The 131,844-nt window shown below is 34.2% G+C and overlaps 4 protein-coding genes and 1 long non-coding RNA gene across 15 annotated transcripts in view; 3 read left to right on the top strand and 2 right to left on the bottom strand.

Moving 5' to 3' along the window:
* Positions 1–6: 6 nt before the first annotated feature.
* On the top strand, positions 7–2,744 carry LOC143247254 (uncharacterized). Its single transcript, XM_076494992.1, has 2 exons — positions 7–638; positions 1,340–2,744. The coding sequence occupies exons 1-2, from the start codon at positions 458–460 to the stop codon at positions 2,629–2,631; spliced, it is 1,473 nt and encodes a 490-aa protein (XP_076351107.1). The 5' UTR covers positions 7–457; the 3' UTR covers positions 2,632–2,744.
* A 7,967-nt stretch (positions 2,745–10,711) lies between these two features.
* Positions 10,712–67,502, bottom strand: LOC143247252 (uncharacterized). Of its 5 annotated transcripts, none has more exons than XM_076494990.1 (15): positions 67,369–67,502; positions 39,291–39,479; positions 38,681–38,710; positions 36,803–37,092; positions 35,658–35,841; positions 34,132–34,323; positions 30,617–30,775; positions 28,796–28,954; positions 28,322–28,430; positions 26,110–26,336; positions 24,360–24,488; positions 22,788–23,550; positions 20,456–20,529; positions 19,399–19,684; positions 10,712–17,073 (listed from the first exon to the last, which is right to left on the bottom strand). In XM_076494990.1, exons 2-15 carry the CDS (start codon positions 39,428–39,430, stop codon positions 16,924–16,926), a joined length of 2,892 nt encoding a protein of 963 aa, XP_076351105.1. In that variant the 5' UTR covers positions 39,431–39,479; positions 67,369–67,502; the 3' UTR covers positions 10,712–16,923. The 5 variants fall into 5 exon arrangements, with proteins under 5 accessions (XP_076351105.1, XP_076351102.1, XP_076351101.1 ...); XM_076494987.1 differs by lacking the exon at positions 67,369–67,502 and adding an exon at positions 62,998–63,328; XM_076494986.1 differs by lacking the exon at positions 67,369–67,502 and adding an exon at positions 53,206–53,398.
* LOC143247253 (uncharacterized) lies at positions 45,624–46,420 on the top strand. Its single transcript, XR_013026450.1, has 2 exons — positions 45,624–46,023; positions 46,337–46,420. It is a non-coding gene; the product is annotated as an uncharacterized LOC143247253 (long non-coding RNA).
* Positions 67,503–72,527: 5,025 nt separating the features above from the next.
* Positions 72,528–101,945, bottom strand: LOC143247251 (carboxy-terminal domain RNA polymerase II polypeptide A small phosphatase 1-like). 5 transcript variants are annotated; one of them, XM_076494981.1, is made up of 8 exons: positions 101,690–101,945; positions 89,310–89,437; positions 86,966–87,073; positions 83,731–83,787; positions 82,881–82,973; positions 81,347–81,445; positions 78,997–79,083; positions 72,528–77,503 (listed from the first exon to the last, which is right to left on the bottom strand). In XM_076494981.1, the coding sequence occupies exons 1-8, from the start codon at positions 101,709–101,711 to the stop codon at positions 77,291–77,293; spliced, it is 807 nt and encodes a 268-aa protein (XP_076351096.1). In that variant the 5' UTR covers positions 101,712–101,945; the 3' UTR covers positions 72,528–77,290. The 5 variants fall into 5 exon arrangements, with proteins under 5 accessions (XP_076351096.1, XP_076351095.1, XP_076351098.1 ...); XM_076494980.1 differs by having other exon boundaries at positions 101,737–101,939; XM_076494983.1 differs by lacking the exon at positions 101,690–101,945 and adding an exon at positions 93,343–94,827.
* A 13,453-nt stretch (positions 101,946–115,398) lies between these two features.
* Positions 115,399–131,844, top strand: part of LOC143247250 (solute carrier family 15 member 1-like) — a 116,079-nt gene continuing 99,633 nt past the window's right edge. For all 3 annotated transcript variants that reach the window (XM_076494978.1, XM_076494979.1, XM_076494977.1), the window contains exons 1-2: positions 115,399–115,549; positions 120,540–120,627. In XM_076494978.1, coding sequence (XP_076351093.1) covers positions 115,538–115,549; positions 120,540–120,627 — 100 coding nt within the window. In that variant the 5' untranslated portion in view covers positions 115,399–115,537. The remainder of the gene's footprint in view (positions 115,550–120,539; positions 120,628–131,844) is intronic.

Raw genomic sequence — 131,844 nt, 5'->3', positions numbered from 1 at the left:
CTAATAAACTGTGAAAGGTAAATGCTGTTGTATAACTTGCTTGTGCCATTGATTAAAACTTGAAAATTAAATTTATTAAAAACCATTTACGATATTTAGTGAAAATTATTTTATTTTTCGTTTCTTTTATCAGAACAGTTCCTATAAATGTTTAGCAGTAAGTTTAAAACAATTATGCTGTTTCAAATTTTACAAAATCGTGGGTGAACCTTGTGGAAGAACTCTGGATTCAAAGCTGGTAACCTGAATTCGAATGAATGCAATGCTATCAAATATTCCTTGCACTTTAAGCTTCGAGTGTGTTATTAAAGTGACAGTTAATTCCTTCGGAATAATGATGAATAGTGGGATGCTACTTGCCGGCTTCCTTCCTTCCGGTCAGAAGTTCAAAATTAAGGACACCAGCAGAAAGTCTTAGTAATTTTGCTTATATACAAATTTAAGTTATATAAACTTTATGGTTTACATTCTACAGGTACTTGACTTGGGTTTCAATAAATTGGTACAAGTTCCTGAGTCTGCTTTAAAGAACACACCTTATCTGACTTTACTCGCATTAGACGGAAATCCCTTGGAGACACTGCCCCTAGCGGCATTTACTCACCTCAATTCTACCCTGAGAGGGTTAAGTATTGGAGGTAAGAACTGGTGGAACATTTGACTAGTTAGTTTTTGAGTTGTTAAAAATGAAATATTTTGATAAAGTATTAAAAAAGAATAAATCTATTTCGCGGTAAGTCGTAGAAAGGTTCTGTTTCTGAAACTGTGGTGATTTAACATACGGACTCTGAATTATTGTTAAACATTCTGTTTATTGTTACATACCGTGTTTGTTGTTACACATTATAATTGTTGTTACACATTCGATTGCGAGAAACACTGATTGAACATGATGGAAGTATTGTTTTTGAAACAGTTTATTAGAATTGAAAAACTAGTCACTGAGAACAATGACCACAACCTTACAAGACAGGGTGACATGGTTGTTACAATAAAAATACATTTAAAACCCTACTAATAGATATGAACAAAGTTGGTTCTTTGAGAAAGATGTTCTTTATGGTAGATCATCTAAAGATATTTCTATTGATCAGTTATAAATGGTTCTCAAGCTGAAAAGTTCTTTAGCACCTAGTCACCATAAATTTATCAAACTGATTCCCACTTTGAAAAAATGGTTTCAAAAGATATCCGTAGAAGGTTAACTAGTCTTTGAATACCACATGTGGGAATAATCTATAAGAAATATTTGTATTTATGTTCATAGTTTTCTCACTTACTCTGCTTAAAGTTGTAATCTTTGATTTACAAATTTACACTAACCTTCTATTTGCTTCAGGATCTCATTTGAAATGTGACTGTCGAATCCGTTGGGTAGCTCAATGGATCCGTAAGTACAATCTTCAAGTGACCAGTCGTGAGCGAAATCCTAAGTTTTGCGGTGATTCAGAACCTCTTAAGGGTAAATTGTTTACACAAATTGCACCATCTGAGCTTATCTGTGATAACGAGACAGTTACAACCACTAACTCAAGGACCGATGCATTTTTATTGGATACCTCGACCTTTCCTTTACCCAAGGATCTTAACAAGTTATCTAGTATTTTTGTGTCCTTCCAAGATGCAGACAATCCTTCTGAAACTGATGGAAACACCATTACTGAAGAGTTTATTTTATCTTCAGGGAAAACACCAACTACTGGCACATTCTCAAACCTTCGTACTCCATCTGGTGTCACAAAGACACTGCCGCCTCCAACTTCAGTCCAAGACAACATAAATATTTCTGATGCTTACAGAAAGGGATCTTCAGTCGTGATAGAATGGGAGCCAAAGTTCGACAACTCGTCTAGGGTTCGTGTTATTTATAGATACTTTGGGGAAACAGTCTTTCATCAGAGTTCTGTGTTAGATCCTAGCCAAAGACAATACATTATTCCAGATCTTCCAGCAAACTCTTGTGTGGTAGTTTGCGTCACAACAATAGAAGACATTTCAAACACCACCAGGGACTTTCTTCATCACAGTCGGTGTCGAGAAATAAAATACGATCGATTTAAAGCTGACTTTTTCTTCAAGGTCGTGACCGCTGCAGCCACTTCCGTTAGTGCCGTGGTCATTGTGGCTCTAATCGTATTTGTTTGTTGTCTCTGTAGAAGAAAGAAGAGTGTTCTACCTCCCCCACCCACCACCAGTTTACCACCTCTTACATTGGACCATGAATGGGAAACAATGTCCATTTATAGTGGCCGCAGTATACCAAGAGTTCGGATATCTTATGTTGACCCTGCTGTTCATGCAGATAAATCATATTATAACCACAGTTTTCTAATGGATGAGTCGAGACTCTATACCTCTCCATTCTCTCACATGTCAAACATTTACACGAGCGTTAGGCCAGCTGTTGATGGTCAATCACAGAATTCCTACTCTCAACTCTCCAACAAGTATGGAAACAATTATTGTTTAGGAAGTCCTGAAATGTACAAGTCTGGACAACATCAGTTTTCTGATCACTTGGTTGGCTCTCCTCCTAGAAAGAAGAAACCCCGGAGGGATTGTCTCACTACAGCGGGCTTTCTACATGAATACGACAATGATGGAAATGTTAAACCTAACGATGTGTCGTAATCATGATGTGGGGATAATTACATTGTTATAAAATTTGAAATCACTAAATTCTTCTTATCATGTATCTTTGTAACAAATATCTAGATACATGTAATAAAATAATTCAAACAATGGTCGTGATATCTATACCTTTATTAAATAGATAGTCGTAATATCGACACCTTTATTAAACAGATGGTCGTGATATCTACAGTCTTGTGAAAAAGTTAGGACACCCTATGAAAGCCTGTGTATTTTTGTAACATTTTTGGATATATAGATATTTAATCTCAATTTCAACAATATTGAGAGATTATAGGAATATAACTAAACAATTAAAACTGAAGAAAATACTTTTCAAGATCTTCTGTAAATGCAATTCTACAAAAATGCATATTCTAACTGAAGAAAAGGTTAGGACGCCCTACCCCCTAATAGCTAGTGTTACCCCCTTTGGCTGAAATAAATGCAGTGAGACGATTCTTGTAGCCATCTACCAGTCTCTGACATAGGTCTGAAAAAAGTTTGCCCCACTCCTTAATGCAAAATTCTTTCAGCTGTGAGAAGTGTGAGGGGTTTCTTGCATGTACAGCCCATTTCAAGTCACCCCACAGCATCTCAATGGGATTAAGATCTGGGCTTTGACTCGGCCAGTTCTTGGTGGACATACTGGTATGTTTTGGGTCATTGTCGTGTTGCAGGGTCCAGTTCCACTTTAGCTTTAATTTTCATACAGATGGTTTCACATGATCCTCAAGCACCTGCTGATACACAGTAGAATTCATGGTGGATTCTATGACTGTGAGCTGTCCAAGTCCTGCTGCAGCAAAGCAGCCCCAAACCATGACACTTCCACCTCCATACTTCACAGTTGGTATGAGGTTCTTTTCCTGAAATGCTGTATTTGGTTTACACCAAACATGTCCTCTGTTCTGATGTCCAAATAATTCAATTTTGGACTCATCTGTTCAAAGAACATTATTCCAGAAGTCCTGGTCTTTATCTACATTCTCTCTGGCAAACTTCAGTCTGGCCTTGATGTTTCTCTTAGAGAGCAAAGGTTTCCTCCTTGCACACCTCCCATGCAAGTTAAACTTGTGCAGTCTCTTTCTGATTGTAGAGGCATGCACTTTCACATCAACAGTTGCCAGGGCCTGCTGTAGGTCCCATGGTGACATGTTAGGGTGTTTGGAGACCTCTTTTAGCATCTTGCTGTCTGCTCTCGGGGTGAACTTGCTTGGACGACCAGACCTGGGCATGTTGGCAGTTGTTTTGAAAGTCCTCCACTTGTTGGCTATTTTCTGGACAGTGGAATGGCTGATTCAAAATCTTTTGGGATCTTTTTAAATCCCTTACCAGACGCATACGCTGCTACAGTTTTCTTTCTGAAGGCCTCAGAAAGGCCTTTGCTCTCACTTCAATAGTCAGGAGCACACTAAACTAAATGTCTGAGGTTTAAATAGGGCAAGTCTCATTCAAAATGCTGAGTAACGATTTTCTAATCATGTGCACCTGGTATAATACACCTGTGTGTGAGCTGAGCCATTTTAAGTGGGAATAAATGTGGGGGTGTCCTAACCTTTTCCTCGTATTTTATCATAAAGAGCTGTGTGACTTATAGGAGACTGAAATTTTATTAAAATGAGCTGCGTTTCTTATAGGAGACTAGAAGTTTATCAAAAAGAGCTGCGTGACTTCTATGACGCTCGGATTTTATCAATGAAGAATGTTTCAATCTAGGTGATATGGATTTCATGAAACATTTTTTTCTACGAGTACAACGGTTTACCCTTTTATATATTCCTATAAAAGAAAGACCTGTAGGCGATTTTTCTGGTATGTGACCTGTTGATTTATCTATTCAAAATCGTTTTGATATAACGCATTCAAAACTGTGTTAGAACATATGCTCATAAATAATAGTCTGAAACTAGTAAAATAGATACCAAAAATAGCTACTGAAAGATAAAAACAGGGTTTTCTCACAATAAATATATGCCGTAATGACCCGATTATAAGGCGATAGAAAAAGGGAAAGAAAAAGCGAGAGTCAAAAACGTCGTTTTTTAGTCCAGAAAATTAATAATATAAATAAACAGCCAACAAGGTGATTAATTATCAGAATTATCGATGACCTTGAGCAAAAATCTGGTGTGCATGCGTAGACGGATGCTATCAGGACATTTAGGAATGCGACAGGCTAAAGTAGGAGCAAGAGGCCTGTACTCTTCCACGATTATAAGACAGACGACTGTGAATTTTACAACTTAATTATTAATCAATAAACGTCGCTTTATAATCGGATCAATACGGTATATAATTTGATATGACAAGCAAGAAATGAATGACATTTAAGTTTGTTCAAGCTCAGTGGAAGCAAATTAGCATAAAGTTATATCTCAAGTTTTGACAAGATAAATGTTTTTTTTTCATTTGAGTGTTCTTAAGACAATATACAATGTACAACATAACGAAACAATCTTTATTTCAAATGAACAAAAACAGTCAAACGCGAAATCATTGTATTTTGTAGTGCTTTTAACAAAGAGATCAGGTAAGAAGTGTTTATAATGTAAATAAAATAATGATATATTCTCTAAAAACTGATAAAACATGCTAATATGTATAATATGCGACAGTGTCATTCTTCTCAAGATGAAGGTAATACACATATGACTGATGGCCACTTTCTCTGCAGTTTTGAGAACTTTTACACAAATGGGAAATTTCATGGAATCCGTCAGGAAAAAGAAAGATCAACGTAAAAGAAAATCACAGCAAACAATTTCTCTCTGAGAACAAAAAATCACGTAGAACATAGATCGCTAGAGACTTTGGTTTCTCTTTTACATAACTGGAGGCACATGGATGTAAACAGCAAACTTATTATATAAACAACTTACAAAAACAATGATAGTTGTTCTAAACGGTATAATCTTGATAACAATTGGAATTTTTGAGTTAAAACATTTTAAACAAGAGATGGCAGCACAAAGCAATCTTCCTCGACACTATTAAATTTATAGATTTCTAAATTTAAAAGTCCAGAGGAATTAACAATTTTAATTAATCTGGGTAAATGATGGTTTTGTTATTTCGAATTCTGACATGGAAAATAATATTATAGTTTTAGATAAACACGAGTATTTAAGAAAAGCCGAAAATATTTTAAATATTTAAACTAACTTTGTGAGGTTACAATTTGAACTTACTAACGTTAGAAAAGCCAAAGTGTAAAGGTATTTATTAAAACTGGAAACAATTAGCATTGTTAACTAAAAAGAGTATTTGGATAATAGACCAGCAGGGATTCATTCACGTATTTTTTGGTCTACCTGAAGTTTCCATCATTGGAACTAAAACCCATACAAACAAGTGTCGAATATACCATAATAAATTGTAGAAATTGTTAAAGCAAATATACATTTTAAAAGTAAACGTTTTATTATGCTCAGTATGCAAATGTTTTGGCACATAAATTTCAAGAAAATGTAAAAACGAAAATATTACAACTGAACTTGTTTTTACAGTACAGTTATCATACATTACATACTTTAAATTTTATGACCAATGAACATAAAGAAAAAATATGCATTTTGCATTGCTAGACTCAACCACTTATTTGAGTAGAGCTTTGAAAGATGAAAATAAGAAAAGGGAAAATAAAAATAATTTTTTTTTAGCATTTAATAGGGAAAATGTGAACACTATGAAATTAGCCAAAATACTAACTGGTCAAAAGTTTAAGACCATACCAAAAAGAAGGCCAAAACAGGGTAGGAAATGCCCAATAAGAGGTCTCAGTAGTGAGTTGCACGGCCGTCATTAAGAATAACTGCAAACATTCGCTTTGGCTTGGTCGATATAAGCGTTTGCAGAAGGCTAGCTGGAATGTTATTCCAAGTAGTGATGATGGATTTACGAAGATCATGCACTGTTTGAAATTGACGTCCATTTCTATAGACAAACCTTTTCAATGGGGTTCAGTTCGGGTTAACACGCTGGATGGTTCAAAGGAATCACGTTATTCGTCATGAAAAAGTCCTTTGTCTTTCGGGCATTGTAGATTGCAGCGTTATCCTGCTGAAAGATCCAGCCATTTCTACACAAGCGAGGGTTTTCAGTCAATAAGGAAGCTCTCTCCAACAAGCCAATGTAGCCAGCTGCTGTTCGACGCCCTTGTATAACCTGAAGCTCCATTGTTCCATGGAAGGAGAAAGCACCCCAGATAATGATGGAACCTCCTCCACTGTGTCGTATATAAAATGTCTCCGATGGGATATTCTTATCGTGCCAATAACGTTGGAAGCCATCTAGACCATCCAAGTTAATTTATTTCTTATCAGAGAACAAAACCTTCTTCCACTTTTCTACGTCCCATGTGCTTCTCAGCAAAGTTTAACTGAACTGTTTCGTGGTGTGGAAGGAGGCGTGGCCTTTGAAGACGTTTACAATTTTTAATGCCTTTCTTCCGTAGATGCCGTCTTATTGTTCTTGAGCTGCATTCTGCGTCCGTAAGGGCCTTTTTTGTTTTGCCGGACAACCCGTCGAATCCTCCTGTTCAACGAAATTTTCTTAGGTCGACTACTTGAAATTCTCGTTCCGTATCCCTCAGTGTCTTTTAAGAAATTTGAAACAGCAGTTTTACCACGCCCAATCTCACCAGCGATGGCACGTTGAGAGAGACCTTGCTTTTGCAGCTCGACAATTCTGCCACGTTCAAACTCTGTCAACATTTTAGCCAATGTAACACAGGAGCTGACAGTGGAAATGTTGACAACGCTAATGCTTGAACACAAATAACTAAATTTCGTTACGTGTTTACCGATTAACACTTCGTTTCAGTACGGTCTTAAACTTTTGACCAGCTAGTATTTAGGCTAATTTCATAGTGTTCACATGTTCACTCTTAAATGCTAAAAGGTTTTTATTTTTATTTTCCCTTTTCTTATTTCCATCTTTCAAAGCTCTACTCAAATAAGTGGTTGAGCCTAACAACGCAAAATGCATATTTCTTCTTTATGTTCATTGGCCTTTAGATTTTGGCCAGCAGTGTATTGCCACACCACGCTTAAACTAGCTGTCGTTTCCTGCTTGGCCTCACACCAGCTACAAGATTACTCTTTCCAGTGAAGATATTTAATGTCCTCGTAAAAATAACAACGTCCGAAGTAATTCACTGAAGTTGCACGGTTTGTAATGTTCGGAATCAATAATATTCCAGGTCAAATTCTGTAGTTTTCCGTATAATATACATTAATAATAATTATAGCTTCCTAGGCCTATAGCACACTGACTGTAGCCGTCCAATACTCTTCTCCTTTTTCCGTCTCTCGGTTATCCGCCTTTTATAGAAATCACACGACTTTGTAGAACTTTCGACAATATTATCGTGCGCTTTCGTCAAACAAGTATTTTAGCTTATCACTTTCAGGAATTCTCTACAAATTTCGAGAACAGGTGGGACTTGAGCAATATACAGTCAAGAATACACATCACATGCAAAAAAAAAGCAAAAGCACTGAAATAAATGTATAACAGTAAATAGTTTACAACGATAAAGACCCCTAGAAGTGGTGGTCAACATATTTATGACTGGTATACCATAGGATATACAAGAAATCCACAGGTACTAGTAATGACACCGACTGTCGATCAAACCACCACAACAATAAAAGCACGATCGTTATAGATTGACTAGATCCAAAAATATATATATATAATATTTCTGACCAACACAAAAAGGTGCTACAATGAATGGTATAAGTTGCATCACTATACGCATAGCTCCCCATAATTTTCTTTACAATAAATACCCTGATAAAGAAGAAAAACACAAAGGGTAAGAAGAAAGAAAATTACACAGCCATATTCTCTTACGTCAAAGGCTTCTTTCTCACTCTCTGTAAACATACACAAGATATAAAACACGAAGATAGAATTCTCCGTTATATTACTTTTTTTTTTTTTTTGTCTTAGCTGTATTTTCTGTGCTAACTATTAAATACAGACAGAAAGGCATGTTTATTTTCTGGGAACAAAATTCAATTTATTCTTTGCTACAATATGAGAAGATCCCTTATTTTTCTATGAACACTTCGTTAAGAAATACTTTAATAAGTAGCGTATAGTCCGTGAAAAATGACGGAAGTACTACTTCATGGTACACCCTAACTTTGCATTTCGTAGCTAACTGAAATAAAAAGATTTTGTGAAATCAATCTTGATGAATAAGGCAGGAAAGTGCTGCCGAAGTAGTCAAACATTGGTAAGTTATTTTGTGAGCCAATCAAACCTAACATCATTCATAGAATAATTATTGGTAAAAATCAGTTAGATTAACAATTTATACAAAAAATCCAGTGTGTTTTGGTGACACTTCGTTCCAACAATAGCTTTTATGTCATGTTTTAAATCGTAAGGTAAGTAACAATAAATCGGATACTCATCCTGTATAAATTATAAAACGTGACAATACCCTTACTTTTCCTTAGTGTCCTGAGTGAGTACCACCGTAAGACACCTGACACTATATTTGACACCTTCAATAACCCTTTTATTGTGAACAAAGGGGTACTTGAACATCCTAGAAAAGAGAAAAGCTGACCAACATCACTAGATGTAGTAATGAAAAGTCCTCGCTTGTAACATTCAATGTTCACAACGTTTCTTCTTAAACTTCTGTTATCATGGTTCTTGGATGAACAGGCCAAGGAAGGAGCTTGTTATAGTGTATCCTGGTTATTGGATACTTCCGCTTTTGTTTACTAGATTATTAAGGTTGTGGTGTCATGGCTCAGGGGTGTAGAGGTTTGGTTTCGAATTTCGCGCAAAGCTACACGAGGGCTATCTGTGCTAGCCGTCTCTAATTTAGCGGTGCAAGCGTAACCAACTCTTGGGCTACTCTTTTACCAACGAATATGGGATTGACGGTCACATTATAATCTCCCACGGCTGAAAGGGCGAGCATGTTTGGTGTGACGAGGATTCGAACCCGAAACATTCGGATTACGAGTTGAGCGCCTTAACCACCTGGCCATGCTAGGCTTAGGTTCATGGATGTAGAGGCCAAGGGGGACAACTGGTTGTTGAATACCCCTTTGTTGTTATGTACACTGTTGCTCAGAGTTGGTTGAGATTTGTCAAAACGAATCTTAGCATTTTCTACACGTATGGAACTTCAGTTGTTAGTAACTCCTAGTAATCCGCAATTGGAAACATTTTGTAATAAAATATTCAAAAGGTCTTTAATCTTTTATCTCTTAACGCGAAATAGTGAATTTAAGTTTCATAATTAAAACAGAATTTAACTTGAAAACTTACGTGTGTGTGAGCTCAAACGTTCTTCATTGAACAATGGGAATTAACTATTTGAACAAATTCTATTTGGACCACAACTGAACTGTTTAGCTTATGACAAGCAAACAATTTTTTTTTTCTTGTTCCAGCCAAGCACCTTTTAACATCATGCCTTTTGTTGTAATGTAACCTTACTGTTCGAAGAAATATAAAAAGTTTGGGAAACAATTGCAGTGAAGGAAAGGATAATAATAATAATTACAATGAAAACAAGTTGTTTTATAGCAAAACCATTTTAAACTACCTGCTGAGTCCACTGTAGAAAATCGAACCCCGGATTTTAGCGTTGCGAGTCCGTAAACCTACCGCCGTCCCAATCACGGGAAGTATCGTATTATTTGAAAATATTTTGGATCTAATTTGAAGGAAAGCTCCCTCCTTCGAACTACAATATAAAGATATAGGAAGAACTTTTAAAATACTACGATTATGTGAATGATGGAAAGTCAGGAAGCAGTTCTATCATTATATAGCAGTTTTTAAAACGTAACAAGTCATCTATTGAATAGGCCTGGTGGTTAGGGCGCGCAACTCAAATCTTCGGATCGCGGGTTCGAATACGTATTACCAAACATGCTTGTCTTTTAGGGGTACCATCGGGGCCAGCTACCCAATCGTAGAGATTCTTGGCTAATACAAGATAATCGAGCGACCAACCACGAAACCAGAGTCTTTATTGAGGTCGAATATAGTTGTTAGTTTGTTGTTTTACGATAACTTTTACAACACAAACATCGCCAAATTCAAATAATTAATTTATTTAACATGAAAGCTATACAAGTTTTAACACTGGAAATGTAAGTCAAAATCACAACGTCAACCACGTACAACTTTACCACAAACACGGAGGTTCTATATAAAAATACAATTATACCATGATCGTATATATATATATAATCTCGCCACAGTAATGTGTCAAAGTTCATCTACAAAGGAACCTCTTACAGTATGAATGGCAAAATATTTACAATTAGAACTAGTGTTAGGTTACAATCTCACAACAAATATAAGCAAGAAAATTGTAAAGTAAAAACCTTAACTTTCAGTAATTCTTCCTTAGAAACACCAATAGAAGTATCAACTAACTAGCCGACGTTACATTTGTTGAAATGTACATCAACTTTGGTTCATAGTTACGCTTCGGTGTAAAAATATTAGAAAAATTTGTACTAATTGATGAAACCTTAAATTTCCACTAGAACGAGTTAATCAAACCTGGCACAGCTTAGAACTCAAATGAGGATATAAGGTTGTCAAAACTCGCAAAAAATTATTAGTAATGTAGGATGTGTTAAACAACTAACTACATCACACCTAACAAATGTTATCTTAAACTTGAAACCGTTCCATCCTTTCTGCAGGCCACCATCACGTTGTGAAGAGTCATGAGAAATTTTTATGATTATGACCGAACACAAACGGTTAGTATAAAATGCCGATGTTAAAACAGTTCCATTTACTGCAACTTCAGAGAATAATCAGTTCAAATTAGTAGAAATTATTTATAGAAAACGGTTTCAACAGATAGGTGGTCAGCATCCGTTATTTTTTTAGGCTGTAAATGGTTTGAATAAAAAAACTATTAAGAAAATTTACAGTGAAATTTCACACACGAAATAACGTTTCCATCACAGTCCAACAGGTGTTGCATATTTTTATTTAACGGTATTCAATTTGAGACAATGAAAACCAACCAATCGGAGTAGCGATTTAAAACACGTACTCAGTATTCTTCGCAGTTCAATGCGTTTTTCAATCCCATTACAACAAAACTTTTCAAATGCATAGATACGGTTCTAATTGAGCAAGTCCATAACGTTTTTGGATTTTTTTGTGTGTTAAAATATACTAATTTATTCAACAAATAAGGATAGCTTGCAGCACAAACGAATAAAACCTAAAGATATTTTGCACTGTTGTTCAGATTTCAGTGCTAACATCAAAGCATTCCTAATAGTTTCACAACTTAGTTTCTATCTGATTTTAACAGTGTTTTCCTGTTTCATCAGGTTACTATTTTATAAAGTTTTAAAATGGAATCAAAGATACAGACTATGAAACCACAGCTGATTAGTTTCCTTTCAGCAAGTTTTCTTTAAAAATGTATACACGTGATTTCTAACCACGACTTATACATTAGGTTGTTAATAAACTGCTAGAATGTTGCACAACGTAACAGATGTTTCCACCATTTTAAGCACCAATATCAACAACTGTTAGCTACAATATCATTAACTCTTACTTTATATTCTTGTACTTGTCTGTAAGAAGAATCTGTTAACAAACTGGTGTGCTCCAAGATTTGTTTGGGAAGCTCTAACTCATTTTCTCTCCACCAGTCTTTTACGGTATCCGTCCGTAGGTGTCTTAGGTTTGTTTTTGAATTTCGCGCAAAGCCTCACGAGTGCTATCTGCGCTAGCCGTCCCTAACTTAGCAGTGTAAGACTAGAAGGAAGGCAGCTAGTTATCACCACCCACCGCCAACTCTTGGACTACTATTTTACCAACGAATAATGGAATTGACAGTAACATTATAATGCCCCCCACGACTGAAAGGGCGAGCAAGTTTGGTGGGATGGGGATTCGAAGCCTCAACCCTCAAGATTACGAGTCAAATGCCTTATCCACGTGACCATGGCAAACCTTACTACCAGGCTATAATCAATACTGTTGGTAATATCTGTTACAGGTACAGCCTGATTTTACATAATATTTGTACATACTTTCGTTTCTCGAAACTGTAAAACAAAAACTATTTAAAGAAATTGTCTTTAGATTAATAGAGGGATATTCAAAGTAAATTCTATTATCTATCTACACAGATACCTGCATTTCTTCAAGTTTCATATAAAATGCTATTAAACATCAAAAATAAATTAATACTTCTTAATCACTAACATATATGACTCTTTACAAAAAATTATCTCGCATCTGGCCAGAAAATGCCATATTTTTTCTATAAAGAATGTCCCACAAGACATAAATGATACATTAAAATTAATACTAGACTAATTTTGAAGCTATTTTTAAAAATGGTTTTATTCATTAATGCAGAACTAGAAAAAAAAGAAGAAGAAAAAACAGGCTGAAATTAATAGAAATAAAAGCATATCATTAAATTCAATGACATAAGAAAATAAGAAAAATACATCATTTCCAAGCAAACACCACTAGGACTAGATATCAAGAACTCAGGAACACTTAAAAAGAAACTAATTATTCTATTACTTCCTTTCCAAGATGTATATTTAACACCTTGATATGCCAATTCAAGCTCACATAAATCACTAGGTTTTTTAAAAGTTGATTTTTTAATGTTTAAAAGCTATTTATGACATAAGCACACACCTCAGCAATTTGGTAAAGTTCTATCATTGAAAAGAATTTTAAAAACATTGAATTGTATAGTTGTATTTATATTTAAGCATAAGGTTTAAGCTCCTTAGCCAGAGATAGGTTGCTAAGCACATCTGTTTTATTTCAATGCTACTCTTTCAGTACTGTTTCCACTTTTAAAAAGCCCAAGCGAAATTTAGGGCTGCTTCACCTGGTGGTTAGTGCTAGCTGAAACACTATGTAACCTTATGAGTATACACCATTTCTCTTACAGTCATTCTACTATACTTTCATTTTAATATGCTATTAAACCATATTTTCTAATTCTTCAGAAAGAAGCCATGTCAGTGATACTGTGCACAAGTAAATAAAGAGATACGTCAAATTAAGCCAATATTGAGAACTACAAGTTCTATAACCACAAGACTTCCAACTGCACATCAAATGAAAATAGAGCTAATTTTAGGGAAAAGTAGGCAATAACAGTGAGTTATCAGGGATGACATGAATATTTAATCAAGAGAATAGTAATATTTACTAATCAACATGTAGAAACACCTTGATGAAATGAGAAACATCTGGATCACATAGAATCTCCCTTACAGGATTTCTGCTGGAAATAACTGGAAAACTTTCCCCAAAAATATGGAAAATTATAAAATAAATATCCTTTCTGAAGAAAAACTTACAAGAGAAGAAAAGTGACATCTTTATATCTTTAAGCCTGTGTTCAGCAACATGCTAAAACCTCTTACTAGCTGCAACAAATAAAGATGTGAAACTTACTGGATTTCATGATGAAGAACCTACAGATGAGCATGATATATTTACATTGTTATATGTCCTTCACCAACAACAGTAAACAATACTTCCATTTCCATACGTGGTAGACAATTAAATACTTACAGTTCAATAAATATTTTAAAAAATCTCAAAAATTATACATCAAATCTGCTTATAGCAAATTATTCACAAAGGATGAACATCTCTCTTCTCTCAGACTCTATCATTATTACATCTTCAAATGTTTCAAGATGTAATACTCAATACTCCCAGATACAATTGACAATACTTGATTTTTTTCAAATTTCTCAAACCTTGTTCATAAGCCTTTTTGTTATCCTTGATTTTGTTAACTATCCTGTCTCATATTTATAACTTACAAAACATACAATTTTTTTACTGTTTTTGTATTGTGTGATTTTTCATGTTCTGGTACTTTAGGTTTTGTATCTTTGTTTAATGAAAAAAGTTTTCATTCATTTCAGTGGTGCAACATATTTGGTCATAGTCTTTACTTGTATGAAGTTTGTTGCTGAAACCTGCTAGGGTAACTGACTCATTGAACAAGACTCAGTGATAAACCACTGCAAATATTTTCCCAAAAATGGAAATTAGGCATTACCATCACAGACTATTGAAGGCTACTGTTCTGTTGGATGCAGCCACACTACAAGAATAAAAACCTGGAATATTTTATACTTTTACCCTCCATAACTGTTTCCTTGTTACTAGTCTGAAAGACACGTTTGCTAGATAATGCTAGATGATAGGCTATCTGCACTATGCCCACCATGTGAATCAATCCCTAAATGTTAGCATTGTAGACAACTAAAGCTACCGAAAGAAAACATGGAAACCATTTGTAGTTTTACCCTACTCATTTTGATTTAGCTACCAACTCAGTTTTGGTATACAGATATTACACTACATGATAACAACACAGAGTTATAACAGGTTTAGTATCATGAAGAGTCAGGTTAGCTGCCAAACCATTCTGCTGTAATGGCAACATGACCTTTGAACCCTCTTGGCCTCCTGATTATACAGAAATTAAACAATAAGCTGGGTTGGTCATATTTTGTAACAGTCAAACATAGAAAGATATTTCAAAATCCATCATCTAAAAAATGTACAACCTTCTTTGGAAGAACGACACTAAATAATACAAGTTATGAAAATAAACAACAAAATGTTTGACATATACTTAAAATATGTTTTGGCAAACATTTTTAAAAAATGTATAAAAAAATATTTTAAAGAAAGACAAAACAAAAAGAACACCACGTCATTACACCATGATACATGACAAAAACAATAAAAACCTCTTTAGAATTGAACATGTGGTAATTATTAATACACCAAAACCTACAAAAACCCTAGAAATACTGCAACTGAGATATACAATGTTTTCACATGAAACCACAGCTTCTTTATAGTTTAATGTACCATTAACCCTTTCTTGAGCCACTGACGACCTTTAACATAGCAAGTACATACCTGCATATTAAATTTAAACATTCAAGTGAAAACAATAATTTTAAGTTTTCAACAACACAATAAGAAATGAAATTTAGTTAACATCAGACAATTTAGAACTGATTCAATAAAATGAAACTTTCTGGTGGCCAACAACAAAAACAATTACAATTCTAAAATGAAATAATATGTACAATGTATTTAAAAACAAAAAACTTTTTCTGAAAATGTTTTGAAACTTTCAGAGGATAAAAGATCAGAGCAAAGCAAATCCACGTTATCAAATCAAACAATTTTTGTTAAATTTAGTTAATTATTTTTTTAACAGAAGCTTAAATAGCTAAAGACGTCAAACACATCCACCCCCAGTCTGATATTCTTATACAAAATACAAATTTACACAGTATATAAATAGAAATGCATTCCAACAAATCTGAAACATTGTCTATTGTCATTAAACTTTTGAAATTTCTAATGTTTTAATGTAAAAATCAAAATTCAGTTATAACTGATAAAAACAAAAATAATTCATCACACCACATGAGACGAGTCTCTGATAAATCAATAATTAGAGATGTTAAAATTGTCTTAGCAACCAGACTGGTATATCCAGAGAAACAAACTTTCCACTGTAACTTAGATGATTATCCTTAAATGAACTAGAACAACCTTATACAACAATTCTATAAATAGTTTAAGAGAATTAAACATTTTTCTTGTAAAGTTTCAAGTTTACCTATCTGTTGTTTTTATCTCATTCACTGGTTTAAAATCTTCTTTAAAATACAATAAACTTTTTTGTGCATTGTAAAAAATGATGACATCTTGTTGCAAAGCTATTACTTGTTTCATACCATCAATTTTAAAACTGCTCAATACGTCAGATAAAAATTTTTCACATAGTGGAGCCTTATGATACAACAGTCATGTATTTATCAAAGGATGCTAGCTAAGAACCAGGAAGTTAAGCAATCAACATAACACCAGACATGGTCATTTCCATTTTGAATATACCCACACACCGAAAACCAAATGAATAAATTAAGATATGTATGAAAGAGCTTACAAGATGATCTATAATACAAACTAAAAGTAACATCTCAACTTCTTAAGCATATGTTTATGTTTTGGGAATGTTTGGAGCTTGTTTCTTTCTTAACAGGATATTTTATAAATGCAGAGAAAACAATTTAACATTCTTGTCCGACAATTAATAATCACGTCAGGCACTACTTAATGTCCATTTACATTATACTGTCTGATAGTTTTAGTTCTCCACTGTACAGTATATTACAAGTTTCAAATAAGAGATAAGAAAGGTGTTTCACCTTTCTGTTTGTTACTATTACTAGAAGATTATCACCAAACTGAAGTCTCTGTGTTTCCTCGAGAGTTTGGATAGGTAGTTGCTACTGTAATGTCAGATACGCTCTCAGTCTCTGATGCGGAAGAGGGACCACGAGACAGGGCTGGGGAGCTGTACACATCTGTGATTGGTGGAAGTGAGCCCTAAAAATACAATTTTTTTTAGATAACCAAACTAAAACAAATACACTCGAGATCACCTTAAAACTGCTAGCTTTTAAAAGGTGGGTACTTTTGTGTAATATAAATTTTACAGCAGTGGTCTATAAAACTGCATGAAAACATTTCTAAGTAATATTACAGAACATGAAAAAAAGATATTAAAAACTTCAATCCAATGAAATAGAAGAATTTTGATGTAATTAGCAATTTGAATTCATGACAACTTGTAACACTCTTAAAATAAAACACCTGCAACAAATCCAATGTCCAATACGAATATTATACCTGCTTTTCAGGTTCAGTATTTGTGACTAGAGACTACACATATAAACTTAAACTGAGATGTGTGTACATACAACATTATTGGGGAGAAATTAATGTTATTAACTTTCACTGTTAAGAAATTTCTGAACTGAATCTAATTTTAATTTCCACTGAATTATTAACACTTTAACCCTTTTAACACTACCATTCATATTAGCAAATATATGAAACACAGCCACTTTAGGACAATAACTACAGATTTTTGAAAATAAATATATCTTTTTTGATAAGTTTACTCTATCTAATAAAACATCATTACATCATATGAATATATATTCAATGTCATTATGCTATGCTGGCCCTACAGCAAAATTTCTCATATCCCTTTTCTACAAACATAAATTCTGTGGTTCAAGTAACTTATCCATTTCACAAATAACTAATTGTTCTGGATAGAGTACTTTACCTGAAACACTTAAGCCAATTTTTATATCTTTACACAGCCAAATTATTGCTTATTTTAATCTATCTGATTTTAATAAATATAAATACTTCATAATAGCAACAATATAATTACAACATTAATAAATGCTACATGCTAGGTTCATATTGTTAAAAAGAAATTTTGAATACAATATAACTAAAACTAATATAATTTATCAAATTTTACTACTGAATTCCTTTAAAATATAACATATAATTCTTTCAGTTTGGACTTTGTCCAACAATGATCTCAGACCATGCTAGGACATTGCACATAAAAAAGCTGCATTATTTTGAAATCACCACTTGGAACTTTTGTAAAGACAAACATAACCTAAGCACAATAAGTAAAACAGTAAAATAGATTTATTTCTTTTTTGTGACATACAACAAACCAAACTTATGGTATAATTAGATTATATGAAAGCATATGACCAAAGAAAGTTTTCTAAATTTACCAACTGAAAGTTAACTAATCCACAAAAGTACCAAAAGGAAACTGAATGGTAAACAAGTTGCAAGGTGAAAGGAAACAATCCCAGCTTTCAAAGAGTATATTGTTAGATTTATAAATTTGAAGATTCTTGATGATGAGAAACCCACCTGAAATAAAAATGTATCTTGGGAAAGCTGGTATGGATATTAACACTTTTATTGATGAGAAGAGAACAACCTTAACCTGATGATAACCTAGGAAGATCAAAACATTGTTCTCTCCTTATCAATAAAAGTGTTAATACCCATACTAGCTGTTCTAAGATACAAATTTGAAAATTAATAGTCTTGGTTTGAGTTTACATACTGATAAAGTATATTTTATTATAATTTAAGGTATGAATAATGTTTAGAACAGGTACAACATTTCTATCACTGGTGCGATCATGATAATGTACACAAGTTTTTATAGTAAAGAACGTTTTACTATTTAAAATCAACTTGTGTATGTGATAATAATTGCATTGAATATCTACTTCCAGAAGTAAAATTACAACTGAAAGGCAAATAATTGACATAAGGGTTAGTAGTTTGTATTTTTGTTTTATTTCTTTACCACAAACAAATGTTACTAAAATTTACATCAAAACAAAATTCTAAATCTCAACATTTTAGCTGTAGTTTATTCTGTAGATGATTTGTAGAAAAATAATTTAAATTTTAAAAATTCTGATACCATGTGCTCTCATAAAACAACACAAGATACTCATTAAGTACTACTAAGCACTATGAAACAACAAACTTAATGGTCATAAAGCCTTTACCTGTATTAGTAAATGAAAACTTGTGATCTTATAGTTGTCTGTATTTATCAGGTAATATTAATTTCTTAGTGACTTCACAGTTCTTCTACTGTTGGTAGTAGAAACTCAATAAGCCATACAAGTATCTCATTATAATAATATGCACACAGTTACTTCAACAAAATGATGATTGGTTAAATATTCCATAAATTCTAAATGACTAAATATAAATTGTTGTACTCTGACCAGAAAGACAACTTCACTGGTTCCAGTATGTTCAAACTCATATGTTTAGTTTCTTTCACAAAAAACATTAACTTACTCGTTGCAGCTTTGGCAGTTGAATTTTCCTTCTAAATGTAATAGAAGGAGAGTTTATTCCACATATACTGTGCCGTTGGCTGATGCCCGAGTTCTCGGAGGGGTGCCCGTCCTTTTCCTCATCCAGATGGTGTGGGATGTCTGGGTTCGAAAGGCTGGACAAAAGGTCATTGGTTGTACAATGGCTACTTGAGTATTCACTGGTGTTTTCCTCTTCGGACAGATTGCCTTCAGAGCTTAGGGTTGATACGGACTGCCTGCTACTTCGTTTATGTATTCTAACAAGGCTGAAAATAGAATCACAATTTGTTTCAAATTTTGAGATAGAAGTAAACACATTCTTCATAACTGCTTAAAGTTAGAAACTTCAAAACGTTTTGACAAATGGGTAATTCAGTTTATAGGATAATTCACAGAAGAGTATAACAAGCGAATAAATGGACAATTTTTGCTGCTTGAGAAAAAACTGCATCAGTGATGACAAATTAGTAATTACATAGAGCTCACTGAACATTCAATGACATGTACATTACCACATAAAGAGTTAAATAATTACTTATAAATAAGCCTTCTTAACCTTGGGAAAAAACACACATATGAAATGTTACACAATAGTTGTTTACTTTTTAAAATAGCATATACCATTTAGTCAATTAATTAAAATTGAAAATATCTTGCTACTAAGTAAATATTTTCAGTGATTCATTAAGATAATTTTTGAAATTGATTTTAGTCACTAAGATCTATATTTTAAATTGGTGACTCTTCTGTAAAGAGAAATACAGTTACATTTAACTACAAGGTAACTATACCAGTATATATATGTTTACCCATGACTTAATACAGTTACATTTAACTACAAGGTAACTATACCAGTATATATATGTTTACCCATGACTTAATACAGTTAAGTTTAACTACAAAAAACTATACCAGTATATATATGTTTACCCATGACTTAATACAGTTAAGTTTAACTACAAAAAAACTATACCAGTATATATTTACCTGACTTAATACAGTTTAATTACAAGATAAGTATACTAGTATATATTTACCCCTGACTTTTTAGCACACAGTCATCACTATCATCAACTTCCCCTTCTTCTTCTGAACTACTTTCATCATGAATCTATAAAAACAAAACAAATGTTTCATATAAATTACTTTATTTAGCTCCATTTAATCTAAACACTTGATATACTAACAGTACTCTGTTACATAGGACAGCGAGTTGACAACACCGACTACCTACAGGAAAGGTAGCTAGTTAACAACACCTAGTACTCACAGGGAGGGATAGTGAGTTGATAACACCTAGCACCCACAGGGAAGGTAGCAGGTTGACATCTCTACTACCTGCAAGGAAGGTAGCTAGTTGACAACACCTAGTACCTACAAACTCTTGAGTTACTCTGATCAAATAATGGAATTTGACAATCACTCTTATAATGCACTCACGGAAACATGATTCTGTTGCAAAAGGAAGTAAACCTTGGATTCTCAGGTTCACATGTTGGCATGCCAATTTCAAAAAGACATATATACTCAAGAAGCAACAATTTAATCAAGTCTACAATTTATCTAACAGTTTGATCAAGTCTACAATTATGCTAATACTTTATCCAACTCTATACATGCACACTAATTAAAATATATTTAAATATTTCATTAGAACCTGATGGAAGAAGTATTACTCTATATGACAGAATTTCTAATTTACACATATGACTTACAATAACTTGTAATAAACTGGATATTAAGAAAGGGAATGGTATTTCAAATTGTACTGTAAGCATTCTTCTGTCTAGTTTCATGAGTTGTGATATACAATACAAGCTGTGTTCTAGTTCAACATGAAATGATAATATAAAGCTAATTAGTTATTCAAGGATCCCACACTTGGTTAAAAATGGTTTTCCAGGACATTTCATGACACTTTATAGCCTCACATCACACCTCGTATCTAATCAGTCCTCACTTTTTTTTTTTTTTATTTAATCAACAATGTTTTAATTAAGTTAGTTCTTGAATGGAATGATTAGCTGTAATCAAATAAAGTCATGTATTTCAGTCACAGCCTTACATAATGTCTTTACAACATTCATGTTTTTCTCCATTTCCCATTACTATTATAGGACTTAATATTAACCCATGTTTTTTAGGTTTTCCAATACACTGTTTGTATGGTTAATTCACTTAACTTACACAAGTTAAAACACTATTGCTCATGTTGTTAATATATATCCAAGTACGGTAAACTTATGATGCACGAATTGCGGACTTACAACACAGTACACTTATTACCAGACATTTTGGTATATACATTCTGTCTACAAGTGTGAAGTTGAGTTCAACAAAGGTTCATTAGATTCAGCTTTTGTGTTTGTTGTGTCTCAGATACAGGTTATACTGATCAACAAAACATATTAAAAACTGAAGATTTTTAAAATTAAACATCTGATGCTACAATTCACATGAAACAACTAATATAATACACTAACGTGATGTACTGAAGAATTGTACTGTATTAACATAATTTAGAACTTGAAACATAAGAATGTATATGGTAAACATTTAAATTGGTAATTATTTAAAATACTTGACATTATTGGTTAAATTAATGGATGTTAAAGTTACTTCTAGCAATTTATATAGTATACTCAGAGATGCAAACTATTTCAAATAACTGAACGAGGCCTCTTTTTTTTTTTACATCTCGTGAACGATCGCATTAGTGTTTCTATGCTGCTTAGAAAACGAGAAATACCCATCTACGCGAGCGCTGATTGGCTGACAAACACTGATGACGTAACTATGGATTCCCCCTCGTACCCAGTATAGAGAAGCACTGCACTCTAACTATTGGTAGACGTCGGAGATACAAATATTTTTTATTATTTCAAGCACAAACATGAAAATCGCAAGTAGCCATTTGGACTATGTCTTTTATTTATTATCAAAATTTATTTGTATCTCACTAGAAATTTTCTTTTCACCCCTTTCAAGCCCTGGGGGAACAATTTATCACTTTATTGTATAGGCCTATAAAATATATAATAATTTGGAAGTTGCAGCAAGTCGTAATATTTGTCTGTATGAGCGTATAATTGTAATGTATACACCAAAATCATAATGATTGGCATCTCTGTATACTTATTTGACTGTAGACTGTTTTGTTATTGTTATAATTTTGTGACTAATTAACATAAATTTACAATACCCTAACAGAATTAAAATTAATCCTTTTCTAGTTAACCATTAAAATACAGATCAACACAATTAAAAGCTTTTCTTTTGCTAAAAAAAAAATTACAACAAGTGGAAATAAACTATAATTTTTTTTGTTTTTACTTGATGCAGTTTTAACAGAACAAATGTGACTCCCACCTGCAGCGTCTTCTGAGGACCAAGAGACCACGTGTGACCACTAGTAGCCAGAACTGGTACTGAAATAGCAGTGGGTGATTCGTCACTGTCACTGATCATTCTTTTGAACCTCCGACTTGTCTTTGGACTAAGACCTTCTTGTACTGAAGGAAACAACTGTAACACACCATTAGCGTTCAACTTGTTATTTGTTCTAGGCTTATTTTCATAATTAATTACTTCTCTTTTGTTCATGTGATCATTATCAGAATTTTCAAGGGACCTTGGACATTTTTCAGGATATTTTTGCAGATCTGAGGTCTCTAATGAGCCTTCTTGCTCCTCACTTGTAATTTTGTTACTTTCTGGAAAACTGTTCTTGCAACTACAACATTTCATATCACTACTTGAACACCTACAAATTTTGCAAATGGAATTACAGTTACTTTCATCGCTGTAAATTTCAGACTCATTAACACCATCGTTTGCTGGTTGAATATCAAATGGTTTAGTTACACTAGGACTAATCAAATCATTCTCATTCAGACAAGCTCTCCAATCTGTTTGAACTTCATTATCTACCATGCCTTCTTGTTCCTTCCTTGGGCTAGTCTTTGGAGAAGAATTATAGCTTCCAGATCCTCCAAAATGGTATGTTCCTGATCCACCGTGACTACCATTTCGCCGATGACGAGCCCGACGGATCCGAGCCTTGACTGAACAATGACCAGACGATGATGCAACATTGGAGGTTACAGCATTAAGCTTCTGGGGGTTCTCAGGGCTATAAACAAATAAAAATTAAAATTTCTTTGTGACAAACACACACAAAAATGTAGAAAAAGGTCCAGTGGCTAAAGATAGGTTATCTAATGGTATTTAAAATTCTCACAAGATCCAACAATTTCTTATATCATAAAATTACAAAATCCCTATTTATATGAATATATATAAAGAAATATAATGGATAGGCCCTCTCTTAAACTTTAGCTTTTCTGCAGATAATAATTTAAAACATTACTTACTCGATTTACCTAATTTTGTTAAACTTTTATATGTAAGCTCTCCTTTTACTACATCAATGTTCTTTCTTTGTGTGACAACAACATTTACGTATCATGCTTTTTGTAATAATAGGAATGATCACATGCAAGTCACAATCTCATAAGTGGATTAACTTTTAGAATACAACAGGCTTAATTTGACTGATCAGATCATCATAAAAACATGTGTATGTTTGGTGAAGGTATAACACCAAACTTCTGAACAAATAAAAACTGTACTTCAAAGATATTAAGTTAATAAACAGCCCAAGACTAAAATACTTTCAGTAAAATAAAGTTATAAAAGTTAAGCACAAATATATTAAAAGAATCAAGTCCCCTAACGTAACAGAATCAGTGAACTATTAACTTTCATAAATATTCTATAAAGTCCAGCTAAATTATTTGATGATAATGCATCATAAGACAAGTTCCAAGCTGGTCATCATGTCATGTTTTTGACATTACAACCCATGTTTCATTAAAATTTCTTGAACAATTACTATGTTCTAGATTATGTTTGTAAAAGCCAGGATCATTAGAAACAAACCTCGTCTGTTCTGACTGCAACTTATAACTTCGTTTTTTGTTGAGCCTTTCATGGGCTTTCAGTAATGGCCTTACAATACGCTTCTTGTGAGGCTTAATTCCAGAACACTGCTGAATTACTTGTTCCTGCCTATTAAGATACATTGTAGGATTCTAATGAGTACAGGTTTCCATAGATAAATATATGAATAACAGTAAAATTGTTTTGTCAGTCATAATAAAAAGAAATGTACTTTAACTCAATTAGATGATGCTCTAGTTTAAACGAATCTAATTATAGAGAAACTTTTCAACCCTTTACTCTCTGAATCAGCATGGCAGATATCCCACAATTTTTTTTGTTCTCACAGTGAAAATACTTAACAAAACTTTATAAAATTTAGTATAAATATTCTAATTAGTTGTTTTAGAACATCATAGAATATTGCCTAGTTTTTATATCATTTTTTTATATTTTAAAATTCCAAAGTTTCGTTTAGAGGGACATAATTTTAAAAAGAAACAAACATGGATTCTTTCAGTTTAATTTTTTTTTGTTTTTTTTAGCATTGATTGGATGTTCCATCTTATACATCCAGGGAGTTTCAACTTCTTTCATACTCTTTAATGTATCTTTTGATAATTTATTTGGCTAGCTGAAGAAGCAGTTCCACTTCTAGCAATAAATAATAAAAAATATTAAAACTGACAATAATGTACTATGGCCCATGACCTTACTTTTCAAATTGTGTTGTGTCACTGTTACCTCTGTCAGGTCAGGTTTGGAAAAAATATGCTGGGTCAAAATGAGCTTAATATGGACTGAATAGAGTTTGTTTTTAATATGTGAGTTATTCTATTTGTATTTAACAATAATATTCAATCAAAAAGAATCCAAGTCATAAGAATAGTTTGCTATCACTTTTTAACTAATTTAACCTGATTCCTGTCATGAAAAGATATTCTGGAGCTTTGAAATAAATTCAATTAAAAACGAAAGCAATTTTAGGGACAAAAATAATATCACAAGTATATAAAAAATTCTTAGATACTAAGTGTTAAAAAGTTCAAGTAAGAACCTTTTGTTCATCACCACAAGAGCTTCAGGCAGTCAATATGTGAACAAAGTTCAAGTTACTGCTAATACCACTTTATCTGTACTACACTGACATTGAAATATTAGTTTTACATATTACATTTCTTTTAACCATTGACTGTCGCCATCTTCCAAGTTGAGCATCATTAGTAATTGTTCAAACCACACTGGGTGGCAAGATACAAGGGTGGTAATGAAGAAACGTACTAGTAAAACCACCGAAAGAAGAGAAAAATCATTGTAAAACAATATAAAAATTTTTTTAAAATCTACAAAGTACTGTTTAAAGGTAAGACTTGTCAGAGGTGTGCAAAAATCAGAGTTTTATCTTATATTTCACTCATGAATTACATTAAATATGTGTTATATAATCATATAATACTAATCATAAAATACTTAGAAGTAAAACAATGCTCAAAAATAAGGAATACCAACATATTTTTCTCTATAAATTTAGAAAGGTTGGCATGCAGATGTGTAGCCAAAAGGTAAAACTTGCACACAGGTCGTAATAAAGTTAAACAGATATGATACCGAATAAATTCAACATGCAAAGGAGTAGACATCTCCAAGGAATCTTTATTATAACATAAATAAATTCATATGTTTTATGTACACATACATACGTGTGTGGGCATGTGTATGATACATGCAGTCATAAGATTTTACCACTTACTTCAACAGTTCCTTCTCTCTTTGCTCTAGTTGCAATAAACAAGCAGCTAGCTCCATATACAGATTATTGGCACGGTCTAATTTACGTTCATAATGCTCACGAATATCTTGGGCATGTCGTAACTCATCTCTTCTCCTTTGCACAAGATCCTTCTCTACATGAGAAATGTGATTTCCATCCTGTTTAATTTCATTCATGTACTGCTTTATTTCCTCTTTCCAAGAAGCCTAATAAAAAAAAAGGTTTGAGGTGACATGGTGAACTATACCAAAACACAGTGTATAAAATACAAGAATTCACAGAAAAACTAATTGAAATATAAAAATCAAATACAAAGACAGAGAACTTTCTGAATATATAGAAATGTAAACATGCTACATTACTTAATAATATTTACACAAGAAATGAAAGAACAGTATAAATCTGATCATTTCCTCAACATCTAGCAACAACATTAAGAAAAACACACTTTCAACTAAAATATAATACTTTCTGCTCAACATCTAGCAGCAACATTAAGAAAAAGACTTTCAGCCAAGATGTAATACTTTCTCCTCAACATCTAACAACATTAAAAAACGCACACTTTCAACCAAGATGTAATACTTTCTGCTCAACATATAGCAACAACATTAAGAAAACAACACTTTAAACTAGGATGTAATACTTTCTGCTCAACATATAGCAACAACATTAAGAAAACAACACTTTCAACCAAGATGTAATACTTTCTGCTCAACATATAGCAACAACATTAAGAAAACAACACTTTAAACTAAGATGTAATACTTTCTGCTCAACATATAACAACAACATTAAGAAAATAACACTTTCAACCAAGATGTAATACTTTCTGCTCAACATATAGCAACAACATTAAGAAAACAACACTTTCAACCAAGATGTAATAGTTTTTGTTCAACATCTAGTAAGAAAAACACACTTTCAACTAAGATATAATCCTTCCTAAGTCAGTTTTACCACTTATATCATATCCGTCTTCTATGACGTAAAGACCAATGACAAGTACTCAAAGTGGATATCGTTTTACAGTTTTTTTTAGCAATTCAAATTTGCACAGAGGATAGATGGAGTGTAGAAGCAATAGTAAGACATGAACCAGTTAAGTGCTCTATCCTGATAAATACACAAGTCAATTAAATGCTCTATCCTGATGAAAGCATATGTTAATTAAATGCTCTATCATGATGTAGACACAAGTAGAAACATTGATAGTTTTTGTAGATATTAGTTTTTACTAGTTACTTATATACTCAAACATTGCTGTAAAACTAAGAAATGATTATTTCAAATTTTGCTACACAGTCAATTATAAATTGACAATTAATGTCTTCATGCATCTTAAAATAAGTGTGGTCTTATTTCTCAGGTGTAACAAACTGAAGTCAGCTTAATAAGTCATTAGTGGTGTTTTTTTTTCTTCTTTTTCACAACAACAAAAAAAATATTGTCTGGTATCACATGACAGTGTTAATTTTAAAATATCCTGCAATAATACAAAGAACCTAACTCAAACAGTTCAGCTTTTCATTAGCCACCATAGTCACTACTCATGCTCAACGCATAAGTTACAAGTTTTTCTATAACAACAATAACAAAATTTTAAATTTTACAAAGAAATTGGATACCTCAACATGAATTATTGAGATTTTGATGTTTTTATACAATAATGAAGAGCTATTACCATATTAAAATTATCATACATGTGTATACACCAAAATATATAAAATTAATTTATCTTTGGTTATATCCTACATAATGGTTTCATTCTGAGAACATAGTGAGTGTATTTCAGGTGAATTCAGTTTTCAAGAGATATTGAGAAAAATGAGCTGAAATAAAATACATTTTACTTCTTAAACAAAGTCATGCATATTTAATGAAATATATCACGAACTGTTGGATAATTGTAGTGAGAGGTGTAGAAACATAACAGTTACTGGCTTTTACTAAAAATGCTGTTAATACTTTATCAATTTTACTTGGAGAAAACTGTGAAAAGCATGCCTCAAACATTTTAGAGATTAGAACAAGTTAATCATGAACTTGGGAGTTAACTTGTCACTAGAAGAAACAACTAAAATAATGTTATTTTTTAATTGGAATATTTAATGTCTGTACAGCCATAGAGTATCTATGACTAAAACTCATCAAAAATTGGTAATGTTAATGTAAACAAAGTTTTCTGGACCTGGGTTTTAAAATATTTTTCTTTTGGTGTGCTCAAAATCTCCACTGCTGCTATATCAAGATGCATCAAGATGTGTCGAAACGAGGGCCGATTCCGAGGCTTGGCACTCCTGGAACACAAAATTGTTCTTTGTCAATACTTCCTCTAAAGTGCTCATATTTGACCTTAGATTCAAAAACATATCAATTAACATAACTGATAATTTCATGCAAGCTTACTTCTTCAAATATTCACAAAGAAGAAAAGTCGTGAATTATGTATAATCTGAGAGAAGCTATAATAAAAAAGAAAATCAATAAATAAACACACAACCAATACAGTACAAAACTGAAAGAGACTTCCAAGAGTTGCAAATTACTTTAAGACAAAAAAAATTAATCTTTACTTAAAAATAAGGCATGATAATGGCTTTTCATGATAAATTCGGTGTATATTAAAAAGTGCCTGATTTTGTGGTCTTAAAGCTTTGCTTACCAGCACTGTTTCATAAGCAGCATGAATCCTTCTGGACAAGTTGTAGGAATAGGAAGACGAAGGCTATTGTTTCCAACACCCCATATGACAGCAGAGGAATCAACGTCTCTGTATGGTGTTTCACAGGTCAGTAACTCCCAGATTACCACTCCAAATGACCTAAAAATCAGTGTGGACAACTAAATGATTTGTAAAACAGAGTATGGTGCTTTTTTCTTTTTTACACATTCAAACAAGTATCTTTCAGGTAGTTCCTAACAGCATCTAAAAGATGGGCCACATCTAGAATGATTTAATATAACATAAAATTTTGAAATAATACAAGACCAACTGGTCCATCTCAGCTGTTCCACCCTCTAAATTAAATTAAAATTATTTTAAAAAAAATCTTAAATCTGGTCCTAATCAATCATGTACTTATCAAATGTTTTCTTAAATGCACTTAAATGTACTGCTTCTACAACATCTAAGGGCAACCTACTCTAAAAGCCAAACACCCAGCTAGAAAAATAAAACTGTTTAGATGAAGATGACTCCTACCCTACCAAAATTTATACTTAGGTCTCCTAGTCCTACCGTTCTCACAATGCAAAAAAAGATGACATATCAACATAATCAATTCTCTTTAGAGTACTAAATGTCTCAATCAGACATCCCTTAACTCTCTTTCCAAGAGAAAATAATTTGAGAGATTTCAGCCTCTCCTTGTATCACAACCCCTTCATCCCAAATGACCCTTCTCTAAACCCTTTCCCATAATTCAATGCCTTTCCTAAGGTAAGGAACCTAGGACTGAACACGATACTTCAAATGTAGCCTAACCAGTGACCTATACAAAAAAATTATAACCTCTTTACTCTTGTATTTAATATTTTTGTAGATACAACTTAAATCCTATTTGTCTTACCACTAGCAACAGCACGCAATCCATGCTTTAGAGATGGAATAGCTAATGCCTGACCATTGTGAGAAATTATAATTCATTATAAATATCACATGCCCACTGAAGTGAAATATCAATAAATCTTTTTTACACTCATATGCTGTTTGTTTAAAATGTTTCAATGATTCTGGTTTTACATATAAAACAAAAACAATACATAGGATGTTGTTTTTGTTTGTTATAAGGCACAAAACTATACAAAGGGCTATCTGTGCTCTGCACACCACGGTATCAAAACCTGATTTTTAGAGGTACAAGTCTGCAGACATACCAAAGTGGGGCTTTATATTTTAGAAACCGTGAAATATATTCATATTACTAGTATTTGGACCAAGTTTATGTTTACACCATTTAAACAAAAACAACATAAAAACTTTTATGACTATTCTTATCCATTTGTTTAAAAATAAATTCTTCAAATGTATATCTGAATGGGTAATAAATACCTAGACAAATGAAAAATGTGACATATTTTATCACAGATGTCAGTGAAGATATTTCTTCACTTGCTTTGTACAAGTGATAAAAACTTTAGTGTTTGTTTACCTTCTAACGCTTTGTTAGTTAAAACAAATTAACAAGTTTTCCACTATAAAATATTGGAAATGTCTTTTAGCTAGCTGATTATACAGCAAATCATATATTTGACATGGAAATATGACAAAATAAACTTAAAAAAACTTTACATTCTAGTGGATGCAGAACCTTTTTGACGATACAAAAATAACAATAAAAATATAATTTCTCAAAAGCATGAAAGTTGTTAAGTTTTTCATTGCATACCTTAAGTAAAAATTAACAAAACTGTATTGTTCATCTCTACTCTAACTGTATCACAATGACATTTTAAAATTTAAAAATGAGGGTAAAATACTAACCATATGTCCACCTTTTCTGAACAAGGTTCATTACGAATAATTTCTGGAGCCATCCAAGCTACAGTACCAGCAAATGACATTCTTGTGCTGATTTCATTCCATTGTCGACATGTTCCAAAATCTGATATCTTCAGGATTCCATTAAGGCTTATAAGAACACTAATGAAGAGAATGATCATTATTATTTTCAAGACAACCTGTAATATATTTTCAGTTTTTATTATACAAGTAAAGATCATTACCAAATTAACAAAGTGTTTTAAAGCAATAAATCACAGATTCACTTATTACTATAGAACAGATCACCTTCTCATGTTTAGATAAACCAGTAAGAGCTTGTGTCTCACTGTTTGTCAAGACAATTACCGAACACAAGAAAGTTCTTTAGATACCATATGAAACTGTGATAGACCCAAAACACTCTTATGTATTCTCTTTATCAAAAATGAGAGATCCTGAATTGATTTCTTTTTTAAAACTCCTGTAATTAATAGAGTAAACAAGAGTCATCGACACAGAAATGAGTTACTTTTATTAGGAACTTACTTTCAAAATTACCTGTGAATTATTTTTTAAAAAATCACAATATGAAAATGGGTAATCCACTGTTCCCTCTTCTTATCTTCACAGGAGACTTTAAAAATAAATTCTTATTATTACTGTTTTTATGAACTTGCAACATCTACTTCTCTTTCTTTAACCATTTTTCAATGGGCTCGGTATAAAATACACAAGTTTGTCTACATATTTGCACTGTAACTTTTGATACAGTTTATGTATCTTTACAAAATCTGATAGACTTTTAGTAAAAATTACAAGTATTGTGTGTAGAAAAAATCAGAGTCTGTATCGTTAATAGTCTGGTGCAAGGTAATTTCATGTTATGATAAACTATTCTTCACTGTCTGCCACTTAACAAATCATTTAACCATCATAAAGAAATAGGAAATAAATATAAATTATGTTTTTCATGCTAAAATGACTGTGAATTATACCATGAAAATACAAGTGTTTAGTCTAAATAGCTTAAGTCTCATAATATATACTTATTTTCTATTAAACTGACCTACCAGTCATGTCTAGCTAACATTGTATTGATGCAATGCACATGCACTCATAATACCGTACCCAGTAATATAAAACTGACCATTAGGTGTTCCTGCCTTGGCTGTGTTTTAGTGGACTAGTATTATGTAATATGCAGTCACATTTCAATTATTATACATTATATATGTATGTAGATAATTATTAAAAAATAAGTTAAACTTATTTTTCTTAAAATACGGAACAATAAATCAAGAAGTAAAGCAAACAATTATTTCTTCTCGTTATGACCTTTGAACTCAGTTGTTGCTGGATGTAGGTTGCTGAGCCTTTTAAAATTTTGCACAGGGAGGATATCAAAGAAAACTTTTTTTAGGTTTTATATACACACTTGAATAACCAAAAAATCATAAATAACTACACTGATACCAAACAAATCCAGTGTAATTTATTAAGCCTAGTAATTAACATTTATTTAGATTTTTTAAAAAAATGTGAAATTTCAAGCAGACTAAAGACATGATACATCTCACTGATATTTTGGATCAAAAGAATGTGGAAGCTTCTCAAAAATTAATATGGCTGAGAAAACCACTCTGAGGACATTCTAAGCTGTTGATTGGTTATTTACATGTCATATACTGTAGTAATAATATACAAAGGATCATTTCCAAAAATAGAAAGAAATGAATAAGGCCACTATATCTAATTTAGTACATAAACCATACCTCTTCAAAATAGAAAAATATGAGATTATTTTATACTCTAGCTTTTTAATATTTGTAATTTGAGTTCCTAATTTGTGGCTTTGGTTTGGTTTGTTCTGAATTTTGCACAAAGCTACACAAGGGCTATCTGCACTAGCTGTCCCTAATTTAGGAGCGTAAGACTAAAGGGAAGGAAGCTAGTCATCACCATCCACTGCCAACTCTTGGGCTACTCTTTTACCAATGAATAGTGGGATTGATTATTATAATGCTCCCATGGCTGAAAGGGCGAGTGTGTTTGGTGCAACGAGGATTCAAACCCACGATCCTCGGATTACAAGTTGAGTTCCTTAACCATCTGGCCATGCCAGGCCTTACTACCAGGTTATAATCAATATTAGGCCACCTAATTTGTATAAAAGTATAGACTTGGTATTTTGACATCACAAACATCCAATTTTAAACAGTGCTGCATTCAACATACCATGTGACTCACTAAAAACCTGTATTCAGGCGTGTTCTTTTAATATTTACTTCTAAATTAAGAAATTAACTGATATATAATATTTAAGTTTGAATTATAATCTACAATTTGATTCAAAACTTAATAACATAAATTCATAAAATAGTAATTCAGTAAACTTTTGAATGCACATCAACAAATGCAATGACATGGCCTTTGATCCTTAACCTGTTGTGAAAGTGTTAAATACAAATTCTCTTTTAAACCATATTCCATCTCAAAGCTGTCTCAGTCACTGTTCCACACCAAAGCCTGGTTGTTGTTCACATTGTAAAGAAACTAGACTGATAACACCTTAAAGTGCAATCTACACTAGTTACTTGTAGAAACAGCAAATACAGATATCTAGAGCATGAAACTAACCTGCTACATAATTGATAAGATTTGATTATCATACTTTGAGTATGTTTCAAAAACACAAACTAGTATTTCATTGAGCCTACATAATATACCTTATGTATTATAAAGTAATGTGTACTTAACAATCTACGTTATTACTCTACATTCCCATGAAATCACATTCTAAGCACATTTTTCAAGAGTTCCAATTTGAGATGATTATTCACTGAACAACACAAACAATCACAGTTTTTAACGTTTCCTTCATTACACAACCTACTCACTTATCATTCCAAACCTCTACATGTGCAAGGCACATACTAATTTAATGTTACGGTTTTGTAGTTTCTTATTATTGGAAACACTGATGAATAAGTTATAGTTAAAAGAGGAAATGCTCAGATCTATAGAGAATAAATGTATTCATAATGGATAAATTATTCATTTCTTACTTCAATGGTTACCATTCTAAAATTTTTTCTCTTGTTGAATAGAGAAACATAAAACTTACAATTTACTATATGTTTTTGCTTTTGTTCAAACAGGTTTTTAAGACACAAGTCCTTATTTAGTTCAAGTCTGATACAGTAATTTTAAAATATTTCTTAAAGTCTTCTTCTATGACTGATTCAGAGTTTCCATGTCTGTATTTACTGGGCAGAGAAGCTTAAAATAGTGATCATTATTGGATACCATGGATGTCAGTGACAAAACCAAGAAATGTTTATTACTCTCCAAACACTAATGACTTGATTGTAAAAACACTTGACTTTCCAGGTTTATAAATGATAGTATAAACCTTTTAATAATTGTTTATTAATTTGGAATACAGTTTCAAAATTCAAATAAAGAAAAATTATACACAGAAGATAAAATATTATAGTTAATGTGTAATCACATACTTTGGAGACTTTAAATCTCGATGAATGATCCTATAAGAATGAAGATAGTTCATTCCAGATGCAATCTGTTTACCCCAATCAACCACAGTGGGTGGTGATATCTCTTGGCCACTTTTCAACATGTCATAAAGTTGCCCATATGGACAGTATTCCATAACAATACAGTAGCACGGAGCTTGTGTGCAAACTCCTCTGTGTAAACAGAAATAAGAACAGTAAAGTTCATGTGTATTACAATATATATCACTAGAAAATTTACAAAACTTTATGTATAATTGTTAGATGTTCTTCAATCACTTATAATAATCAGAGAAGTTTCTCTGTCAACAATGTAAGATACCAGATTGAATTTTAAAGCAGAAGATACTTATTCACAGTAACTTAATAACCTAAATATTAACAGAAGTTTCTCTGTCAACAATGTAAGATACCAGATTGAATTTTAAAGCAGAAGATACTTATTCACAGTAACTTAATAACCTAAACATTTTCCTGCTAAGCAATAAGAAAATAAAGTCCAAGGAAATAAAAAACTGAGATGAAGAAATATCTAAAAATATAACTTTTCTCACAATACTTTAACTACATAATCTACCAAATATTAAATGTTAGCAGTTTAAGTTTTCACCTCTCTGATTACTGAGGAAGGACTTGTGCTATATCAACTTACTGTCCATTATACTAACTTGTTGTAATGTTCTGACTATTCACTGTCATTTTTTTTAAAGTGTTAATCCTCAGGTTGTATTAACAGCATAAATAAGTTTAGGGTGTTGTGCTTCCCTGAGTTGTAGATATTTTTAAAGAATTGAAAACCAAGACCACACAGGCTACAAACTATGAACTTGTTTATTTAGCAGATGTCTTAGTAAAGTTAACAAGTTTTGAATGCTTCAAGTTCCAGTTTTCACAGAAACTGACACCTTTTTATGCTCCACAATAAATGTGTCACTAACTATCTATCTATCTGGTGAAAGAATACTTAAGAGAGTTTCCAGGTGTCTCTAACTAAAGAATGTTCACAATATGTTTAATTAATCAATGCTTTAGTTTTTGTATAAATATTAACTGCATAATGTACACTTCAGGTTACCTTTAAAAAAAAACTAGCTATCTCACCACTTCAAGTTTATTCAACATTAATTTCATTATAACAAGAATATTAATTTAAATGGGTTCATTAATAATTTATCATTTTACTTAATACTTTTGGGTTAGCCTAAACAAATGAAGTGCATTTCTTTTAGGTTATGAACTTTCACAAACATAAGAAAGCAAATTACTTTGAAAAAATTTAATAAGCCTGAAAATATAATCTAAAAAAAACAAAACAGAGGTTGAGAAAACATGAAAAAAATCAAAATACTAATAATTTATTTCTTGAATAATTTTTGTATATACTAAAAACAAAAAATTTCAAAACTCTAATAAGGATCTTTAAAATGAAAATGTATGTACTGAGTCCAGACTAAAAACTAAATGTGTTTAAACTTTGAAAAAGTTTCAATGAAAACTTTATAACTTACTTGATTAATACAACATTGGGATGATTGAGTTTTCGAAGGTGTTTAATATCTGTCTCCGACTTTTCACGTACTTTCTTTACAGCAACCATATCATTATTCAAACGTCCTACAAAAACAGCACCCTGTGCTCCACTACCCAGCCATTGCAAATCCCTTATGTTCTCAAATGGAATTTCCCACTCATCTGTAAGAAAAAAATATGTTAGTGTTATAATTCACTTTTCATGTGATGTTTACATCTTTGTAACTATTTATTAATGTTACAATCAAAAATACTGTTAACAGTCAGGGTAACTAACTGAAAAAACAAAGAAATCTTATATATTTACCATATTTGCCTGGTTTTAAGATTTGTGCTACTGATTTTTTTTATAGTAAGAAGAGTTAATAAATACAACTTGCATCATTTGGCAAACTGTGCTCCAAAACAAGTTGACATGCTCAGTCAAAGCTGACATGTTCAGTCTATGTACCCAGGCACAATTCGTTGGACTGAGCTCATATTTGAGAATTACTATAAGTAAACGTTTTTTTATAGATTATTATATTGCAGCATAAATCTGGAATTCTGGATTACAACAAGTTATCAGTGTTACTGGATCAGAAAATTGTATCATTTAGATGTCCTAATGGTGTGTAAAGAAATGTTTATTTGTTCACACTCTTCTTAAACTTGTCTTATCTGGTTTATAGCACTAATTCATTAATGCTTAGGTGCACTGTACATTTTATTGCATTAAAAGAAAAATTTGTTTGTCATCTTTGAAAAGTAACTACACCTTAAATTTGGGTCAATACAGTAGCTAGTTATGCTATTATCAGATTGATATTTTGTTTTCAATCTAAGTAGATAGCCTGCTCTGACTGGAAGTTAATCTATAATAATAATAAAAAAGGGTGTGTGAGTGTGTGTGTGCGTGCATGAGTGACTTCCATAGCTCCAAGAGTAAAGAATCTAGAAGTCTGAAATTCTGTACACATTCTAAGTGGACCCTGAGGGTGTGCATCTAAGTATTATGACTTATTTCATCCACATTCAGTTGCATCAAAAAGATTCATTAAAGAATAATGAGGCAAGCTAATGAAAAGCACATAGAAAAACCAATCTTTACTAGAAAATACATACAAGTACAATGGATTCTTGCCTTTATTGTCACTGTTACCAGACTTCCCTAAAATGTTCCATACTGGCTTCAAACACCCTAGTAGACCATCAAACCATCCAGCTGATCGACTACTTCTATCACGAAATTCAATACAGCTGTCTTTTCCACTAGACTGTATTTGATCTTTTCCAGAACCTGTTAAGCTATGACAGCTAAGAGACCGAGGGGAACACTTGTTCTCTACACTGGAGCTTAATACTCCTAGAGGTGATTTGGAATGTTGAATTTCCACACTCAGTTGAGTAAGTTCTTCTTGAATACATAGCATACTGTAAACAATATAAAACTTTCACATTTCATATCTCAAGTCAAAATTGTTTGTTTGTTTGTTTTCTAGAAAATTTGGTATTAAAGAGGGTTTATTTAAGCCTATTATATAATGTACTGCTTTAGAGAATTTAATTCCTACAGTAATTTAAAATATTTTAAAACATTTACTTAAACAGTTCCATGTTGTGCATTTAGCTTGGATCATAGAAATTGGCCATTGTGGCTTAAGTGTCTAAAGTATTTTGATTATGGTCACAAAACAAAAGGATAGTGAAGTAAACACAGATTATAACAAATCCAGGTTCTATTTTTGTTTAAACTTCATCATATTTAACCCAGAATTATGAACAGAGATTTCATACATTTTCAAACACTTTTCTAAACTCTTTATTTACCAACTTTCTCGTAGATCCAAGACTGTTGATTAAAGGATCCATAATCATGAGTCATACAAAAACATTTTAAACAGCAGTACCATCAGGATTGAAACTAATCCCATTACATATCACAGGAATCACTCATATATCTCACATAGAAAATGAGAGACTTTACTTAGTTTTAGTCAGGTCTTTACACTGACTATGATTAGCAAATGAAAGAAGAAAGAAAATCTTACCAAAAGTAAATAGTTAGAAGCAAACAATGAACAAGTAAAATGTAGTTTTGTTTAAATTATTAATATTAATTTACTTCTCCTAATTTTACATATTTTAACAAATGCATGCATAAAACTTCACATTTCACTAGCTCACTCACAGTGTCACGTGATATCTTAAAATCTTGGTCATAACTGAACGCTACTAGTAACTATTTACACAGCAGATAATATATTAACAGAACACCCACAAAAGCTCTTATAAATAAACAACAGTAGAACAGATAATTAGTTAATACATTATGGTTCAATCACAAGATTTCTGAAAACATTATAACCTGTATATGCATACAAAACATCCATTACAACTACAATTAACTTGATGTATTATAAATTATGCAAAACTCCTTACTTATCAGTATTACCTGTAGTAATTAATAATGTAGCAACATTCACAAAAATGGATTCAGTTATAACAATTATAACACAAGACAGATTTGGTAATATCCTCATGCTGTGGGTTTCATGATTCCATTAGGCATATACCTAAAAAAGTTACTTCACCAACACATTCAAGGCCAACCACAACTACTGTGGTAAGCTATATTTTTAATGTTGTAATTTGTCAGTTAGCAGACAAAGTATGCTTAGAAAGTTCTCAAGATGTGAGATCATGTTATAATTTGAATGCAGGTTATACATAAGATGGGATCTATGAATTATCATTAGAAAACTAGTTAGACAGTGAGTTGAGAAACAATCAAAAATAGAGTAGATACAGTTACTTCAAGAAGATAAAAAGTCAATTTCAGTTACTTTATAAAAGTAAATTTATTGTTTTATATTACATAAAACATTTGTAATATAGGCCTATAGCAAGTTATGGCAGTGTGCAAGAGTTTAATTTTTATTATCTCATTATTATTTCAATCAAAAACAGATTCCTATAATTATGTAACAAGTAATTAATTTATAAAACTGATATAACATACCCTTTATCAAAGTTATCCTCCTTGTCAGTACTGTCAGCAAGAAAACACATTATTAATATTTTACTTATCAAACATTTTTACATAGGTCACAAATCAGATAAAAAAATTTCAAATTCTGGTTTTTATCTAACCATTATTGAAAATAACCAAAACATGATATTACGTAACAAGGTCACAAAACAAACTCTACACATATAATTTTATAAATCAATTGAGGACCTCCTTGAATCATGGTTTTTATATGACTATCACACTACAGTGTGTTTCATCACTGTTAGAAACTGATATTCTACTATTATTAACTGACATCAAACAACATATATTCAGTATACATTTATTTATAATTTCTTGACAAACATTTTCAACAAGAGCTTTACTTTCTGTAAATAAAAACTGTACACATGAAAAGAAGTTAGTTCTTTTATTACAAATCATGTTTTAAACTTATTAAAGGGCAGCCTTCACCACATCATATACAATCATAAAGTACCTTAATTCCTAGTTAATGCATACACAAGTGTACTGTAAAGGATAAAGAAAAATTTCCAAGTAATGTACATGCTTTAAGTCTTTAAAAACAAAAGAAGGATTTATTAATCAAATTCTTTACCTGGTTCCAAAATCATCTCTGTCCGTACTACTAAACATAATACCGAGTGAAGCGGGCGATGAGCGACTGCCACCAATATCCTCACTAGGCGGACTTTCCACTTTTATTGAACCCACCATGCTAGAAACTGGTGTGTGCATTTTGATGGTTAGTCCCAACAACCCCTTCAGATTTCTCTCAACTACATTTCTAAAGAAGCAAAAAAACAAAACACATAAAACAGTTTTACCACTGCACAGGTTGTCTTTCTGCAGGAGTGAAAGAGATGCCTGCAATAGGTAGTAAAACAATGAAGACATTTACATAATGAGTATTCTCTTACTATATTATTTGTAGTAGGGAGTTAGAACTAGAATCTGTCTACCAGGTACTAACACACAGAACATTATACAGCTTGTAAATAGTTCAGTTGCTTGTATCAAGACATTAGGATAGAAATAGATGTTTTAAGGAGAACTACCAGGACTGGATGCAGGAATATGTTACTTTAGCAGGATCCAAAACTTACATGGATGAATATCTAGGATACACATAAAAACATAAGTTGATTAGACCCATGAAGAATTAAGGGTGAAATATGTACTGGAGGTGGACTACACTTAATGCACATTAGACAGTAAGGTGTCATAGTTAATTAACACTTTAGAACAGAGAAGGTGTAGTAGTTCTATAACTTTATACTGTGTAATGAGATCACAGGTGTTACTAAAATCAATTATGATGAAATAATCAAGCTATACTAACTTTAGAGACAACAACTTATAAGTTCAAGAAGTAAGTTAAGAGGGATTTCTTGAAGTAAACTAATTCTAGCATATGGTCTAAGAGTCAACTCTGGGAGGGAAAATCAAAGATTTATTCTTAACTAGTAATGAGGATATGGTTACAATAGTTTTAGTTCCTTATTTCCACAAAACCAATTTTGAGCCAATGAGACAAGATTTATTGTTAGTAATCAGGAATTAGTTAAAAGGTGAAATAGGGAATGGTATAAACAGAAAAGTTTATACCAAAATAAAGATAAATATATTCCTAAAAAGAAATATCACAAACAAACAAATCTAATTTATTACTAAGGATGAAATCACAAATAATTACTGTAAGAAGTTCATATTTACAGAGTGGTACATTAACCTACATGGGTTTGGTTAAAATAGAAAAGAGGGTTGTGACAAACTACTGGCTTAAGGTTAAAACAGCAAAGATTTCTTGAAACATGTTATAGATAATCAAAATGTTAGATGGGAATTGGGTTCTTAAAAGTGTTGATGGGAAGGTTTTTGTTGGAGATTATAGGATGTTAAGAGTTCAGTTTCAACAAGGGAAGATGTTAGGAGTATTCCTAACCCTGAAGACTCTATTGAAAATACTGGCATTGACCTAAATCATGTAGTTACTGATCCAGCAATAGTAGTTTAAAAAAAATGTTTAGAGATTAAAAACAGATAATAAATAAAAACCAAGCAACTTTTTTTTCCAAGGGATTTATAGATCAAAGGCCAGATATGCAAGACACACACTTTCATTTTTGGTAATACAATAGGACCTTAATGATTGATATTAATACTTATAACAGGTAATATAAGATGCTCTTGAAACCATAAAACAGTTAAGGTTTTACTTCTGAGTGGGAAAAATTATAGTATGATAAAAGATACTTTGTAAAATCACTTGTTGAAATATAACAGGGATAAAATGATTGATTTGTAGGATGGCTGAATAAAATAAAACAAGGTTTTTGTTAACGAAAACCATCAAAATTGGACCTTTGTCACTAGTGATATGCCCCAGAAGTCAGTGCTTGGGCCTTTGCTCTCTCATTTACAATAATATATTGTGTGTACTTAAACACTAACACTAATTTACAGTTTTAATAAAAACTATCAAAAATATTTAGTTTGACTACAATATTAAGATCACATCATAATATTTGAAATGCAGGCACCCATGGGTACAATTTTCTACTGTTGATTTAAAATCAAGTGCTTTTTACCTTTTAAAAGCCCCCCCATTAGTACAGCGGTAAGTCCACTGATTTACAACACTAAAATCGGAAGTTCGATTCCCCTCAGTGGGCTCAGCAGCTAGCTAGATGTGGCTTTGGTATAAGAAAACACACATACACCTTTAAAAGTTAACTGCCACTATGACTTGAAGTACTGAATAGAAAGAATGAAATTTCAAACACAGGCCACAGTTACAAAAAACAACAACAACAAACAGTGAATACACATAATTTCCTATGTATATTCTTGAGTATTCAAGTCAAACACATTAACGTTACAATTAAGACACTCTCCCACCGTCCTTAACGTTAGGTCGTTCCGTATGTTAATTTTTATTGTTAGCTTTCTATCAATTCATTGTACCATTAAAACCTGTTTAACTTTAGCTTACCATTTGAACTTCTGTGTACAGAATGTAATGAAGGATAGTTAAATTACACAGGAACGAGAGGTTTAGGATTTACTGTCTTGAAGAGAGTAGGTATTTCTATAATGCGAGTTCTTTAATACTTTCAATTTCAAATAGTCCTTATCGAGTTTCTTCACGCTCTTAGAACTCTGACACAGAGCACTGTTGACATAAACTGTTTAATTTTTTTATTCTATGATCTAACAGTAACAAAGAGAAACTTTAACATACAATCAGTCAAATACATATGAAACAAACAGCACTGTACAGTAATTCCAAATATTCGCCTTATCCTTAAAGGTTTAAAGCACTAACAAACTTAGTTCCTTACTATTTTATGGTAAGTATTTATGAAAGGCAAAGCACACTACTAAACCACTATACAGACAAGCGGCTTCTCTCTGCAAAGAAGGTGGCGTAGTCCTATATTTCTAAGAAAAATCGATAACTCTGCCATGTTCTAGCACGAGCTATTAGTTACATCCGCAATACTCTTAAATGCATATACAAACGCGCGCTCATTTCATTGTCCTTCTGCACGATCCCTTACGCATAAGTAATTATCCACGTGATTGCACACTTGAGTCCTTTTATTCTCTGACGTCAAATGTATGTGATCAAACATATTAACAGCCCCAAAAAGCTAAAGAAACATCTGGATAAAATCAACAAATTTTATCACTGACACGACCATCTCCATATAAACAATATCTACATACAAATATAACGTATACATCTGAAATACTTAAGTAGTATGGTGCAGGTTTCTGGGATGATAGATGTGGGATAATTTTAAAGTTTCAATAACGTGTAATAGTATAATAAAACATTACAAATCTCGTATTTACGTTACTTTTATGTATAAATTGACGATGGTAGCGATATCCGAACAAAACAATCTTCAACTGATCCGAATTCCTAAAACTTAAGTGTGTCATTTTTCTATAGTTCCTCATGTAAGGGCATCAACACTATTCCGAAGAAATGTTCCATTACTGGTCATGTGCCTTGCTCTTCTGTCAGAATAGAACACTAACTGCTCTCAATTCTATGTCATCTAAACATTATCTTAGGTTTGGCCTATACGATTGTGGGTCTGCTGCACGAGCCCTCTGCTTCCGATCCATAGAAATGTTCTCTTCAGCACGTTCCTACGTCCACAAAACTTTTGTTTTTGTTTGCCCTCGAGTTTTCTATCTGTTACTGAAATATAAACACAAATTTGATAACCAATCAGTGCAATCGCTAATTTGAAAATATAAAACAGCTGTGATCATCCCCTGTAGAAACAAGCGCAGGTGTCTTCACAACGATTAACTTACCCTAGAATCATTAATAGGTTGATAAACACGTGGCATTTACAGTCACGAAAAAATATTTGACGTAAAACAGTTTGCGTTGAGTTTTAAAAGCAGCATATAGTTAAACAAGACAATAAACACGTTTCCAGAAGTTAGCTCTGACCCTCTTACACTAATCCAATTTTCTACATGTTGCGGGAAAGCTAAGGAGCTGACGTTGATTTTGTATCAAGCTAATTTGTCTTCTTTTCAAATGTACACCAGTAACATATAGCTGTACTTTTTTATAAACCGAAAACTAGAGCAATGTGTTTTAATATTTTAACGTAACTATTTAGATAGTTATTCAAATAAAAACTGCACAATTTGTGAAATATAATAAAGAGAGAGAAAGGAAAATGCTAGTTATATTTTCATTTTTGAAATAATCTAACACAAAAATATACTAACTGACGTGTCTGAGAAGTATAGCGGTTAGGAAAAATTCACCTAGTAACGTTGTGCATTTCGTTCCGCCCATTTATTTCTAGTGCCACTCAGTCTGACAAGAAGCACTAAAGGGTTTGAAGTCCAAAAAGATTAACTTCACAGCATGGAAAATATTTATAACTGAAAACGTTCTTAATAACGAAAACTGTTTATTGGTTATTTAATAAAAATTCCACTACAATAAGTGTATGTGGAATATTTTATTTTCATACATACATGCATACTTTATATTCAGATGTCTCTGTCCACACAATCTCTTGTTTTTTGTTTGTTTGTTTGCTTTTTGAATTTCGCGCAAAGCAACTTGAGGGCTATCTTTGCTAGTCGTCTCTAATGTAGCAGTGTAAGACTAGAGGGAAGGCAGCTAGTCATCACCACCCACCACCAACTCTTGGGCTACTCTTTTACCAACGAATAGTGGGATTGACCGTCACACTATAAGGCCCCCATGGCTGGGAGGGCGAGCATGTGTGGTGCAACCGGGATTCAAACCCGCGACACACACAATCTCTACATTTCTTAATTGAACGAAAACACATCTATATACCAGACACAGCATTAACATTTAGACCTGTAGATAAAGACATGTTTCATAAATCTAACAGCCTGATTCTTTCAAAGCATCTACATAATTTCAAAATTTACGTGTTTTTAAAAAACGTCCGATTATTTATTTCCAAATTTGTACACGTAGTAACAGTTTTATTTCAAACTTTATCTATCAGCTAGCAACTACAATTCTCAAGACTTGTGAAAAAAACACTTTTGTTACCATGAACCTAACTATCTCCTCTGGTAATAAACGCGAAATAACTTCATAAATTCTCACCAAACATGACGCTTTTATTGCTATGTATTTAAACCTGACACGCTTCAGACATTTCCAGCTCATACATTTACTTGTCTCTCAAAGTATGCATGTACAGACGACGTACCTTGGCGGCTATACAGGAGCCCACACCCCCAAAGAGACCTTTCAAGACACAATTTATAAAAATGTTAGATCGTACTAACATTCAAATACGCATCATAAATAAAAATAAACAATATAAGTTTATTTATTTTATTGTGTTCGATCATTCAGACAAGCGACACGAGCACGTGATCCGTGATTCCACACATAAAACCACACTAGACAACTGCACAAATTACTAGAGGGACCTCTAAGCAAGGGAAACTTATTAGAATCACTTAAAGTGGTTAATATATATAAATGAACACTAAATGAATACTTGCATTCACACATGATTAATACGTCACATATACTTTTAGTCGACCGACCCAAGTAAGACAGGCATAGGACTACATATCGTCTGTAACCTGTAAGTCTGGTAGTTGTTTTGGTATAAGATGATTTTTTAGAAAACAATTAAACCCCCGAGTGAGCTCAACGATTAAATAATCCTCTTCACCCTAACATATCACCCCTTGTAACTAACTATATTTAAGTAAAGACATGGTATCTTATGTAATACGTTAATAAAACCAGTCCGACCAATGTTAAAGTGTTAAAAATACTTGATCGCACACAGCTGAAAGTTGAAGTTTTAACGTGTTATAATTATTATTTATAGACACTTGTGTACTTATTGTAAAGTTATGTTATTTATTATTCACGTATACGTGAATTTTTTGTATTCTAGAACAGTGTTGAATGATTAACACCTTCATCTCTAAGAATATAACACGTAATAGTTGAATAATTAATTATGAGGTGTACAATAAATACGGAGTACCAAAGAATTTGTACCTATTTTGTCTCGATCCCGTAAAGATCAAAAGAATGACATTACCTCGTGAGCGAAACTACAAACCATACATAAACATTACAGTTCCTGCAGCTATTCTAGTTCGGGAAAACCCAGCTAGGTCATATGACTGGTGACGTATCGAATGACGTGCACTAAAAAGATAGTAACTTATTTAAATATCTATAGTTCGGCCCCTCACGGTTAACCAATCAGAAAAGCTGGTCAAGAACACACACACAAACACCACGTACACAGAGGTTTAATACACTATCACAAGATTTAGTTTTCATAAAGTTCACGAAGCAAAAATTTTATCAAATGTAAAGTACAAACACGAAGAAGCATTTATTTCAGAACTTAGATAACTGAAGGTTGGTAACACGTGGAAGACACGATCCACGACTAATTACATACATTAACAAGCTATATTTTCGCTCAGTTATGATCTTGATTTTTAAGAATGACTACAGTTGACGAAAACCTCAAAAGTTTTGTGAAAAATGTAAAAGGGCAGTGTTTTAACCTCATCCCACTCTTTCCCTAATGGGTTACTAATTGATAACCTTCGACGACTGGATAAACAGGATTCCATCGTAAGAGTGTAGTAATTAAATAAACTGTAATAATTTTCTAAACAACAATTCAGTGTGGGTGTTTTGTTATAACAAAGCCACATCGGGCTATCTGCTGACCCCACCGAGGGGAATCGAACCGCTGATTTTAGCGTTGTAAATCCGGAGACATACCGCTGTACTAGCGGGGGACAACAATTCACAAGTAATGGAAGCTTTTCTTATTCATTTACTCTTTGGTATAATTCTATGATCGTTCAGTTGGTTCTTGTGAATTACTCGACGTAAAGAATAATAGAAAGTCTAGTCTCGGTGAAACCAAGTTCACCAAGACCTAAATTCACAAATAAACTACATCAGAAATGACACTTACTTCCTAATTATATATTTATTTTAGTTGGTTTTTTTTTGTTGTTTTTTTTTTGTAAGCGAAGGCTTAATATTTACAGTAATTAACTGACTGGTTGACAGCAACAGACAAGTTAAATAATTTATCATAACTCGCTTTTTATTTGCAGCTTAAACTGTTTCCTGGACTTTGGACCCGAGAAAGAACACAACAGAGAGTCCGAAACATTAACTACAAAATAACAGGCAGAAGGTAGGAACAGTCCGTATGAAACTATTCAACTCTGGAAAGTAAACCACACATTAAGACCACACTCACTTAAATTAACTTCCGGTTAAACAACAACAGAACTTAGAAACGTTTGGATTATAGATCAGGGATCACTGATGGTTCTCTCTCTTTTGTGGCTTACTGTGCAAAGACGGGATGACATATTTTCACTTGTTACTAGGAGCATACAAGTAGATCGTCATTGGAACCTGTTTGTGGTTTCACCACTGGTGATATTTGAGGGTGACCTTTTCGACAGGTTAATTTACCTCTGGTAAAATCTTATTTAAAGATGACCAAAAGACAGTTTTCTCACCAACAAAATGATCATGATGAATAACCTTTTGGCCCACCTGCTCCCTCCCCCTTCAATTCTAACAATGTTTAATTGAAACCATTTATAAAGGGCTTCGAACATAATTCAAGCTAACAAAAATTACTTCCTATACTTTGATGAAAGTTTCAGACATTAAATCTCTCTACCATATTGCACAACAGTAAATCACTTTATGCTAGTAGTTAAATGGCCAGTTAAAGGTAATCATACCTTTTTTATCTGATATTATTAATTTTTTTCTTTTTGTCTATTCATGTACAAAGAACTCAGTATAAAAAATGTGTACCTTATGAGATGTTGCTAGAGTGCACAATGGTCCAAAACTTAGTTGCCCGACGTTTAACTTTTTTTTTTTTTTTTAAGTACATTTAATATTTGATTTGCAGCACTAACACCCGTCGGTCCGTGAACCAGCATTATGATCACACATGTTCGTAGAAATAATATGAAACGAGTAAAATTCCAAAATCAAAGTCCGCCATTACTAAGCCTATTTTAACAGCCTTCATATAATTAATACATTTTATAACGACACGTATAAAATCAAGGTATCACAAGGAGAATATACAGTCGTACAATAAGCACTATCTTAGCACATTGTTCATCACAATTTATATTGCATTCCTTTAAAAGGTCGTATCCAGTAAATAACAAAAGTAGTGGTTTTCTTTACGGGCTTGTTACTTAATTAACTCAGCAGTGGCAACAAAGTAAACCCTGCTACTGTTGGAATGCTCGCCTCATATAGAAAACATTACACCGAAGCTATTAATTAAATAGAGTGGAAACACGAGGCGTGAACTTATATCTTTTACCTCACATTCTGGTATCATACAACAGTATTAACGCAAGCCAATCAGTTCAGGCACAAATCTGGTTGTTCGTGTAGATTTTTATGTCACTGTTATTGCGTAAAGTTATTTAACACAGAAAGTTATGTATGCACTATATCACAAGGCATAACCCTCGTGGTTCAGCGGTATGTCTGAAGCTTATAACGTTAAAAACCGGGTTTCGATACCCGTGGTGAGCACAATACAGATAGACCAGCTGTGCATCTTAACAACAAAGAAAAAGGGTATTAACAAAAATATCTCCGTAATCCGCAACATAATGTGTTTATTGTTAAACACAAAAATATACAAGGGTCATGTACGCCGTGCCCACCACGGGTATCGAAACCCTGATTTTAGGCTTCAAGTTTGACCGCTGAGATTCTGGTGGGCATACAAAGTAATTCATCAACAAATTATATACAAGAACAAACAAAGAGCACCAGAAACAAGTATTTCTTTTAGTAAAAACCAGGCGACACTAGCAACAACAGATGAAATTTTAACAAAGGTTTTGAAGTATAACGAATATGTAATTTCGAACAAAAAATCCGAAGAAATCTGTACTAGAAACCGAGTTGTCAAACCAACATGTGTTGGTTTAACCCGTAAGTTGGAATTGCTTTTCCAATAGCCCATTGAGTAGTTTTGCACTTAACAACAAACAAAAACTTTTAGTACAAACGTAACAAAACTTTGGTACAAACAGTTTAAACAAACAAAACCTGTTATCAAACTTATCCTGTCATCTTAATTTCGTAAAATTTTGTAACCATTCCGTTTAACTATTTATCTGAGGGTAAAACTAAAATAATAAAAACTTTATTTGGTGTTGAATTAGTTACACCCAGATCCACTTTTATTAAAAACAGAAACATATTTTAGGTTCTTCACTTCCTTATAAATTGATAAGCCGTTGAAATTACATCAAGGAAAAACAATTCACTTTGTTACAATCCTCTAACCTAATTTCAGGATCGTACAATAACTTATTCAACAAAGGTCATACCATCTAATTATAGGATAACATTTTAAAATAGTCGACTACGTTTAAAATAAACATTGGTTGTATACTAAGGCTCATTGTCCTTAAAATTACTAATATTCTGTTTCGACATATTTCGTATTTAATTGTATTTGCTATAAGTTATGCTAAGTTACAGAAATACCAAATGATTTGTGGTTATATCATTAATAAGTAAAAGTTTGATTAATCTGTACTAAACTTCAGCTCTTACGAAGTTCCTTCTCTCCCCTATAATGTTAAAATATTATCTTCCAAAATGTTGCTTAGCAAATTATGTCTTCCTACTTGCTCAAATATTTATATCCTTTATAGTTGTTTTTATCACTTTTTCAAATATGTTTAATGTTTGCCTTAAAAAGTAAAACATGTTTACAAAGTTAATAGGTATTAAACAGCTATGTCACTTCAGAAAATGCTTAAAACGGGAGAAGAAGCAAAGAAGACTGAGCTCCCATTCAACTGAGGGTTCTAAGCATATACGAGCTAATCCGACCTGAAACTGTCATTTCCACCCCCACATATTGAGTTTGTAAAGATGTAAAGATATGACAGATCTAGTGATGTTCACTAGTGGTGACTGTTATTCGACCACATATAAAGATATGACAGATCTAGTAGGGTTCACTAGTGGTGACTGTTATTCGACCACATATAAAGATATGACAGAGCTAATGTGGTTCACTAGTGGTGACTGTTATTCGACTACATATAAAAATATCACAGATCTAGTGTGGTTCACTAGTGGTGACTGTTATTCGACCAGATGTAAAGATATGACAGATCTAATGTAGTTCACTAGTGGTGACTGTTATTCGACCATATATAAAGATATGACAGATCTAGTGTGGTTCACTAGTGGTGACTGTTATTCGACTACATATAAAGATATGACAGATTTCGTGTGGTTCACTAGTGGTAACTGTTATTCGACCACATATAAAGATATCACAGATCTAGTGTGGTTTACTAGTGGTGACTGTTATTCGACCACATGTAAAGATATGGCAGATATAATGTGGTTCACTAGTGGTGACTGTCATTCGACCTCATATAAAGATATCACAGATCTAGTGTGGTTCACTAGTGGTGACTGTCATTCGACCACATATAAAGATATCACAGATCTAGTGTGGTTTACTAGTGGTGACTGTCATTCGACCACATATAAAGATATCACAGATCTAGTGTGGTTCACTAGTGGTGACTGTTATTCGACCAGATGTAAAGATATGACAGAGCTAATGTGGTTCACTAGTAGTGACTGTTATTCGACCACATATAAAGATATGACAGATCTAGTAGGGTTCACTAGTGGTGACTGTTATTCGTCCAGATGTAAAGATATGACAGAGCTAATGTAGTTCACTAGTGGTGACTGTTATTCGACCACATATAAAAATATCACAGATCTAGTGTGGTTCACTAGTGGTGACTGTTATTCGACTACATATAAAGATATGACAGATTTCGTGTGGTTCACTAGTGGTAACTGTTATTCGACCACATATAAAGATATCACAGATCTAGTGTGGTTTACTAGTGGTGACTGTTATTCGACCACATGTAAAGATATGGCAGATATAATGTGGTTCACTAGTGGTGACTGTCATTCGACCTCATATAAAGATATCACAGATCTAGTGTGGTTCACTAGTGGTGACTGTCATTCGACCACATATAAAGATATCACAGATCTAGTGTGGTTTACTAGTGGTGACTGTTATTCGACCACATATAAAGATATGGCAGATCTAATGCGGTTCACTAGTGGTGACTGTCATTCGACCACATATAAAGATATCACAGATCTAGTGTGGTTCACTAGTGGTGACTGTTATTCGACCAGATGTAAAGATATGACAGAGCTAATGTGGTTCACTAGTGGTGACTGTTATTCGACCACATATAAAGATATGACAGATCTAGTAGGGTTCACTAGTGGTGACTGTTATTCGTCCAGATGTAAAGATATGACAGAGCTAATGTGGTTCACTAGTGGTGACTGTTATTCGACCACATATAAAAATATCACAGATCTAGTGTGGTTCACTAGTGGTGACTGTTATTCGACCAGATGTAAAGATATGACAGATCTATTGTGGTTCACTAGTGGTGACTGTTATTCGACCATATATAAAGATATGACAGATTTCGTGTGGTTCACTAGTGGTGGATGTTATTCGACCACATATAAAGATATCACAGATCTAGTGTGGTTTACTAGTGGTGACTGTTATTCGACCACATGTAAAGATATGGCAGATCTAATGAGGTTCACTAGGGGTGACTGTCATTCGACCACATATAAAGATATCACAGATCTAGTGTGGTTCACTAGTGGTGACCGTTATTCGACCAGATGTAAAGATATCACAGATCTAGTGTGGTTCACTAGTGGTGACTGTTATTCGACCATATATAAAGATATGACAGATCTAGTGTGGTTTACTAGTGGTGACTGTTATTCGACTACATATAAAGATATCACAGATCTAGTGTGGTTCACTAGTGGTGACTGTTATTCGACCACATATAAAGATATGACAGATCTCGTGTGGTTCACCAGTTGTGATTGTTATTCGACCACATAAAAAGGTATGACAGATCTAGTGTGGTTCACTCTTGGTGACTGGTATTCGACCAGATGTAAAGATATGACAGATTTCGTGTGGTTCACTAGTGGTAACTGTTATTCGACCACATATAAAGATATCACAGATCTAGTGTGGTTCACTAGTGGTGACTGTTATTCGACCAGATGTAAAGATATGACAGATCTAGTGTGGTTCACTAGTGGTGACTGTTATTCGACCAGATGTAAAGATATGACAGATCTAATGTGGTTCACTAGTGGTGACTGTTATTCGACCACGTAAAGATATGACAGATCTAATGTGGTTAACTAGTGGTGACTGTTATTCGACCAGATGTAAAGATATGACAGATCTAGTGTGGTTCACTAGCGGTAACTGTTATTCGACCACATATAAAGATATGACAGATCTAGTGTGGTTCACATATTGCTCCTTTCATTTATAATTTTTTCTCAAATAATTTAAGCGCTTTAAGCCTACTAAACTCGTACAATGCACAATGTCGACGTAACTGACACTCTGATAGCTCTAGAAATAACTTGGTAAATACAACGAAATAATTTATATTATTCAGTTTTGTTGTCTACTCTACATAGTGAAAAAAAAATGCTAACTCAAAACAAACCCTAACCCTAAAATATCACTTGGGCTCTGTATGATACAGTTTGGCTTGTACAGACTTATTATTATTTAATAACAAATAATTTAATAATTATTTATCAATTATTCATTATTTAATAATAATTAATAATAAATTAACTAAAACAACAACAAATTACTCGGTTATTTACCGTCTGCATGAACCAAATCCAGAGACTCCACAGTCGTTTTGTTTTGTCAAACTTACTACACAACTTATCATTAGCAAGGCTAGCTCCAAGGTGAATTAATATAGGACAGTTCAATAATGTCACGCAATTTCTATATTACTTTTGATAATGGGATTGGCTTCATTGGAGATAAAGTAGACTTAAAAGGTTTATCGATGTATACATACTTCAACTGAACAAAATAAAGAAATCTGTCATAAATTTCTTTTCCATGCACAATAAATTTAAACAATTAATGCTTTAAATGCCGAGCCAAAATAAATGTTCACCCTCGGCATGGGTTAGTAATCTAATTTATTTTAGACACACAATATTATCTAACTTCTATTCACGTAGGTTAAGTTTGGTATCAAGGTTACCAACATAAATTGGTTCACGCAGCAAGTCCAAACATGACAACCGATGTTCTGTATCAGAAATACAGCTGCACATTGTGGTCGTGAGCGAAAGTCAAAAATCCATAAAAATATTTTTAAACAATAAATATCAATTTACGATCAAAACAAAAACATATATTAATCTGTTTTTTGTAAACACGAATACTTCTTAAAGAAATAGCTATTTGAATATATCTTTCTGTTTGTTTGTTGAGATACTTATTACCAACAAAATGTGGGATTGATTGTTACTTTACAACGTTCAATGGCTGACAGGACCAGCATTTCCTGCACCAAGTTTTGATTCCACGACACACTTGGTGCGCCCTAACCACCAGACCCTCGTTCTTATTGAATTTCATAAAACAAAAACTTATTGGCATTTTCGGCTGTAATTCCAACAATTCATCGCATAAGTTGGTCGGGTTAGTTAAGAGATTTAGAATAGTACGGTATATTAAGTTAATAATATAAAACAAGGATCATAATAAAAATGTATAAATATATATATTTTTTAATTAAACATTGTATTCAATATTGTTAATGAAAAACAAGGAAGTATTAAAAGATAACTTACAGAAAACATAAGAATTGATTTATAAAAACGTTTTGTAAACAATTATACGTGTTACCTCACAATTTTTTTTCGGATCGGAGCTATGAAGTTATATGTTAGTTCTTAATATAATACTAGTTAATTTTGTAATGAATGTGTGGGTGGGAAAGGGGCAAATATAAACGATTTACACAATGATATACAATTTACTCACCTACAGAGTTGTATAAATGAACTTAGATGTTTTTCTTTGACCCGTTTATTACAACAGCTACAGATAATTACACAGTCAATTGAAATAAATCTGTGATTTTACTTCATACATGAAATAACAAAATGCGGCTAGTAAGTGATAACTTGCACGCTGCACGACTTTCCTTCTCGCCGACGTGCAATCCACTACGTCAAAACCTGAAGTTCGTGCTGTTACAATACTTACGGAATGCGAGATTCACGTACGAAACAATCCAATCAACGTTGAGCACAGGTTGAAACGCGTTCTGAGTCACCACGGTCCAGGAATGCCCCCTTCCCAGCTACGCGGGAAGCCACAAGTTGTGTGTCAAATATCGGCCTCTTATTAATATCACTATTTGTTAGTATTAAAAATTGGAGATGTTTGGAAGGAGTAAAAAAACTGAATAAATAAGTAACTGACTTAAAAACGTTTTGGCCCGGCATGGTCAGGTGACTAAGGTGCTAGACTCGTAATCCGACGGTCGCGGGTTCGAATCCCCGCCACACCAAACATGCTCGCCTTTTCAGCCGTAAGGGCGTTATACTGTTTCAGCCAATCCCACTATTCTTTGGTAAAAGAGTTGGCGGTGGGTGGTGATGAGTAGCTGCCTTCCCTCTAGTCTTACACTGCTAAATTAGAGACGGCTAGAGCAGATAGCCCTCGTGTAGCTTTGCACGAAATCCGAAAACAAACAACAAAAACGTTTTAACTGTAACAATAGTGGAACTACGCGTATCAACAAGGAAAGATCATTGGATTATACACTTAATTGTACAGCACAACTAACAGTAAAGAAATACACAACCACTCACAGTTTACTAACATTTAACTTTACTACCAGTAAATACGTATCCCACCATTAATATTTGATCATGTGGATATTTGAAGCAGCCAGTTGTGTTCCAGAATTAACCAAAGTTGCTTTAGGAGTTGTCCGAGAGAGAGGACAGATATGGCAACTAAAATTTCTATATAAAAGAATCTTTCTGTTGACCACCTCTCCACTAAACAACAACAACAGACCATCACAGAATGTATGTACACTTAGCTAGGGGAAAGAAGGGGGGGGTCGGAAATGTGACTGAACAAGTGTAACATTGTTAGTGGTTCTAAAAACTGGTTTGGTTTGAAACTACCTGTGTGGGACGACTACCGGAATGGGACGCTGAGTCATCTAGTCCTCCCCTATTCCTTCCCCTCGGGTAGAAACTAGTTTCCACTGTTAGGGGCCGTTTTAAACAGCAGGTGGTGGTTTCTTCTAGCAGGTTACAATACCTGGTTTCTCAGAATTTTGTTAAACACCTACTTTAGTTATCAACAAGGAGTACTCAATATGGAAACAAAAGTAACGTTCATCATGCTATGCCTGACTGACATACCGTGACGGAAAATGGTCAGGCATGATACATGCAAAATGCATAAAATATACGGATTAACTAGTATTCTATTCTATGTTACTTACAACTTTCAGTTCTAAAAAAAACTTACATACGAAAATGGTGTCGACGGCTCTTTTATTTTGAAGTTTCAAAATGTCTTGGTTCAGTAAGTTAAACAATATTTTTAATAATGTTTCTCTCTCGTTGATTGTATCGATCTCTGCGACTTTCAGTTTGTTTTTGCTAGATTTCTAAATCTCTCTCTTATTCACTGTGTCTCCCTTTGTGTGGGTTTTCATTTTTAGATTTTTTTTCAGGTTTCAAATATTTTTTTTCACACTAATTGTGGCGCCCTCTGTACAACTTTCCATTTTGTTTTGGTTTTTTCCTAGTATTCTAATTTTTTTTCTTATTGATTTTGACGCCCTCTATGTGGTTTTCCATTTTTTGTTTTTCTAGTTTACTATTTGTATATAATGGTCACTGTTCAGTTTCTAATTTTTCCTAATTTCTTATGATTTAACAGCTTTTACACGTACATTTTGTTCTGAACAGTTAAGTTGAAAATGTATGTAGTTTTATCCAAGTTCAAAAACGTTTTGTTCAGCGGAATACATACGAGTGATAGACAACGTTGAGTTGTTATTTGTTTTGTTGTAAGGTTACATCTCAGGTTCTTCTCACAATATCAACCGCAATGCATCTAACTTCTTATAAAGACCGTAAACTTATCACTAAACAAGTATGACAACGAGCGAAGTGATTGGCAGGTAAAAATACAGAACCCAAACCAGGAAACACAAATAAAGTTTATAAACAATACGCAAGGCCAGTAATAGAATATGCCTGTCAACCTGTAGTAGTATAACACTACCAAACGTCAAGAGACTATACAATGTGCAGTGCTCACGAAAACTTACAAAGTACTGAGATCTATCAACACAAAACATGTTAACATTAAATTAATTCGATAACTCATAGATTGTTCGTACCGATATTTTGGTTAAAAATCTTTATAAAAATGATCCAGCAACAGAAATATATCGCTATATGATATACGGTCATGATAGTTTTATGTATCTCTTTCCACTCAATATGTATTATAAGAAAAAATTCCATCTGTATTAGGCCTTAAAATATCACTTAGAACTAGGTATCATGTGTATTTTAAAGAACATTACACGTGAAATAACGTGACTGATATCTGTTTCAAGTAAACAAGAGAAACAACTTTTTACTACACAAATATTTGCGAGTGTAAACAACGAAATGAAAAGAAAGAGTGAAATTACACTAAGTGCTACAACTGTTCTATTCGTGGGCATGGACCTGAAGAAGGGAGTAGTGTTTCAAGTCAGAGTATGGCCATTACTGTTAAAGCCCTGATTTCATGAATAATTAGATAGCATTTGACACTTTACTATAAACAGTAGAGAAGAGCGGAAGAGGGTCCGATTGAAGTTGACCCTCCTATATTAGTCACAACAACCAAAAGACACAGATTTCATCAAAACATGTTTGGCTTTATCCTTCTCATCACGCAAAAGTTTCATGACCTGCCATTCATGCCCCTGATGTTAAACCTAACTTCCAACCACGAATTCTGAATAGTTTCAAGTTTTCAGCATATAGCTTTGTGGTTAGCCATTTTTTCAGAATAATAAGCAGGGTAATTTAACTAAATAACAAAGATAAACGATGAACCATGTCACAGTAATATAACGTTAACACACCCTTCCCATAATTCTGATGTGACAGAAATGAAAAATCACATTTCACCAACTTATCTACTTCACACAGTAGCGCCTCAGCCATTTGGTATTAGAAGAAAGGTCTCGTCAGCACCGGCTATAGCAGATGTAGTTTACTGTAGGCATCATTATTCTTTACGCACACAGGTGTTATTAATGATGTATACTCTATAGCACGCATGTGTCGCTTCACTTTTTACATCATTACAAAACAACATCCTTATAAAAGATTATGTCAAATGTATTAATCAACAATAGCTTCGTAAATTCTTTTTAACCAAAAGCATTTTTTTTTTAAAATATTTACCTCAAAACTGTGTCAATCATGGTAGTCTGAAACACACTCAGTTTGAAGGAAACATCACATTCACCAGTTCTTAGCTACTTGTAACTGTCTTGTTACCACAGTTTAGAACAAGGAATCACTTACAAAATATCATACACGAATGTACATCTCAAATTCACCAGTTCTTAGCGACATATTGTTCGAATCTTTGAATAGAGAGAATTGAAGAGTCGTGAGACCTGGAATGGTCAGGTGCACACTGGCCATTGATTTAACCTTATCTCTGTCCTGTGTATCACAGGTGATTCTCAAGATATAATGTAAAACATCCCAATATCAAATGTGAAACACAGCTGTGTTAACTTGAAGTACGGTTAACGCTTGTGAACGTGACAGTAGTAATTGGTTGTTTTGGTTCAACGTAACCGGTTAGAAGAAAGCTTCATATAAGCACCACGTGTGACGTTTAAAACTTAAACACAAGAAAAGGGTTAAACGGTTGCTTTTGATTAGCCGAACATTTAACTTTTCTCCATAGCTGAAGGCGCCAATATTTCCAGAAAAACTGATATGCAAAGATGCAGGCGAGCCACGAGTTGCCTTTTTGTGTCCTTGTCCATGAACAAAAGCCGAGCGTTTTCCAATTTATGTCACAATATCACTTACTAGGTCTGTTCTTACAAAGAATCTTGCTCTAGAAACAGTTCTACATAAAACATACCATTAATTTTATTTTCACATAATACTAACATCATAGTTAAACAGCGGTTTGACTAGTTATACTGGGATTGGCTGTCACATTTCTAACGCACTCATATCAGAAAATGTGACATTACGGTTTGACCACTACGCCATGTATAGCAGATGTCTTAAAGAAAAACCTCGACTGGTAACGACTCATGAACTAAGTAAACATTTACAATTCATCAACTTATGGAATTTGATAATTCCAGTGTCGTCTCCACCACTACTAATAATCGCTGGCGGGCCGGCATAGCCAGGTGGTTAAGGCACTCGACTCGTTATCCGAAGGTCACAGATTCGAATCCCCGTCACACCACACATGCTCGCCCTTTCAGCCGCGGGGCGTCATAATGTTACGGTCAATCCCACTGTTCGTTGGTAAAAGAGTAGCCCAAGGGTTGGCGGTGGGTGGTGATGACTAGCTGCCTTCCCTCTAGTCTTACACTGCTAAATTAGGGATGACTAGCCCAGATAGCTCTCGAGTAGCTTTGCGTGAAGTTCAAGAAACAACAATAATTACTGGTGTGAGGCGAAGTCAGGTATGGTGTTATTAACGCATGTTTAAATATTATCTCTACCTTTACTCTAAAGTTCATGGAATTCCCCTCCATAATGATAATAATGTTCATAATTACGAGTAAAAAGGGGAAGTTATTAACTTAGTAATCCCATCGAATTCTTCCCTTATAAAATGTTATCAAATGAAAGTAAATGTTGAAGTAAAACCGACATTTTCTAGAGGAAAACAAACAAACAACAAATTAACGAAACAGAAACCATTTTCTATCTTAAAATAAGGGCAAATATTCACAGCAGTAAATCAAACAGGCCATGCAGCTAGGCCTGTCAGAAACCGGGTAACGACACACAGCCTAATCGCCTAAGTTGCGTGATGCTTTGTCTCAACCCGAGAGCGACGCTGTTCCTGTGATAAAAAGGCGCGAAACTGTACTCTTCAGTAAAACGCCATCACACAAGAAAAAATGTAAATAAAACCAAAAACAAAACGTTTATTACCAATTGTTTCAAGTCACACAACGATAAAAAGGCTTGTATTGAAGCGTTTAAAATGTGTATCAATGTTTCTCCATTATTACATTCATAAAAAAAAAAAAACACTAAAGGTTTCACCAAATATTTGAGCTGTTTTCTATAACGTCATGTCCTTGTGGAAAACAATTGGCTTACTACCTGTATACGTCATACACAGTCAACTTTTGAAGTCGCGATGATTTGTTAGACAAAGTATTTATCTTCTGGCTCATACAATTGCGCGTTTTCTTGCCTGTACATAAGACAACTGTTGATATTATATCTCTAAATAGCTCTTGTATACGTCACAATTACAAAGCGATCTTGACTAACAGATGGCGTTGATTTTTAAAAAAATATTTCTATTCGGTGTCAATTGTACGAACGTTTAATGGCATCGTTTCGCTTAAAAAAAAACTGTATATGAAAAGCTAGAAAAAGTAAATACAAGTTAGAGGAAACATTAGGGCTTCATTGATACGTGAAAGATAAGGGAAGAAAAGATAAAAATATGCTTGTGATACTTAAATGTCAGGACTTAATTAAAATAAGGAAAACAAGCTTATATATATAGTAAAATCAAGCATTCGTCGATGTATGGAAAATAACGAAAACATTAAAAACGTACTTATAAACGAAGTCCTGGTGTTTACATTATGTGAAACGTTAGAAAAAAGAAAATAAATAAGTTTAAAGTAGTTATATAACATAATCAGATCGATGTCGCCCACCATTAATTTTTAGCCGCGGCATAACGGCTCATAGAATGGATCTGAGTGATTTTTTTTTTCAAGTACAAACTGTTACCTCGCAGCTCTATAATTTCTTGATCGATTTGAAATCTAATTACAGTTTTGGACTCAGGAGGTCAAACACTCTCAATTGATGTATTTAACCACGCCCAAGGTCTCATAGATTAAGTTAATATAATACTGCCTAAAAGAATTCTAATTTGAGTCCAGGCTAGTAGAGATGCTGATGAGTAATCAAATCGAATCGAGTATACATGTATCCCTCACTTTGTACTGCTGGTGCACAAAAATATGGCTAATAAAAAGTGGAGAAACAATGGTATCGTAGATTAATTTACTCTTATCCTGCCTAAAAGAAATTCAAGTGACGCGGCTATTGAGGATTCCCTGTTGTTTTTAATCGAATTACTGCAAAACAAAAGTAATTTTCTCTGTACTAGTTCAATGTGGCCATTAAAAACATACTTAGGATCATTAATTTTCCGCCGGATCCAACAGTGCTAAGTTTCGTGACGAAATCCCACTTATCAACGCGTAGCATGTTTATGATATAAGAAAATAAAATTACATTTTATTATACGCATGACTGAGTTTATACAACACATCTTATAACTTTTCTCTATCGATACGTATCTGTGTAATATCGTGGATTATTTTCTTTGGATATTTATACTATTTTCTGGTATATGTTTCGTTTGCACTCTTGTAACAAACGGGGGGTCTGTGGACCGATTGTAAATTGTTGAAGGCAGAATTAAAAGATATTTTCTTACAAAATATTAAAACTCCACCACAAATCTTTAAATACTTCTTTTCCTTAACGATATTACTATTAAACATTCCAGTCCTTTTTTTTCAGTCTACCAAAACATGATGTAGGATTTTATTAATATAATATAATATAAATATAATATATTTACTAAGCCAGTAAAACAAAAGTAATTATATTTATTTTCCTTCAAAGGAAAACAGCGCTTGATCCAAGTGGATCTACATCGATGATCCTGATTCTAAAAGTGAAAAAACTGCGTTCTTGGTGGTAGCAGAGATATTGGTTAATTGGATCTCTTTCTGTTACGTGACCAGCAAGAAATAAACGTCAGGAAATGGACTAAGAAAATACTTCAACTTCTCAGACGAGAGCAGGCCCCCTCATATTATCCGATATTCATTTGTTTATTTGAATCCCCCTTGAAAAAAAAAAAATCGGTTCTGATCCTGAAATACTATTGTTAATGCAAGTAAATGTTCCGAGTTGCAATTATGACCAAGAATATGAAGAATATGAAAGGTAAAACGTGAACTAAAATAGCATTGAAGTTCACTAGTGGTATTTCACATACAGAACTATTAAGATCTATGTTATGTATTGGTAAAAACACTGTCCAATATATTTGTAAGCCAAAGCTGTCGTAATTAGCCATCATCACGTTTTCCTGTTAGTACTTCGTACAAGAACAAAGATAACAAAACTTACCTTTTTGTATCTTTAAGAACTAAAGATTACAATATTGTGGAAAATTGGTTCATTCCAGGACAGTAACATTATCAATACATATGTGTGGAAACTATTCAAACAAAACTCGAAAGAAAACCGCAACAAATAAATACCGTAGCGATTGTTTACAGATGTGTATTTAGGGCTAAGTACAAAAGCGGTTCGATAACTTTTAACAATAGGAAAACACAAGCTATGTTTTTGTTTCTATTTGTTGATAATAATTCGATAGCGAGAAGTAACAATTCATGGGTTGATACTGTTTAATTTGAAGTGTTTGTTGTTAATTCGACATCCATCACGCCGAATGGGGCCGACATGGCCAGGTGGGTTAAGGCGTTCGACTCGTAATCTGAGGGTCACGGGTTCGAATCCCCGCCACACCACACATGCTCGCTCTTTCAGCCATGGGGAAGTTATAATGTTACGGTCAATCCCACTATTCGTTGGTAAAAGAGTAGTCCAAAAGTTGACGGTAGGTGGTGATGACTAGCTGCCTTCCCTCTAGTCTTACACTGCTAAATTAGAGATGGCTAGCGCAGATAGCCTTCGTGTAGCTTTGCGCAAAATTTAAAAACAAACAAACAATTACGCGGAATGTGAAGTTATATAAGACGACATGGGAAGAAGGGCGGCTATCAAGTTAATTCTTTCTCGCCTATAAAACAAAATTTAAAATCACACTGAAATAAGTTCCATTCTGAACAGCATTTAAATGTTACAGTTTACGGATCAAAACAGTATTTAACTACCAATCAGTGATGTACCATGTAACTATTAAAAAAGCTCTCAGAAAATCCAAGAATTATATTATCTTTGACATCAAGTGCTTTGTGTTGTTAATTTGAACTTGTCAAAAACCTTGTGATGTCATGAAAGATATTTCTTCTGACCATAATGTTAGAACATAATGTTACTTTGGTTCCTTTTTTTACTACTGCAGAACCGACAGATAAATGGTTGACTGTTTTCAATATCAAAGGAAAAATAAACCACTTTATGCAACTTGTCTCTTTACCACTTTCCATTATTTGGTTATTAACCTTTCTGAACTACTTGACTACTAATCACCTTTTGTAATTGGCTATTAACCACTTTTTGCTCCTCTATAATTAACCACTTTGTGAGGCTACTCCAGTGAAGAAGTGTCAATCAGGTGGTTGATTAACTTAATGAGGCTGGTGTATCTGTCTTCTACATTATTACTATTTACACGTTTGCGTGTGTAGAAAACGTTTTCCATATTAAAAACCCAGCTCACATTCAAAGGTGGGTGTGTGAAAGGCTACCTTTTTACAGAGCAGAAACAAGTTAATTAGACTTAATTTAAGAAATTCTAAAATAAGCAAATGTTTCAATATATATATATCAATAACTTTAGATTACGTCGCTTTCTGGTCCAAGAGTTGGTCACCACCTTTTCCAAAATTCAAATAACTTTAAAGACATTTATATCGACAAACTATAACACTTCCGGCGTGTTTTAGTAAGTCGTTGCTGTAATCGCTATTTCAACACAACTTCAAACATTTTTATCAGCCATGAGATAAGCCTAACATCGAGTTAATTAAAAACTTTCACACGATTAAAAAAACCCAAAAACTTAATTGTTTAAAATCGAACATAATACAAGTTTCACAAACAGGTTTGCATATTAATTGTTCAATAAAGCATTAACAACAAACGAAGTTTATGTTCAAGGTTGATTTCGATCATTCCACCTATAACATTTTTCAGTATCGAATGACCTTTGTACTTAATATCACCAAGAAAGTACGCGGCGCTAACGTCGCATTTTTGTTTGTTTTATGTTGTTGTTCCTATGGGGGTATATTTTTATATTGTATCAAAAACACTACCATCCATGGTTTGGTTATTTTTAGCACCAAGTTAGTTTTCTTTCGTTTTTAAGTATTTTATAAAATACATTGTTTAAGCTCTACAGTAATGTCAGTATTACGTTAGCAACTAAGTGGCCATTATCAGTAAACATGGCCATTATAAATGAGGGTTGAATTGTGTGTTTTGGTTTCTGATTCCACCTTAACCTGAGTGATTGGCCCAACTGGGTGACCTTTTTGACCCCTCATACCTTCCTTGCTACAGGCCTGTATCAACTATTACGACCATATCATAGAAATTGTATCCGTGACCAAGGCCAACAAAAAAAAAAAAAATAATACCTTTAGTTAATTATACCACTAAAGCACTTTATCTTGATAAATTGCTCCAAATATAATTACGACAAATAAACCTTCTACATTATGATAGGACAATACAAACTGCTAAAAATATAGTTTTCTAATAGAAAGTATACGGTACTCACTTTAATTTTACAGGAATGACCTTCGCACTCCTGTACCTTCTAGTTCGTAAACCTAGCTGAAGGTGGAGAAAAGCTATCGCAGCCGTAGAAACCCAACCAAGCTCGTGGCGCGAGGCGTTCGATGACAGACTTCTTTCCACGTAAGATGTTTGGCGTATTCGTGATTCGCAAACGTGAAAGCTCTTTCCTTTTTTATTAACTTAGATACACATAAAGTAGAAACACCACATATTACAGAAGTGTCAACGTAAAATGCATGACACATTCAGTGTTTTGAAATGTATCAACCTCCATTGCAGCAACATCGAGAGATGTCGTTCAATTATGAGGAAAATTACGTCAATCTCCGCAACATATTAAACAATCACAGCACTAGATGACAGCACAAGCTATTATAGTATTTTGATATTATGTGAATCAAATATAAAATTATATAAAAGTTAAAAAGCATAAAATATACATATTACCGGCCAAAATCTTAAGGCTAATGAACATAAAGAAAAATATGTATTTTGCATTGTTAGACTCAACCACTTAATTGAGTGGAGCTTCGAAAGATGAAAATAAGAAAAGGGAAAATAAAAATAAAAAACTTTTTTAGAATTGGGAAAATGTGAACACTGTGAAATTAGCCCAAATAATAACTGGTCAAAAGTTTAAGACTATACTGAAACGAAGTGTTAATCGGTAAACACGTAACGAAATTTAGTAATTTGTGTTCAAGCAATGGCAAAAGCTTAAAAGTTGATAGAGTTTGAAGGTGGCAGAATTGTCGAGCTGCAAAAGCAAGGTCTCTCTCAACGTGCCATCGCTGATAAGATTGGGCGTGGTAAAACTGCTGTTGCAAATTTCTTAAAAGAGGGATACGGAACGAGAATTTCAAGTGGTAGCCCAAAAAGATTTCGTTGAACAGGAGGATTCGACGGGTTGTCAGGCAAGACACCAGCCGATCGTCGAGCTAGATTAAGGCCCTCTTGCTGGGCATTTCCTACTCTGTTTAGGACTTCTTTTTGGTATGGTCTTAAACTTTTGACCAGTTAGTATTTAGGCTAATTTCATAGTGTTCACATTTTCCCTATTAAATGCTAAAAGGTTTTTTATTTTTATTTTCCCTTTTCTTATTTTCATCTTTCGAAGCTTTACTCAAATATTTTTTCTTTATGTTCATTGGCCTTAAAATTTTGGCTAGCAGTGTATATATATATTACCTTCAATCTGCGTCCGACGATTAAAATGAATAATTATGCTGGCAGGTCCACCTTTTCCTTTATGCATAAAAATGTCAGTATTTGTTTGTTTTGAATTTCGTGCAAAGCTACTGGAGGGCTATGTACACTAGTCGTCCCTAATTTAGCAGTGTAAGACGAGAGGGAAGGCAGCTAGTCATCACTACCCACCGCCAACTCTTAGGCTACTCTTTTATCAACGAATAGTGGGATTGAGTGCCACATTATAACGCACCCATGGTTGAAAGGGCGAGCATGTTTGGTGCGACCAGAATTCGAACCCACGACCCTCGGATTACGAGTCGAACGCCTTAACACGCTTGACCATGCTGGGCCCAGTATTCAGTTAGTTGTAATAATTACTAGTAACCAGAACAATTATAAATCACAATTAAATTGTGTGGTTTGTTCGTACTCCACACCAATCTGGGTTTGGCCCGGCATGGCCAGGTGGTTAAAGCACTCGACTCGTAATCCAAGGGTGACGGGTTCGGATCCCCGTCACACCAAACATTCTCGCCCTTTCAGCTGTGGGGGGGGGGTTATAATGTTACGGTCAATCCCACTATTCGTTGGCAAAAGAGTAGCTCAAGAGTTGGCGGTGGGTGGTGATGACTAGGTGCCTTCCATCTAGTCTTACACTGCTAAATTAGGGATGGCTAGCGTGTTTTCTTTGCTCTCATTGTCTGCTGGGTCACGTCCCACTGCAAAGAAGTGGAATTACGTAAACGTTTTTGTTTCTGCTTCTCATGTTTTACTGAAGTTTACTACTAAATTACTTGTTTTTTACAGCGTGAAAGTTACTACAGTCTATTTATTCAACCAGTTCTATACCAGCTTTCCCTCATAACTTATACTGTTCACAACCAGCTGATGGAACATGGCTATGATAATTTAAAATTAGAACGAGTATTTTAAAACAACACTGAACTACAAAAGTCCGAAGTTTTTGGTGTATTCTTTCTATCACTAATAGTGAACTACAAAAGTCCGAAGTTTTCGGTGTGTTTTCTCTGTCAACAATAATGAGCTACAAAAGTCCGAACTGCAGATTCCCATTAATTCCATGTTAAAGAATATACAATAATGAGCGACTGCTATTCACTCAAATATCTTCAAATTCAAACAGGTATGATTTAATTATGTTTGTGGATATCTGATGTAACGAAGGGCTATCTGTGCTCTTCCTACCATGGATATAGAAACCGGTTTCTAGCAGTATAAATCCACACACATTACACTGTGTCATTGGAGACTCCTCCCCCCATAAATAAAAGAAGCTCAGTTTGACACTTTGAACCGAAAGTGACTGTCGCTTTTATGTAGCGCCCACAGCTGAAAATGTGAAGCATGTTTAGTAGTACCACGTCTCGAACGCCGGACTCTAGGATCCACAGTTTGGCACGTTAAGTTCATTACAGATGTCACGTGAAGACAACTGCAGTCTTACACACAAACAAGCTGCATTTTTTTTTAAATACTCTCCCACTGATGAAATCTTTCAAGAACGTTACAAACCTTAAACTTTTAGAGAAAAACCTGACGTATTGTGGATACGATCATTTGAACGGTAGAGTTTGACCCATGTCTAATTCCTTCTTCTTTTCACATTCCGATTGTCCAACTATAGCGTTTTGCTTTTTTTTTTTTTTTTACGGAAATTGAATCAATTCGGCACTTTGGAACAGTAGTAAGTTTACGGAAATAAAAGGCTTAAAACTTGGGTTCGGTTGTCCGCAGCGGACAGGCAGGTATGACTTTCTTCTGAAACAAATAGTTCTTTTCTACCTCAATGAGTTTTCGTTATAGAGTTCTTTCAATGGTAATTTGTGTTTAGAATATTATAAGATTTAATGTGTGAATTGTGAGTGTGTTTTCTTATGGCAAAGCCACACCGAGCTTTCTGCTGTGTCCACCGCTGTACCAGCGAAGAACTATGGATTTATTGTCAGGTTATGAAAAATCTCACATAGACACTTTGTATCATCATAGGCCATTAACAAATGTGCATTATTTATAGTTTGTTTTAGCATAATGCCACTTCAGGCTACTTCGTGTGTCCATCACAGGGAATCGAATCCTGGATTTTACCGTTATTACTGACTCATACGTTATTTATATAAGTATGCTGTTGTTTGTTTGCTATTAAACACAAAGCTACACAAAGGGCTATCTATGATCTGCCCACCATGGGTATCGAAACCTGGTTTATAGCGGTATTATAAGTCCGCTGTGCTACTGGTAGGCATAAGTCTGCTTTTGTTAAACAAATATACGTTATTTATTATGAGTCGGATAATATTACAAAATACACATTTCTGTAATAAGTCCACTAGGGTTATAAAAGGTTATTAACTGTAATTGATCCGCCAGGGTTACATAATTGTGCTTTATAAATTCTGAATCGGTTTAAAATGTTTACGTTATTTATCATAAGACTGCTAGGTTAAATTATATGCAAACGATTACTTTTTGTTTTGTAATATGTTTCACCTAAGACTTCAAAACGTCACTGGAGTTATTAGATATCGTAAATCAACGCTCTCTGTACTTAAAAATGATTTCACACACAATTCTCAAGACTGGAATCGATAACCACCAGAAGAGATGGAGGAACTAAAGTAAGAATTAAAATTTTCATCTTTATAACGCATGCGTAAAACTTATGTAATGATGGTACAAAACCCCAGATGGAAAAGTCTCAAGTTTGCTTCAACCCCTTCTCCAGAAAAATGTGCAATTTCTCTACGATACAATATTCTAAAAATTAATAAAAATAATCTCTGTCAAAGAACGTTGAAACACAATCTTTCCATACAAACGATTGTTGGCTTGTCCTTCCATTATTCTACATACAGAGCAAGTTATAACATGTGCGATCTTTCCTCTTTAGGGTTAGCTGTATGGCAGTGTAAAAGTCGTCTGCAGAAAGTGGAAATATTTATATCACAAAAACAGCTTATAGAATTTCACTTTGTGGACACCAGACATAGGCTCAGTTCCAACTTTACTTATTTATCTCTAGTTTCTGAAACCTAACTATTATGCTTGCATTTCGTCACAAAGATTAAATCTCTAGGAGTTAAAAAAAATTATACATGTAAATTGTAAGTCGTTTGAATAGAAAACGTTTTGTCGTACTTACAGAACTGGTTCGAAGGAAATGCTGTCTAGACGTTCAATGCTTGATAGAAGTAACGTTAGGCCTGAAAAGTTACGTTTGTTTTTGTTTCCCTTATGTCACCGTAAACCAGAGAAATAAGTAGTTCTCTAGAAGAGGTGAGGTGTGATATGGCACGAATTCCATTCAAATACAGACTGTTGCTTTATGACGAACACATGTTGTGCATTCCACAAATTCCATTAACCAGGTGCACTTCGCTTTTTATTATCTAAACATTGTAGCTGTTGCTATGGTTTCTTACATTCATTGCAAGATAGGTAGACAAAACGCGTGAAGAAAAAAAATACTTGTATTTTTAATTGATTCAATATTACATATTATAGGCGAAAAACCCTTATTAGAGTTTTCCTGTTTCTCTTGATATTAAATAATATAAGAAATATATTTTTTAAACTTAAATACAATTGGAAAGTAAGAGGAGTTTGTTTCTTTGTTTTTGAATTTCGCTCAAAGCTACAAGAGGGCTATGTGCACTAGCCGTCCCTAATTTAGCAGTGTAAGACTAGAGGGAAGGCAGCTAGTCATCACCACCAACCGCCAACTCTTGGGCTACTCTTTTACCAACAAATAGTGGAATTGACCTTACTTTTATAACGTCCTCACGGCTGAAAGGGCGAGCATGTTTGGTGTGACAGCCGAATTAAAATAATTGATTGTAAATATTTTAATAAAAAGATCCAAACACACTATCGAGAGGATTGGAATGACTTTGTAGTAGAGTTGACAAGCCAGGTTCAAACCCGTTCAACATCACACAATGTTCTATGAGTGCATTATAAGATTACGAGTCAGTTCCTTGTCATGTATAGTGGGTAACAGGGTGCTGTTGACTTCAACGTGGGAAATAGCCTGCTCATATCCAAACTACAAACATTTTAGGCTTAACCTACAACACAAAATTCACGTGGATGGAACATATAAACGATATTAGAATGAAAGTCTGGCGACGTATGAATAATACTAGTAGTCAGACAGATGAAAACAGGGGCTTAAAACATTTATTAAAATCTTCATTATTAACATGTGCCCTTTAATAGAATACGCATGTCCTGAATGAATTAATATAGCATAATCTCATATCAAAAGTAAATTACAACAACAAATAATTTCTTATCCACAACAACTTTAAAAGAACCAAAATCTGTGTCGTAAACCTTCCCACGTACCTTAATGGGCAAGTTTACAGCCTTTATTAATACACTCCTACAAAGTTCGCTAAATAACTTCAACAAAACCAGGTCAAAACGAGCTATTGCGAGAATTAGGCCGCTACGGCATAGACGAAGAAAGTAGACAGAAACATAACCTAAGACACTTACAACTAGAAGACCTTGGTCATGTCACTAGTTTGCTACTCACGTAGTTCTGTGTAACGCCCTCACAATGATTTAGTCTAAAAAAACCGTGTTTTTTTTTTTTAAGAGAGGTAGAAACCACATTGGCCTAGTTACTGTGTCAACTACTGGGAATCAAACTCCAGATTCTAGCGTTGTAGGTCCATAAACTTACTGCTGCCTGAACCGGAAATTGTGTCGGTATCACCGGAAGTATTTGCAGTCTGCAGAAATAATATCAACACATTAAGTACCTTTATAATTACACACATGGCCTTGATATGGATCAGAGTATGTGAGGGGTACAGTCATTGATTCCCATGTTGTAATAACACTGTTGTGTTCCCGTCGAAATAAAATACACTCACTACCGATGGAGGATGTGTGCAACATTGTACCTGACCCGACAAGGCCTGACAGACATAAATCCAGGCGAAGAGGAGGAAAATCCATTTGCAGGGGGAGCCATAAATACAGGGTGGCCCGTAAGTCCCTACTCATCCAAATGTTATTATGTTATATTCAGACATAAATCCAGGCGAAGAGGAGGAAAATCCATTTGCAGGGGGAGCCATAAATACAGGGTGGCCCGTAAGTCCCTACTCATCCAAATGTTATTATGTTATATTAAATTACGCATGTATTACAATTTTTTTTTTCAGAGAAACATGGCCGATGTTGAGGAAAATGTCTCACAGAACATGGCGTCGCATAATATTATGCAGCGAGAATGAGGGACAGCACACAGATACACTGGATGGGTAAGGACTTACGGGCCACCCTGTACAATAACGATTTGTTGTTTGTATTTTGAATTTCACGCATATTATTCAAGGGCTATTTGTGCTAACTAGCAGTAGGAAATTAGACGGAAGATAGCCAGTCATCACCACCCACCGCCAACTCCTTTATCAGTGTATAGTGGGACTGATCGTACCATAATAACGCTCCCACGGATGAAAGGGCGAGCATGTTGGGTGTGAGGGGGATTCGAACCCGCGATACTAAGAACACGAATCAAACGCCTTAACCATCTGGTGGCCATACAGTAGCGAGATGAATCGTTATTAAACCGAAATAAATGCATTTAGTTTTTCATGAGAATGCTCAGTTAGCCAAATTTTCAAAATATGTGTTTAAAGCGTTCAACTCATCCAGGTTGTATGGTACAATAGTTTTGAATCGTGAGGATAAACTGTACGTCAATAGAAACGAGGCAGTCCAGGTATGACAGCCCTCATATATCGCTATGACTATTTTCTAGGGATCTTCCAAAGGTTAATAAGGGTATTATCAATTTCATAATCAACAGTCTCTACTGCCAAGCACTCGGGCTGTTCAGCAGTAACTTTACGGACTTACAACGCTAAAACCTGGAGTTCGATTCTATGCGGTTAACAGAGTGCAGGTGACAAAGTGAAAGCTTTGTTTTAAAACAACAAAAAGACATTAATTGTATAATTTAAGTTTCGCGCAAAGCTAAACGAGTGCTATCTGCGCTAGCAGTCCCTAATTTTGCAGTGTAAGACCAGAGGGAAAGCAGCTAGCCATCACCACTCTCCGCCAACTCTTGTGCTGCTCTTTTACCAACAAATAGTGGAATTGATCGTAACATTATAACGTCTCCACAGTTGAAAGGGCGAGCATGTTTGGTGTGACGGGGATCCGAACCCGAGACTGTTAGATTCCGATTCGAGTGCCCTAACCTCCTGGCCAGAACAATTAGGACTTTCGCTCCAAATTGTGAATTGTTCACTAAACGTTTCATACAAGCAAAATGACTTCATCGTACCAAAAAGTTAATTTGATCAAGTTACTGTATACTAAATTAATACAGTTCTAGGATTACAAATCAAATTAAATGGTGAACTGTTTTAAATTGAAGTGTGAAAGTTTGATCGTTCATCCTTTAAAAGTAAGAAGATCGAGAAATATATAGCTGAATATTCTGTTGTTGTTTTTTATTGTAAAGCACAAAGCTAGACATGTTTTGACTGCTGACCGTGCGGCTTCCCAAAATTAGACATAAGAAAAACTGATAAAGTCCAAGTCTAAATTTCTACAATCTAGAAAATTAAATTATGATAATTAAAATTTTTAGACACGGTTCTAGAATATTTTGAACGTCTATGAAATACCACAACAATAAACTGTTTACAAATAAAAAAACAAAAAACGTTCGGTAAATTTCACTAATAAGATATCTCATTTGTATTTCAAAATTTACTTTTTCCTTCTGATGCTCTCCTGGTGACTCGGCAATAACTCACACAGGTTACAATACTAAAATTCGGATTTCGACATCCATGGTAGGCAGAGCATAGATAGCCCACTGTGTAGTTTTTTTTTTTGTTTAATGAGAAACAACCAAATATATCAGGTGCTTTCCAATCAATAATACCTCAAATTAAAGTTTTGGATACTTTATACGTCAATAAATGAGATTTCGTACTCATGTTTCCTGTCAAAGTAACTTTAGATTCAAGAGTTCGACTTGCGGATGGTGTTTTATGTGCTTTTCTTGTGGTGCAACGTTTCAGGTTCTGTATTAAGGGAAGACTCAGCATTGACGGAGCTCACACATTTATCTCAACATGAACTTAATCCAGCTGCCCAAACACATTAATCATAGTTTAATGTTTAGAAGTTTGTACCTTCGAAGAGTTTTTCTGAAACTTATTGACGGTCTCTCACTAGAAGCATAAATTATCTCAGGTTTTATTTCTAATTTCAATTTGATGAAATATTCTAGCAAGACCTCCTTGAAATATTTTATTAGTTGCACTCTATTTCCGTGAGAACATTTCTTATATGAGCTTAAACAATAAAGTTCACTGTTTTCACCAATAGAGAACCGAAGTGAAGAGGGCGGAGCTAAGACCTGTTGATGGAAAAGATACTTTTATACTAAAGTTTTTGTGAATACACTTTCTGTGTATAAACTAATACATATATGAGCCGGATAACCTCAGATGTAGTGCATAATGCGGACCGCGCCAGTGTAAAACAATTTACAGTCACAAGTACCACAGAGACATTTATTTTACATTACAACAGTTGCGATATTTCATGATTTCTGAGAACATACGAGTGAAAGTACAGAAGGTTAAACATAATGCATTTATTGGGTTGAGGAATAATTGATTATTTTGTTGAGTTAAAAAAATATATTCATAAATGAAACGCTTTCGCAAAATATTTCATGTCATTTGGTAGATAATTTTTTGCTCTAATAGATGGTGTGTTTGATTTTCATATGTCTTTAATTTTTGCTTTCATTTTCAGCTCATTAAATGGAATGTCAAGTGGACAAAATCGAGCATTTTCGACACCATCTGCTTTTCGCATTTAATTTCTTGCAATTTCGTTTAAAACAATGGATACTATATACCTAGGTATTACATGAAATAAAGTATCAAAATAAATGTTTTGGGTGTAATGTGTTCATGCATTGAAGTATTGAATAGTCTTGCATGTAATGCTTGAATGAAATTATTTCAAAACGCTCACGAATTATTCCTCAACCTAATATTATATCCAGTCCCGACGAGGGCTGTCGTTCAATACCAGAGCTATACAGACAGCTACAACATTCTGACTTAACCCTTTCTCCAACGTTCTAAGAATTTTAGATGCAATTCTTTTTATTGGGACACTCAGGAAGAGATACTGGCAAAGTGACATTACATTCTATAAATTTTTTAACTTACTGACTTGTAGAATTATCAAATGATATAACAGACTTTAATTATCATATATATGAAAACATAATACATCATTCTGCAGTTTTCTCTTTTAAACAGTTTACTGTATGAACAATTGTAGAAATACTATTGTACAGTATGTGATTAGAAGTTTTGTCGTTTCAGTTTTATACATCATTTTCACGTATTATTATGAACAAAAGTAGACAAATCACCAAAAATACATCACAGTGATATAAAGTTACACAATATTCATGTGTTGGCTTAATTAGTGAAATGTATTAAAATGTATACCTCTCATAATTAATGCTTTACAAGTCATTAAACAATTCTTAATTATCTGATAAAAATACCTTGATTTACTAGAACAATTACTTAAACCTTCAACAATTTATACATAACAATATTATCTGGGTCAACAATGACATAAGATTCAAGTATTGTAAAAGTAACAATAAAGCAAGGTTAACAATGAACAGTTTAAGGCCATAAAGCAATCCAAACATTACACACTAACAACTCTTCAAAATGGTTTCCACACGTTAAAAGCCATTTCAAATTGAACTTCACCGATTGAATGGGTTCTACTTATATGACCATAATTGGTATTGTATCTTAAAACGTTTATTAGTAAGTATTTATTACATTATTACATTTCTTTTTATGTAATAAAGATTACAGTGTACCAAACCTGAAATAATGTACCTTAAATACTGTTTCATAACCATTTAAAAACAGTCTAAATCTAGCAAGAGGAAACATCTTTAAATAAATTTCAAAATATCATTTTATAAATGTTTACAAAACAAAGAACAACATTTACAATCCATAAAATCTTTACTACTTTGTATGGAAGTTATGTATCTCTTGATGCATTTAAAACAATTCAATCACCAGAGAACTTAATACGATAACTGTCTAAACATTTCTTTCCCTACAAAACTAACATAGTTAGTAACGAGCTGTATCAACAAAACAAATCTGAAGCATCTTGAAATACAAAGAGGTATAGATTCTCAGGGGTACAGAGAATGTTTCTTTGTTATTATTCACAAAGCTAGCTAATGGGCTATCTCCATTATGAATATCAAACCCTGATTTTTAACAATACAAGCCTTGAGACTTATTGCTGAGCTACTGGAAGACAACAGATAATGTAACTAGTTAAGTCTTATAAATGTTTTTTTTTTTGAAGGCACAGAATATTTTTTAAACAGATAAAATGTAAAAACTTACACAGAACAATATTAGCTATTATTAGTTTATAATAACACGACTTCCAGAACCCAATAGAAACAAGACAAAATCAGGTATGGATATTCAATTGCAAAAAATGAAAATTATACTAATGTAACACTACTAGAGTCGATATTGTATAGACATAGTATAGCATCAACATGAAACACAAATAAAGATTTAAATATTTGCATCAGTGTAAAAACTTTGAAATCTACAATTTCACAACAGTAATACATATTTTTAAAGTTATGAAAGGTAGGGTATGAAAACTGTAACTAAAACATTCTGGAAATTTTCACAGTACAAAAAGTATTAAAAACCTATAAAAAAGTTATACATTAAAAACACAATCCTAGTTAGTCCCCAGTACTTATTAGTTGGCCAAACTGCCTTTTCTTTCATGGAGTGCACACGTAATACTGAGAGAAAATGTGTATTGTTATACTGTGCTGAGACTTAACAGTGTACGTAGTAAAAAACAACCAAACGTGTTACACAGATAATTATGCACCTTGAAAAGTAACACAGTTACTGACAGAGTTTTATATCTTAACAAGACATGGTAGAGAGAGAGGGAGAGCTGTATATGTCATGTACAGAATAAGCCAGACACACGAATATGGTGCATGTACATTTCAGACCTAGCTATGATACACATTTCATAGAACCTGAATACGTTATATACACGAGACTTCAATCCAGACCGTGAAGGTTACAGAATCTTAATATTTTTCATGCATAATTTGGACCTGAGCAAAATGTGCCAGGTAGCTTGTTCACCCATGCACTTTTGGACCTGAAGATTTTCATGTACCTGGCTTATGGAACTTGAATATGCTAGATGTGCACCTTTGGACCTGATATGTTATATACATGGCTTACAGAACCTGAATATCCTATATGTGCACAGTTAGATCTCAATAAACCTTAGAATTAAATTATAAAATCTGAACATGTTAAGTATCAGGTTTAAGCTTAAATGTGCCATATACATTGCTTTCTACAGTTTGGACCTAAATACACCATACACTTAGCTTATAAAAATCAAAATGAGCTACACATGCAGTTATGACCTAAATATGTCATGTGTCTGGCTTTCAAAATATGGATGTGTTGATTACACATTTAGGGAATAAATGAGCCATGTAGCTGACTTAAGATTTACTACACCTATCATTAAGGCCTAAATAACCCATATGCCTGGCTTAAAATTTACTATACATACTATTAAAACCTGAATACCCCATGTGCCTGGCTTACAAAACTTTATTGAACCTACAACACACCATGAAATAAACTAAAAGTCAAAGGAAACTGGTAACTTTATATTAACTGTTACAAAGACAGAAAATTCATGTTTTTAAAAAATACTTAGAAATCACTTCAACATAAAGCTGCACTAAGATGAGATAAAAGTGTTTGCAACGTTTGCACCTCACCAAGATGGAGTGTCAGTGCTTGAAACATTTACATCCTATTTTTCACTCAGCTAACCTCAGTAACCAAAATCTTAAGCTACCTGAAAAATTATGTATTGGAAATTCCATAAAAAATTATAGTTGTTAGGACAGTGTGTTTTCTTATAGCAAAGCCACATCTGGCTATCTGCTGAGCCCACTGAGGGGAGTTGAACCCCTGATTTTAGCGTTGTAAATCCAGAGACATACTGCTGTACTAGCAGGGGGCTTGTCAGGACAGACCAGTTTAATTTGTCTCACCTCTAGTCTCTAGCTTTATCTTAAGATAGCTATATTCCATTCAACAGGCTTGTATATGCCTACATTATCTCTTGTTATCGAACTTTAACATAGACAAACCAATGATAATTTACACAATTTTCTTACATACAGATATATATATATATATATTTATACCTGTTACACATAATCAACCAAAGTGTATAAAGATATTTAGAAATCTTACTTTCCATAACAATCTTATTGGAGATTCTCCTTTCTGGCAGCACACAGTCAACATTCAAACTTGTTAGATTGATCTAACATACATAGAACATATTTTAACCTATGTAACATTTCATACATAGCAGTTCCATTGTAACAATACTAATTTTGCTTGTGCTGGAAACTTTTTTCAGCATCCTTCTTGACCACTTGAGACAATACCTTGGACACTTGTCTTCAATTTATCGACCAAAGATTTCTTCAATTTGTATGGCATATTATGCTTTACTATTAAGACTTGAGTTGGATAAGATTACAAATTTATGTTAACAATTAAACCAAACAAAGGAATGATGAATATGGATGCAAGTTTCCTCTAATAAAAGCTAGTTAAACACCACACAAACATTTAACTAAGCTTCACAATTTCAGTAAAAATATTTGTTAAAAATTTATGCTGCTCATCAATTATTAAAAAAATAATAATTTATTGATAGATAACCTATTTTATGATAAACTTCAGAATAGCTAACAATGTTTACAGCTTATTTTATATTTGACTCAAACTGTTTCAATAACATCTAAATCTCTATCTACATATATGTCATCACATATACATAACAAAACAAATATACAATCAAATCAGATAAGCTGGATGATTTTGATATATTATATTACAATTTCTAGTCAGGGGTTTAAGAATTCCAGACATTACACAAAATCTGTTATTTACCTTGCTTATAAACGCCATTTCTAACCTCTTGCTCTTTACACTCAGAATAGACAACAAAATGCCAGCCATTGTCAAACACTGCACAAAAAAGATATTCTAACACATGACTTGTTATGTAAACATAAGTAAGAGACTTCTATAAACCCCAAGATAAAACTTTTATAACCAAACTCTGAAAATAAAAACAAATCAATACACTAATAAACAGATATTCCATACTGAGGACATGTCATAATACTGTATATAATAGTTAAAATCAATCCATATCATTTGAACTTTGGCAGGAAGACTTTGAAACTAAAGTCTTCATTTTCAGCTATCTTTTTCAGTTGGATGTTTCACAGAGAAAGAAAACTTCAGACCACCAAACAGCTTACATTGAGAAACTTCATCCCATATTTATGTATTTTTGAACACATGTGATCCTGCATATATTGTACTTCTCAACATGTACATTCTACACAAAAACATAGGTTCAAACTTCACCACACAAACTGCATGCTGGAACAAATTTCTTTCTCTGCAAGACATCAAGACATCATCTGACCATAGAAAACACGTAAAAGTGCAGAAATTAGTACTGAACTCTTTGGATCAAAGTTCAAACAAAGTATGCACGTTTTCTCAATTCTACATACATATATGATGGTGTAAACCAGAACATTTGATAAAATTTCCAATACAATTAACATGAAACAAGTCAATTCAGTCAGGAAGATGAGTACAACAACATAATGCCTGACATACAAAATAAACAACATGAACCCAAAACGTTTGTTAGCATTACCTTATAAAATTGGCACATTTTCAGAACCAAGATGACAGGGTACATTTCTCTACAAAATAAATGTTGTGTTTGTGCTATCATGCCAAAATGTTTTCATTCTGCCCACAATTTATCAGTCACACTGCTAAATGACACTAGCAGCTACATGGTATTAAAGAACCCATTACACTGTCTCAATAATTATGCTAAGAGGCCAACTGGCTTGTATTCTTTGATAGTGATGGAGAAGGCACATTTGGAGACATTATATGTTGACAGTTTGAAAACTGGGAAGGCACAGGGTGGACAGCTGACAACAGTGAATAAACACTATCTTTTTTGCTGAGATTTTTAAGAAATGGAATAAGATCACGTAACTCTGTATCCGAAAAGTCATCAAACCACGATGCTACTGCCACCTAGTGGTAAAGAAAACACTTTATTAAACCTGGGCACACGAACAAAAATATATTAACAGTCAGCAAAGGAACACAATTAACGACCTACTAAAACTTCAGGAAAAAGCCTTAGGTACATCAGAAAACTTGAGAGGTGACATCTAATTAGCAAGCACAATAAACCCAATTGTCATAAATTAGGCTACACACAAACTAGGCTTTCTATGCTTATTACAAATCTTCTGATTGTCAAAATAACTACTTGATGAAACTGTTAGGTATCCATCAATGCTTCTTAAGTCTAGCATACATACTATGACAGGTGTCTCCACCTACATTTCTTAATGGAATGAATAATTCTTTAAATTCTAAACAGGTGTATTAATTGTTATTTATACCGATATTTAATATGACTTCTTACCGGGTGTTTAAAATTGTGAACATTTCTTTCAGTGGAAAATTAAAAAAAATTCAAAATTAGTAACGAAGCAGGCTGCATGAATTTAACACCTTCCACAGTTTGCCCCAAATAACCGAGATCAAGTTAAGTCAGGCAAACCGTTTCTTGTCATATCTTTAAGTACTTCCTCAAATGTATTTGCATATTGTGTACTACAATAAGTGCTCACTAAACGGCATCGTTTTCGTTCACTTCTACGAGACTTATTCTGAATTATTTGTCACAAATCCTTTTCTATACAACAGTTTTACTGAAATAACATGTTTGATATGTGAATCCAGATCTATAATATTTATTGAGCATATTTTGTACAGAAATACAGCAACAAATGATAAGAGAAATTTTGTGTCATAAATATGTAAGTATAGGCCATCTATCAAAAACAGAAAAAAAGAAAAGTTTGACACCAAAGGGGTTCAACATGCTAACAACTTTAAACTATACACAATCAACCATATCTGTAAAAACATTGTTAATAAACGTCAAAACATAACATTAACTGAACCCCATCTGTTTTTCGTTTCAGATATACTTAGCCTGAGATATTATCAACTTTTCAAACTTGTGTCTCTCATATTACTTTCTGTTTATTGTAACTTTTTAGTACATAATTCAATTCAGTTTCACAAGGTTATGACCCTTCCAGTAGTAGTAGTAGTTTACACTAATATTATTAGAATAATTAGCTCTTAGCCTCTGAAAATTGATTTCAGTTTTTACCATCCTTTCATATTTTATATCAAATAAAGTTTCAGCTCATGCAAAGATTAACAAACAATTAATTGAAAAATTCAATTTAATAAGATAAAAAACAGAGAATAAAGCCATAAAAAATCCTTGAATATGTGCTTTTGTACACTGGAACACAGTATCCAAAACAATAAATTATGTTTAGTATATGTAGGTTTTACTTTTCATTATTATGCATGGAATACTAAAACAATGGAGAACAACCACCACTTCAACTGTGATTGTCTAACATTTAGTCATCAGGACCAACAGTTACACCTTACACAATAAAATCCAGCAGTAACAACTATATTTACACACTTACAGCATTGTCAGGATGGAAGGAGTAAGATGATGGAGAATTATCAACTATGACAACTCTCTGAAGGTCTCGGCCTAATCTCCCAAGGTCCTGAAGTATAGAAAAACAGCCTTAAATTGTACCACATTGCAAACAATCAGATTGGAAGGAAAGTAAGTCTTAAAAATAATTCTACTATGCTACAAACAATCAGTTCTATGTTAAAGAGAAATTGTCAGTGAGGACTTTAACAAAACACTTGTATATGAGTGCTTTCAAATAGTTGACTGTACTTCTTCAAGAAAATAAAGGGTTATATTTAATGAGTGTAAGGAATTTATAGTATTTCTTACTGAAAAGAACTTGGCATTGTTGTCAAGCTGTGTTTTGTATTGAAATCACTGATCAAGAAAAGGTTTTAAGACATTTAAAAAAAATTACTGATGGAGGCTATTATTTGATTAATAAATATATAACAAAAAGAACAAAAATATTTCATTTTGTATTCTTTATAAATGTGGTTATTCTGAATATACAGTCATGTGAAAAAGTTAGGACACCCTATGAAAGCCTGTGTATTTTTGTAACATTTTTGGATATATAGATATTTAATCTCAATTTTAACAATACCAAGAGATTATAGGAATATAACTAAACAATTAAAACTGAAGAAAAGACTTTAAGATCTTCTGTAAATGTAATTCTACAAATATGCATATTCTAACTGAGGAAAAGTTAGGACACCCCACATTTATTCCCACTTAAAATGGCTCAACTCACACACAGGTGTACATGATTAGAAGATCGTTACTCAGCATTTTGAATGAAACTTGCCCTATTTAAACCTCAGACATTTAGTTTCGTGTGCTCCTAACGGTTGAAGTGAGAGTGAGTACCATGGTGATAGCAAAATAGCTGTCTGAGGCCTTCAGAAAGGCAATTGTAGCAGCTTATGAGTCTGGTAAGGGATTTAAAAAGATCCCAAAGGATTTTGAAATCAGCCATTCCACTGTCTGGAAAATAATCAACAAGTGATGGGCTTTCAAAACAACTGCCAACATGCCCAGGTCTGGTCGTCCAAGCAAGTTCACCCCAAGAGCAGAGCGCAAGATGCTAAAAGAGGTCTCCAAACACCCTAACATGTCATCACGGGACCTACAGCAGGCTCTGGCTACTGTTGATGTGAAAGTGCATGCCTCTACAATCAGAAAGAGACTGCACAAGTTTAACTTGCATGGGAGGTGTGCAAGGAGGAAACCTTTGCTCTCTTAGAGAAACATCAAGACCAGACTGAAGTTTGCCAGAGAGAATGTAGACAAAGACCAGGACTTCTGGAATAATGTTCTTTGGACAGATGAGTCCAAAATTGAATTATTTGGACAGCAGAACAGAGGACATGTTTGACGTAAACCAAATACAGCATTCCAGGAAAAGAACCTCATACCAACTGTGAAGCATGGAGGTGGAAGTGTCATGGTTTGGGACTGCTTTGCTGCAGCAGGATCTGGACAGCTCACTATCATAGAATCCACCATGATTTCTACTGTGTATCAGAGGGTGCTTGAGGAACATGTGAGTCTATCTGTAAGAAAATTAAAGCTGAAGCAGAACTGGACCTTGCAACACGACAATGACCCAAAACATACCAGTAAATCCACCAAGGACTGGCTGAAAACTAAAAAATGGAGAGTCCTGAAATGGCCAAGTCAAAGCACAGATCTTAATCTCACTGAGATGCTGTGGGGTGACTTGAAACGGGCTGTACATGCAAGAAACCCCTCAAACATCTCACAGCTGAAAGAATTCTGCATTGAGGAGTTGGACAAACTTTCTTCAGACTGATGTCAGAGACTGGAAGATGGCTACAAGAAGTGTCTCACTGTAGTTATTTCAGACAAAGGGGGTAATACTAGCTATTAGGGGGTAGGGTGTCCTAACTTTTTCCTCAGTTAGAATATGCATTTTTGTAGAATTGCATTTACAGAAGATCTTGAAAAGTCTTTTCTTCAGTTTTAATGTTTCAGTTATATTCCTAGAATCTCTCAGTATTGTTGAAATTGAGATTAAATATCTATATATCCAAAAATGTTACAAAAACACACAGGCTTTCATTGGGTGTCCTAACTTTTTCACATGACTGTAAGCTTGTTTGTTATCAAAGTTTGAATATGTTACTCACCAGTTTGATCTTTTGTGATTGTTATCCTTTTTTAGATCTATGATCAAACATACTAACAACAACACTACTTTCTTTATAATTTTCTGTGTAATTAAAAGTACCAATTCGTTTTTTATTATTCTATGTAAACATGAAGATTTACAAGAATACAGACTACAGCTTGTATGTTATTCCAGTTTTAAAAAAATATGTTACCTTTACATAGTTATTTCTGTGGAAGACACAAGATTCTCGGAACAATCTTGCTTGGAAAACTCCCCACCTGTCTAGCAAATCGGCTACGGGGTCGGCATACTACGACAAAATAGGTTTTCTACTCAAAATTTGTTGTACAAAAAAAGACAGTAATATTCTAACAGTGAATAGTTTATTAACAAATCATGTGTGAAAGTAGCTACCAATTTAATTATCTGATATTAAACAGATCCTCCTATTCTCTTACACTAAGTATTTTTAACAAAAGTTTTGTGCACTTAGAAATATCCTTTTACTTATTAAATTACTCCTATTGCAATGTGATGGGAAAAATCTCCAGTTAATGAAAGCTGACCTGTTCCTTATCATATTTTCCTGTAAAATTATACCTATGTATTAAAGATTTCCTGATGAGTTTTACAATAATAGTGTCAAAATGTGTTAAACTTAATGGATGTGAAATAAAACAGATTCACTAGCAAATATCTTACTCTGCCATCTTGAAAAATTGCTTCAATACCTTTAAACCTATGATCCCACCACAGGTTCACAGACATGTTTAGACATGTCAGTGAGATTGAAGGTTTTTCTTATTCACAGAATTATGGTTACTTATATCATAGAGTTTCTTATGTGAAATGCTTTTCAATTTTGACCATTTTATGTCAATAATTTTTAAGAATCTATTTTAGACATTCATTAATCATCCTTTTTCTTGCAAATATTAATACATAATACTGTCTTTAAAAAGCTATACTATACTAATCTATGTTAACCATGTTTCTCTCATACATAGCACAAAGGCAGTCAATCTACTTGCATCAACAGAATGTAGTGTCATGTTCATTCAAACACGTTAAGTTTAAGACCTTAGAAACAAGAAAAGATCTTGTACGAAAGAAAGTTCACAGCCATTTAGAATATTAAGAATGTTATATTATGACTGTATGTTTAATAACCACAAAATGTTTGTTAGTTTAAACATGAAACTTAACTGTGTTATGTTCATACTTTCTTTAAGAAACAATGAGACTATTTTATTGTCAAGTAGCCTTGCAAATTGAAATATCAATTTTGAATGTAAACTTGTAGAATGGGAGTTATATAATCACATTTATGCTGAAACGTTTGATGAATTTACTGTTAAGCTATCTGCACTCTGCCCATCACAGGTGTTGAAAGCCAAATTTTATCATTGTAAACCTACAGACCACTGAGACACTAGAGCACAAAGTAGAAAATATCAAGAGTGCTATAATAAAACAAAGTCTTTAATTAGCTGATAAAATATAAGTATTGGTCAAAGTAAGTTACATTAAAACTATAACAACTGGTAGAAGACACATTTAGAATTAATTTAATTATAATTTCATCTAATGGAACTCAAAGTCTTTCCCTTAATTTTAAGAGATCAGTGCTAACAAAATGAAAATTTGTTAGAGAAGAGCACTAGTAAACACTTAGCCTAATTTATATCATCTTGATAAAGAAATCACATCAGAAATAACTGAAAGTTACAACTTTTGGAACTTACTTTGGCTAAACTGGCAGTGAATAAAACACATTCATAAAGCTCTCCCATTGTTCTTAAGAACTCATCTACATAAGGCCTTTTCAGTACATAAACCTGTTAAGAAAATGTTCTGTTATATCATGTACTTAACACTTTTATAGGCACACAAATATTTTCTTCCACTTTCGATTTGAAGAGAAATTTATCCTCAAACATATCAGCTGAGCTACTATTTCACATATTATTAATGCTCGAAAAACACAATGTAGTTAAAATACCACTTTTGGAACATTCCACATTTCTTTTAGTACAAGATGGATTTAACTATACATTTTTATTACTTTAGTCAATTATTGTAAAAAGGAATCAATAATATCTGGATTTTGTAGAAACTAAATACATTTTATTCATTACATAAATATATGTACATCATCAAGTTGTCAATTTCTTCAAAAATATTCCATGGAAGCCACAAAATCTATAAATAACACAAGTTGGTGTCTACATACCCACCCCAAAACTCAGATGGGGGGGGGATTCATTTAACAAATTCCATACAGATTTTTAACTTAATTATAACCTCAGGATAAAACACAGTCTAAGATATAATGCCTATAATATTTATGTCAAAACATCTTCTGGGGTTTAATATTAAATCCCATGACTTTCCAAAGATTTGCTGAACTGATTTTACTACCAATTTTATGTTTCTCAGACAAATGAGGGCTGTCTTACAACTTTTTTAATCTCTGTACCTTTCATTTTACATGCTAGAGGAGTTTCTAACACAATATAAAGTACAATATAATTATGGAGTCCTGTCATATCATACAAGTATACTTTCCACAGGTGAATATTATGATGTACTTACTTGATGAGCAGTTCCATCAATTTCAACAGGAACTATGAAGTCAGCATTATTAATGGGCTATAAAAATAAAGTTAGTATATAATGACTCACACCATCATTGTATTCAATATAAGAACTAAAATATAAACAGTATGAATAAAATATGGTGGAAATTTATGAAAGGGTAAATTTTTTTTACACTGACAGCTATTCATAACAAAGTCTTACATTAGTTATTTGGATTTGAACATTTTGAGATGTTGCAAAGATTCTGAAAATTAAGATAGATGACATAAGAATACATTGGTTAAGTATGTTATATTGAAACTATCTGGAGTCTTACTATTTCATTTTAGTCCATGTTGTCATGTCTAGTCATGCTCTGTATGATGACCATGAATCTTGACATTAGCCATTCAGGAGCTATTCCATTACAAAAGACTGTTGTAAGACTGTCAAGTTCAAAGCCCACCACTCATGCATAGAGCTTTCCACAAACTATATAGTGTGCAAAGTAATAGTTTTCTAATACCTATTTCACTGTTGACTGTATAGAAATCTACAGATGTTGCAATGGCAAGTTGACTGGTATGCATGCATACATAATAGTATGAACACTAGCTTCATCTTTCAGCTGCTTGAAGCATATAACAATTCAACAAATGTGTCATGGAAGGTGGCATTCTTTTCCAGATGGAGATCTTTTTTGATTATGTTGCATGATGTTGCCTAAAACAAGTGGCAGGCTTTGCCATAAATCTTTATTTTTGAGGACTCTCTCCTGTTTCAAGATACTGCTTTTACTCACCATGGCTGGGGTTATGACTTGTCAGGTCTCTTTTAGATGGTCCTGGCTCCTAAACTGATCCATATTCCTTTGTTTTCTAATGCTATTAAGTGCAAGGGATATCCTTATATTGGAATTCTAAATCCCCAGTATGAATACAAAAGTATGGTCTGAGGATATGAATATTATTACATATCTTTCCCAAAAGCAATCAATTTATATTGGTATCACACTGTCTATGAAATACCAAACAATGTCAAAATGTAGTTTTTATATATTATATTACACTACAACTTTATATCAACCATGACTGTTATGTGACTTGTTGATTTTCACATTCAAAATTGTTATAATATAATGTGCTCAGCCCCCTGTAAGTTTATTAAAATAATTTTGAATTCTATCTTATCATTTTATTTTAACCCATTTTGCAAATGATAAAAAACAATTTCCTAACAATGTAAACATTTATTCTAGTGATGACAATCTGGTTGCAACAATGTAGACACACATATACCTGCTTATTAAAAATGAAATTTAATAATACCTAAAAATGAACAAAGCTTGGCTTTGCTGAATGAATCTTTAATAGACCAATATTGTTGATGCACACACAGCTTTGTTAATTAAAACAATAAAAAAATCTAAGGTTGGCAACAATTCTTGTGTCTGTTGGATTTTGTACAAAGCTATTCAAGGTGTATCTATACTAGTTATTCCTAGTTTAGAAGTTACAGGCCAGAAGAAAGACAGCTAGTCATACTGCCCACCACCAAGCTTGGACTACTCTCAGACTAAATAAAGTAGTCATGGCCCCAAAGGTCATCCATTCATTTTGTGGATGATAAACAAGCTTGACCAAGATATCCGTTGTTTGCTTGGAAGAGGTCTGACGTTATATTAATTATACTTGTATCTATACCTCAACAGTTCTGGCCAGTTTCACTCCTTCAAAGCCTCCTGGCATAAGTGGAATATAGAAATAGTTTTGAGATGTAGCCATAGTTCAGAATTAAATTAACACATGTGCAGCTTTGTGACTCTCTTCAAACTGATAGCTTCCAAAAGATCATGTGAATCTATTATATCTAATACACACTAAACAATTTATTACTTCAGATAATGAAACTGATCACTGACTGTTTGAGGGAGATGACTGACATTTGACTGTGACTTTGTTTTGTCATAGCTATAATATTGCACTACCTTTTCTGTTGTTTGAAATCAACACAACTTTTTCCATATCTATAGTCTGTAACAACATTACATCAACATAACTTGTGAAGTCATGATGATAGGCTTGTGACTAAGGCTAGTTCTGATTAAAAATAAAACTTAGAAAAGAAATAATTATAGAGTAATAGGTTAATTAACTTCAGAAAAGCTGTGTTAAAGTATTTAAGTAACCTTAGAAGGTCACTAATTTGTTTGAGTTATGATGAAAGAAGTCACTAGTATGAAACAAGGCTCAACACTCGAGTAAAAATAAATGTCAGTTACTATACAATGAAATAGATATGATAGTTCAATGTCTTGAACGTTTTAGGCTAATCTTACAGTATCTTAAAAAGTTTTAAATATCTGGTTTTAACTTTTAGAGAATCACAAGAACCTAGCCATTCCATGGAAGGTTTATAGAATAAAAAGCAGTGTACTACGCATAAAATGTTAGTGGATTAGTCATATAAAAAACTCACACTTTGCTGATAATCATCTTAAAGTTTATTTTCTTAAAGGAGAAACAGGCTTTACTTCAAATGTAGCAAACAGACTAGTCTAGTCAGACTGGTAATACTGTGTGTCAGTAAAAAACATGTTGTACGACAAGTTGCATTTGTGTGTCCGAGTTCGTACAGTGAAATGGAAGCAACATCCTGATAACAAACTACCATTTGAAGGTCTGTTGCCAACTGCAAGCATTTTAGTTACGTTACACCCGCTTAACTTGTATCATTTGACGACAAAAAGAAATAATACTAATACTGGTTTATTATTAGGAAATAGAGAAACAAATTTAAATAATGGTGCCATTAAGCAAACAACACTAGAAACATGTACACCAAGTTTCTATAACAATCGTAATTATTTATGTATCCTAACCCTAATTCCCCAAAGAATTATTTAAGGCAAACTTTGTACTTCTATAATTTTTCACAACTACTGTGTTTTCTTGTTAAGTCTGTAAAATAATGCTCCAATAGGGCATTCACTGCATAAAACATTAACCAAGTTTTACTTGGAGGGTATTTCCACTAGATAATCCGTTATCTTGAACAGTAACTATAAAAACATATTTTATTAATCTAATCAGGGTACTTCAGATTCAAATTCTTTTCTACATACAAGTGAACATCACTTAAGACTCTTTAAACAGTACTTGGAAATTTAAAAAGAACTCATTCATAGTCACTTACTTGCTGTTCAATACATTTTTACGCACACATGGTTTGGCAGTAAAATCCAACTTACCTTGAAAGAGCTATGAACCAGAGTTTCATCCAGGTCAATAACCATACATATTTTACGAGCGTCCTGCGGTTTTACAGGAGGTAGCAAGTACTTGCTCTCAACCGGTAACTAGATATATATATATATAATGTATCACAACCGGTAACTAGATATATATATATATAATGTATCACAACCAGTAACTAGATATATATATATATAATGTATCACAACCAGTAACTAGATATATATATATATAATGTATCACAACCGGTAACTAGATATATATATATATAATGTATCACAACCGGTAACTAGATATATATATATATAATGTATCACAACCGGTAACTAGATATATATATATATAATGTATCACAACCGGTAACTAGATATATATATATATATATATAATGTATCACAACCGGTAACTAGATATATATAATGTATCATAATATTAGTGCTTGTACGTGGCAAACTAGATGCCAGAAACACTCACTCCTACCAGAAATAATACAGAAACAGTTATTGGAATACAGTTTTTCCCTAACAAATAAATATTCAAAGTACACATTTGTTTTCTTACTTTCAAATGTGAGTATCTGTAGATATTAATCTAAAAAGCCCTGATCTTCCCTATCTCCTTTCCAGATATCAAAACTTCTTGCAGTATTCCTTGGAAAGTGTTCTTTTTATCACAAAGGTTCATTGCAATACTTTTGTTTATTTTTACATACACTGATATCAAACACAGTCAAAACTTTTCACAAAATTACGAGGTTCAGGATAGGTAAAACAAAGACATTAAAAAACAAACCAAAACATAAACGAACAGTAAAAAATTAAGAGTCCTATATTTACTAAACACACCAATTTGCACTTTTTATTGCAGCTTGTTCTGACTGATATGGTAAGCACAAGACAACAGTTATATTACACTCTCAAAACAGACAACACATGCAATTGCAGTATTCCACAACCAAAAGTTACGTACCTGTTTGTACAACTATTTGTTCCATCCCCTGGAGCTGAAAGTTATATATTTCTAGCCATTGGTGTGTAAAATATTTTTTTGATTTATTTTAATATTTAAAACAAGTTGAAGAGCAAGGTGATGTTCAGTGAAGAATAAAAATTACTTTTTTCCACTGTAAGTATGCACATCCTCATATCTACAATTTTTTCAGTATTCCTGAACATTGTATCTGTTGCTAAATTAGCTTTGTTTGATAAATCTGACATTGAATACATAATAACATGCTGAATGGAATACATGCACACTTTAACACCCAGTCACGTACCAAGACTTATGGGAAAATCAATCGTGTGCACATACAGTTAATGAAAATGTTACAACTATGTGAAAAATATCCTCACAAAAATTTATATAAGGATGAAACTAGTAGTAACTTTGCTTTGATACTTCCACTGCACACAAATGTTGTTGATTATTTAACATTTACGTCTAATGCCTGTAGTAAAATTTATTCATTTCAGTGGAAAAACTACTCAAAATATTAATAGATAACACAATGGTGTTATAGGCACATCTTTCACTACAAGTTTACAAAATTATGGCTTGAATAATAAGATTTAATGGTGAAGATTTTGTGATAAACTGTAGTTAATTATCCTATGTTAAGTATCTAGAAAATCAAAAAATTTATAAAGAGATTCAAGTTGGGCTTTACAAATGATTAGTGTGGAACTAACTGCTACATGCTTTGAAAAAACAAACCATGGGGCTTTATCGTTGCTACTGAAGAAACACAAAAAGGAAGATATTCTGCTGATGATAAACAAGAGGAAACATGTTCCCAGTTAAATTATGCTAACAGACTTGGATAAAATTTAAGGTCCTGAAATAATCTGTTTTATTCGACCCTCAGCTAAACTAGTATTTCAATACTGTTGTGGTTTATACCTATAATATCAACCAATATTTAAAAACTGTTATATTTTTATTTAACATGAAAAACAAAACAACTCATTTTAAGGTTTCAATCCTACCTTTAAAAGTAAACAAAATGTATTTCAAAAACAGAATCTTGTGCATTTGTTTTTCCAGTTTAAAACATACATCACAAAAGATTGATAAAACTGAAATAATAGAAGTCACATACACTCTACCAAATAACAAATATTAACATAAAAACATGCCAAATGCCTCAGTAAGTATATGCCATTATTATGATACAAAAACTTGTGAATACAATGAAAAACAGAACTAAGTAATCCCTCCAAAAAATAATTAATTTGGAAACTAAAATTAAATAATTCATTAACTGGCATTACATATTACACTTTTAAAACATTTTTATGACAATTTATTCCATCATGCCAGTTGATAAACGTTCATGCTTACCTTGGTTTCGCACTGGCCATTTTCCTCAGTATGTACGGGGGAATTCGTTTGGCTCAGATAAGGATTAAAACAACACAATAAAGTGTTAAGAAAGCCTTTCTGCTGTGGCTTTTTAATCAGAGGAAAGACTGAAAAAAAAACAACCAAAACCTAACTAAAGTTAACTGTGTATGTTTCAGAGGTATTAAAAGTGTTCCCAGTAATACAACCTTACTCTAAAAATTTTTCAAAAAAAGAAAAACAAACCAACATAACAAATCTTCAGCTTACACGCAACATTCTATTCAACCATAGACCTACACTTTCCGGTTTATGTTTAATGTAGTAAAAACTAAGTCATAATATCAGCTACTTTAACCACAAACAAAACAGAAAAAAAATACTTAACAACAACTAAAGAGTTACTTCTATTGTTTTCCAATTTTAAAAAATACTACAAAAACGAATATAATTAATACCATTAGTACCTTCATCAGTTCATGATATGTAGCCTTACTGCCAGTATTACTATGAACAAAACTGAATATTTGTACTCTTATGTAAAACAAAAATTAGTGCAAACATGAGGTAACACTTAAGAAGTTAGATAAACATCTAATATAAGAAATGCCACACCCTGAATCTATCCAGTTAAAGTCCACTGGTTCTAGATAGCTGGCACAGTGAACATTATGTGAGGAAACAACATGGTGAAGCATTTTAAAGTCAACTAGTCATAGCCAGCAGGACATAAGAACAAAGTATCTATATATTCTATATATTAATATGAATTTCACTTTTATTACCACACTGTTTTAATTTTTGAACAACATTGTGAGTAACAAACATCACCCCTTGCTATGCACTAACTGACTTGCATATGAAAGAGCATAAGACATTAATTTCATTTATTTATATGCAATGAAGAACCTGAAATCTTTGCTTTTACCTCTGAAGACACAAAACTCTACCTTATAAATGAAATCAAGAAACATCAAGTTTCTTTAAGTAAACATTCTTTCTTAACAACACTACTGTTACATACTTTACTACCCAAAACTTTGGGATCACAATTTTATGGTTGGGGGGGGGCCTACTGGTACTATATTTCAATAGGGAGTGAGTCTACAAGGATTCTACTTGGGAAGTTTCTGGTCATCTGCTATTACACATATGGAGAATTAGACCAGGCAGGGCAGTTTAAATACACCATAACTGCAGTCTGTCCCTCAAACAAAAAATTCCCAGTAAATTCAGGATGGCACTCTTGACTGGTCACAGCAGATTATGAACATTTTCTCAAGCCACTGCTGGACATACATCAGGGTCTGGCAAAGCTCATCATTGTGCAGAAAGATATGTAGCCCTTCTCCACAGAATCCCACTTTTTTAACATGGATTAGTCTGTTTACTGTTAAGCACAAAGCTACACAATAGGTCAACTATTATGCTACAGGTTTCAATACCTGGTTTTATTAGCTTTATAAGCATTTGAACTTACTGCTGAGCCACTGTGTATGTGTGTGTGGGGGACAACACTGGTCAGAATGTCACAATACCACAAGATATAATTTAATTTATCAAGATAGTGTAACACTGGTCAGAATCTCAACATAACCATGACTCCATACATTATCATCAAACAAGATTCAAACCTGATAAGAACCTTAGAACAACTCACACCAGTCTTCATAACATCATCATGAACAAGATGTTTTTCAAAAGCATTAAAAATAAACAAACAAGAAGTATAGTCCACCACTAGAAATGATTATTTGTCCATGAGTTATCAGCTTACTTCTAAAGTTTAAAGCACCAAGAGTAACAATGCCCTCTATTCACAGCCATAACGAGCTGTTGATGAGCCATAGACTGTTCATACAGTCTCCCAGTCTGAAGATCTTTATATACAATGAATGTTCTAGCTTCCAAAATAATGTAGTCAATCCCACATGTGGTCCACCAGATGTATGCCAGTTTGTAAAATGTTCAGTATTAATATATACAGTAGTTTCACATTTTTAATCATATCAACAACAACACATGTGAGCAGATAGGGGCTGAAATATCTTAAAGTACACATTACCAACTGCAAACTACATCCTATAATCATGGCACGAAGACTACAACTTGCTGTCTGTGGTCATAATAAGTTAATTATTGGTAATACAAATTACAAATGCTTTGGCACCCATCTGACTAAATACCAGGTCAAATGGGTGTGTTACACAGTAGAATTCAGCTCAAAAACAAAATTAATATGAAAAACTTAGCTACTTCCCAGTACCTTTCCATTTAATACATACTGTGAAATATAGGTTAAAAAAAACAACAACAAAACTATTAAAACATTTATAAAAAACTCGAATTAATAACTCGGTAAGTTTGAAGTTTGTTAAAGCAGACAATGAAAAAAGAAAAACATAACTAAGTAAAAACTTACCGAATACCAATATGTTCACTTTTTAAAACTTAGCACAAACCTCCATAAAAGCCCAGCATGGTCAGGTAGTTAAAGACTGAAAGGGCAAGCATGTTTGTTGCAACGTTATTTAGCTATAACCAATCTCACTATTCCTTGGTAAAAGAGTAATGCAAAAGTTGACTGTGGGTGGTGATGATTAGCTGCCTTCCCTCTAGTCTTACACTGCTAAATTAGGGGCAGATAGTGCAGATAGCCCGATTGTAACTTTGCACAAAATTAAAAACAAACTGAACCTCCACTAAACCCTATCTGCGTGTCACTGTTAGCCATCAACACTCACCACCAACTCTTTGGCTACTGTGATAAAACTGAGCAGTGGGCTTTGGCTATTTCTCTTACAAAAGCTCCCACAGTCCCAAATAACAATCTTTGCAACAACAAATCACTTTTTGTATATCATCCACACATCATTAATGCAAAATTAAGTGGGTTAATTCATTTCATTTTTTATTAATTAAAATAACAAGTAATTAATACAACACACTATTTTAATGCATTTCTGATACCAAGTAACAAAAACAAAGAAGGAACCACTTTATTAAAGATAAATATAGTATAAACTTTTAGGGTCAGAGTTAAAAAAAAACAAATCACAAAAGATTAGATTTATCAATGAATGGGATTATATCAAATCTGTTTTAACCTAACATTTCAAAGTGGTAAAAGTTCAAATATACTCAATGGAAAACAAGCAGTATGTGAGCTACTGTTACTTGTCCTTGGTGTTTTATAACAGTAACTATGTTACTTAAGATATATATTATCTTCTATATGTTTAATACATGTTACTGCCAATAATAAACCTGTTATCTGAAACACCAAGGCCAAGTTATCTTAATAGCATTAAAACTAAGAACATTTTCACATGTGATACAGCATGTACACACAAAGATAATGTGTCAACCCAATTTTATCCTGTAGAGGTTTTATACTACCAACATAAACTAAACTTGTATATTGAAATATTAAAGACACATTACACCTTACACTTTTGATGTACAACAGCTGATTGATAAATAATTTTATAATATAGGTGGATTTAAATGAACAGACTTTAAAAGACTAACTGCAGATGTTTTAAATTAGTTCTTTAAACAAAACTGCAAACAATAACTTTGGGCATCAATTCTAGTAGTTCTATACAAAATTTTGGAGGGCAAATGTTTCTTTTTTTAGCATCATGCAATTTTAGAAATATTCTGTGAAGAGCCACAAACAGGTAATTGATTTATTTTTTGTATATCTTATTTATTAGAAGGAACTTTATAAAACTGTACTGTTAGAAGTTAAGAGATCTGTAAATAAAGACAAATATGCCAGACACAATGCTAAACATCTATCATGTTAACTGACTTGAGACGTTCTACAACAAAATTTTAAAGTTTGTTTATTGAATTTTGTCCAAATCTTACTTAAAAGCTATATGTGTTAGTCATCCTTAATACCCCCCGCTGATACAGTGGCAAGTCTTAGGATTTACAACATTAAAATCAAGGGTTCGATTACCCTTGGTGGACTCAGCAGATAACACATTGTGGCTATGCTATAAGAAAAGATTCACAAACATACTCATTCTTAATTATGAAATGATAGACTGGCTGAAATTAAGCTGGTCACCACCACCGCTCCTGTCTGAAAGAGGAAGCGTATTTGGGATTGGAATTAAAACCCATGACCCGAAAATTAAGAGCAAAATTAACTATCCACCAGGTCATGGAAAACAGCACAGAGACTGTGAACCACAAAGCTGCGTTGAATTTGAAGTAGTGCACTGAACTGCTAATAAACCTTATTTATAAACTAAACATGTTTATTCAAATTATGCATCGTTCGTTTTGGTTTTTATCACATACATCCAAGGGCACATTATTCTGGCACAAGGGAAAAAAAATCCCTCTTAAGATTTAAGGTTCTAGGCCTATATTTACATATGGATTGCGTTTATACGTTTAAACACGATCCATCGTCTACGGGAAATACGGTTCTGACGTTGTTAAGCCTTAATTTACCACAACTTCTATAAACAGACCTGGCATAATGCCAATTTCGAAGAATATCGTATTGAAGGTCGTTATTTGTACACGGGGTGATTTTAAAAGTTACACCAGTTACTTGCTGGAAGGACATCATGAAAAAAAAACGTACGTGGTAAACGTTTCCTTTTTACAATATTCGTTACATTTAAATCTAAGTGCTGGATGCGATTTGAAAACCAAAAACGTTGCAAGAAACATACACAAGGAAAGACTCCACCTGGTCAACCTAACATTTATATTGCCATTCCAAACACGCGCGTTATTTTAGAACTAATTAGAACATACAAGTTTCTAATTGTAAAAATGCTAACGCTAAATAGATTTAATGAAACACAAACTATTTTCTTCACTTAACCCTGGATTTTGTCCACTGACCAATGCGTTCCAGATGTAGGTTATTTAAAAGAACTTCAAATGTTCAACCTGAAAAGCACTACATGCTAGTGGTTATCAAAACTGTCTCGACAAATATAGTAACATTCTTAAGCCTCCTCTGACACCAGACAAAGGAGAATATTATTTATTACAAGTTGTAATGAAAGTCAGGTACGTCAGAATGGCTATTAATTTAAGTTTGTACTAAATAATTACTATTAACCAGGATATCCTAAAAGTATTCAGGTCTCAAACTTTTGACACCAATATTTTATACAACACAGGGGGTTAGTGACTTTTAGAGTCAGATACTTATCAATAATGTCCAATTCCCTTAGGATTTTGCCCATCCCTTAGAACAGAATAGCCGGACTGACTATCATATTTATAACTCGCCCACAATTGGGAACATGAAGAGTCTTCAACAGTACCACGATTCGAACTTTGGGCCTCTCAAAGCCGCAGGTCATTACGCTAACAACCAATTGTTTTGATACAGTTAATGTACCAAAAATAACGGAACTTTCAAGTGAGAACTGATAAATAGAGTAAGTGTATTGTTTGTGCACATAACTATAACTATTCAAAAAGTTAGTGAACAAACGGATCGCAAACAGGATGAAAAATGAACTCCCAGACAACCACCACTTGAGCAGAAAATTCTAAGAATATCAAATAATCTTAAGCATTCGATCTCGCTAAACCGTCATGAATATTAACTTTCGTCACAAACAACTATTCCAGTTTCTTTAAATGTGCGTAGGTGACACTTCGATTCATGTGAAGGTCGTTTAAACCACTTTCAGAAATAATGCTTCCCGATTCTTGTCTGACCAATCAGTTTCAGGAAATTGATTAGGTGTTGTCAAGGCGTATAAAAATCCCCCCCTCTCTCTTCAGATACATAAACAATATATTTCACAGAAGTCCCCCCCTCTCTCTTCAGATACATAAACAATATATTTCACAGAAATCCCCCCTCTCTCTTCAGATACATAAACAATATATTTCACAGAAGTCCCCCCTCTCTCTTCAGATACATAAACAATATATTTCACAGAAATCCCCCCTCTCTCTTCAGATACATAAACAATATATTTCACAGAATCCCCCTCTCTCTTCAGATACATAAACAATATATTTCACAGAAATTCCCCCTCTCTCTTCAGGTACATAAACAATATATTTCACAAAAAGTCAAGAATTTTACTGCGAAAGAACGCACTACTGTTGGTGTGTTTGTAGTTAAGCACAAAGCTACTGAAAGGGGTATCTGTGCTCTGCCTACCATGCGTATCGAAACCCGGTTATAGCGTTTTAAGTCCGCAGACACACCGCCGTGCCACTAGGGAGCACTAGACAAACAAAGTCCATACAAAATAAGAAAAACAAACCTACCTCTATGAAAATGAAAAGTTAAACTGAGACAAACAAATTAACACCAATGTTTGTACGTGATTTCAATCACGCGTGTTAAAATATTATGATAATTATTAGAAGGATCCTAACAATTAAAAACTTTATTTGAATCACCACGGAAATAACGTAAACATGTATGAATGACAATTCCTACGAACCACATCAATCGCTCCTCTGATATTCTACGTAACTAAAAACATAAGAAGCACGTGCTCAGCAAAGAAATATCGATCATCATGCGCAGACCTCTGGTACGTTTGGTTAATAAGTAACCTATATTTTGTATAGCTTCACTTTTCACCAATAGACCAAAATAAAAATAACAATTGTGTGCTTATATACAGAGTTTGATCCTTTCAAACCCTTCGCTACAATAAAAATAAGTGAATTTTGATTATTGTTTTATCACGTCTTGTATCACACAAAATAGCGACGTTCATTCATCAAGTGTTTTCCCTTTGGTACTGCACAAATGTAGTCATAACTGTTCACATTACTTCATTTCAGAACTTGTACCACCTCATTGATCAAGACAGTTGGAACAAAATATTTCAAACTAGAGATGAAATATGTGGAACGTGAGGACTATCTACACCAACTGCTCCTGATGTAACAGTGATAGAGAAGAGGAGAGGTGGTTTATCAGCAACACCCACTGACAATTTTTGGACTATTTTTTACCAACAAATAGTGAGATTGACTGTCACATTATAACGTTCCATCAAATGAAATGGCGGGAATGTTCGGTGACGAGAATACCATCCCGCCACCAGCACACTGTGAATCGAGACGTGTGTGCTAAGACACATGGTTGTACACAATGTTAGAAACGGAAAGCATAGAGCAAACAAAACAGTTGTTACAATGACATAGTAACCAACTGACCTGACACCCTCCATATGGCATCATGTAATTATGTTTAGTTTAATAATACTTTGTCCAGTTACAACGTTAAAACTCACTTTCAGTGGTCGTGGTTCATTGGCTTCAGTTTTCTATTACTTTTCAATGTCTGGAGTTCCTAGCATTGTACTTGCCCAGCCCTTCAAAAGCCTTATTAACTTGTACTTACGACTAAAGCCACCAAACTTTCCAAACTGAACTTGCAGCTACAACTCCCATAACTGCTGCGTCATCAGACGTCATCATTACAATTTCCAAGTCCTTACGTCTCAGATAGTCCTCAATGCAAGCATTATCAGACCCCAAAGTTCCCCAAGCCTCATCGCTCAATGACCTTTCAAATTTCCAAGGGTTGCCATATCTTAGTTATCCATACTTGTAGGCCCAGCATGGCCAGGTGGTTAAGGCACTCGACTCGTAATCTGAGGGTCGCGGGTTTGAATCCCCGTCACACTGAACATGCTCGCCCTTTCAGCCGTGGGGGCGTTATAATGTCACAGTCAATCCCACTATTCGTTGGTAAAAGAGTAGCCCAAGAGGTGGCGGTGGGTGGTGATGACTAGCTGCCTTCCCTCTAGTCTTACACTGCTAAATTAGGGACGGCTAGAGCAGATAGTCTTCGCGTAGCTTTGCGCGAAATTCAAAGGAAACCAAACCATACTTGTGTCTGGAGTTACAGGCGATTCATCCCATTTTTCCTTCCTCCTGCATGTAAAATAAGCTTTTCTCGTTTTATCACTGCAATTTCATGACACCTCCTTGCTTTACTATTACAGCTCCTTGTGTTGTATTTTCGGTCTAATATTAAAGCTCAAATTCCGAATTTCGTCGTCTGTATCTTTTATTAATTTAGTGCTTTATATCTGATAAAACAGTTTCAGTTTGTACGTCTGTCTGATAATTGTCCAATCCTTGATCAACATCCATAAAACTTTCAAACTTCTTCCAACCACTTGCTTTAAGATTTTTTTAATGAGTTTGGTTGTTATTTACACCCCTTTAGTCCCTACTTTCCGAACTCTGATCGCCACGAAACTTTTGTTTTTTATTTTGAGATGGGGTTGGGGGAAGGTATGGTTCCCTAGAAAATAAATAAATTATTGAAAATAGTTACACCCATATGAAGACGCAACCAGTTAAGTTGAACTTCTTTAAAACGATATGCCACCATTCAATTGGTCAGAAATTCTGTGGTTCGTAGAATGTTTCCATGGTTACAGAAACGTAGAAGTGGTACAGTGTTTAGATTACACTGTGATATGCAGGAAAAACCAACAAAAAACACGTGTTCTGAAAGCCAAAACGTTTGGAAATCACTGCCATACACTTATATAGCATAAAACGTATCTCATTATTCCCAGGAATTGTTTATTGAGTACAAATATAAACAACAGGATATCTGTACTGTGCCAACCATGGGTATCTAGCGTTACTAGCCATCAGGCCTGCCATTTAGCAATTGAGGGTCCGTCGTCGGAAAAAAACAAGAAAAATAAATTCCGTTTAAAGACTGAACTATAATATGTCTATTATTATCTATGACAGCAACAAGTCATTAAAAATAAAATCATATGTGGAAAAAGTATTGTTCATGAAATTCAATCAGATTCTTGGCGTTCGAAAAAATTCGTCGTAATATTTAATGTTTACTGAATACAAGAATAGAATAACATTTTGACGAAATCACATTTATTGAAATATATTTAAATATGTTCGTAATGACAGTTTTCCGCCTCTATGTATACAGGTATGATCATGTTTTCTCTTAGGTTTCAGGCACACGTTTTCATACACTTGTATATCTAATCGTACAGTAGATAATCGAAGTTGATGTATTATCAACACACACTAAATTATTCAAGTGGAGGGAACAAGCACGTTCTGTTGTTATAACTACATACGTGCAGAATGCATGTACGAAAACAAGCACGTGCTTCTACCACGTAGTAGATAGCTAGTTTTACGCAAGCAGGAGAAACACCGCCACCAAACAGTCTCTAAAGTACACAATTCATTGAACTACAAATAATCAGCGCGTGATGTTTCCTTTTGCTATGTGACTATTGGTTACTTCGATTAGCTTTATGTTAGTTGTTGACGAGAATATGTTTATCAAATCTAAACACACCGCCCAAAAGAACGATAATCGGAATTCTTGACTTTCACATGGCAGAACCGCTGTTACATCAAATACCCTCCCTCCCTTGCAACGTTTTCTTAATGAGGTACTTGATGGTCAGTCGTATGATTTGAAATGCAAATGGTCATTCAGCATAAGCTCGTAATAAACAGTTGGTAGATATCGTTTTATACCTTTACGGGTCATGACCTTTAATTTGAATAAGGTATTCGATGTTAACTACTAACCAATACACGAGTCCAATGACCTAGCTATAAATATGCAGGCTTACAACATTAAAATTCGGGTTTCCATATTTGTAGTGGTGAGAACAGTTCATTCCATAGCTTTGTACCTAACAACAACCAAATTCAATGCACGATTGCCACATGTAGAGATAAACACACCTTGGTAGCTAGTTAAACGTAATACACAAATGACTTTACTTTCAAATCATTGTTTAATCATTTCGGTACAGTCACCATAAAGACAAAATGCAGCCAGTCATCTGAGATGCACACTTAACACCAGTTTAACTAGTTGTTTTAGAGCAAAGTCACATTAGACTACCTGCTGTGTCCATTGCATGGATTCACACCTCAAAATTTAGAATCATAAGTCTGCAAAAGTTACTAAAGTAGATGAATGTTGACAAAGTTGCAAGTTACTTCCACCTCTACCCAAGAAAAAGAAAGAAAGAGGTGTTTTTATTCCACTTTTAGTGTTTGGAGTCATTTGATTGGATGCAAAGCCACTTCCAAGAATACCACACATGACTAAGATGACCAGTCTCTTCTTTTCCAACAAATCTGTCAATAAACTTTGCACAGAAGGGTCAGGTGTATACCATCCATCAGATTGAATTCCAGGTCAATTCAAGTAACAGATGGCAACACATAGCATGTAGTCTTTATTATGAATGGTACCATTCCATAGAATGTAGGAGTTAGTAAATTTACAATGGTTATTCCTGCTTACATCATACCACCATTACCTCTATCAGGCATGAAAATAAGATAGGTATAATCCATTGTCTCTCTAAATCAGTATATTTGTTTATCCTACTTAACAAAAAGCTACTAATATTGAAGAAATGATAAAATAGAACAAGGGTAGTTAATAAAATTACTCATTGTCAGTCTTGGCTAATTAAGTAGTAGGATTTGACCATCCTTCTCATAGCATAAAGATATAAACAAGCATGATCCATTTTTCTGTAAGGATACAAACAAACATGATCCACCAAAATTCTTGAAAATAAGTTTTACTGACAGTTGTTTCCCTATATCATTTGTTGTTACATTCAACAATACTAAATAAAATAAGACAAATCATTAAGCATCTTTGGAAACCAATCTATGATTCAACTTTTCTGAGGTTGGTGATAGTTCATGTGAAATTACTAAAGGCATCTGGTAGCTTCATCAGCTTTTTAAAAACACATTTTTCTAAACTAAAAATATACAAACTCACTCGTGGGGTCATAAATTTGTTGGTTCACACAAAAAATCTAAAACAAAGAAACAGAAACAAAAGACATTCAAATTTCAATTCAAATCTACTATTTGCTACAGAGTCCCTATATGACAGGAAGGCTATGTATATTAAAGAACCTGAAATGACTGCATACAGAGAAGTGTTTAAGTGAGTAAAGTACATACAACAGCTTAAGTTACTTACTTATCACTTTGCATTTGTTTTCAGTGATGCTAAACTAAGTGGGTTCCCAGCTACATTATATAAGGGATACAATCTATGGTAACACAAAATGCATTACTTTGTAATTACTATATGTGATGATTATTTACAAGATATGTGTCCAGCTTAACAACTGATCCAAGTCATTACATTACATCTCAACACAGCTAGAAATACTCAAGTGTTTAGTGTCACTAATTATATACCTGTCACTATCGTGACCCCCAAGACATGCTATTAGTAACAAAATGTCTACTGTCACTGGATATCATTAATAACTTCTTACTTTCTCTCACCAAGTCATCTTACAACCTAGTTAATTAATTAGTATTTCCCTGTCCCTCGATGAAGTGATTTTCTTAGACTACTTTCTCAGTGACAATTTATCAATAACCTTTTAAAATTTTAGTAAACTAAGTTCTTATCCCCTTCCATTATACAGATAACAAAAACACTAACATATACACATATAAGATTAATAATACAAAACGTCCCTTTCACGAATCCATGTTTGCTTTCTGTTATGATACCCACACCAATTTTTTTTTTTTTCAAAGTTTCTTTTATCAAACCAAAGATTAATAGTATACGTTTTTTTTTCCCATTATAGAAGCAGGATTTAAACCAGCCTGTAATTTACAAAGGAAGCTTCTTGATTTATTAACTGAACTATACAGTTAATATATAATTATGGAATTATATATAGGAGTCCTATTTCATAGTCATTTTCCATATCATTTTCACTATTTCAACTAAATAAAAAGAATAAAAATATTCCAACAAAATGTGATATTTTAAGATGGAAATTTTTTTCCTAATCCCAAATATTAGATGTTACTTTAATGCACTTTTCCTTTTTTTTTTTTTCATTTTAACTCCCTAAATCTTAACAGTAAACACACACAAAACCTGCAAGATAAAGGATGGTGAGAATTCGAGAACTGAAGAAACAAAAGAATGGATAATACAGTATTACACGAAGTTCCTAATACATACATATATAAACTAGTTTTGCATTTACTTTGCTTTCACACTTTTACTCTTTTCTGAAAAGTACTTCAGTTAGAACGTAAACACTTAGTAGAAACACAAACACAATTTTTTTATCAGCTACTTGAAATGTTGAATTGAATTTGGAACACGGACGAAATATAAAAAAATATTCTAAAGTTACTCACGCTCATAATAACTAATATTTTTTCAATTCATACCAGACACTGTTTTTTCTCAATAAAATATATATCATTTTAGGCTAATTTTCACACTAAACGAATTATTAATTTTAAGATTTGCACTACAAAAAAAATACAAATAAACAATTACACGAAGAAATGTTTTCATTATAACTTATTTAACTAGTACTTACACGTAACGTGAATACTCGCCATTTTGGTGGCTAGACTAACTACTGACCTCTTTCGGGAGGAAAGCTCTTCAGTTGCTCCTCATCTCGGCTAACTTGAGTAACAATGGACCTACTGTCCATTAGTCTTATCAGTCTCCGTAATTACTCAGTTTGAACACTTCAAAAATATCAAAATACTTTCAAATTAAATTTAAATCATAGACATTAGAACATAAACTCCTTCAATCGTACATACGTTTATACGTTTTAAGCGCATGCGTAATTGACTGTCAAAGTTGAAATTCTGAATTCTACATAGCATAACGCCATCTAGAAGAGATAAACCTAACCATGTCATAAGTTGAGTAGGTTCTTGATGACGAGAAACCCACTTAAAGTAAAAAATATATCTCAGAATGGCTGGTATAAGTATTAACATTTTTACTAATAAAGCAGAGGACAACGTTTCGACCTTCTTAGATCATATTCAGGTTAACAAAAACGGCTGGTATGGGTAATAAAACTTTCAAATAAAGTCTTGAATTTACATTTTTGCTTCAAGTAGGTTGCTCGTCGTCACGAATGAAACTTGTCTGTTGGATGAAGCTTACACTTTTTGCCCACTACAGCCTAACACAGGCAAAAAAAAGTGTCAATATCTACTGGCATGGAAAAATAATATGAACCTTGTTAATCACATTCAGTATGAAAACGTATAGTAATCTAAACAAAATCACTTTCAAATGAAACATTATGTTATAAATAGAAGCAACACTTCCATAATTGTTGGCCCGGCATGGCCAAGCGTGTTAAGGCGTTCGACTCGTAATCCGAGGGTCGCGGGTTCGAATCCCGGTCGCACCAAATATGCTCGCCCTTTTAGCCGTGGAGGCGTTATAATGTTACGGTCAATCTCATCTACCATGGTTGCCTACCATCTAGTCTTATACTGCTAAATTAGGGATGGCTAGCGTAGATAGCCCTCGAGTAGCTTTGCGCGAAATTCAAAAGAAGCAAAACAAATCCATAATTATTGTACAATTCATTCTCAAACCAATACATATGAGTCCCTACAGGGTCAGGTGGTTAAGGCACTCGACTCGTAATTTGAGGGTCGTGTGTTCGAATCCCCGTACCACCAAATATATTTGCCGTTCCAACAATTGGTGCGTTATAAAGTGACAGCCAATTCTACTATTCGTTGCTAAAAGAGTAGCCCAGGAGCTGGCGATGGATGGTGATGACTAGTTCCCTACCATCTAGTCTTACACTGCTAAATTAGGAACGGCTAACGCAGATAGTCCTCGTGTATCTTTGCACAAAATTCAAAAACAAACATACAACCTTCAAGTAGCACAGCGCACAAATAAACTATTGTGTGAATGTGTGTTTAATTACAAACAAACTAAAAGCAGTGTTAATTAAATCACTGTTTTGGTGTGAGGCCACATGTTAAAATACAAATCATTGTTGTATTTTACTCTGTTTGGACTTCTATTGTTTTTATTTAAACTTATACGATACGCTAAAGTTATTTCAGAATGAAACAATTATGTTAGTGATAATAAAACATGTTAACTTGTTTTCACAATGTATAGATACTGATTTTGTTTATTTGGCACGAGTTTGTATTCACCACGAGATGGAACCCTAATTCTTAGCAAAATAGCCCCTCAGCTAACATGATGTACAAGGGCTGTTATTATACTAAGAGATGTTCTTTCGTTTAATTGAAGTCGTTATTTAACTTAAAGTAATTTTGTGACGAAAATAAACCTAAGAGATATTCCTCATTATATATATATATAACATATACATATACACACACACTCATGATCAGTAATAGAAAGTTGTCGAAAGTAGTTAGTGCTAATGTGTAATATATATTTACAGAAGAGACAACAAGTACTGTCGCTTGAGAAACGGAATATGATGATACATTACGACGTAATATAATCTCACGGACACAAATGATAAAACTTACCTTATGATTGAAATAGATTTTAAACAAAAGAATCATTAAATCTTAAATGAAATGTTTTTAATATGCTATAGAAGACAAAGTATCAGTAGTTTTTGCATAAGATGTTGGTATCAACTGAGGTATTCCTCTAACTGCATGCTGTTATGAAATAGAACTATATAGACATATAGTTAATCAAGGGAACTTACGAAACACATTGTTGTAAACAGCCAACACTACCTCAAGGTTAGAGACGTATGAAGCAAAACAAATACATTGCTGGCCAAAATATTAAGGCCAATGAACATAAAGATAAAATATGTATTTTGCGTTGTTAAAAACCATTTATTTGAGTAGAGCTTCGAAAGATGAAAATAAGAAAAGGGAAAATAAAAACTCTTTTAGCATTTAATATGGAAAATGTGAACACTATGAAATTAGCCTAAATACTAGCTGGTCAAAAGTTTAAGACCATAGTGAAACAAAGTGTTAATCGGTAAACACGTAACGAAATTTAGTCATTTGTGTTCAAGCATTAGCGATGTTAATATCTTCCACTGACATCTCCTGTGTTACATTAGGTAAAAACATGCCAAAGGCTAAAAAGTTGACAAAGTCTGAACGTGGCAGAATTGTCGAGCTCCAAAAGCAAGGTCTCTCTCAACGTGCTATCGCAGGTGAGATTGGACGTAGTAAAACTGCTGTTGCAAATTTCTTAAAAGACCTTGAGGGATACGGAACGAGAATTTCAAGTGTTCGGCCCAAGAAAATTTCGCCGCCGTTGAGCAGGAGGATTCGACGGGATGTCCGGCAAGACAACAGCCGATCGTCGAACGAGATTAATTTTGAATGTATTTACAACAAATGAAACTGTACAAAAATGCATGACGAAGAGTTAAAAGTAACCATATACAAGAAAAAAACAATAAATATATACACTGATAACTACATGAAGCGAGAGTGGAGGCAGGGCGGCTCAGAAACCAATTTCCACCGGACTCCCCACCAACGCACAAAGTGGCGAGACGTCTGGCCGCCAGAGATGGAAAAATGTCCCAGAACCCAGTCGCTGATAGTTTGCCTCAAGGCAGAGTAACAGCCTATATCTGGCCTTCCTAGCATCGAAAAGTACAACACTGGCGCCTGCTCGAAAACCGATTTGTTTCGAGCAAGCCAGATGATGTACTTAAAGATGGTGATGGTATACTGAAAGGAAAAGGCTAGGTGGCCGGGAACAGGGACCGGTACGTGGTACAGGATGGTCTCCGCCGAGAGCGGCGGGACCCGGAAAAGACGAACAACCCGTTCCCAGATCTCTGCCGACATCGGACAGAGGACCAACATGTGCAAGACAGACTCCACCTGGGTGTGACACACTGGACACAACTCAGTCGCACCAGAGATCCACAGGTACGAACGCTCCCTCACCGGCAGGATGTTATGCACGACGCGCCAGTTGAAAGCCTGAAGATAGCTACCAAAGTGGTGCAGCGCTACGCGGCCCCAAATAACGTCCCACGGCAGAGCAGGATGGTATCACTCAATCCTGTGGGTACATTCGGGGACCAATAAGCGGTAGAGGGAACTGGAGTCGGTGAGTACTTCGGCAGACATGGCACGACAGTCGTTAAAAAGGTCTGACAAAAGAGGGTCCAACGAGATGCCACACGTGGATGTAAAATTCCACTGGCAGCCCATCTGGTCCAGGACACTTACCAAGCGGCATGGACCGAATGGCTGACCAACACTCACCCAAAAAGACTGGGTTCACCAGCTGTTCTTGAAAGGAAGGGTCGAGGGAGGACAAAAACCGAGTAATGTTGTCCCACAACCCCTCGTTCACGGGTGAAGCCGAAAATAAACGGCGATAGTAGCCGAGGCACGCGTCCAAAATGTCGGAGATGTCAGATGACGATTGACCATTCTCTAAACACCAGACTGGAGATGTGTCTGGTGTTTGCCATTTCACGTGCTTTGCAAGCGGAACCCTGGTGGCAGGTCTGGGATCGAGCGACTCGATCAGTCTAGAGACTCTCGCCGGATGGAACAATTTGGAATAGCCCAAATCTATTTCCATACGGAAATGTCTCAATGTTCGAGAGGACCCAGCGATCTGTCGGTCTACCACGAAGCAAGAGCACCAAGATGTCCAACAACACGTACTTGACGACGTCATGGGACAGCTCGAATGGAACCGACCGAAAGGTGACCCACTTCACGTTCTGCCCAGCCAGCTTCACAGACACACGCTGTCGCCCACGGGAAAGTCCCACTGGTCCAACGTCGCCACATAACGCCCGTTGCCAAAATGTTGAAGACAGTCTGTACGGCTACCCCTGACTGCAGAGTACACGGTGTCTATGACCGCCGAGGGTAGCGTGGCTGCGGGCACCACAAAGCGGATAGACCGCGGCCGAACAGAATACCGCCGGAGCCATACCGATCCTCACAGCACTGTACACACACACGAAACCACTGCTGAACAGCTCGGAAACCCACGATACACGACCAAGATTCACAGAGGAAGCCGACACACGATACAGCACACGGTAAGAAACAACACAAACACCTGTAACGGAAACGGCAAATGACGGCATCAAAATCTCTGAGCTACGCGGAGATAGCCCACGCGCGGAATGCAAGAACAGTAAGACGGCATCTCCGAGAAAAGTGTGTGTGTGTGTGTGTGTGTGTGTGTTTTTCTTATAGCAAAGCCACATCGGGCTATCTGCTCAGCCCACCGAGGGGAATCGAACCCCTGATTTTAGCGTTGTAAATCCAGAGACATACCGCTGTACTAGCGGGGGGCCTCCGAGAAAAAGGCTTTAAAAACCATAAACGTCTTCAAAGGCCACGCCTCTTTCCACACCACGAAACAGCTCTGTTAAACTTTGTTCTCTGATAAGAAAAAATTTAACCTGGATGGTCCAGATGGCTTCCAACGTTACTGGCACGATAAGGATATCCCACCGGAGACATTTTCTACACGACACAGTGGAGGAGGTTCCATCATGATCTGGGGTGCTTTCTCCTTCCATGGAACAATGGAGCTTCAGGTTATACAAGGGCGTCAAACAGCAGCTTGGCTACATTGGCATGTTGAAGAGAGCATTCTTATTGACTGAAAACCCTCGCTTGTGCAGAAATGACTGGATCTTTCAGCAGGATAATGCTGCAATCCACAATGCCCGAAAGACAAAGGACTTTTTCATGACGAATAACGAGATTCGTTTGGACCATCCAGCGTGTTCGCCCGAACCGAACCCCATTGAAATGTTTGGGGGTGGATGGCAAGGGAAGCATATAGAAACGGACGTCAATTCCAAACAGTACATGATCTTCGTGAAGCCATCTTCACCACTTGGAATAATATTTCAGCCAGCCTTCTGCAAACGCTTATATCGACCATGCCAAAGCGAATGTTTGAAGTTATTGGCAATGACGGCCGTGCGACTCACTACTGAGACCTCTTGTTGGGCATTTCCTACCCTGTTTAGGACTTCTTTTTGGTATGGTCTTAAACTTTTGACCAGCTAGTATTTAGACTAATTTCAGTGTTCACATTTTCCCTATTAAATGCTAAAATGTTTTTTTTTTATTTTCCCTTTTCATAATTTTTCTTTCGAAACTCTACTCAAATAAGTGGTTGAGTCTATCAACGCAAAATGCATATTTTTTCTTTATGTTCATTAGCCTTAAGATTTTGGCCAGCAGTGTATTCCCCCCATAAGTATGAATTCAGAAACTTGGTAAACAGAATTTGTGTTTAATATTTTAATCGAAACTTTAAAATTGAAATAGTTATCACTGTACAGAAATATGTTACCTGATGATCTTACAGATCTGCAAGGTTGTGGAAGCAAACTAGTAAAGATTAATTTGTTTGTCTCCTTGCATCAAAACTTCGTGTACAAAGATTGCTGTGTTAACTACCTCCTGAACATGTGTATATTAGGGCAGACATTCAAAGAGGCCAAGCCTCTGGACGCTACAATAAAAGTTTTGATCAAAATATTGTGGTGTATTGATCAAAATAGTTAGCTTGCTTTAATGTGAATATCTATATTCTAAAGACGGTTGGTATGGATATTAAAACTTTAATTACAATAAAGTACAGAACAACGTTTTGACCTTTTTGGGTCATCTTCATATGTGAATATTGTGGTATGTCCGAGTAAAGTTTTTAATTTTAAAATACATTGTACACCTCAAGATATTAGCAACACTAAATATTGTACCAACCGACAAATTGGATAAAGAGATTGGACATAAAGCAATACATAACAATATCCAGTTTTTATTAAATACAGAGTGCGTGTGGTGTGCATTTGCTTTCGAATACAACAAATCATCACTGTTTATCCTTTCAGTAATTTACTGTTTAAGATTCTGCCCTAATCTGCCTTTACCCAGAGTGATTAGTACTAACAGATGATTGGTTCTTCTTATTATATCATAGATGAGGTCTTAATCTCTACACATCACCTGAACCACCATTGAAGAACAATGATGTCGAAATGTTTGTAAATGTGCAGCACTTATCAATATTTCCCACCCAAGACAGATATAATCTAATTGGAAAATTTAAATAAAAAAGCAGCAAAATTAACTTAACGGTTTTCACACCCACGTGTTACGTGAAAGTTGCACGTTTTCACACATAGCACAAAGAATACATTTATGATAAATACTATATCACAAGAAAACAGAATCGCTACATTTTCCTGACTTCCCGTTCCCTCCCAGTAGCACAGCGGTATGCCCACTAGAAACAGATTTTCGATACCCGTGGTGGGCAGAGCACAGATGGCCATTGTGTAGCTTCGTGCTTAACTTGAAACAAACAAAACTGTCTTCCCTAATTCAGGCATGTCCTCAAGCACTTTAACATCACATTCTGGTCGAGAAATGGTCGACTTTACATTGACCTTGAAAACACTTGCATGCCACACAGACGTTACAATCTTTAAACAAATGAAAATGAAATAAAACGTAAACCAACATATTACAGAACAAAGAATCCATATCAAAAATAAATCGTTTATTAGAAAGTTCCAAACAAAAATTTTGTTTGTCTTGGTTTGGTTTAACTTTCTCGCAAAACTACTCAACAGCTATCTGTGCTAGCAGTCCCTAATTTAGCGGTGACACACCAAAAGGAATTTAGTTAATCAACATCACCCACCGCCAACTCTTGGGCTAATATTTTATCAATAAATTGTGGGATTTATCGTCACATTATAAAAGCCACAATGGCTGATAGGGTGTGCATGTTCAGTAACAGGGATTGTGAACTGAGCGCCCTAACCACAAGGCCATACAATCCCACAAATAATGAGATATTAGAGATTTAAAAATTCGTATGAACACAAAAACAGCGCCGATGTTTAAAATACGTTCATGAAGAACAGTTTACAAAGAAGGTGGTTACAATACGACTATCTGCAAGTATGGATACTTCCACTAACATTCTGGCACGCAATTCGGAAATTCATCCTTTTAGATGTCTGTTGTACGCTTATTAACGTAATCATTCCTCCAACTTTAAATAGCAGCTCTGCAGCGTAAACAACCTGGTTATGTAAGAGTATAGCTGGTCATCCCCTACTGCAGTGATGTTTATTGAAGTAAATACTTGGTACATCTTTAACTCTTGTTTAAATAACTACAGTTATAAGTTGTCCAACTTTCAATCTCGCTGAACTATTTATAATGTAAATTTTCACCAGAACAAGAGATCTCTAACTCGAAATATTGATAATATGAACTAAACCTGTTTATCGGTTACCATTTGTTGGTATTATACGGTTTTGTTTTCTTGTTGTTTAATTGTGAAACAGTGATCAGTACGAGTTTCATATTGTATGCATTAAGCTTATCTCTTACAATTCTGTTTAGTATTAACAACTATTAAAATGATGGTGAATTTATCATAGATGTAAAGATAATATAGAACTGGTTTGGTTTGGTTTTGAATTTTGCGCAAAGCAACACGAGGGCTATCTGCGCTAGCTACCCTTAATTTAGCAGTGTAAGACTAGAGGGAAGGCAGCCAGTTATCACCATCCACCGCCAACTCTTTTGCCAACGAATACTGGAACTGACCCTCAATTATAACGCCCCCGCAGTCTGAAAGGGCGAGTATGTTTGATGTGATCTAGACTCGAACCTGTGATTCTCAGGTTACGAGTCGCGTGCCTTAACCATTTGGCCATGCCGGGCTCACTGTAGTAGCCAAATATATATTCTGTTTAACATTCAATAATAACACAACATTTAAAACACAACTCAGTACGCTAATTTTCAGAAAAAAATTGCGCTTCACTATATAGTTTTGAAAACTCGGTATAAATGTGAAATATATAAAAAATAGTGTTATTTTTGTGTATTTTTCCCTCAAAACGTTTTTAATATTCCTAAAAACATAACAGGTACGAAAGTAATTTGTGAACCATCTAAATACAATTAAAATTTATATGTTTTAAAGACACCACTTCAATAAAGTCTTACGCAAACGTCAAGAACAAAAGTAAGTGACTCATTACATGTAATCAATCACGTGTAACCAAGTCTTTTTGTGGTTATGTAAATATTTCTTTCAGTAAGAAGTCATAAACTGACATCCCAAACTAATAATACACGTGAAAGCTGGAATTATGTCAAAGTAGTTTTATATGTACCCTTTCTCGTGAAATGAAATAGCAGGTAGATGTATTTACTATTCTTTATACTGTGCGTGTTTTCAACTTTGGCTTAAACTATACAAGGTAAACTGTGGTTTTTAAAATTTTGGGGAAAGAAAGCAGTAAAATGTTAACATGTGGATCTAAGATTTCCTAGTTTGTTACTCCTTACTTTATGTTCGTGAGTACATCATAACAAAGACGATGAAGTCCCGTTATTTTGTAGTCGAAGATTTGGTGGTGAATTGTGTTCACTTTTCATATCATTCTATCATTTCACAATTAGGGACGACGAGTGTATACGATGGCTGTTCAAAAAATACGCGTACTGTTTGAATTGCGCGGCTCCAGTTGGTTCCAGAGGAATCCGCTTGGTGTCGCTAGGTTTGCACAGATCAGCTGATTACGACGCCATTTCCCGATTGCAGATATCTTTATTTGTGTATTAGCTACGCGGTTTTAAGTGAAGTGCGATTTTTTCGTTTGGCGGATTTCAGAATGAATTACCAGAAGGAGCAACGACTTGCTGTGAAATTTTGTGTTAAACTTGGAAAATCTGCGACTGAACTTTTGCTATGCTTAACACGGCTTACGGTGATGTTGCTATGAAGCGTACGACATGTTTCAAGTGGCATGAACGTTTTAAGGATAGTCGACAGTCCATTGAAGATGATGAGCGTCCTGGACGTCCTTCCACGTCAACTGACGATCCACACGTCGACAAAATCAACACCCTGGTGCGGGCAAATCGACGTCTGACTGTCAGGGAGCTTGCTGAAGAGTGTGGTATATCAGTTGGATCTTGTTACGAGATTTTGACCGAAAAATTGAAGATGCGCCGCGTTGCTGCGAAATTTGTACCTCAGAACTCGTGAGTTTTTGGCCAAACACTCGATCACTGTTCTTCCCCACCCACCCCTACTCACCTGACCTAGCTCCTTGCGATTTTTTCTTGTTCCCCAAACTCAAAAGACCCTTGAAAGGAAGAAGATTTGAGACGATTCCCGAGATTAAGGCAAATGCGACGAAGGAGCTGGAGGACATTACAAAAGAAGCGTACAAGGACTGTTTCAACAAGTGGAAACACCGTTGGGATACGTGTGTGCGTTGGGGAGGAGAGTACTTTGAAGGAGTCCCAGACCTGTAACTTCTAAATAAAGTACATTTTGTTTTATGACGTCAGTCCGCGTATTTTTTGAACAGACCTCATATACCCCTCTAGTGCCTTCGCGTGAAATGCAACAAAAACAATAATTTGTTAATCAAAACTTCTTTTGTCCGGTAATAAAAATGTTGGTTCATTTCATGACACATCTTTATTTTAAGTTTTTACACGAATGTCCGATTACTTTCCTAATACGTGGTGTAAAACTTCAAAAGTGTTTCTACACGTCTAGTTTAATATAGGAGCGACAAAGATATACTATTGCACGAACTCCTGGATAAAGTTTATTATACACGACTAAAAATGTCAGTCGGAAAGAAATGACACCTTCATCAAGACAGGGTTATAGAAGGTTAATATCCCAGTTACAACCCTTGGAGGTTAAACTTAAAGTCTCTTAACTTCTTCGAATAAATACGGACCGTACTTGGCGTTTTGTTGCCTGCTTCCTCCAGCAGAGAACGCTACTGTGGCGTTGTCTTATTCTGAGAAACGGTTACTGTTTTGAAGACAGCGGAAAAACTACGTAATTCACCCTTCTCGGAAGAAATCGCAAGTAGAATACAAAGGATTTGGTTTGGTTTGAATTTTGCGCAAAGCTACTCGAGGGCTAGCCGCTCCTAATTTAGCAGTGCAAGACCACTGAGTTGTTGTTGTTTTGAATTAAGCACAAAGCTACACAATGGCTATCTGTGCTCTGCCCACCACGGGGATCGAAACCCGGTTTTTAGCGTTGTAAGTCCACATACATACTGCTGAGCCACTGGGGGGCAAGATTACTGAGAAGGCAGCTAGTCATCATCACCCACTACCGGCTCTTGGGCTACTCTTACACCAACGAAGAGTGTGATTGACCATAACATAATAACGCCACTACAGCTGAAAGGGCGAGTATGTTTGGTGTGATGGGGATTCGAATCGCCTACCCTCAGATAACGACTCAAGCATCCTGACTACCTGCCTGTGCCGGACCCAAGAGATGAAAGATAGATTTGCGATGAGGGAAAAAAACACAAACAAAGTAGAAACAAATAAATTTTAATATGTTTTCTCGGATAAAAACAGAACGAATTGTTGTGAAGGGTTAGATACTGTAAATATTATTATTGTTCGAGATATACTCTCGACCAATTACGAGAAGAAAACGATTTATTTATTAAATACATTTTGTACGAAAGAGAAAAATACAGCTTGGAAAACAATCAGAAAATAAAAATCTCCAACGATTGCCGCTAGGGTATCATCACGACTTATTTCACTGAATGTTGAGGACAATAAGTAAAGTGAGTTAAGGTGTTCGACTCGTAATCTGAGGGTCGCGGGTTCGAATCCCCGTCGCACCAAACATGCTCGCCCTTTCAGGCGTGGGGACATTATAATTTGACGGTCAATCCCACTATTCGTTAGTAAAAGAGTATCCCACGAGTTGGCGGTGGGTGGTGATGACTAGCTGCCTTCCCTCTAGTCTTATACTGCTAAATTGGGGACGGCTAGCGCAGATAGCCCTCGAGTAGCTTTGCGCGAAATTAAAAAACAAAAAAAAACATAAAATAACAGTAATCACGTGGTTCGCTAGTTTTCATTCTATCATACTCAACAAAACCATTAGTAAGTATAAATTACGAGTATTTTATCGCAGAATACACTAACCAGTACAAAAACTATCATGTTAAGAAATGTATTATTGTTTTCAAGAATTTGTTTGTTTCAGCCAACGTTTCGCTCTAGTCCACGTTTCGGTTGCTACTCCGTTGCTTTCTCCAGGGGATCCCTGTGAAGGATTATGTTTGTGGTAGTACTGCCTGGGTTCATAACATCACCCAAACACAACAAGGAATCATTTAGTCCTTCAGGGTTGTCTTTGTTCATACAACCTTGGCGAAAGTAAAAATCCTTGATTCCCTTATTAAATCCATGCACATTGCTGTCCTTTACTACTGGCGACGAAAAAACTCATTCCATAAGTCCAGCACTCTGTTAAAAACTGTCTTAACTGGGAAGCCTATTAGATCTTTTCCAAATCTTAATCGCGTGTCCTCTAATCCTTTTATTTCGAGAACAGAAGACAACGAAATTAGAGGCCTTTATTTTTGTTGAGCCCCCAGATAATCTGGTAAACCACAATAAGATCATCTTTTACTCATGCTTCCCACTAGAAGAATGAATTAAAAGTTTTCATCTGTCCCCAGAATCATCTTTGTAGCCCTCCTCTGAACCTTTTTCAATGACTAACTCAATAATCTTTTACAGGGAAGGATGACAAGTCTGTATGTATACAATATTCCCAGTGAGGCCTAAGTTGGCAAAGCGAAGCAATGAACATTGAATGTTACTGCTTTACGTTTATCATATTCAAACTCACAAGATATGGAAAAATCATCATTTATATAAACAAATACAAATTTTATACGTTAAGCAAAAAATGAAAACTTACAAACGCAAAAGAATTGTTCTCAGTTTGATTAGCATGTTAAATCTATGGTTATTAAAACTTTAATTAAAATAAAGTACAGAACAACGTTTCGAACTTCTTATGTCATCTTCAGATTAACTCTATTTTAATTAAAATTTTCTCGGCTCATAATCCGAGGGTCGCGGGTTCGAATCCCCGTCACACCAAACAGGCTCGCTCTTTCAGGCGTGGGGACATTATAATGGGACGGTCAATCCCATTATTTGTTCGTAGAAGAGTAGCCTAAGAGTTGGCGGTGGGTGGTAATGATTAGCTGCCTTCCCTTTAGTCTTACATTGCTAAATTAGGGAGGCTAGCGCAGATAGAACTCATCTAGCTTTGCGCGAAATTCAAAATAAAACAAAACAAACAAATTAAGATTTTAATACTCATACTGGCCGTCTTGAGAAAACTTTTACTTTAAGTGGGTTTCTTGTCATTATGAATGTCTCATGTTTATTCTCAGAGATATAAAACGAGTTTATATTCAAAATTTTAAAGTTTACAATTAATCATTCACTTAACTTGTCATGTAATAGAATAACAATAGAATACTCTTTAACCCTCAAATTACCGACATGTTTATAAACAGGGGCGTAGATCCTAGGGGGATGGGGATATACATCCCCCCTTCATTATAGGTGGGGGGTATGGTGCATACAATCATTCCCCTACAGTTTGGTCTGTTGGATTGTTTTATTGCATCACAGGCCTACAAATTGTGTGTTTGTTCTTGTGATTCTCGTGTTCTTACCAATCGAATTACATAATTAGGTCTAGATGTAGGCTTTTTCAGTAACCGAAATGTACATCTTTAATATAGGCGTGCTTCTAAGCTTTTCGATCTAAGCGATAGTTCGTAAGTATCAGTCAGTAGGCCTAAGTATACATGCAAGTATCGTGGCAACAAGATTACTCTGTGACTGCATATTTACAGCTTTCAGGTTCACGTAATCAGAGATTACCAATTTGCAAATTGAACAGTCCATGTAAGTGGTTGCAAAAATCATCCCCCCATCGGGTGTAAAAAATCTACGCCCCTGTTTATAAAGTTTACTACACAATATTAAGAAATTTTATATTTTTGCCAGTTAATACAGTCTGTACGAAGAATTAGGAAAATATTGAGTGAAATTTCCCATTTTCTGTGCAAGATACGTAATGGGCCTTAGCAGTAATTAACAGGCTTAACTGTAATATTTGTAAGTACTTCGTTTATCTTTTCAGTGTGACATATGTTATTACGAATCTTGCACTTACTGAACACAGTCAAGGACTCATAAACAGATTCGTGAATAAATAGTTTACAAATTTTCAGTGAATATTAAAACAAGGATTTGTGTAAATGTGATTACACAACGATAACCATAAAAATCTTTAAGTACGATTATTTTCTCCTTCCCGTACTTTTCTTTTTCTGCAATTTGTCAATTCCTGGAAAGAGGGAGCGGACTTCATAACTGGTTTGTAAACGCATCACCTCTCTACGAGTCTATGAATAAGACAGACTCTATTAGAAGCTTGATTTTCATGTTAGTCGTTCTGGTTGAAAGGCAGTGTACCTGTGAAACTCTTGGGATTAGGTTGTGAATTATAAGGGGCAATCATGGCGTCATCGGTAAGAACTGAGTGCGAATTCTTTTTATCCATATATCTGTTAAGTTTAAGAATAATATTATTGCTCGTGTTATACTAATCGAGAAAAACGAATTTGAAGTTGTAATAAACAAAATATTTTTAGGAGGTAGATGATTTATTCGAACTTCGTAACTTTCAGTTAACAATGGCAACATTACGAGCCATTATGCTTTGTTAGGCTTTAGATTACAAAGTTTTTATAACGTCTACGAGCGAGTAATCTTTGATCTATGTTAGGAACTGATATGAAATATGGTGAAACAAGTCATTTTAAAGTAAAATACGTAAGAGATTAGCATTATGCAGAGGGATTAATTGTAACTATGAGCATACTGGAATACAGTTGAAGCCACATACATGACCGGTAATTTTAGGGTTAAGAATCATATTGGATTACAGCTGAAGCAACATACGCGATCGTGGTGTGTACATTAAAATGAAAACAATAGCACAGCTGTCGTTCAGCCAATCAGTAGTTTTAACTGAATCACGACCGATTTAATGTTTCTCACATTACTAGTTGAAAGTTACAGTTATTAACTTACGGAACACTGTCCTCGTGTAATCTGGTTAAGGGAGTATTTACATTTTAACGACGTTAAATAAGCAAAATCATAAAGAAGGACTGCGTTAAGAACAACAAATCCAAACCTCTGACTAATTATATTAGTTTGTTATAACTTAAACAAGTTGAAACAAGAATAAATTAAACAAAAAAGGCTGCACTAATTGAAAATATCCCAGGGTATAAGCTATAATGTGGGATTATAAAATGTATCCTAGGTTTTGGAGGTGACTGCGGAAGTTGGACCAACATTGCGGTGGGGATGCACTGTCTATTAGTCTTTAATTTCCATTCGCCAGTCTCACATAAGAAATAAAGAGTAGCAACAGAAATAGAAATTAGAAGAGCAAGATGTGGGTGCTCAAGTTCACAACGCCCCACATCTATATTACCCTTCACTGCTGCAGACAGTTGTGGGAAGGTGAGTGCTCTCCCAAGTAAAGAAGTAAACTAATTGAAATAAAGATAAGGAAATTAAGTACTACCATTTGGGTGTAAGTAAGTTGAAAACTTATCTCTTGAAGTTAGCATTCCAGCCCCCAATATGGTAAAAAGGCAGTAATCGACAGCACAGCAAACGAACTATACCAGCATGAAGTGTCCTATCCAAACAAACTAGTATAACTTCCACTCACCAAGCCTATTGTGACTATCATGTTCTAATCAAGTCTTTATATGCAGCAAGCTGTACATCCATGTAAAGTAGTGCCGAGTTGTCAAATGGCCTTATTCTTAACTGAAAATAATTGTTATAAATTTTAAGCAAAATGTCTCTAATTTATTTAATACATTCTTATACTTGTTACAGAATAGTTTAGTAATTTTATTTAAAGTTTATTTATTAAATCCATTAGCTATTAATTTTTGTATCAGTATTTCAACATAACTGATAAAACATTGTAATTTATTTAAAATGTTACAGTATCTGAATAATTCTGTTATAAGCATTCAGATATTGTAAAGTTTGTAATAAATTACAATATTTTATGTATGTTAAGACTGATAGACGGTGTACCCCATCTCAATGTGGATTCTACTTCCGCAATCACCTCCAAAACCTAGGATACATTTTACAATCCTACATTATAGTTTTTACCCTGGGATATTTTCAATTAGTGCAGCGTTTTTTGTTTAATTTATTGTTATGGTTTGTTTTCTTAAGTTATAACAAACTTTGTTTATAAGTTATATGGCTGCTGTGTATGTGTCGTAAAATAAAAACGACTAGACGACCGTCAGATGAGAACAATTCTATGCACTTATGAGCGAATGTAGAAGAATATGTTACACACACAACATCTGCTACATCCAGTGCCAACAAGGCCTTTTGTCAATACGTTACACACACTACATCCTGTGCCAACAAGGCCTTTTGTCAATATGTTACACACACTACATCCAGTGCCAACAAGGCCTTTTGTCAATACCAGAACTCATCAAGATACTTCGGATACGACAGATACAGCAGCAATTGAGGCGCTATTTGTATTGTTATGACAGGGTTAAGTTAGTTATTACTGTTAATTTTGTCATGTACAAATACGAACTACAGTAAGGATTAGTATTACATTATTATTTACTTTATTTTATCATTTATGTTTGCTTGAATTAACTTCGCAAATCATTACAGTTCGCAAGCAGACAGATGTACACATCAATTAATGTTTCTATAATACTACTCGTGTTGAAAATAATTCTACAGAGTGTGTCACTTCATAAGAGAAATACAGTTGAAAGAAAGGGTTGACAAAGACAGAAATTATTTGTCGCGGATTAGAATCAAGCTCTCGACCTTAGATTTGAAAGCAGTTCGTCTGTTCTTAACGTTACCAAAACTTTGTAACGTAAGATGCGAATATGCTTCAGCATATACGTGCGATTACAGTAGGTTCTCGCCGGTCATGTTTGTATATCTGGACATTTATTGTATCTGGACTGAGAACTTTAGGTTCATGCTCCTTTTTCTTAAAACAAAAACTTCATATGGACTACGTAGCTTTGTGTGTGTTAAAGGAGTGATGGCAAAAACGTACTGTTCGGTCGCATAAAACTAGACCAAAGGTTTGAAGTGGATTGCGTTAAAAGCTGTCTTTCCCTAGTCGATCGCTGTTAACTAGTCTGTCGCTATCAGCTAGCTATCTTTCTTCTAGTCTGTCGCTCTTAACTGGCTGTCTTTCTTCCAGTCTGTCGCTGTTAACTAGCTGTCTTTCTACTAGTCTGTCGCTGTTAACTAGCTGTTTTTCTTGTAGTCTGTCGCTGTTAACCAGCTGTTTTTCTTGTAGTCTGTCGCTATCAACTAGCTGTCTTTCTTGTAGTCTGTCGCTATCAACTAGCTGTCTTTCTTGTAGTCTGTCGCTATCAACTAGCTGTCTTTCTTCTAGTCTGTCGCTATTAACTAGCTGTCTTTCTTCTAGTCTGTCGCTGTTAACTAGCTGTCTTTCTTCTAGTCTGTCGCTATTAGCTAGCTGTCTTTCTTCTAGTCTGTCGCTATTAGCTAGCTGTCTTTCTTCTAGTCTGTCGCTATTAGCTAGCTGTCTTTCTTCTAGTCTGTCGCTATTAGCTAGTTGTCTTTCTTCTAGTCTGTTGTTAACTAGCTGTCTTTCTTCTAGTCTGTCGCTGTAAACTAGCTGTCTTTCTTCTAGTCTGCCGCTGTAAACTAGCTGTCTTTCTTCTAGTCTGTCGCTGTACACTAGCTATCTTTCTTCTAGTCTGTCGCTATTAGCTAGCTGTCTTTCTTCTAGTCTGTCGCTATTAGCTAGCTGTCTTTCTTCTAGTCTGTCGCTGTAAACTTGCTATCTTTTTTCTAGTCTGTTGTTAACTAGCTGTCTTTCGTCTAGTCTGTCGCTGGTAGCTAGCTGTCTTTCGTTTAGTCTGTCGCTGGTAGCTAGCTGTCTTTCGTTTAGTCTGTCGCTGGTAGCTAGCTGTCTTTCTTCTAGTCTGTCGCTGGTAGCTAGCTGTCTTTCTTTTAGTCTGTCGCTATTAGCTAGCTGTCTTTCTTCTAGTCTGTCGCTGTAAACTAGCTGTCTTTCTTCTAGTTTGTCGATGTACACTAGCTGTCTTTCTTCCAGTCTGTCGCTGTACACTAGCTGTCTTTCTTCCAGTCTGTCGCTGTACACTAGCTGTCTTTCTTCCAGTCTGTCGCTGTACACTAGCTGTCTTTCTTCTAGTCTGTCGCTGGTAGCTAGCTGTCTTTCGTTTAGTCTGTCGCTGGTAGCTAGCTGTCTTTCGTTTAGTCTGTCGCTGGTAGCTAGCTGTCTTTCGTTTAGTCTGTCGCTGGTAGCTAGCTGTCTTTCTTCTAGTCTGTCGCTGGTAGCTAGCTGTCTTTCTTTTAGTCTGTCGCTATTAGCTAGCTGTCTTTCTTCTAGTCTGTCGCTGTAAACTAGCTGTCTTTCTTCTAGTTTGTCGATGTACACTAGCTGTCTTTCTTCCAGTCTGTCGCTGTACACTAGCTGTCTTTCTTCCAGTCTGTCGCTGTACACTAGCTGTCTTTCTTCCAGTCTGTCGCTGTACACTAGCTGTCTTTCTTCTAGTCTGTCGCTATTAGCTAGCTGTATTTTTTCTAGTCTGTTGCTAACTAGCTGTCTTTTGTCTAGTCTGTCGCTGTAAACTTGCTGTCTTTCTTCTAGTCTGTCGCTGTTAGCTAGCTGTCTGTCTTCTAGTCTGTCGCTGTTAGCTAGCTGTCTGTCTTCTAGTCTGTCGCTGTTAGCTAGCTGTCTGTCTTCTAGTCTGTCGCTGTTAGCTAGCTGTCTGTCTTCTTGTCTGTCGCTGTTAGCTAGCTGTCTTTCTTCTTGTCTGTCGCTGTTAACTAGCTCTCTTCCCTCTAGTCTTTCAGTTTAAAATTAGGGACGACTACAATCAAATCGTCTTTGTGTATCTATACGTAAAGTTTGAAAAGTAAATAAACTAAAATATACCGTGTTTAACGTTAATTAAATTCGTATAGTCAATATTGATGTTATAAAATTATTAAATGTTTAAATTTGATTGAAGATATTTATTAAAACAATTTTCCTGAAAAATACTTCTCGTTAAACATCTTGAAAATAATAAGTGAATTTGAGTTGTTGATTGGTTTTACCACTAATACAATCATCTGATATACTAAAAGCAATATTTTAATTTAGTAAGTGGATGTTAATAGTAAAGTACTGATTATATTTATTTATAAACGTACGACTAGTGAGAATGCTTGCATAACTAACTGTGGATTAACGTTGTTTATAAACACGATATGAACGAAAACGTAAATAATAGATGTTTATTACATTCAGAACCACGTAATGAGCATAAACCGTGGACTGCTATGTTTTAACATACAAATATGCGAGTCATGAAGTAAATAACGTGATCACCAAAGAGAAACTTATTATTATCTTAGCTAGAAATTTTGTTTTTCGTTTAACAGGAAATGACGAAAGGAAAGTACCCCAAGTCCGTGTTTTTCATTATAGGAAATGAGTTCTGTGAAAGATTCTGTTTCTATGGGATGAAAGGTTGGAATATCTTATTTTGTGTCTCAATCTTTTAACTAATAATAAATGACGAAATGCAAAGAGAACCCAAACATTTTAGTTTCCAATATTTTCCCGCTTAATGTGTGGAATATTATTTTATGTGACTTGATAAAATTGTTATCTTGTTTTTATTTTTCCACATCGTTGGAACCATGAATGAACGGCTCCAAGTTTTTTTTTTTTTTTTTCCAAGTGCAAACTTTAAATTTATATCTTTATGTCGTGACCGAATTGACATTCAACCACAATTTCAGACTCAGGAGGTCAAATCCTATCTATCGATGTATTTGAATATGCCAAGGTCTTGTAAATCAAATTATCACTTTAATTCTGCCTAAAATAATCTTAAATGCCGTGGCTATTGAGGATTCCTACTTGTTTTAATATTTAATATTTTCCGGCATTTCTATTGTTATAAACTTTTTTTTTATCTTGATTACTTAAATTAGGTATTGTGATCAAGTCAGCATTTATAATCCCTCGGCAGTAGACCAACATGGAATTTCATAAAATTTTGTTTGCAACGTTTTATAACTAATGGGTTAAGAGATGGAGAGTTGTTTTAGTAGAACTGTGGTGACGATAAAGATTCATTAATTGTCAACGATTGGTTAATTTTGTTATTTTGTTAAACTTTATATACGTAAAGGGCCAGCCATGGGTTAGGAATTACTGTGGAGGTCTGCATATCGGAAGGTCCAAGGTTCTACAAATCATCACTGACCATAGATGTGTTAAAACACGAAATTAGCACCCAAAATATAACTGACTATTTACTTTTTACAGATTAATCGAAGGTTTGTCATGATTTTGTAAGTGCAGGTATACATTTCAAAAGGTCCGAGGTTCTATAAAACTACGAATCATCATTGGTTATAGTTTTGTCAAAATACATTTGGTAAGTAACTGACAGACACCATGACACAGCAGATGGCCCATTGCAAGTTTGCTCTAAAAAAAACAACAAATCAGTCACACTCCTAAACGAGGTTATACGTTTTCATGAATCATCCGTGCTTAAGTTTAAAAACAACAACAACATGTCTTTCGAATATCCTCGTGAAACGATTCTGTCTTTATCACTGTTTACTACATTTTATTGTGCAATTTGTAAAATTATTTAAGGCAGATATATTTATGAAAAATAATGAAACTATGTAAACATGAAACCACTACACGGAACAGTTACTTCATATCGTGTTTCTTTGTCAGTACAACCTTTGTTTGTTGGTCTGAAGGGGCCACGTAAGTGTTGAAACTACGTATGGAAGCCTTAAAGGGACAATGTGAAATATATATCCATGCCCACGAGATAATAATGGGGGGATTCCTCTGGTGCCTCCAGACTTAATACATGTGAAAGTGTGGATCAAGATATTAGATTATGTAATACTTTCTTGATACACATATAATATATTGGTACGATCTCTGTGACAAAATCTTTATTTACAACGTTCAGGCAAACGTCCGTCGACAGGCAGGTTTAATCGGTGTTACAAAGAAAAAAAGGATGTTCAGACATTATTTTATGACGTCTTGCAGTCTTTCCTACTGTTCGTTTTTTTAACAACCGAATAACAAACGTTCCATTCTCGGTTTACCCGTTTTTATTACCTTTAACAGTTAGGCTTAGCTGGAGAAATTGTAGGACGATACATTCATGATTTTGCAGAATTTGTTAGTCTTGATTCTTCAATTTTTTAATAAATTTCCAAACTCTGTATTGGATAGAAGTAACAAGAAATTTAATGTATTTGCAGGCTAGGAAGTAAATATTATGTTTAAAAAGTTACTTTGGAACTGTAAGAATGTTTATCTTTTGTGCGTTATGTTCCCCCACAAGAATCTGTTTTGAATTTTAACGTACTTTATAACAAGTAAACTATGGTTTAATCTTATCCTCTTCAGATATATAAACATAAGATATTTGTCTAAAAACATAGCAAAAATTTATGAAATATATCTTCAAAGATCCTAAATACCTAACCAAGCGTTACATTAACTGTTTTTTTGTAAAACTAAACACTAATATTTTGTACCAGCTAGACACCTAATATTAACTATTTTTATAAAAATAAACAGACATTTTGTACGAGCTAGACGCCTAACTAAACATTAACTATTTTTATAAAACAACAGACATTTTGTACGAGGTAGACACCTAATTAAACATTAATAAATTTTTATGAAACTAAATGCTGACATTTTGTACGAGCCAGATACCTAATTAAATATTAACCATTTTTATGAAATTAAACGCCAATATTTTGTACGAGTTGAGAAACCTAATTAAACATTAACTGTTTTCATAAAACTAAACAGACATTTTGTACGAGCTAGACACCTAATTAACATTAACTGTTTTAATAAAACTAAGCAGACATTTTGTTCAAGCTGGATACCTAATTAAACATTAACTGTTTTTTATAAAACAACTCATCAGATGTTGGTCGTTTGTTAAAACTAACGGCTAATCAAACAGTGACATCTGTAGAAACTAAACATTTAAATAAGACCAATTTATTTCATAATAACACATTTTACTTAATAAAGCCATAAAAAAAAACCCTCAGAGGAATCTCACAAGTTTCTTTAATATTCTCAATCACTTATAACTGCATGAGGTTACGCAGAAATTTATTAGGTTGTCCAGAAATAAATGTTTTTGAATTGCACAGTTTGAAACAGTATAAACCAGTGTTGTAAAACATGCTTTAATCAAAGTAAGCACCCTTTGCTTCAACACACTTTTGCCAACATGTAACGATGCTGTTTATACCGACTCGTAATCTGAGGGTCAAGAGTTCGAATCCCTGTCACACTAAACATGCTCGTTCTTTCAGCCGTAGGGGTGTTATTTAGTTTCAGTCAATCCCACTATTCGTTGGTAAAAGAGTAACTCAAGAGTTGACGTTGTTGGGTGGTGATGACTAGCTGTTTTCCCTCTAGTCTTACACTGTTAAATTAGGGACGGCTAGCACAGATAACCCTCGAATAGCTTTGCGCTAAATTCAAAACAAACCAATTAATGTTAAACAAAAACTATCAAAAAATTATACTTCATGTGGTCTGTGTTTTTCGTAGGTTTTAGAAGAATCGATAAGACTCTTACGTTACAATTAATCTAGAGAAATCTGTAGTCAATGGTTGTCAACATTTTATGCATAACATAATGAGATCCGATTTCAACAAAAATGATTCATTTATGTAAAACTACATATGACGTTTAGTGGAAAATCTGTACGTGATGTAAAAAAATTTGATATCATCTTCGAATTCAGCGTGCAGAAATTAGCGTATAACACTTACAAATTTGAAGACCTTAAAACCATCGTAGGCCTGCGTTATCAGAGGAGTTGAGAAACTAGAAAGGTTCCAAGAATATTTATGAGAAGAAACTTTGAAAAGTTAAGGCCTAACACTGTGTATTTCTAGGCAGGTATTAGGGTTAACTTATTATTTAACATTTATAATTATTATAAATAACCCGGGGCAGTCAGAAACATTTTGTTTCTCTTCACTCCACTCGCGACAGGAGACAATTAAGTGCCTGAGTTGGAACTTAATGAACAAAGTAATGCTTTCTAACCTAGTGTGGTGGAAGTGAATGAATGACCTTGATATGTTAACAAAATTGTTGCGTCTTTGAGGAGCGTCGGTCAAAGCCGCGAAAAAGGGTCGGAGAACCGGAAGCTAATGAAGAGTTAGACGAGAAGTTCAGTCCACTCTGGGTCGGAGTTAACTTGGCGTTGATTAAGTCAGGGTGAAGAGAGCAGAGAGATGTAAACTCAGTACGTCGACATTATTTGTACATGTGACGTCTGTTGATTAAACTTTTGATACTAAAGTTTTGATACTGAAATTTTTGATACTTAAGAACGGACCTCTTCTCAGGGCAGGGATCTGTAGATCCAAAGAAACTGAAAATTTTATTGTGGAGGGGAAACGGGAGTACTCCGAGAAAATCCACTTTTACTGTTGGTTGCCGAATAATGGCCTAACACTGCCTAATTATTATTCACTGGTGGGGCGCCGAATAATGGCCTAACACTGCCTTGTTATTAGGGTTTCAATACGTAACTGCGGGTTCGAATTCCAACCAAATATACTTATCCTTTTGGTCATTGGAGCGTTATATTGTGATGGTCATTTCCACGTCTTGTTGGTAAAGAGAGTAGTCCAAGAGTTGGCGGTGAGTATGGTTAACTAGTTCCCTTCCTTCTAGTTTATCTCAAAAATTAGATATGGCTAGGGCAAATAGCCCTCGAGTAGCTTTGATCGAAATTGAAAAACAATAACAACAACAAACAAACAATCAAATGAAGCCTACTTTGTTTTCTAAGGTGTGTTGACGTTTCATAGCTCGCGAAAACAAATGTTTTTGTTTCTTTAAGTTTACAATAAATAACTGCTTGGGTGTGCTAATTAAAACTTCAGTGCAAAAAAATGACTGTGGAAACTTCATTAAACCTGTTACAATAATATATATTTAAGTTTTGTTTTTATTTAATGTAATTATATATGAAATATTTTAAAGGTAATTAGTGTTGGTTCTTTAAATTAAAGGTATTATTTTGTTATTCCTTAGTCATTAACCACTTATAACACAACATTACTCTCACGAAGGTATCTCCATCCCTAAGAGAACAAAATTATTCCAAACTGAACTTTTAGAATATTAGTTGGATTAAATAAAAACATTATATCACATACTCGCGTTTTGTAGAACACATTTTAACATTTTTTACCTTTTGTGAAGAGAGAGCGTTTCCTATTTAAATTTGAAATCGCTCAAATAGAACTGTATTGTGAAATAAAATTAATGCTAACCAAATAACAGAAATGTCCTTATTGTGAAAGCTTGAAACTAAATAACAGAAATGTCCTTGTTGTGACAGCTTGAAACTAAATAACAGAAATGTCCTTGTTGTGACAGCTTGAAACTAAATAACAGAAATGTCCTTGTTGTGACAGCTTGAAACTAAATAACAGAAATGTTCTTGTTGAGACAGCGTGAAATTAAATAACAGAAATGTCCTTGTTGTGACAGATTGAACCTAAATAACAGAAATGTCCACTTTGTGACAGAGTTGAAACTAAATAACAGAAATGTCCATTTTGTGACAGTGTGGAAACTAAATAACAGAAATGTCCCTTTTGTGACAGTGTGAAACTAAATAACAGAAATGTCCTTTTGTGACAGAGTGGAAACTAAATAACAGAAATGTCCCTTTTGTGACAGAGTGGAAACTAAATAACAGAAATGTCCTTGTTGTGACAGCTTGAAACTAAATAACAGAAATGTCCTTGTTGTGACAGCTTGAAACTAAATAACAGAAATGTCCTTGTTGTGACAGAGCTTGAAACTAAATAACAGAAATGTCTTCGTTGTGACAGCCTGTTTGAAACTAAATAACAGAAATGTCCTTGTTGTGACAGCTTGAAACTAAATAACAGAAATGTCCTTGTTGTGACAGCTTGAAACTAAATAACAGAAATGTCCTTGTTGTGACAGCTTGAAACTAAATAACAGAAATGTCCTTGTTGTGACAGCTTGAAACTAAATAACAGAAATGTCCTTGTTGTGACAGCTTGAAACTAAATAACAGAAATGTCCTCGTTGTGACAGCTTGAAACTAAATAACAGAAATGTCCTTGTTGTGACAGCTTGAAACTAAATAACAGAAATGTCCTCTTGTGACAGCTTGAAACTAAATAACACAAATGTCCTCTTTGTGACAGGTTGAAACTAAATAACAGAAATGTCCTTGTTGTGACAGCTTGAAACTAAATAACAGAAATGTCCTTGTTGTGACAGCTTGAAACTAAATAACAGAAATGTCCTTGTTGTGACAGCTTGAAACTAAACAGAAATGTCCTTGTTGTGATAGTTTGAAACTAATTAACAGAAATGTCCTACTTGTGCCAGCGTGAAACTAAATAAGAGAAATCTCCTACTTGTGCCAGCTTGAAACTAAATAACAGAAATCTCTTACTTGTGCCAGCTTGAAACTAAATAACAGAAATGTCCTAATTGTGCCAGCTTGAAACTAAACAGAAATGTCTTCGTTGTGGCAGACTGTTTGAAACTAAATAACAGAAATTTTATTGTTGTGACAGCGTAAAACTAAATAACAAAAATGTCTTTGTTGTGACAGACTGTATGAAACTAAACAGAAATGTCCTCGATGTGACAGCGTAAAACTAAATAACAGTAATGTCCTCGTTGTGACAGAGTGAAACTAAATAACAGAAATGTCACTTTTGTGACAGAGTTTAAACTAATAACAGAAATGTCCTTGTTGTGACAGAGTGGAAACTAAATAACAGAAATGTCCTTGTTGTGACAGAGTGAAACTAAATAACAGAAATGTCCTTATTGTGACAGCGTGAACCTAAATAACAGAAATGTTCTTTTTGTGACAGCGTGAAACTAAACAGAAATGTTCTCGTTGTGACAGAGAGTAATAAAATAACAAATGTCCTCGTTGTGACAGCTTGAAACTAAATAACAGAAATGTCCTTGTTGTGACAGCTTGAAACTAAATAACAGAAATGTCCTTGTTGTGACAGCGTGAAACTAAACAGAAATGTTATTGTTGTGACAGCGTGAAACTAAATAACAGAAATGTCCTCGATGTGACAGCTTGAAACTAAATAACAGAAATGTCCTTGTTGTGACAGCTTGAGACTAAATAACTGAAATGTTCTCAATGTGACAGCGTAAAACTAAATAACAGAAATGTTTTCGTTGTGACAAAGTGAAATTAAATAACAGAAATGTCCTCGTTTTGACAGAGAGAAACTTAATAAATGTCCTCGTTGTGACAGCTAGAAACTAAATAACACAGATGTCCTTGTTGTGACAGCGTGAAACTAAACAGAAATGTCTTCGTTTTCGTCAGACTGTTTGAAACTAAATAACAGAAATGTTCTCGTTGTGACAGGGTAAAACTAAATAACAGAAATGTCCTTGTTGTGACAGAGTGAAACTAAATAACAGAAATGTCCTTGTTGTGACAGAGTGAAACTAAATAACAGAAATGTCCTTGTTGTGACAGCGGGAAATTAAATAACAGAAATGTCCTTATTGTGACAGCCTTGTTGAAACTAAATAACAGAAATGTCCTTGTTGTGACAGCGTGAAACTAAACAGAAATGTCCTCGTTGTGACAGCTTGAAACTAAATAACAGAAATGTCCTCGTTGTGGCAGCTTGAAACTAAATAACAGAAATGTCCTTGTTGTGACAGCTTGAAACTAAACAACAGAAATGTCCTTGTTGTGACAGCTTGAAACTAAATAACAGAAATGTCTTCGTTGTGACAGACTGTTTGAAACTAAATAACAGAAATGTCCTCTGTTGTGACAGCTTGAAACTAAATAACAGAAATGTCCTCGTTGTGACAGCTTGAAACTAAATAACAGAAATGTCCTCGTTGTGACAGCTTGAAACTAAATAACAGAAATGTCCTTGTTGTGACAGCTTGAAACTAAATAACAGAAATGTCCTTGTTGTGACAGCTTGAAACTAAATAACAGAAATGTCCTTGTTGTGACAGCTTGAAACTAAATAACAGAAATGTCCTTATTGTGACAGCTTGAAACTAAATAACAGAAATGTTCTTGTTGTGACAGCGTGAAACTAAATAACAGAAATGTTCTCGTTGTGACAGCTTGAAACTAAATAACAGAAATGTCCTCGATGTGACAGCGTAAAACTAAATAACAGAAATGTCCTCGTTGTGACAGCTTGAAACTAAATAACAGAAATGTCCTTGTTGTGACAGCTTGAAACTAAATAACAGAAATGTCCTTGTTGTGACAGCTTGAAACTAAATAACAGAAATGTCCTTGTTGTGACAGCTTGAAACTAAATAACAGAAATGTCCTTGTTGTGACAGCTTGAAACTAAATAACAGAAATGTCCTACAGCTTGAAACTAAATAACAGAAATGTCCTTGTTGTGACAGCTTGAAACTAAATAACAGAAATGTCCTTGTTGTGACAGCTTGAAACTAAATAACAGAAATGTCCTTGTTGTGACAGCTTGAAACTAAATAACAGAAACTTGAAACTAAATAACAGAAATGTCCTCTTTGTGACAGCTTGAAACTAAATAACAGAAATGTCCTCTTTGTGACAGCTTGAAACTAAATAACAGAAATGTCCTTTGTTGTGACAGCTTGAAACTAAATAACAGAAATGTCCTTGTTGTCACAGTTTGAAACTAAATAACAGAAATGTCCTAATTGTGACAGTTTGAAACTAAATAACAGAAATGTCCTTGTTGTGACAGCTTGAAACTAAATAACAGAAATGTCCTTGTTGTGACAGCTTGAAACTAAACAGAAATGTTATTGTTGTGACAGCTTGAAACTAAATAACAGAAATGTCTTTGTTGTGACAGCGTGAAACTAAATAACAGAAATGTTTTTGTTGTGACAGACTGTTTGAAACTAAACAGAAATGTTCTCGATGTGACAGCGTAAAAGTAAATAACAGTAATGTCCTCGTTGTGACAGTGAAACTAAATAAGAGAAATGTCCTTGTTGTGACAGCGTAAAACTAAATAAGAGAAATGTCCTTGTTGTGACATAGTGAAACTAAATAACAGTGAAACTAAATAACAGAAATGTCCACTTTGTGACAGAGTTGAAACTAAATAACAGAAATGTCCACTTTGTGACAGAGTTGAAACTAAATAACAGAAATGTCCCTTTTGTGACAGAGTGGAAACTAAATAACAGAAATGTCCCTTTTGTGACAGCGTGAAACTAAATAACAGAAATGTCCTTGTTGTGACAGAGTGAAACTAAATAACAGAAATGTCCTTTTGTGACAGAGTTGAAACTAAATAACAGAAATGTCCTTGTTGTGACAGCTTGAAACTAAATAACAGAAATGTCCTTGTTGTGACAGCTGAAACTAAATAACAGAAATGTCCTTGTTGTGAAAAACTAAATAACAAATGTCCTTGTTGTGACAGGTTGAAACTAAATAACAGAAATGTCCTTGTTGTGACAGCTTGAAACTAAATAACAGAAATGTCCTTGTTGTGACAGCTTGAAACTAAATAACAGAAATGTCCTTGTTGTGACAGCTTGAAACTAAATAACAGAAATGTCCTTGTTGTGACAGCTTGAAACTAAATAACAGAAATGTCCTTGTTGTGACAGCTTGAAACTAAATAACAGAAATGTCCTTGTTGTGACAGCTTGAAACTAAATAACAGAAATGTCCTTGTTGTGACAGCTTGAAACTAAATAACAGAAATGTCCTTGTTGTGACAGACAGCTAAATAACAGAAACTAAATAACAGAAATGTGTTTTGTTGTGACAGCTTGAAACTAAATAACAGAAATGTCCTCGTTGTGACAGCTTGAAACTAAATAACAGAAATGTCCTCGTTGTGACAGCTTGAAACTAAATAACAGAAATGTCCTCTTTGTGACAGCTTGAAACTAAATAACAGAAATGTCCTTGTTGTGACAGCTTGAAACTAAATAACAGAAATGTCCTTGTTGTGACAGCTTGAAACTAAATAACAGAAATGTCCTAATTGTGACAGTTTGAAACTAAACAACAGAAATGTCCTTGTTGTGACAGCTTGAAACTAAATAACAGAAATGTCCTTGTTGTGACAGCTTGAAACTAAATAACAGAAATGTCCTTGTTGTGACAGCTTGAAACTAAATAACAGAAATGTCCTTGTTGTGACAGCGTGAAACTAAATAACAGAAATGTCCTTGTTGTGACAGACTGTTGAAACTAAATAACAGAAATGTCCTCGTTGTGACAGGTTGAAACTAAATAACAGAAATGTCCTTGTTGTGACAGAGTTGAAACTAAATAACAGAAATGTCACTTTTGTGACAGAGTGGAAACTAAATAACAGAAATGTCCACAGCTTTGTGACAGCTTGAAACTAATTAACCGAAATGTCCTTGTTGTGACAGCTTGAAACTAAAGAACAGAAATGTCCTTGTTGTGACAGCTTGAAACTAAATAACAGAAATGTCCTTGTTGTGACAGTGTGAAACTAAATAACAGAAATGTCCTTGTTGTGACAGCGTGAAACTAAATAACAGAAATGTCCTTGTTGTGACAGCGTGAAACTAAATAACAGAAATGTCCTTGTTGTGACAGCTTGAAACTAAATAACAGAAATGTCCTTGTTGTGACAGCTTGAAACTAAATAACAGAAATGTCCTTGTTGTGACAGCTTGAAACTAAATAACAGAAATGTCCTTGTTGTGACAGCTTGAAACTAAATAACAGAAATGTCCTAAATAACAGTTGTGACAGCTTGAAACTAAATAACAGAAATGTCCTTGTTGTGACAGCTTGAAACTAAATAACAGAAATGTCCTCGTTGTGACAGCGTGAAACTAAATAACAGAAATGTCCTCGTTGTGACAGTGTGAAACTAAATAACAGAAATGTCCTCGTTTTGACAGCTTGAAACTAATTAACAGAAATGTCCTCGTTGTGGCAGCTTGAAACTAAACAGAAATGTCCTTGTTGTGGCAGCTTGAAACTAAACAACAGAAATGACCTTGTTGTGACAGCTTGAAACTAAACAACAGAAATGTCCTTGTTGTGACAGCTTGAAACTAAATAACAGAAATGTCCTTGTTGTGACAGCTTGAAACTAAATAACAGAAATGTCCTTGTTGTGACAGAAACTTGAAACTAAATAACAGAAATGTCCTTGTTGTGACAGCTTGAAACTAAATAACAGAAATGTCCTTGTTGTGACAGCTTGAAACTAAATAACAGAAATGTCCTTGTTGTGACAGCTTGAAACTAAACAACAGAAATGTCCTTGTTGTGACAGCTTGAAACTAAATAACAGAAATGTCCTTGTTGTGACAGCTTGAAACTAAATAACAGAAATGTCCTTGTTGTGACAGCTTGAAACTAAATAACAGAAATGTCCTTGTTGTGACAGCGTGAAACTAAATAACAGAAATGTCTTCGTTGTGACAGACTGTTTGAAACTAAATAACAGAAATGTCCTCGTTGTGACAGCGTGAAACTAAATAACAGAAATGTCCTCGTTGTGACAGCTTGAAACTAAATAACAGAAATGTCCTTGTTGTGACAGCTTGAAACTAAATAACAGAAATGTCCTTGTTGTGACAGCTTGAAACTAAACAACAGAAATTTCCTTGTTGTGACAGCTTGAAACTAA

The sequence above is a fragment of the Tachypleus tridentatus genome, chromosome 3 (genome assembly GCF_004210375.1).
Source record: "Tachypleus tridentatus isolate NWPU-2018 chromosome 3, ASM421037v1, whole genome shotgun sequence".
Taxonomy (NCBI): Eukaryota; Metazoa; Arthropoda; class Merostomata; order Xiphosura; family Limulidae; genus Tachypleus; species Tachypleus tridentatus.
This window is presented reverse-complemented; position numbering and strand designations above follow the sequence as displayed.

Bases quoted from the DNA above. Each gene is read 5' to 3' on its own strand.
- LOC143247251 (XM_076494980.1), bottom strand. From the start codon at position 101,809: ATGGACAGTAGGTCCATTGTTACTCAAGTTAGCCGAGATGAGGAGCAA. The intron at 81,446-82,880 runs GTAAGTTCCAAA...ATTTTGTCGTAG, and splicing joins TCACTGCCAGTTTAGCCAAA to TATGCCGACCCCGTAGCCGA. The intron at 79,084-81,346 runs GTAACATATTTT...TCTATACTTCAG, and splicing joins ACAGAAATAACTATGTAAAG to GACCTTGGGAGATTAGGCCG.
- LOC143247254 (XM_076494992.1), top strand. From the start codon at position 458: ATGGTTTACATTCTACAGGTACTTGACTTGGGTTTCAATAAATTGGTA. The intron at 639-1,339 runs GTAAGAACTGGT...TATTTGCTTCAG, and splicing joins GAGAGGGTTAAGTATTGGAG to GATCTCATTTGAAATGTGAC.
- LOC143247252 (XM_076494990.1), bottom strand. From the start codon at position 39,430: ATGCACACACCAGTTTCTAGCATGGTGGGTTCAATAAAAGTGGAAAGT. The intron at 28,431-28,795 runs GTAAGCAAAGCT...TTTGTGTTCCAG, and splicing joins CTGCTTATGAAACAGTGCTG to GAGTGCCAAGCCTCGGAATC. The intron at 24,489-26,109 runs GTAAGTGGTAAA...GTATCTTAATAG, and splicing joins AGAGAGAAGGAACTGTTGAA to GCAGGAACAAGTAATTCAGC.